This window comes from Mesoplodon bidens, assembly GCF_964165515.1.
Source record: "Mesoplodon bidens genome assembly, chromosome: 18".
In the NCBI taxonomy this organism is placed as follows: Eukaryota; Metazoa; Chordata; class Mammalia; order Artiodactyla; family Ziphiidae; genus Mesoplodon; species Mesoplodon bidens.
Window position 1 is genome coordinate 1,607,540 of NC_138175.1, and position 125,904 is coordinate 1,733,443.

At 62.9% G+C, this 125,904-nt stretch overlaps 6 protein-coding genes and 1 long non-coding RNA gene across 12 annotated transcripts; 6 read left to right on the plus strand and 1 right to left on the minus strand.

Moving 5' to 3' along the window:
* Positions 1–294: 294 nt before the first annotated feature.
* PIEZO1 (piezo type mechanosensitive ion channel component 1 (Er blood group)) lies at positions 295–53,873 on the plus strand. The gene is made up of 51 exons (XM_081217725.1): positions 295–676; positions 24,927–25,022; positions 29,442–29,564; positions 30,542–30,584; positions 30,695–30,833; positions 33,693–33,861; positions 34,008–34,221; positions 34,310–34,481; positions 34,565–34,678; positions 34,758–34,842; positions 35,553–35,653; positions 35,998–36,258; positions 36,897–37,008; positions 37,097–37,275; positions 37,434–37,582; positions 37,655–37,837; positions 38,166–38,278; positions 38,394–38,548; positions 38,709–38,885; positions 39,357–39,482; positions 39,559–39,759; positions 40,211–40,415; positions 43,237–43,341; positions 43,977–44,130; positions 44,347–44,590; positions 44,664–44,760; positions 44,851–45,022; positions 45,428–45,517; positions 45,594–45,688; positions 45,954–46,025; positions 46,606–46,706; positions 47,148–47,223; positions 47,293–47,349; positions 47,431–47,603; positions 47,710–47,795; positions 48,009–48,200; positions 48,279–48,537; positions 48,609–48,797; positions 49,016–49,277; positions 49,514–49,652; positions 49,738–49,885; positions 49,966–50,180; positions 50,310–50,468; positions 50,549–50,696; positions 52,072–52,260; positions 52,377–52,469; positions 52,547–52,719; positions 52,800–52,922; positions 52,998–53,077; positions 53,170–53,359; positions 53,442–53,873. Exons 1-51 carry the CDS (start codon positions 613–615, stop codon positions 53,689–53,691), a joined length of 7,512 nt encoding a protein of 2,503 aa, XP_081073851.1. The 5' UTR covers positions 295–612; the 3' UTR covers positions 53,692–53,873.
* On the minus strand, positions 53,842–60,338 carry CTU2 (cytosolic thiouridylase subunit 2). Of its 2 annotated transcripts, none has more exons than XM_081217728.1 (15): positions 60,195–60,338; positions 59,495–59,569; positions 57,748–57,826; positions 57,534–57,593; positions 56,725–56,785; positions 56,219–56,328; positions 55,826–56,082; positions 55,558–55,693; positions 55,239–55,370; positions 54,891–54,982; positions 54,705–54,808; positions 54,471–54,603; positions 54,277–54,352; positions 54,124–54,182; positions 53,842–54,040 (listed from the first exon to the last, which is right to left on the minus strand). In XM_081217728.1, the coding sequence occupies exons 1-15, from the start codon at positions 60,257–60,259 to the stop codon at positions 53,965–53,967; spliced, it is 1,515 nt and encodes a 504-aa protein (XP_081073854.1). In that variant the 5' UTR covers positions 60,260–60,338; the 3' UTR covers positions 53,842–53,964. The 2 variants fall into 2 exon arrangements, 1 of the variants encoding a protein (XP_081073854.1); XR_014013876.1 differs by having other exon boundaries at positions 53,975–54,040; positions 54,471–54,620.
* Positions 60,339–60,427: 89 nt separating this feature from the next.
* Positions 60,428–69,800, plus strand: RNF166 (ring finger protein 166). 4 transcript variants are annotated; one of them, XM_081217729.1, is made up of 6 exons: positions 60,428–60,724; positions 65,766–65,922; positions 67,120–67,277; positions 67,682–67,796; positions 67,888–67,995; positions 68,400–68,795. In XM_081217729.1, exons 1-6 carry the CDS (start codon positions 60,570–60,572, stop codon positions 68,727–68,729), a joined length of 1,023 nt encoding a protein of 340 aa, XP_081073855.1. In that variant the 5' UTR covers positions 60,428–60,569; the 3' UTR covers positions 68,730–68,795. The 4 variants fall into 4 exon arrangements, with proteins under 4 accessions (XP_081073855.1, XP_081073856.1, XP_081073857.1 ...); XM_081217730.1 differs by having other exon boundaries at positions 60,457–60,724; positions 67,165–67,277; XM_081217731.1 differs by lacking the exon at positions 68,400–68,795 and adding an exon at positions 68,802–69,800 and having other exon boundaries at positions 60,475–60,724.
* A 7,312-nt stretch (positions 69,801–77,112) lies between these two features.
* Positions 77,113–84,116, plus strand: SNAI3 (snail family transcriptional repressor 3; the record flags this gene model as incomplete). The annotated part of the gene is made up of 6 exons (XM_081217724.1): positions 77,113–77,188; positions 80,103–80,702; positions 82,535–82,737; positions 82,871–82,985; positions 83,204–83,377; positions 84,034–84,116. 6 exons carry the CDS (start codon positions 77,113–77,115, stop codon positions 84,114–84,116), a joined length of 1,251 nt encoding a protein of 416 aa, XP_081073850.1.
* Positions 84,117–102,148: 18,032 nt separating this feature from the next.
* MVD (mevalonate diphosphate decarboxylase) lies at positions 102,149–109,236 on the plus strand. Of its 2 annotated transcripts, XM_081216119.1 has the most exons (11): positions 102,161–102,269; positions 103,820–103,940; positions 104,573–104,643; positions 105,010–105,124; positions 105,394–105,540; positions 106,317–106,516; positions 106,605–106,679; positions 106,777–106,995; positions 107,184–107,299; positions 108,096–108,204; positions 108,568–109,236. In XM_081216119.1, exons 2-11 carry the CDS (start codon positions 103,856–103,858, stop codon positions 108,646–108,648), a joined length of 1,218 nt encoding a protein of 405 aa, XP_081072245.1. In that variant the 5' UTR covers positions 102,161–102,269; positions 103,820–103,855; the 3' UTR covers positions 108,649–109,236. The 2 variants fall into 2 exon arrangements, with proteins under 2 accessions (XP_081072246.1, XP_081072245.1); XM_081216120.1 differs by lacking the exon at positions 103,820–103,940 and having other exon boundaries at positions 102,149–102,269.
* On the plus strand, positions 102,284–103,784 carry LOC308605855. The gene is made up of 3 exons (XR_014013731.1): positions 102,284–102,795; positions 102,856–102,991; positions 103,219–103,784. It is a non-coding gene; the product is annotated as an uncharacterized lncRNA (long non-coding RNA).
* A 926-nt stretch (positions 109,237–110,162) lies between the features above and the next one.
* CYBA (cytochrome b-245 alpha chain) lies at positions 110,163–117,969 on the plus strand. The gene is made up of 6 exons (XM_081216426.1): positions 110,163–110,307; positions 113,856–113,925; positions 114,414–114,488; positions 114,699–114,782; positions 115,304–115,385; positions 117,557–117,969. The coding sequence occupies exons 1-6, from the start codon at positions 110,250–110,252 to the stop codon at positions 117,764–117,766; spliced, it is 579 nt and encodes a 192-aa protein (XP_081072552.1). The 5' UTR covers positions 110,163–110,249; the 3' UTR covers positions 117,767–117,969.
* Positions 117,970–125,904: the final 7,935 nt, after the last annotated feature.

Here is a 125,904-nt window from a genome sequence, read left to right on the forward strand (position 1 = left end):
ACCGCCGGGGGAGAAGCGGCCCCCGCCCGCCCCCACGCGACTCCGAGCGGCAGCGCCAAGGCTGTTGAGGGTGGAGGTCTTCTCGGGGAGTGCGCCGCACGGGGGTCTCCGGTCCCCGCTTTCCGGTCCCGGCCGGGAGGGCTCGTGGGGGGCGCGGGCGTCACGGAGCGGCGGAGGGGTTGCCGGGGCGTGCCGGGCCGTCGGGGAGGCGCGGGGGCGGGCACGCCGGGAGGGCGGGGGCCGAGCTTATAAAGGCCGGCGGGCGGGCTGAGGGAGGAGGGAGCCGCTGAGCCGCGTCCTTTCCTGCTCGGCTTCCGCGAGCCGCCAAGAGCCGTGCGCTGCGCTCCGCCGCGGGGCAGAGCTGACACCGGAGCGAGCGCGGGCCCCAGCCGTCGGCACCGGCGGGGCGCGGCGGGCCCCGGCCCTAGGAGGAGGACCAGGAGGGCGCGGAGGCGCTCGTGTCCCCACCGACCAGCCGGGGTCCTGGCCACTGCGCGCGGCACGTGCGGCGACCCGCCCTGTGCGCCATGCGCCGGCCGCGGCTCCCCAGCGCCGCCCTTTAGCGCCGCGGCGGCCGAGCGACCCCGGACCGGCCCCGCGGGCCCCTCGGGCATGGAGCCGCACGTGCTCGGCGCCGTCCTCTACTGGCTGCTGCTGCCCTTCGCTCTCCTGGCCGGTGAGTGTGGGCGTGCGCGGCGGGCTCTGGTCTGGGACGGGTCTGCGTCCCCGCTCCCGGTTTCCGGCCCGGCCGCTCAGCGAGGCTGGCGGGGCGAGGACCGTGCGCGGGCGGGCGGGCGGGCGCGGAGCTTCCCCGGGACGCGCGCGGCCCTGGGCGCCCGCATTCCAGAAGCATGAGAGCGCCGGGGAGGCCGGGGCCCCGTCCCAGCGCCAGGCTGGGAGGGCGGCGGCGGGGTGGCGGGCAGATGGCACCCGGGCGCCCACAGGGGCGGGCGACGAGCGACCCCCGGAGAGGGCGGCTCGTGCCTACGCCCTGGGCGCTGAGAGTAGGGGCACGAGGGTAGGGGAATGTCGGCCCCTATGGGACGGGGCTGGGGCGTCGGTGAGGGGGGCACGAATCTCTTTCTCTTTCGTGTTTAAAAAAAAAACAAACTCAAATTTGCATCACGACTTCCTGACCAATCTGGGAGAAGGCGGGCTTCCTGCCTGGAGCTGTTGAATCTGGAGCCTCCGGAGGCTCTAACGTCGTTGTGCCCTGGGCTCGGCCCCCCTCACTCTTGCCCTTCCCGTCCCCACCCCACAGCCGGACTAGGGCAGGCCCATGCTCTGGAAAACATAGTTGGGGTTCCTCCCTGCCGCCCTGGTGTCCTGGCTTACTCCGCTGGGCTCTAGTGCCGCGAGAGGGGCGGGGCAGGCTGTGCCCTGGGCTGGGGGAGGGAATGCCCCGCAGAAGGCTCTGGTCTTGGTGTCAGAGCTGAGGGTCCGGAACCCTGGCGTGAGTGTCCGCTGCTTGCCGTGTCATCGGTGCCTCTTCCTGAAAGCTCGTAGTTGTGGTTCTCGTTGCTCCATGGCCCCTCCCCTCTGCGCCCCTCCTGGCCTCCCTGTGCCCAGGGCAGAGCGCCCGAGACTCATTTCACCCCTCACACGCCAGCCCTTGGCCCTCAGCTCCCTCCGCTGGGGCTGTCTCTACTGGGTGTGAGCTGGAAAGCGGTCTGATTAAATTAATTCGCGGAAACATGGAATGGTTTGCAACGTGAGTCTGCCTGGTGGGTGAAAATTTGTCCGACCATGTTGGGTGTTGGTGTTTTTATGCTGGAAAGCCTTTCCAGAGCCTCTGAAATCACTCCAGGTGGAATCTGCCAACTTCTGTTATAGGTAGGAGCGGGCTCCAGTGGGCCAGGAATGTGGGACCCAGAGCAGCCTGCACTCGGCTCCCAGACAGTGTTTTGATTTGTAGCAGAGAAAGGTGGTGAGACTTGGGAAAGTTTTCAGGACAGGAATCAATGAAAACCATTGAGGTCGGGGAGGAGGGTCTGAGTCAGCCTCGTACAGACAGGACAGTCCAGGATGTGCCCGGGAGTGCGCGGGGTCCGCCGGCCTTTCTCCTCGTGCCTCTGGAGAGTAGACGTTAACAGGCTCGCAGAACGGACCCAGCTGGAGGTCTGGTTCAGGAGCTGGTAAGCTTCTCAGAGGAGCAGGTTGGCGTCGGACGGCCCGTAGCACACCTGCAGCCCCTTAGGCTGTGAAGCCGGGAGGGGGATTGGGTAGGCCTGCTTGGTGGGCGCTCGCTCTGCTCCTGAAGGGCGCACCGCCCCACGTGGCGCAGTCTCCTCATTCAGGGTCAGTGGACTTTTTCTGTGATGGGCTGGATAGTAAATATTTTCACATCACGAGCTTTTCTGGTATTATTTCCAACGATTAAAAAATGTAAAACACCACTCCTAGCTTGTGAGCTATAGCAGAACAAGTGGTGGAGCCAGGCGCAGCCCCAGGGCCAGAGTTCGTTGACCCCGAGAATTAATCTGTGTTCTTCGGGCTGCTGCCTGTAACCCAAGTGTGTGATTTGAGGGAGGGGAGGGGAGGTCTCTTGGCCTCTGGATGCAGAGGGGCCATTAGCTCAGGGTTCCCACCTGGGCTATATTGGAGTCACCTGAGAGCTTTTCACATCCTGATGAATAATTCTTTGTGCTCAGCTTTCCTCTAAAAGTTGGCTCAGCTTTCCTGTAAATCTGAAACTGTCCCCAAAATGAAGTCTGTTAATTAAAACCCTGATACCCTGGCCATGCCCCCCGTGGATTCTGTGTCTGGGTGCGGGGCTTGGCCCTCCATATTTTTTCTTGAGCTTTGTGGGAGGGTGATGTCTAGCGGGCCAGGAGCCCTGCGCAGTGACACCTGAGAGGCTGGAGGCCGGCTCTCGGGTCGGGCGTGGGCGGCTCCTGAGGGAGCTGCTGTGCTGCTGGCTTCTGAGCGCCCCTGGCTCTGTGACGAGCTTTGGTAGAGTTGGTTAGTTCTGCGGTGTTTCCCAGTGAGTGGTCGGTGCTGGATGAGGCCGTCAGAGGGTATTGGTCAGACCTGTGCCTGTGCTGGCTCAGGCAGCGGCCACAGTCAGGGTTTGGGTCATCCTGGGGTGCCCCTTGCCCCCCCAAATCCCACTTCCACCTCGTCACAGCAGAGACTCCCCAGCCCCCCCCACCCCCCCGGGAAGGGTGACGGCCTTCGACGTCTCACCTGTGGTCCCTGCAGCCCTGGGGGTCAGGACCCAGAGCTGGAAGGTTCTAGAGAGACGTCAGGACATAACACTTTGTGATTCCCATGGAACGGGCCCCGCCCCGCACGCAACTCTTGACCGAACGGGCCTCCCAAAAGCAACACTGTAGCCCAAAGGCAGGTGGTTAGAAGGCAGTAACTGTATGACTGACAGGGAAATACGTGCAGGGCGGCAACATGGCTTCCGCCTGCGGGATGGATGGGGCTCCGGCCTCGTGGACACACCCACTGCACGCCAGCGTCGTCACCTGCGCCAGCCTGATTGTCACTGCCGTGTCACCGTTTAGAATGGGGACACTTCCTCCTTTTCATCGTGTTTTCACCGTCACCGTCTTAACACCGCTGTGAGGCTGGCAGGAAGGCAGTGGGAAGACGGAGGCCTGGGAGAGCGCGGGGCCCTGGTAGAAACCCAGGCCTGAGGGTCCCTCCCAGCCCCCTGGTGGTGACACCCCGCTAGGCCCTCAGGCTGGCAGTGAGCCTGGGGCCGTCCCTTTCCGGGGCCCCCAGAGCTGAGGCTAGGTCTCGCTTTCATCTGCCGCCTTCCGGGGGAGACTCGGCCTTCTGCAGCCCCTCCGAGGACTGAAAAAGTCACAGGACTCAGGTGCCTGGTTGACGGGACCCGAGGGCTCAGTGTGCGTGATCAGGGAAGGGGCTGGGGTTGGCCCAGGAGCCGAGGACGGGTCATCTGTGGTCATCTTGCAGGTGGCCATCCCACCAGCGGCCCAGCGGGAAGGGTACTGGGGGGCGGGGGGTGACAAGCATCTCAGATCCTGTCCCCGGGGCTGCTTCCTGGGCGGTGTCTTTCCCTCCGACACTTTCGGTGCTCAAAGATGGAGAGGGAAAGGGGACACAACTGCTCTGTGCACAGATTCTGCTGTGAGCGCAGCTGCAGGGGACTGCCTTCTGTGGCAGGGCCCCTACAGGGGTCGAGGGTATCCCCTGCCCTCCCCCCGCCCCACCAGCACCGTCTTTAGGGCCCAGTGTGAGCTGCCTCCTACAGGAAGCCACTTTTGACCACCGTGGTCCTCAGGAATCCTCTTTTCCTTAGAATTCAATGAAGTCTTGGTCTTTGTTATCTGTTTTAGAAATATATGACTTTTTTTATTTAGATTTTTTTGTTTGTAGACTTTTTTCCTCTGGTTACCAAAGCAATTTCATTCTTCCTCATGACGCTGACTCCAGGAGTTTCAGAAGTGGGTCAGAGGCCGCTGTGTCTGCTGTGCAGCGGCTGGAGCCTGAGGCTGTCTTGCGGGGGGGGGGGGGTCGATGCTCTGCATGTGACCTCTGCCCCACTCCTGACCTTTGAACCCCTCTGAGTTGAGTTAAGCCTGTTTTCTGGATGAGGAACCTGGGGCTTGGGGGACTAGAACGCAGGTGAGAAAGGATGAATCTGGAGGTGAAATCTTTTCCTTCTCAGGGCAGGTGAGTCCCACACCTGCTGGTGGGGTGGGAGAACCTGGGGTGGGAGGTCTCAGGGAGGAGGGAGGGAGGCTGGCCTTGCTGGAGGGGCTTGTGGGTGGCACCAGCATCTGTCCCGCTCTGAACCTGCCAGGCCCTCACCCCTCTGTCGGGGCCTCAGTTTCCTTGCCTGTAAACGAGACGATAAAAGCTTAAAGGCCGATCCCAGGTTTCTGATCTCTTGGTCCCTGGACGGGGCAGGGCGGGACAGTCCTGGGGGGCCGAGTGGAAGAGCCGCCCACCACCAGGTCCTGATTGTGCAGAGCTGCCCACCGACCACACGCCGTTTCCAGGCGGGAAGTCATGGTGTCCAGAGCCACCGTGCGTGACACCCGCCTGCTCAGATTCCTGTGCTCACGTGGGACGTTTCCCCAAGTTCATTCAAGCGTTCTCTCACCCAGGTCTCGTGGGACAGTGCTCCGGGCAGGCGCCTAGGTTCTGGTTCAGGGCCAGTGACTGTGGGCATGGGAGGGGCTGGGCCCATTCTCCTCTCTAATGGAGGCCGAGGTTTCCTTGGCTGTAAAGCGAGGTGTGGGTCCCCCACAGCTCCCGGCGTCTTGGTTCTGTAAGTGCCTTTGCCGTGTTTATTCACGCTGAGCTGAGCCCAGATGGGAAAGAAACACAGTGCAGCCAGTGACGCTATACAGAACAAGGTCCAGGCTGGGCAGGGCTTGGGGGGAGGTGGGCACCCAGCAAGACTGGTCTGCTGGTGGGCGAGAAGTTGTCAGCCAGGCCGGGGAGGGGGCAGGATGGCAGATCCAAGGCTCCAGACCAGTGCAGCCCCCCAGGGTCGGACCGTCTGTGGAAGGAGACGAACAGGTGGCCTGGTAGCTGGGGGGGCTCCCATCCCCTAGTGGTGGCCAGTCGGAGGGGTTGGGTTGGGGTGGAGAGGGCAGGGCAGTGCCCAGTGAACAGCCGGGGCCAGAGGGACCTGAGGCTTGACCCCCCTGTCCCCATTTTGATTCTTTAATTTAGTGTTAATTACACAAGTAATGTATGAATACTTGTCATAAAACAGTGAAGTTTTGGGTCAGATGAGATTAAGTTCCTTCTTTAATCCTTTCTTCCTGTCCTCAGAAGGAAGGCCCTGGTCAGTGGCTGGGGCCCAAGGTTGCTGTGTCCCCACCTGTGAGGTTAGGTGGCTGCGGGTCTTTGGGGCCACGGCAGCACCCCCACCCACCCTGACACGTGTGAGAGTGTTTCTTGGGGTGGCCCGGGGTCAGCAGCCTCTGCCCTGGAGAGGAGCCCGCAAGGCTGGGGCCCGGCGCTGCAGGCAGCCCTGCAGAAGCCGCCGACTGCGATGGGCATCGCCCGGCCCAGCCCAGCCGCCCGGTGCTGCCAGGGCACCCTTAGGCCGACGTGCGTGGCCCGCGCTTCCCTGCGCCGTCTCGGGCCTTTGCCGAGTGGGGCGGGTCAATTTTTCTAGTGTGTTTTAATAACATAATTATAGGGAGTATTTTTAGTTGCCTGTAACAGCCGACTGTTTACCAGGCTCCGACCTGCGCGCTGTTTTTCTCCGCGAGTATATATAGCCAGGCCTCTTCTCCTTCCCCGGGGTCAGGCTAAAGAGGGACCGTGGCCACCTCAGCTGCCTCCTGTGGTTTCCTTTGCCAGCGAACGGGCAGCTGAACCGGGCCCAGCGGCTTCCGCAGAGCGGGAGGGGTCTGGGGGCTGCTGTCCTTGAGAGCAGGTGGGGGGCCGGGGTGGGCGGGGCCTCCGTCCTGGGCTCCTAACCGCTGACCGCGTGGCGGGACGTGTCCCATGCAGGGAGCTGAGGCGGGAGGGACGCTCCTCTCTGGCCGCATCCAGGCCCGGCTCCGACCCCGACAGTGCCCAGGTGTGCTGGCCAGGCCCGTCCCCCCAGCTCTCCTCACCTCCCGTGGATCCTCTGGGGAAAACAAAAGAACACAACTGCTATGCGCACAGATCCCTTGGGCCTGCAGGAGCAGCCAGCGGCCCGTGATTGTGGCCCGGACTGTGGCTGGGTCTGGATGGGCACAGCAGGAAGGGACACAGCCTGGCTCCCAGGCAGGGGCCTCCGAGCAGGAGCCCCACCGGCCTCAGGCCTGGGCCTCGGTCTCTCTCACCTCCTGGAACTGCCAGGGCCTCTGACCTGTGGCTGCCCCCAGTCACACTCCAGCCTCCCCTCGGGGTCCCAGGGTCCTGTTCTGCCTCCAGTCCCCCTCCCTCCCTCTCATTCACTTCATTTCTGATTATGGTTAAAACACCATTTGAAACAACACGTCATCATAACAGCATTAACGGGAGCTTTTCAAAGGGAAACTCGGCCGTCTGCGCCACTGCCCCCAGCTCAGCTGTTTCATCCTCCCCTCCCCGTCGGTGGCCAGGGATCGTAGTGACCACGGGACACGCCCAGGAGCTCTGAGGGGCTTTGTGCCACGTGGACCTGTCTCCCCTGCTGGGGAGGGATTGTCCCTGGGCTGCTTCACGGAGGGGCAGGTCACTGTCACTGCCGAGGCCCCGGTCCCCGTGTGCCGGTGTGGGTCGCCGGTGCTGACTGTCCTCTCCAGCTGGCCGCCACGTGGGCACACAGCGCTGCATCGTTTCTCTACCTCCGTGTCCCCCCGTCCCCCAGCCCCCTGCAGCCTCCACCCATGGTCACAAGCATCACCCCCCGGCCTGGATAGACAGGGGCCTCGGCACACCCAGCCCCAGGCTTCTGGCTCTGCGTCCAGATGCATCCCACAGCCACGTGGCCTTCCCGGGACATCCGAGAGCTGCCCACTGCCCACGGGGCCGCCTCAGGACTAGCCTCCACTCACTTTCCGGCCTGCTGCCAACAGCACATTTGCTCCTGAGAGGGGGGCACTAGTGGCTTTTCCACATCACGGATGAGCACCCCAGGGGCAGAGTTCTCGCCCGTGACACTCCTGCCTCCCGGGAGCCCCGCCCCCACTCGTGTCAGTGTCTGGGGTGCCCCCCCCCGCAGTTCCTCTGGCTACACCTCCTCCTCCACCAACCTCCAGCTTCCATCTGGTCTCCCAAGTCCCCGAGCTTGTCCTCGCCCCAGAACCCGCCGGCTGTCTCCCTGCCACCACCTCCTGTGGCTGCCCTCCTCCCAGACACTCGGTCACTCTGCCGCCTTCTACGCGTCACTCGCTCGGCAAACCTGTCTGGAGAACCTGCCTGTGCCAGGCCCTGCTGTAGGCTCTGGGGTCCCGACACAGCCCCCGGGGGAGGACGGCACAGTCCACGCGTAGAGTTTTCCACTGAGGCGTCAGGCACTCAGAGTAAAGGGTCGGACCTTACGTGTTCTGTCTGGTGGGTTGACAGCCAGGCACATCTGTCCACCTCCCCACACGCGATGGAGAATGTTTCTGCCCTCCCGCTCAGCCCCCTCGACTCTGACTTCTTTCCCCAGGGCAGTTCTGCCTGCGCTGGGGGGTCCGTGCTCGAGGGACCACGGGGGTGTGTACTTGTGCGTCTGCTGCCTCCACGCCTTCACATCTCTGGGGTGTGACTCTGTGTGCTGTGGCCCCTTCTTTCTGGTGCTAAGGTCCCCTGAACGCACTGCCACGTTTGCTTATCCGATCACCTGTTGGGCCTGGCGAGTGGGCACGAGGCTGCTGGCCGCGTGGCGTCTCTGCGGACACGCACTTGAATTTCGTTCACTTCTGGCCGTGGGGTCGCTGCGTCACGGGCATCGCGTGTTCACTGCAAGGAAACTTCGATCTGTCCTCCTGGTTGTCGTTTAGGGGACGCTCCAGGGTGCTGCACCCTCGCCGCACGTGGTGTTGGCCTCTGAGTTTTGCTGGTTTGGGGCGTGCAGTGGCGTCTCCTGCGACTCCAGTCTCTGTTCCCCTGAGCCGATGATGTGTCAAGTACCTTGGACATCTTCTCTGGCACATACATGCCTCTAAGACGCTTTCACCCATTAAAAAATATTGGACTGTTTGTCTTTGTTTCTGGCTCTGGGGGTTTGTCGTGGACTCGGGGTTGTAAGCTCTTTATCACCTGTTTGTACCACACGTGCTTTTCCTGCCTGTGGCTTACGATCCTAAGTGTGTTCTTTATGGTGTCCAGTTAAGAGCTAATCATCTTCTTTATGGTGTCCAGTTAAGAGCAGGTGTTTTTGATTCAAAGTCCTGTGAGCTCGGACGCTTCTGGCTAGGACGTCCTCTCCTGTGCCCCCGAGCTGGCAGCTGTGACCACGTGCCTGGATCACGGGGTCTCTGAGTGTTTCCTGGTGGGTGGGCCGCTCCGCTCGCTGGGCTGGGCCTTCCCACTTCCTCCCCGCCCGTCCCGTCCCATCCCCCCACCCCCACCCCCGGCTGCCTGCCCCTCCCGTCCTGTCCCCTCCCGTCCCGTCCCCCCTCCCCCCTGCCCGGCCTCTGCCGGCTCTCAGATCTCCTCTGGGGCCTCTGTCCCGCTGTCTGCAGGCTCTTGTCCTGGTGTCACTCCTGCAGGGGGACCGTCACTCTGCCCTTCCACGTGACCTCCCCTGGGCTGCCTGTTGAATGAAGCGGGTTCCTTTCAGCCGCTGCAGAGATGGTCCCAGCCTCCAGACCCCCGTTCCTGTGGTTCCCAGGGACGCAGTGACCACCTCTGTGCTCACCTGCTTTCTCTTCTGAGTGTTCCCCTCAGGATAAGCTCCCCGGAGTCAGACCCCGAGTCCCAGGACAGGACAGGCTCGCTGTCGGACGCACACCTGGTACTTGAGCAAATGCAGCCTCCCCCAAGTGGGCACAGCCAGGCCCTGGCGTGTAGCGTCCTGTGTGACCCTCCCGGGAGGTCTGTGCGGTCTCCCCGGCGGACGAGCCGCCTGCGGTCCTCGGGGCCTGTCCGCGTCCAGGCCGGCTCCCTCCTCTCTCCTGCGGCCGGCTCAGCTTAGCACACGCTCACACACTCAGCTCGACAGACACACGCTTGGCCCGTGTCTCCACTCCATGCGGGAGGCACCCGCCTGGGTCTTCTCCACCCTTGCTGGCGGGGTGGTGCCTCTTTGTCCCTCGGCCCTTGTCTCCTCGTCACTGTCACTACAGCTTGGCCACTGCCCGGTCCTGTGTGTGGGAAGTGGACAGAGGCAGAGGCTGTGACAAGCGGGCACTGCCCAAGGCCCCGCGGGTGCCGAGCCCTGCCTGTGACACCCCCTTCCCGCCGCAGGAACGCCCCACACCTTATCAGCAGGTGCACACCGTCCCAGCCGGGGAGCGATGGCCGGGCTGGGCCCTAATCTCTGGAGGTCAGGAGCGGGGTGACACAGGGACAGTGGCCTGAGGCTCCATAAGGGCCCAGGAATGGCACTCAGGGGCCCGTCGGGAGGGCAGCCTTGCCCTGTGACCCTGGTGGGGTCCTCTCCTGCCCCCGAATCCTTGTCCTGGCAAAGGGGCAGATCACGTGACCCCAGAAGGATGGGATTAGCACTGAAGCAGCGCTGCCACGTCGTCTGGCCTGGAAGCAGCTCCCCTCGGGGTCCTGGACACTGGGGATGGCGGTGGGCTCTGGGTCCTATGTCCCTGTGTCCCCGCTCAGGAAGCCAGGGACGCCAGGCGCAGGATGGCCGGGCCCTCCTCTTCCCCTGGAGGTGGCTCCGCGGCCCCGTCGGGCCTTCCGCCGCTCTCCCACCTGACTCTAGCCCTCTTAGGATCTGGGGCCTCCGGGGGGTGGCCTTCCTTCCCGTCCTGTCCCATCCCGTCCCATCCCGGGTTGCAGGTGGAGACACTGCAGCTGAGGGGCCGCTGGGCAGGCTTGCGTGGCCACGCAGGGAGGGAGGGAGCCTGTGCTCCGCTCCCCAGGCGGCTTCCCTCCCGCCTCACCCTCCACCCGTCCACCTTTCTTCTTGGAGCGAGACCCCTCTTTCCCCTCCCCGTCGCCTCCTTTGCCCCGTAAACTGGGTGGGCCACCACCCTGGGAGGGCTGTGCTGTGCCCCTGTCTGCCGCGCTCCTTGGGAGAGCGAGGGATGAAGGGCTGGAGGCCGAGAGTGGCTTGCAGGGGTGGGCAGGAGGGCACTCTCCTCGGGGGGCCCACGCGGAGTTGAGCCCAGTTGGGAGGAGACCCCAGGCCCTCAAGGGCCAGAACGGGCACGAGGCAGATGGAGGGTAACCCTCCAGAGGAGGCTGCGGGAAGCTTCCGGGCTCACGGGCTCCATCGCATTCCAGAGCCGGGGCGGGCCTGCTTGTGTCTTCCGGAGGCATTGGAGGCCTGCAGGGGGCTGGGGGGCGCTGAGCCTGCTACTACGCCAGGCGCCCTGCCTTCCCCGGGGCCTCTCTGCACCCCCGTCGTCTTAATCTCTAGCTGTGAGATGAGCACCTGCCCTGCTTGGCCTTGTGGCCCTCGGGGTGACCCTCCAGGTGACGCGGGTGAAATACTTTGTAAAGTCGCCCTGAGTGCGAGGCGGCCGTGCTGCTGCTCCCACACCTCTGGGCGCATTTCGGGAAGCCTGGCCACCCAGCACGTTAATCAAGGCACCCTAAAGCCCTGGGACACGGTGGTGGCCTCACCAGGGGGGAACCTGGGGCAGAGTTGTCAGTGGCTTGGTATCGTCGAGAGCTGAGGTGGCGGGCGGCAGCGTGAGGACACCTTGCTCAGGTGAGCACAGCGGCTGGAACCTGCCAGGTCTGGCTGAGTCATGGCGGCTGGGCGCTCCCGCAGGACAGCAGCACCGCATGGCCGAGCCTGAGCTGCTGGCAGGAAGGAAGTGGCGGGGCAGATGCGCGGCCTGGGGCCCTGGGCGTTGGCCGTTTCCTGGTGCCCCCCAAGGAGTCCCGTCTGACTCGGCCTGGCCTCTGAGGCGGTGGCACAGAGAATCGGAGCCAAGAGAAGCTGAGCCAGTTCCAGGCCCCCAGCTGGAAAGCACAGGAACCAGGAGCCAGGTGGGCCGCGACCCGTCCAGGGAGGCTGGGCGTGTGGTTGGCATCGGGGCACACAGGGACGGGATGCTCTGGGCATCAGGTTCCTGCTGGGGCTCCCGTGGGATCCGTCACAGCGTGTGAGGGTGGAATCGTGTGTGTGGCTGTCAGAAGGGCCCCCAGCCAGGGGGCGTGTCTGCATGGGGGGGACATCCCTGGCCTCGGGAGCCCCTCCGGGTAGAGGGACACTTGGGCGGGGCACGGGGAGCGGGTTTCTGTGGGCCTGCTGGGCGCCAGGGGGCCCTCACTGGTCTCCCGGCATCGGCTGCGGTAGCTGGACGAGGCGCGGGAACCCTGCGGCCTGTCCGTGTGTAGCGAGGACGCCTGGGGGCCTCCTCCCCTGAGGTGACCAGAGCCTGCACGTTCCCAGAGGCTCAGCCCTGACCCTTGGGAGCAGCGGTGGGAGGTGTGCTGAGGCCTGGGTCTGGTCCCAGGGCCCCCGGGCTGTGGGCAGGTGGCCTCGGGCTGAGCACAGGCCGGGCCTCAGGTGGGCGGCCACAAGCGCTCTCCCTGTCCCCACTCGGCTGTGGAGGACCCACGAGCCAGCCGCTGCGGCGTATGGGCTTGCTGTCCCTGCATCACGGGGCGGGGGAGGGGGGACGCAGAGCCTGAGTCCTGTGGCCACAGGCTGCCGGGCCCAGGAACGCGTCCTCTCAGTTCGGGGCGTCCCTGGCACGTTGTGACCTGCCCGTTGTGGGCGGCAGCCCCGAGCTCACAGCTACCCCGGTGCCCATGGCCGGGGCCTTCTGGGAGCGGGGCCGACTGAGACTGGGGCGGTGGACGGGGGCTGCCCGCTTGCTCTTCGCTGCCGGGAAGGGTCGCTGGGTCCTGGCCGCCCCCGGGGAGTGGAGCTGGCCAGGAGGGAGGGCACCGGCTCCGCCTCGAGCCTCGTGGGGGCCTGTTCGTCATGGTGCTCGGGACCCCCACGGACGTCTGCCGCTTGCTTTGCTGTCAGGAACCGGATTGGTTTTCCAGAAATGCTGGATGTGGTGGGTGAGAGGCAGTTTTTGCCGCCCCTCTTTTTCCAGGCACTGAACGTATGGCTTCGGCCGGGACGGCCCGTCCCCACCTGCCCGCGCCCTCTGCTCTTAAGTGGCCCCTCCCACTCTCGTCTGGGAAGCTGACCCCATCACCAGGGGCCAGTGGGGACACTCCCGCCACGTGGTCCGGGAGCCGGACGGGTTGGGGGCGTGCCTCGAGGGTTGCTCTGGGTCTGCGATGCTGGCCCGAGCCTGGGTGATGGCCTGGCCTTGGCCCCTTCCCCGGCAGCATGGACCCTCAGGGGCTCGAGCCTCCGTCTGGAGGGTCCATCACCCGCAGGAGGTGGTAGAGAGCTAGGCCGGGGCTGAGGGGCAGGGCTGCTGTGTGCGGGGAGGGGTGTGCGCCGCGCAGCTAGTTTAGGGAAGAGGCCGGTGGTGCTGGAGCCATGGGCACGGCTGGGGGTCCCGTCAGGGAGCGTGGGTTTGTTCCGCGGGTGACGGAGCTGAGCTCCATCCCGAGAGGACCACGGGAGGGGGCCGCTGCTTCCTGGCTGCAGGGGAGAGGCTGCCCCGTAGTGCAAGGCCCGGCTCTGTCACTCGCTGCCTGAGTGGCCTTGGCTTGTGGCCTGCGGGGACCCCCCTCCCCCGGCACAGTCCCTGCTCCGTGCGCCGACAGCTCCGGGCGGCCAGCCTGGGCAGGGCGGCTGGGTCTGTGCTGGTGCCCTGGCTGAGGGCTGATGGCACTGTGCCGGCGGGATCTGAGAGCGGCGGGTGGAGGCGGGCAGGGTTCCGGCGACACCCGTTCCCCCTGCCCCAGCCCCTCTCGGCAGGCTCAGAGACCGGGCCTCAGGACGTTTCAAAGCGGATTTAAGAGGGGACAAAGCCCCAGACCCGCTTAGTCCTGTCGGGTGGGCTGCCGGGGGACCCTGGGTTGTGGTCTCCTGGGAGTCAGGAGGGGCCGGGCCAGGCTCACGGGAGCCCGGGCGAGGGTGGCACCTACGTGGCGGACATGGGGCTAAGCCCGGGGTGCCCGAGGCTGCTTTTGTAATCTTCGCAGCCCAACAGGCCACAGCTGCAGGCCTGGATGCCCCCTTGGAAATGACCCCAGGTAGAAAATCCAGAGCCCAGAAGTGGCTCTTTCCTGGAAGGATATCCTGAAATTCATGAGCGTTTTTTCTCAAGGAGGGGAGAGGAGTCCTGGGGAGGTGAGCAAAGGCCACTGCAGCTGGTGGGTGACGTTTAATCTGGTAAAACAGGCGCTGGCGGGAGAAACGTGTGAGAGCCGAACCACGGTAACAGGAGGAGAACTTGCTTGCTAATTATTTCTGTGCTTCTCTGCATCTAAAAAAATTCTGAAAAGGAAGAAAAGGAGAGTGAACATTCTATGAGTGGGTCAAGCAACCTTTCCTGCCAAGGGGAAACAGCGGCCCACTCCCGGCTTGATGGAGCCGGAGTTCAGCCTGGGGTGCACCCTGCCACCGCCCCCCGCCGTCTTGCCCCTGGGAGTGGATGCTCAGAGTGGCATGCGCTGCATCCCTGCTCCAGGGGATGGTGTCTGTTGGCGGGGGCGGTGGGGGCAGGCTGAGCCGCCCTGCCCAGGCTGGTTGTTACAGGAGCAGACAGTGTTGATGTTTCCCTCGGTCACCACGCACTTGTTGAGTTTCCAGAGCCCGTGTGGGGCCCCCGACACCCTTTCTGCCCCAGCCCTACAGCCACCTGGGCCCAGACCTCAGCGGCGGGCGGGCCAGCCTGCCGTCCACAGTGCAGGAGCCTGAAAGCAGGGGGACCAGCCAGGGTTCTCCAGAGGAACAGCCAGTAAGAGATGGATAGATAGGTATGGTGTCTTACAGAGCCGCCTATATACGAGAAGGAGAGAGGGAGGGAGAGAGAGAGGGAGGGAGAAGATTTGTTTTAAGGAACTGGCTCGCGCCATTGTGAGACCAGTCTGAACTTTGCAAGGAGCCCAGCAGGCTGGAAATCTGGGCAAGCCTTCATGTTGCAATCTGGAGTCCAAATTTTGAAGGAGCTGGAGAATTCCTTCTTCCCTGGGGGCCTCAGACTTTGCTGTAAGGCTTTCCTCCAATTGGCCGCACCTTTGGGAGGGTGTCCACCGTCCTCCAGTGCCTGCTGGACGTGGAAATCCCATCTAAGGCTGACTGAACAGGCTGACACGGGATGAAGCTCCACGCTGGCCTGAGGGCCCCTCACAGAAGCTCCCTGCCAGCCTGCCACTTGGGGAAAGCAAGGCTGGGTGTGCTGGTGGGCACGTGATGTCTCTGGTCACACCGCCAAGCTCTCGGGCAGCCCCCTGACCTCAGTGCCCTCACCCGAGTGAAGAGAGCAGACAGGTTCTCCAAGGGTGGGGCCGCCCCCGCTGCTCCCTGCCGTCGGCACCCGCTCCGTCCCACGTTTGTGGGGCGCCTTCCGGGGTCAGCGCTGTGCTGGGGCGGGCGTCTGCCGGGGAGCAAGATGGTGGTGGGGCAGGGGCCCATCAATGTCCCCTTTCTCCCAAGGGGCCCTGACACTGTCTCCTGCTGACACACACGGATGACCAGAGCCTCCTTCCTAAACCCCCAGGCGGGGACGCCCTCCCTGCCCCAGCTCCCGTGTCCCTGGGGAGGGCAGGGCTCTGAAGGGGCCTGCGGACCCACCCCCGCCTGCCAGCCAGAGGTGGCCCGGTGGCATTCCTCCCCTCCCTAGGTGCTGGGAAGGGCCCTGGAGAGCGGGGCGGGCTGTGACCAGGCTCTGGGGCTGTTTGCACGATCCAGACCAGACAGACAGAGGGACTCGGGGTGCTGCGGGCCAGCTGAGTCACAGGGTGGGGCTCTGGGGCAGCGCCCCACCCTCCAGTCCCAGGCCAGAGCTGGCGGCGGGCACCCACGTTTGGAAGGGTGACCCTGGCCTCGGTGGCTGCTGGAAGGTGACGCAGCCCGGGCTCTTCAGAAGCCCCGTGGCCTCGGCCCGGCTGCCGCGGGCCGGCCTTAAAGCGGACACCGCCTCCAGGTGGAGGGGGGTGGGTGCAGGACGCGGGGGAAGGCAGGTCGTTGTCCCCCCACAGGAGGTCCGGGTGGCACTGTCGGGCCCGGCTGCGGCAGGGGTCCCACGAATAATCATCTTGCCGCTCCTTCTAAGCTGGGAGGGCCGCGCACCTGCTTCCTTCCAGGCCCAGGTAGCCTTCCGTCGGCAGGGCACGTCCGCCAGGGACGCGTCACAGCACGCGGGTCTGGGCAAGCCTGGGATCTGTGTCGCCGCCAGATCCACAGGGGACGCCGACGGGGTGGCCTGGGAACCCCGCTAGGAGAACCACGGGTGTGTAGGAGGGGTTACGCCGCGTCTTGTCACACGGAGAACTTTGGGGAAGATGTGTGGGCTGCTGGCTGGAGGGCCCTGGGAGGGTGCAGTCCGCGCGTACCTCCGAGCCGTGGAAGCAGCACCGGCCCCGCGCCACCCGCGGCTTCGCGTCACCTTCCGAGTCCCCTCGCGCTGCTCTGGGTGCTACGTACCTGTCCACGTCGCCCGAGGGTGCGGAGGCCCTGGACGGGGTCTGTGTGAGGGTGCTGGTGGCTGAGGCTCCCCGAGGCCCAGGTAGGCAGTGTGGGTGGCGAGGCCCGTGTCCTGGATCAGGAGGGCCCCCTCCCCCATATCCGGCGCTGTGGGCGGGGTGTCTCGAGGGGCCCCACTGTGTCGACTAGCCTGGAACTCTGCGTGGGGTGGGAGTGGTGCCCAGGCCGCTGTCCCGTCACCACGTGTGTTTCTGTCTGCGCCCCCCAGATGGGCAGCCTGTTGCAGGGCACGTGGACACTCTGGTTGTCAGGGGCCACTTGTCTGTCCCCGGGGAGCTGGGGGACGGGGGTCCGGGAAAGAGCAGGTGGAACCCGGCTGCGTGGAGCTGGTGTGCCGAGGAGCCGGTCAGGGCTCGGTCTCCGCGAGGACAGCAGGGCTCTGGAGGGCCTGATGTCCTCACGGGCACCCTGGCTGGACCCTTTGTGCCTCAGTTTCCCCGTCTGACAGATGGCCAGTAGGAGCCCCTCGCTGGCACAGAGCCCAGGGTCGAGCGTGGGTGCTCACGGGGGTGCAGTGGGGTCTGTTCCTCACGTTCTGGGGGTGCGGCTCAGCTGGGAGCCCCTTTCCTGGAGGCTGGAGGGGGTCCTGCCTGTCCCTGGGACGTCGTGGAGGCAGGGGTCCGGGAGGGCGGGGGCCCTGCACAGGGCTGACCCATGTGCAGAGGCCAAGGGCGCCAGGCTCCCCCCGTGTGGCAGGAGGGCTCCTTATGCTGGGCACTGACCTTGGGGACATGGGTTGGCTGTCACCTGCTCACTGTGGCCCTCCGTGCATCCCCAGGTTTGGCCCCCATCTCAGCCAGGCCCTGAGCTCTAGGTGGCCTGGGGAGGGAGCACGTTGTCAAACCGCATCCAGGCCAGAGATGGGGAGGGGCGTGTCAGCACGCCCGTCCCCATACCTGTCAGCCTGCAGAGACTGTGCAGATACGAGTGAGGCCTCCTGGGGCTTCCCTGGTGGCGCAGTGGTTAAGATTCCGCCTGCCAACGCAGGAGACACGGGTTCCAGCCCTGGTCCGGGAAGATCCCACATGCTGCGGAGCAACTAAGCCCGTGCACCACAACTACTGAGCCTGTGCTCTAGAGCCCGAGAGCCACAGCTACTGAGCCCACATGCGTAGAGCCCATGCTCTGCAGCAAGAGAAGCCATGGCAATGAGAAGCCCACACACCACAACAAAGACCCAGTGCAGCCAAAAATAAATAAATTTATAAAGAAGAGTGAGGCCTCCTCCTGTTCTGGGAGGCTGGGCGTGGGGGGCGGTCTCTCATCCTCTCTGTGGAATGTGGGCTCCACCCTTGGCCTGGAATCCAGCCTCTCCACTGTGGAGGGCGAGGTGACCCTCCAGGGGGGCAGAGACCACAGCAAATACCGGCAGCTCCAGACACAGGGCCGGGAGGGCGCTGGTTCCCAGGGAAGCCCTGTGGGCCCTGCCTGAGGGAGCTGGCTGGTCCCTGGCAGTGCTGAGGGTCCTCAGGGGAGGCCGAGCCCTGGGGGACGGGGTCTGAGCAGCCTCGAGGGGAGAGGCACCGAAGGGCCTCCCCCGCGTCTCCCTGGCAGAGGAGGGGCTGCAGTGGGGCCTGGGAGGTGGCTCCCCTTTGAGTCAGGAGGCCTGTGAACGGCCCTTGAGGCCCACGCCTGACCTCCAGAGAGGCTCTCTCCTCAGCCCCCCACCCTGGCCTGGCCGCCCGGCCCTCCGGGCCTGGGCAGTGCTGGTTGAAAGCTCAGGCTCAGGTCTTCACGTCCCACCTGCTTCACCTGCCGGTCACCTCAGGGGGCCATCCTCCACCCCCACCCATCCTGGTCTGACGGCCGCAGTGGTACCAGCCTGGCCCGTGTGGCACGTCTTGGGCAATGCTGGTGCTGTCGGGACCCCCCCGAGACGTGGTTCAGCCCCTTCCCCTGTGTTTGGTCCACGGCGGCCACCAGGCCCCCCTGGCCCTGGGCAGTCGCCATGCTTCCCGGAGCCTGTGCTGCAGGGAGGGGACCAGCTGCCTGCGCCTGCCCTGTGCAGTCAGGGAGTCATGCAGCCGGGTGTCCCGGACACCGTATTCGCTAAACCTGGACGCGGTGGCAGGTAAACCCTCTGCCTGCACCTGGGCGCCCCAGGCTGCGGGCGGGGCTCCACGTAGGTGACACAGTGTCCCGTGGCCGCCCCGATCCCTTGCTCCGTCCTGCCCAGCCCCGTCCCCACGAGCCTGCGTCCGTGTCTGTGGCCTCCGATCTCCTGTGGGAGGAAGGGGATTCCTCTGAAGGTCGCGGAGGCCCTCGGGCTGTGCAGGCCTGGCCTTCCTGTGGCGCCCGGAGCCGGCTGCCCCCCTGCCCCGCAGCGTGGTCCCACCCGAGACCGCCCGTGCAGGGAGCCCCGAATGGCCGCGTGCAGCCCTCAGCTGGTCGGGCGGGACGGGGTCTCGGGCGGGCACGTGCCGCACGGACCGTGAGGGGCAGGTGGCGGTCAGTGGAGGGAACGCAGCTGAAGGGGCTGCCGTCTCGGCCTCGGGCGGGTCTGGGCGGCGGGGCCCCTTAGCGCCCCCTCCCCCAGCCTTCCGTGGGCTCTCCGAGGGGCCCTGAGGTGCCAGCCCCGCTGCCCGTGCTGGCGCCGGCCACAGCTCTTGTCCCGAGGGTAGGGGGCGCGTGGGGTGGACCGTCGGCTGACCTCCCCGGCCTTCCCCTTCCAGAGAGCTGGGTCTGATCTAGCCCTTGGTCTCCTCTGGGTCTGGGCCTGGAGGGCGGGGCTGTGGCAGGTGTGGCCAACGCGTGCTGTGGGTGCTGCCGTGGGAGCCGTGAGGCCCGGCTGCCTGTGCGGATGGCAGGGGGCGGCTGGTGGCGCTGGGCGCTCCCGCTGCCACGTCTGTCCGCTTCCTCCGTCTCCCGCCCCTGGCAGAAGCCAGCAGGGAAGTGTTGATGGGTTTCTCCTCTGAGCCAAAAAAGGCAGAGGGAACGAGCTGGCTGGAGATGCAGCGGGCTGGGGGCATGGGGGGCAGCCAGGCTTGCACGGGACCCCCGCCCTGGCAGCTGCCCTGGCCTGGCAGCCTTCCCCCGGGGTCTCTGAGCCTCCGGGTTCCGCCTGGCCCAGCCCAGAGGAGCTTCACCCAGCTGGCGGAGAAGCAGGCCCGAGGGTGCCTGTGGGCGGGTCAGGAGAGCCCGGGTCTAACCCTGCCGCTGCCCCGGGGCCTGGGGACTCAGATGCCTCATGTTCTCCCAGCCTCCTGCCCGGCCTGTGGAAGGGAAGCCTGGTCCTGGTGACCCGAATGCCCTGCGGTGTGTTCCCCCTAGTCTTCCCCTCTCGGTCAGTTCACCATACACAACCCCAGTTACACGTGAGAACCTTCTCCCTGTGAAGAAGGAAGCCTCCCAGGTAGGGCCGAGCCCCCTCGCACGCAGGTAAACACTGGCTTTGCTTAGTGTGGCTCTTTCGGGCGTTTTTGACATTCACACTTGTGTGTCTGTGCTCATTTAAGTGTTTTTTTTTAATAAATTTATTTATTTTACTTATTTATTTTTGGCTGCATTGGGTCTTCGTTGCTGTGCACGGGCTTTCTCTAGTTGCAGCGAGCGGGGGCTACTCTTCGTTGTGGTCCACGGGCTTCTCATTGCAGTGGCTTCTCTTGTTGCGGAGCACGGGCTCTAGAGCGCAGGCTCAGTAGTTGTGGCGCACGGGCTTAGTTGCTCCACGGCATGTGTGATCTTCCCGGACCAGGGCTCGAACCCGTGTCCCCTGCATTGGCAGGCGGATTCTTTTTTTTTTTTTTTTTTTTTTTTTGCGGTAGGCGGGCCTCTCACTGTTGTGGCCTCTCCCCCTGCAGAGCACAGGCTCCGGACGCGCAGGCTCAGCAGCCATGGCTCACGGGCCCAGCCGCTCCGCGGCATGTGGGATCCTCCCAGACCGGGGCACGAACCCGTGTCCCCTGCATCGGCAGGCGGACTCTCAACCACTGCGCCACCAGGGAAGCCCTGGCAGGCGGATTCTTAACCACCTTCCACCAGGGAAGTCCCTCATTTAACTTTTACACAAGAGGAGTGGCAATGGGCGTGGCCGGCCATGACTTGTGTCCTCCAGCAGGGCCTTGGAGGTTGGTGAGTTCTCTCTGCTACCTGCCGGGCACCGTTTCCATGGCAGCAGTCCCCTGAGCCGGAGTGGTTATGACCTCTCCCACCCAACAGCTGGGGAAACTGAGGCCCAGAGAGGCCCGCGTCTCCTGCAGGGCTGGGCCTCCAGCCGTTTCACAGGTGGGGAGACGGAGGCTGGGGTGAGTTCCGTGGGCCCTGGCCCGGGCTCTTTGCCACTGAGCCACCTCCTTCCAGAAGCTCTTCCCAAGCACTCAGCCCACTGCCCTCCTCCCCGTGACCCCGAGCCAGGGCCCAGCAAGAAGAGGAGGAGGGGGCCGGTGAGCTGCAGTAGCCCCTGGACTCTGGGCCCCGCGCCCTGCCGTCCTCCACCCCGTTTTTCCATGTGCCGTGGCCTTGGCCGCCCTGGAAGGGGCCTGGCTGCCCCCCAGCCTGGTGGGAGGGCGGGCAGCTCCGCCCGGGCCCTGGTTTCCCACAGCTGACCCTGCAGACCTGCTAGCCCTGGACCGGCGCCCCTGCTGCATCTGTCCCCTGCAGGCTGTCCTGTAGGGCTGGTGCGGCAGCGCCTGGGGCTGACCCTCACCCACCCACTTCTGCTCTCTGGGCCACCTAGACCCACACCATTTCTGGGGGGTGTCAGCCTCCTCGCTCAGTTTCCTCATCTGCAAAGTACAGGCGACAGTACTGCCCCTCACGGGAGCTGGGCAGTCATGGCGGCCGTGGTGCATCCCCCCCAGTCCTGGCCTCTCCCTGGGTCTCTCCCAGGCCCACTGTCCTTTTAGCTCTGATGCTGACGCAGGCCTGGCATGACCTCTGAGCCTTCTCGTGCGGCCCCTGCAAGCCTCTGGGGTCACCCGCCCACGCTGGCCTGCGGGTCCCACTGGCCGGTGGTGTGGTGCTCAGGCTGGCGTCCTGTGTGTCCCGGGGCTTCCCCGCATGGGGCTAGAACACCCCTCGGAGGGTCGAGGTGAGGAGCCCGAGGGTCCCTTCACGCTGCACGCCTTCCCCCACTTCACAGGTGGGGAAACTGAGGCTTGGGGCGGGCGGCCTCCTCAAACTCCCTCGGGAGGACGGGCCTTGTGTCCTCTTCTCCCACCCGGGGTGCAAGTCAGCCTTGGGGTGACGTCACGACACCGCACGTGGACCTGGGGTCTTCGACGCCTGGCCGCCCCCCTCCCCACAGGCCCCCATCTCCCTGCAAGGCCGGGCCGTGGTGTCCAGCTCTGTGTGGAACGTCCCGGGTGTTTGTGACCTCCACGCCGGCCTCCCTCCCTCCCTGGCTGGGCACCAGCTGAGACCAGGGGTCACTTTCCCCATCTGCAGGACCAGGCTCTGCTGTGCTGGGTGAGGGTCTCTGAAGGGTTAACCGTGCCGGGAGGGGTGGGGGAGCCTTTCCTGCCCAGCAGGCAGCCCTGCTGGCTTTCCCTCTGCCCTCACCCCGTCCTATTGTTCCTGGCTCAGGAAAAGGCATATTTCCCCCATGAGGTCACCAGCCACGGGCAGCTCTGGTGGGGAGGTGGGAGCTGCCTGGGCAGAGCAGGCCTGTCCCCCTTCTCAGGACGTCCCCACCGCCTCTTCACCTGAGTGTCCTCCTTCTCTGCTGGAGCCTGGGGCTGCCCCAAACCTCCCCTGGCCTTCCCTGAGTCTTAGCCGGTCCTCAAGGCCAAAAGCAATGCCACCTCCTCCAGGTGGCCTGCTCAGATGCCCTGAGCCTCCTTGTCATGCAGAGTCACAGTGAGGCCACCTTCATGGCACTTAGACCACCGGCCCCGAGGGCTAGGTGTGCAGCCAGGAGTCTGGACCCAAGTCCGCACTCTCCCAGCACGAAAGCCCTTCTCCTGTGGGAACCTGATTCCCCCTCTGAACCGGGGAGAAGTTGAGAGTCGCGTCAGCTCCCCGTTTTGAGTCCTGTTTGCCTCTGCTGCCTGCTCCCGTGCTGGCCCCGGGCCACTCTTGCTCTGCTGGCCTCTTACCCTGTCCCCAGGCCCTGATAACAGGGAGGGGAGGTGGGCTGGGAATGTGACCCCAGCCCCCTCTCTCATCCTGGCCCGGGGTGACCCTGCTGGGGCTGGAGGCCAGCGGGCCCATCTGTCCTGGCTCATGTCCCCTGGGTCAGCGTCCAGGGCTGTCTGGCGCCACCTGCCTGCCAGTGCCAGCTTCCCGGCAGGGGGACCATCTGGCGGCCAGTCTCTGGAGGGCGGCGCTCCTAGACACCCCATGGCCTCTGTTTCCTCATCTGTGTTGGTGGAGATGCTCGCGTCCCAGGCCGCGCTCATCCGCAGTCTCTGCCCTCTGTGTCTAATGAATGAGTGACTCTGAGGGGCCGTTGTCGCCCCTCCAGGGCAGGCCCTGTGCGGGCTCTGGCGCCCGGTGACCCTCCCAGGGTGGGGCAGTGCCTGGCAGCACTGTCGTCCCACGCGCTCCCCCGACCCTGCCCCCTCTGACTCTTCATCCCTGATTTCCTGCTTTTGGCAGTTGGAGCTTCTAGATTCTTTTCCTCCTGCTTGGCCTGGGGCTGGGGAGGGGACGGAGGCCCGGCTCCACTGGCTGCAGACAACCGGGCTCTGGCTGGCCCCTGCCCCTCCAGTTCTGGTCTCTGAGATCCTTCACTGATTTCTGGGGCTGTGTGTTCTTTTATTTTGGTAAAACACACATAAGATAAAATTTACCATCTTAACCATTTTATTTATTTATCATCATTAACTTTGGGGGCCACGCCACGCAGCACGCGGGATCTTAGCTCCCCGACCAGATATCGAGCCTGTGGCCCCTGCAGTGGAAGCGCCAGGGAAGTTCCTTAACCATTTTTAAGTGTGTGGTTCAGTGGCATTAAGTACACTCTCAGTATGGTGCAGCCGTCACCGCTACCTCTGGAACTTGGCATCTTCCCGGACTGAAACTCTCATCTGGGAAGCACCAGCTCCGTCTCCCCATCCTGGGTCAGCGTCGGCGTCACAGCCAGGCCTCCAGGAGTTTCCCCAGGACCTGCACCGCGCTTGCCTCCCCGTCCCGGGCTAGTGCCCCCCATGGCCGGGGCGCGTGTGCTTGTTCAGCTCTGGTGTCCCGGGTGGGTCAGAACATGAGTACCTCAGGGGCAGAGAACTGCAGCACGTGCCCTCAGGAGAAAGTTACCTGGATGGCTGGGTGGGTGGGTACCACCTGGCTGGCACTGTGGAAGGAGAGGGACAGAACCCAGCAGGCTGAGAAGTGCAGCTCTGGGAGACAGACAGGAACTTTACAAGCCTTTGCCGTAAATGCGTTTCCCTCCTGCCTCTTGGGCCAGATCAGATAGATTTTTGTGTGTGTTTTTATGAAAACATACATTTGTGGAAAAGCTTTAGGTTTTGAGTTGAGCTGTTGGCTGCGGCAGGGGTACGTGGTGGAAGGAGGCTGCTTGGCGTCAGGGGTGCTCCGGGGAGCGGGAGGGCGCGACAGCGTCCGGAAAGGAAGGCAGCCTGACCAGAGCTCGGGACCGCGGCACTGGCCGTGTGGTGCCCCGGGGCTTCCTCATTGCTGGGGTGATGGGGGGCTTAAGGAGACAGTGGGCAGGGGCTGAACACCCCACCTGGCCCTGCCACCTGCTCCGCGGAGATTGTCCGTATAGCTGAGTCCGTGGCCGGGTTCAGGTCGGCTTGTTCTGGCCCAGGCCGTCCAGACGGCTGCGAAGTGGTGGTCCAGCCATTGCCGGGCTCACGGGCCACACCTGGGGGTCTGAGGGGCAGAGAGCGGAGGTGGGATAGCGACCCCCTCTTGGAGACCCGATCCGGGGTGGGCTTCTACGCCGTGCAGCTCTGCTCAATCACGATGACTGGGCCGTGAGGCTGGGCCGTCCGCGGGGGCCGGGGGTTGGATCCATGGTGGACACTGGCGCCCACAGCCGACTGCTGTGTCCTGGGCCTCGGCGGGCAGGGCTGGGTCACCCGGGCCTGCTTGCTGGCCGTGGTGATTGGGGAGCAGAGTGCCCAGAGGTGGCTTCAGCCTGGGGACCTCGCCAGGGCTGCCCACGCGAGGCTGGTCCCCTCTGGGCAGCGAGCGGGGCTTTCCTGGCCCAGCCCCTTCTCGGGCCCCCGGGAAAGGCTGAGTGGCCCGCTCGCTCAGTGACGAGACCCGAGTCGGGACACACGGCACCTCCCTGGCATCCCCAGACCCCCTCACTTCCTGGGTGCGGGTGAGGTCCCGGCACCCACTGCACTTCTTCAGGATGGGGTCAGTACCGTGAGACACGGGGGGCGCCCTCGAGTCAGTGAGGGGAGAGGTGGAGCGGCTGCAGACACATGCGTGACTCGTGCCCCGGGCGACGTGCTGGGGGCCCGGCCGTGGCCCGAGTGGGCGAACCCGGCTGTCTGGGAGGCAGAGGTGGGGGGAGGAGGCTAAGAGAGCTGGACCCCAAAATCAGCCGTGCTCTGTGTTGACTGAAAACATAACATCTTACAAAGGAGAGAAAGCAAGTCGGGAGAACGTCGTGACCTCAGGCCTGGCCCCGTGGCGGGGGCTCCGCGGGGCGGGTGCCTGAGACACATTCAGACACGACGGCCACGCTTGTCAGCGGACAGCAGAGCCGTCGTAAGTCAGGCACGGTGCTCCCGGTAACGGTGACACGTCACGCATTGAGCGAGGTCGCTCGCCCACGCAGGGAGGTGGCAGCCTCGCAGGGGTGACACGCACAGCACCCATGGCAGAGAGGCTCAGGGGGCGATGGTCGGGGGGCGCGGGGCTGGTTGCCCCCACCCCCCAGCAGCCGGCTGACCGCGTCCTGTTTCCCCCGCAGCCTGCCTCTTCCGCATCAACGCGCTCTCGCTGGTCTACCTGCTGTTCCTGCTGCTGCTGCCCTGGTTCCCGGGCCCCTCCCGGCACAGCATCCAAGGTAAGGGCGGGCAGGGCTGTGCTGGGGGTGGCGGGGTGACTCGGGGTCTCGGAGCTCTTTGTCCAGGTGCCTGGGGGGTGGGGGAGCGTTGGGGCCCCAGCAGAACCAGGCAGGGATGGACTTTCTCTGCGGTTGAAGAGCCACCAGGGAAGGATGGTGGGTGGTCGTGAGTTTCATTTTTCATGGTGGACCCTTGGCTGGTTTCAGAATCTCTTTTCTGACCTCATGCCACAGGGGCCATGCTGCAGGATGCCCCTGGGGCGTCCCCTGGCCGTGGGCTGGGCCGCCTTTCCACCAGGTCCCTCCCCCAATCCCCACCCTGTCCCAGCGCCGTCCTTGCGGCCCATCTGCCCTGAGCGGCTGCGGCCAACCTTAAGTCCAGGTGCCACACCGGCTCCCCTGCCCCGCCGTGGACTCGGGCTCCATCCGTGTGCGCTCGGCGTGCTGCGGGGCCTTGGCTTCCCCCCCCCCACCTCGTCGTCGGGGTAACGGGGTAGCTGGGCGCACGGCGGTCTCTACCTGGTTCTGAGCTCTTGGAGGGCGGCCTCTGTGTCCGCCAGGCAGACGGGTGGAAAGGCCCATCAGGGCGCCTGGGCCCCCAGGACGGTGTGGACGGTGGTGCCGACGGCACGGGCTCGTCCGAGAGGAGCTGGAGTGGAGAGGATCCCTGCGTAGGAAGGCAGAGCACGGGCCCCTGTGAAGGGAGGTGCAGGCCTGCGGGAAGGGGGCACGGGAAGGGGGCACGGCTGAGGGGTCCCTTCACGCTGGGGCTCCCACCAGCTGCTCTCTGGGTGCTTCTGGATCTGCTGTCGTCCCGGCTTCTTGGTGAGGACAGGTGCCTGGGGACTGCTCTGTGCCCCGTGGGTAGGGAGGCCGTTAGGTTTTGGAGGGTGAAGAGAGGCACCCAGGGGGCAAGTTGTCGGGGTGTGACCCCCCGTGCCCGGCGGGCCAAGGGTTTGGCCTGTGGCTGCTGAGACCACCCCATACTGAGCGGCCACACGACACGTCCCCACCCACAGTCCAGAGGTTGGAGTCTGGCCCGGGCCTCATGGGGCGAAAGCCTAGGTGTCGCAGGGCTGGTCCCTCCTGGAGGCTCTGGGAGCACCTGCTTCCTCACCTTTTCCAGCTTCTTGGCTCGGGGCCTCTCCCTCCACTGTCCAGGCTGGCGCTGGCCAGTCAGTGACAGTCACGCCCTGTCACTCTGACTCTGCCCTCCTGCCCCCTCTCCCCAGTTAGGACCTCCCCTTCCAGGGGGACCAGGAGCAGCTCCCTGTTGGAAGTCCAGCTGATTGGCACCGTTGGTTCCCCTTTGCTGTGTCAGCAAGCACTCCCAGGGCCCCAGGATTGGGCATGGATTTCCCTGAAGGAGTGTCATTCTGCCTTCTACAGGGTGGCAGGTCACCCCTCCCCGGCCTGGGGCATCTGGCGGTAACCCCCTCATCCGCCTCTCTCCCCACTTGGGGCTCCCGTACGGAGCCCCGATCTTGGAGTGTGGGTAGAATTCAGGGGAGGGGCCCCAGCATGGGTACAGAGCAGGGAGCCACGGGGGGCCCCAGGCCAGACCCCTCCCCGGCCAGCTGGCCCGGCTGCCCCCCAACTCCCAGCTCCCTGGGGAGGGCTGCTGGGCAGAGTCTGGCATCCAGGCCTTCCTCTCCTCTCCGTGGACCCCGTTCCTGGGCTCTCGGCTCAGAGCTGCTTGTTCGTCCATATTTCCTGCCCACGAGCAACTGGGAACACTTTCTTCTAATTGGCGGCGGGGGAAGCACAGGCTCCCAGCCAGGGCAGGAGTCCAGAGTGGGGAAGGGTCAGGGAGCAGAGGGAGAGGCGCTGGGAAGACTTGCCCGCCTGACCTCCACCCGTCCATCGCTCCAGCCCCAGAGGCCCTTCAGGGACAGGGAGGTTGCCGGGTTTTTCCGGGCAGGAGAGAGGAAAATGTGAGGCCTGCCCGTGCCTGTGCCGCAGCTGGGCCTCGGTGCCGGCAGCAGGTGGAAGGTCTGAGGCTGCGCAGGGTGCCCGTGGGCGCCGATTCCTGGCCCCATCCCCGTGGGGGCGTCAGCCTGACCCCGGCTCCCTGTGCAGGGCGGAGAGGGGTCAGGACCATCACTCTGCTGGGTAATGGGGCGGCGGCCACGGGCCACGTGCCCCACGCAGGGCAGGGCAGGGCAGGGGTGCAGCAGAGCTGCTCCTGGCGACCTGATTAATGTTTAGGGACTCGGGGAGGCCCTGTCCCTGCCTCAGAACAAAGCCCAGCCCCGCGGCTGCTTGTGGGAGAGGGTGCACCTGCCCCTGGAGCCCCTCAGCTCTGCTTTAAGTCAGGTGCTGTTTGGACTTGGTGGGCCTGGTGGGCGGGTCTGGTTCACCTCGCAGAGCAGTCGGTGCCCCGGGAGGCTCCCTGTCTTTGCTGCGTGAGGGGATGAGAGGCTCTGCCATCCTCCCCAGACCTGCGCCCTCCTGCCTGTGAGCAGATGACGCCCCGCGGTCGGCAGAGCAGATGGGCCCCCCGCTGCCCCCCGTCAGGGCCTCGTGCTCAAACTCTGATTTCCCCCCGTGGGGACCCTGTCCCTCCCTGCCCCATCCCTGCACCGTCCTCGGTGTGACGGAGCCTCGGACGACCGGAGGACGCCCCTTCCCTCAGCGCCGCTCGCGCAGATCGCGTCCGGAGGGCGAGGTCTGCAAGCCGCTCACCGTAGCACCGGAGCCGGGCCCCGGGTGGGCGCCGCACCCGCAAGGGGCTGGGGCTGCCCCAGAGCAGGGTCGTGGGAGCGCGGCCTTCGTGGCGGCAGGTAGTGCCGAGGGCGGAGATGCCCTGGAGCGTTTGCAGACTGAGCAGCCGCGTCACGGAGGTTTGGGGCTCAACCCCGGTGCCCACTCTGGGTCGGACAGATGCTCCTTGTACCTGCCACGAGCCTCCCTCTCTTCTGCTGCTGGAGCCACAGCCTCCCAGCCCCACTTCCTGCTTCTCCACATTCCTGCCTGAGCCTCAAGTCCCTGAGCGGAGCCCCGGCTCCTTCAGGAGGAGGGACTTCCGTGTGACCCCTGCCCTGCACGGCAGAGGTGGGGTTGCCTGCCCACGAAGGCAGGCCCCGTCCTTCCGCGGCGCTCCTGTGCTGTGCAGGCCTCACGTGACCGAACGAGTGACCCCAGGTCAAGGAGAGAGGCAGGAGGCACTTCCAGCAGGTGCAGGGTGTGGTCTAGCGCCCGTACGCACCCCTGACACACACACACACACACACACGTACACACACGCATGTGCGCCCCCCAACGATACTCACTCTTTCTGGCACTCAGGGCCGAACCTCGGAGTCCACTGTGGTAGACTCTAGTGGGCACCTGCCACCCCCTTTATCCCTCCTGGGCGGTTCAGGAGCCCCACACTGGCTTGACCCCCCCCCGAAATCAGAGCTGCCCTTTGGCCTCACCCAACACTGCTGTCAGCCATCCCTCTATCCTCTCGTTCTCCATCCAGCCATCCTCTAATCCACACATCCTCCCGTCCTCCCATCCACCCATTCATTCATGTATCTGTCCTGTAATCCAGCCATCCCTCCTCCCATCCATCCATCTCCCATCCATTCCCCCATCTGTCCGCCATCATACATCCTCTCTCATCCACCATTTATCCATCCTTTCCCCCATCTGTCTCTTCATCCTTCCATCCTCCCACCCGTCCATTTATCCTCCCACCCATTTGTTCCCCATCCATCCCTTCATCCCTTCGTCCATCCGTCCATCCATTCCTCCTCCCATACATCAGCTCATCGTGTGAATTCCCAGGGTACGGCCACCTCTCGGAGCCTGAGGCTTTGTTCTGTGGGCAGGAGAGCATCCCAGCCTCGACAAGCAGCGTGGCTGAGTGCTGGGCAGGGCCTTCGCTGGATGGTGCATGCTTTCAGCCCGCACCGGGCATGAAGCAGCACCCCGCTGCCAGGGCCAAGCAGCAGCACAGATGTTTCCTGGATACATGAGCAAAACTGCAGGTGGCCCCCCAGCCCGAGGGGGCTTTTCCTTCCTGCACTGGCTCCGCCCCACTGCCCCACGCCCCAGGAAGGGGACAGGACCAAGCGCAGGCAGGATGGGTGTACTGTACTCTTCTGGTTCCTTGCTGTGCGACTGTGGGCAAGTCACTTCACCTCTCTGTGTCCACTTCCCTGTCTGTAAGTTGGGGTCGTGACAGTGCTGGACCACGGGGCTGTGGTGCGCAGTCAGTGGGATGGTGTAGGAGGGGTGTGCTGCGTGAGCTCGCTGCTCACAGCCCCTTAAGACCCTGGGTCCGTGCTGGGTGCGTGTCTTGGGCTGGTGCACACAGCGTGGCTCAGGGCTGGTAGCCAGGGCTGAGCGGCCTTGACCGGTCTGCTCCCTCCGCATCCCCCCCTCCAGGCCCGGCTGCTGCCGGCCTCACTGCTGCGTCTCTGCCTACAGGTCACACTGGCCGCCTCCTGAGAGTCCTCCTGGGCTTCAGCCTCCTCTTCCTGGCAGCCCACCTCACCTTCCAGATATGCCTGCACACCATGCCCCACCTGGACCAGCTTCTGGGGCCGAGCTGTGAGTCACCGAAGGGCCGGGACGGGGGTGCCTGGGGGAGAGCCGATGGCCTCCTGAGCGACTGGACAGCCCAGGGAGGGCGGGGGAGCCGCACGCGCCTCGGAAAGGTCAGCTCGGCCTCAGGGGCCGCCTTGCCTAATGTGGGCCGCCTCTGAGTGCCCTGCCACGATTCACGTCCAGCCCAAATGGCCCAGCTTAAGTGCCCCGCTAATAGGTGGCCGTGGGGCTGGGCTGAGCACCGGCCCAGTGCTGGTCCCAGAGCACTGTGTCCGGGCAGCCCTGGTCTTCTCAGGCTCCTCCGTCTCACATCTTCCTCCTGAGCCCTCTGGGGCAGAGAGACTTGGCCGGGGGGCGGGCCCTGGTGTGCCGCCCGCCCACTGTCCTGTGCCCTTTCACCCCGAGGATGGAATCCCCAGCCGGCGCCCAGCCCTCCCACTTCCACTGACACTAGCGCCCCAGTGTTCAGACGACGGAACCCTGGGCTCCCATCCCCACTGCCCGGTGGGGTCTCCCACCTCCACGTCCTACTGGCTCGTGGCGGGCAGGGTGTCCACCCACTTCCCATTTTCATTCCGTGAAGGTCGTGCCTCTCCTGCAGTTTAGAAACTGGAGAGAAGTCAGGTGCCTCGAGGGCCCTCTGGTCCTGGCGGCTCTTAGACCAGCCCTCCCCACTCGGGCCCCCAAGGAGCAGCCGGCCTTGGCCAATGGGTCCGAGAGCCCGGCCCAGCCTCCCGGGCCACACAGCGCCCAGCTGGGCCATGAAACCCATTCTGCCAGACAGGATTAATGGGTTTTGATCTGCCCAGCTTTCCCCGGCTGGGCCTCAGCTACCCTTCCGGCGAAGGCAGCATTCTCAAGCCCCCCCCGGACACCAGGGGTTCCGTGGCTGTGGGGCTCCCGAGGCCCTCCTGGCAACACGGAAGGGGTTTCTCAGCACCCGCCCGCCTGACCCGGTTCTCCCGTGCCTCTCTCTGCAGGCAGCACCTGGGACACCATCTCCCGACACATAGGGGTCACGAGGTGAGTCCCCCAGCCTCCCTCGTGGATTTCCTGGGCCTCCAGCTCCCGGGGTGCCCCCCGCTGGCCCCTGCCCTCCTGAGCCAGCCATGAGCTCTCCCTGCCCTCCACAGGCTGGACCTGAAGGACGTGCCCAGCGCCATCCGCCTGGTGGCCCCCGACCTGGGTGTCCTAGCGGCCTCCTCCCTGTGCCTTGGCGTCTGCAGGCGCCGTACGCGGACGGCCCGGCGGAGCCTGCGCGCCCAGGAGCCGGTGAGGGACGGGGGGGCGCCTGTGTCCCGGCCGTCTGAGGACTGTTGTACTTTCTCTTTGTTCCTCCCTCTCTATCTCTTTCTTTCTACTCATGTGGACGTTTTAGTTGTAAAAGTCCATATATGCCCATCGTGGAGAGACACAGCAACGGAGGAGGTCAAGTGCACGTCCCCGTGGGGGGTTGCTAGCAATGCAGCGCGTGGTCCTAGCATGGGCAGGAACCCCAGGCAGCGCCTGCGCCTTTAGAGCTGCCCCTGGAAGAGGGTCTTCGGGGCCGCAGGGCAGTAGGGAGTCAGCGCTCGTGGAGGCTGGTCTGCGCCAGCCCTCAGGGAGCACCTAGGGACCGATGGGTGAATGGACGGACCGACGGATGGACAGACGATGTTCGAGCGGCCGTGCCCGCAGTGGGGCATCGGTGGGCTGTGTGTGTCAAGGCAGGGGCTGTGTCGGCTCAGAGGCCTGAAGCAGGGCCCTCCGCCAGAGTCCTCGGGGTCCCCCTGGGCTCTACCCTCCGTGTCCTCTCCTGTCCCTGCACGAGGGCTGTGGTCTCGAGCCCAGTCTGGGCCCCTCACACTCGGCCTCAGTCTCTGTCCAATAGGGCCTGGCCTCCAGGGCTGGGCCAGGTCTGTGGCCATCCAGGGTCCCTGCCCGGGAGGCCCTGGGGGGCCACAGGCTCATGCCCTTAGCCCCAGTGTCCACTGGTCCAGCAGCTGATGCTTGCGGAAACGAGGGCCTCAGTCCCCAGGGAGGAGGGGACTTCCTACCGCAGGTCGAGGCGGGGCTCAGCCTGCAGCTGACCTGCCCATCCCCCGAGTCCTGCAGGGCAAGGCTGGCACCCGGGGGCCTGGAGGTAGAGTGGCTTTTCCAGGCACTTGTGGGGGTCAAGTGGGGCCGGGACCGCCCTGCTGCCTGCCCTCGGGGTGGCCCCCTGACTTGGCCGTCCCCCTCCATCGCCCCGGTGCGTGGGCACCGGCGGGTGCAGGGGCCAGGGAGGCCTCTGGTTTCCTCGTTAGCAGAGCTGGGGCTTCCCGGAACAGCTGCACCGGGAAGGGGCTGGCTTGTTCCCCACGCCTGGGGGGGCGGGAGGGGCGGCCCCCCAGTCCACGCTGCCCATCACCCCTCAGAGCACAGGGCTGTCCTGGTGGCCCTTGGGGGCTGAACTCTGCCCCCGGGGTGGCTGGTGTAGACAGACCTCAGAGCAAGGCCATGGGGGCCATGGGGGCCCATCACAGGTGCCCGGAGTTCAAGGCCAGAAGCAGCCCCAGCGCCCCCGTGTGGATGCTGCTGCCTGGCAGGGCCGCGGCACACGTGGCTGCACACGATCTGTGTACACGCTCCTGTCCTGACTTGGCACACGTGGGTCTGTGCCTGCCCTGCGGGGTCATTGGGGCTGCGCTGGGAGGTGTGTCCTGGGGGCCAGCTGAGGTGGGGCTGGACCACGCCGGGGGGCGGGACCATGCGGGTGGGCTGGATGGACCACGTGGTAGTGGGGGGCGGGACCACGCAGGGGGGCGGGACCATGCGGGTGGGCTGGACCACGTGGTGGGGGGGGGCGGGACCACGCCGGGGGCCCCCAGCAGCTGTCTCTGTTATTCCCTCTCCCAGAAACGCTCGTTTTCCACGGCAGCTTTCCCAGGGCCTGGGCCAGGCTGTGGGCAGGGTTGAGCTCGGGCCTGGCTGCAGCGCCTCCCAGCAGCTGTCCCCCATCCCCCCGTTCTGGTACATAATGGGGGGACCCTGGGTACTGCTCTGACCCCAGGGCTGGGCCTCTGCCCTGTCCCCTCCCCTCCTTCCAGGCACGGCTCAGTGGCACCTCCCTGGGGCCTGCCCCGTGCCCCACCCTCATTTGACAGGCAGGAAACAGACTCAGAGAGGTTAGGGGGGCTCACCAAGGCTGCACAGGCGAGACCCCTAACCCCCGACTCGAAGCCAGCATGTGACCTGGCCAGGCGCCTGGCCCCTGAGCCCATGGTCTCAGCCTGGACACCGAGGGCCACCTCTGCCACGGGGCGGGGCAGAGGCACGGCGCCCATGTTACAGCTGGGGACACGGGGGCCCGGGCGTCTGACAAAGAGTCTGTGTTCTCTCTGCCTCCCGCTGGCCTCCCTGGTTCCAGGAGACAGCTGTGTTCTGGGAAACCCTGAGGTGGGACCAGGGCAGCAGGCGCTGGTGGGTCTCTGTGCCCCGCAGGCAGTTGAGGCCGGGGAGGGCCGCCCAGCTGTGCATCTCACTCTCCAGAAGCCCCACTAGGCAGCAGAGCAGGAGCTGGCTGCACCCTGGGCGCTGTCCTCCCTGGCTGTGTGATTTGGGGCCCCCTCCGAGCCTCCGTCGCTGTACTTACGAGGAAGGTGCTGTGGGACCAAGGGTAGGGTGTAGAGGTGACCTGTAACTGTAGAGTGAGATGCACACGTGGCTGTGCTGTGCGCTGCTTTGCTTTTCCCTAAAAATCCCCACGCGGGCCCTCTCAGGCCAAGGGCACTGGGGACAGATGCAGGAACCTGTGGGCCTGCCCTATCCTCGGGGTCCTCTGGTGGGGGTGGGGAGTAGAGAGGCCCTTGAGGGGCTCCGGAGCACCGTGAGGTCAGCCTGCACGGGTCAGTCATCCGAGCGCCAGGTCTCGGCAGGAGCGTGTCTTGCTGCCGCAGTGGGCCGTCTCCAGGGCTGTGAACCCGAGTGGGGCGGTGGGAAGACGGTGGGCGGAGCTGGGCCTGGAGGGCAGCACGCGGCCACACTCAGGCTAGCCGCCCCGTGTCCTCGGAGGGCCCGCGGTGGGTGTGGGGAGGGGAGGGTGTGGGGCTGCAGGGGTGGCCCCCTCCCCCGCCACGCACCTGACTTCTGCCCGCCCCGTGACCTTGGCAGGACGACGATGATGGGGACGTGGACACCGGCTCCCTGGTGGGGCTGCAGGAAGCCCCTGCACTGCCCCGCAAGCGGAGATCTTGGCTGGCCACTCGGTTCCGGATCACAGCCCACTGGCTGCTGGTGGCTGCTGGGCGGACTCTGGCCATAGTGCTGCTCGCGCTGGCAGGTACCCACTGGGCAGGGAGCTGGGACCCCACCACTGGCGGTCACACCGGCAGGGGTCTCGGCAGCCAAGCTCCCCACTGAGCAGCGAGACGGCGGTCAGGCTGCCCAGGCCAGGAGTGACCCTGTGCACCTCTGCCTGGTCTGCAGGCATCGCCCACCCCTCAGCCTTCTCCAGTGTCTACTTTCTGCTGTTCCTGACCATCTGCACCTGGTGGGCCTGCCACTTTCCCATCAGCCCCCTGGGCTTCAGTGCACTCTGCGTCACGGTGGGCTGCTTTGGCGCCGGCCATCTCCTCTGCCTCTACTGCTACCAGACGCCCCTCGCCCAGTCCATGCTCCCACCTGCCAGCATCTGGGCCAGGTGAGGGCTCGCCCATGGGGCCCTGGCCCTGTCCGCCTGGCACCCGTGACTTCCTCGCCGCAGTCAGTAACGCACCTTCTGTGGGCAGGGTGTTCGGTCTCAAGGACTTTGTGGCCCCCGCCAACTGCTCCAACCCCAACGTGCTGGTCCTCAACACCAGCCACGACTGGCCCATCTACGTGAGCCCCGGCATCCTGCTGCTTCTCTGCTACACCGTGACCTTGCTCCTGAGGCTCCAAGTGCGCCGGCCCACGGACTGGGTCAGTGCCCAGGCCAGCACCCTGCGTCCCCACACCCCTCAGGCCGGGGTGGGGGGCTGAGCTCTCCCCTCCGGCCTCCACAGGGGAAGGAGGCGGCTGGGGGCAACACGGAGCTGGAGGTGGAGCTGACTGAGGTGGATCAGCGGCCCCAGGGCCAGGCCAGGGCTCCAGCCACCAAGGAGGAAGAGGCCACGCAGGTGAGGGGTCTGGACTGAGCGGTGGGGCTGGCGCACCCCTGCCCCCAGGCTTGGCTCACGGGTCTTGGCTCGTCTGCAGCACACGATTCCCGTGCCGCCGGACCCTGAGGACAACTGCATCGTGCACGACCTCACTGGCCACAGCCCTGTCCAGCAGCGGCCCCGTGAGTATGACCCGGCCACACGGGTGCTGCCCCCTGGTGGCCTCGCCCGGTTGGCCTGTCCAGCTGCGCACCTCTCTGGGGCCGCCCAGGGCGGGCGCGGTAGCTGTGATGCTCATGGAACCCGAGACCCTGCGGGGGCTTCCGGTCTCCCACCCACTCCCCACCTGCCTTCCAGTCCCCAGAGACCTTGACTGCTCTGCCTTGGGCTGCATCAGTGGCCCTGGGAGCTGTGAAGACAGTGTCCCCAGGGCAGGGCTCTGTGGTGCTTTTTCCTTTTCCTTTTTTTTTTTTTTGTACTAAACCTCGCTTTCCATTTTACAAAGCAGAGGATGAAGCCGCTGGCCTCGGGGGCTGGCATCTGGGGACGTGGGTGCTCACAGAGCTGGAAGGGGATCAGGGCAGTCTCCTCCACCCCATCCCTTCAGGGTCTCGGAAACCAAGCCCTGGAGAGGGGCGAGGACTGGCCAGGGTCCCACAGCACATCAGGAACAGTGTCGGACAGGAGCCCGGGCCCTTTGCCCGTGTCTTCCGGCCCCAGTGCCCCGTGAGCCTGTGCCAGGCGTGGCCCCCCTCCACCTGGGCTGTGGCTCCAGCATGCTGTCTGCATTTTCGGGCCACTCGGGTGTAGGCAAGGGGCTCAGGCCTATTGACGTTGCAGTTTCCCCAGCAGGGGTCTCGCCTCCCTGGTGACCCCTGCCCTCACCCCTTAGCGCACCCCAGGCTGACTGGGCCTAAGGAGACATCTCCGTTGCACAGCCTGGGCCACCTCATCATGGACCAGAGCTACGTATGTGCCCTCATTGCCATGATGGTAAGTGCGCTGGCCTGGGCCACCCCTCGGGCTGGGGCTTCCCGCGGGGTCCCTCGTGACAGATGGTGTCCTGGTGCCTTGTCACCAGAAGCGGTTGGGGCTGTGACCTGCTAGGCCAAGAGCAGCCCCGGCCAGCCCCCAGCCGCGTGTGTGAGTGTGTGCATACGTGCGGTGGGGGTGTGGGTGTGCCTGGGCCGCTCTCTCCGGGCCAGCGGGGCAGGTTGGCCTTCGTGTCTGAGCACCCCCCGGCCCCGGGGGCCCACCACCTCGTCAGCCTGGGGGAACGGGGTCTGGGTGCCGGGCCGGGTGTCCTGCGCAGCCCTACCCATGCCCTGGCCGCCCAGGTGTGGAGCATCACCTACCACAGCTGGCTGACCTTTGTGCTGCTGCTCTGGGCCTGTCTCATCTGGACCGTGCGTAGCCGCCACCAGATGGCCATGATCTGCTCGCCTTTCATCTTGCTCTACGGGCTGGCGCTCTGCAGCCTGCGCTACGTGTGGGCCATGGACCTGCGGCCCGAGCTGCCCACCGCCCTGGGCCCCGTCAGCCTGCGCCAGCTGGGGCTGGAGCACACCCGCTACCCCTGCCTGGACCTGGGCGCCATGGTGAGTCTCCTCCCGCCCCTTGAGCTCCTGTGATGACGCCACACTGCCCGTTGTCCAGCTCCCAGTGCCGTGGGCACTCTGGAGGCCGGAGCCCATGTCTGGTTGTCACCAGGGTCACCCAGCCAGCCCGGAGTAGTTGCTCGAAGAGCGTTTGTTGAATGAACGAGTGATGATCTCGTGTTGCTGGGGGTGCCATCCCATCTGCCTGGCACGGGCTCTGTGAGCACCGCCCGCGGCCCCTGGGTCTCAGCGAGTGTCTGTGCCTTCGCCGTGTCCCCTTTTGGGACAGGCCATGGTACCTGGATGTCCGTGCTGGGGGCCTGTGAGTTAGTTACACCTCATGGTGCAAGCCCAGGAGCCTGCAAGGGTGCAAACACCTGTGACCTCGCGTTCACCTGCACGTCTGTGTGCAAACGTGGTGTGGGAGTGCAGGAGCTGCTATGTGGGAGCGTGTGCGTCTGTGCGTGAACTCGTGCGTGCGTACGAGAGGCTGAGCTTCTGTCTGCAGGGAGACTGGCGCGTGGGGGCTGGGCGGGCCGCCTTCCCGCTGCGGTCTCACCCCCGGCTCCCATCTCCTCCGGCTGGGCCCGGCCTTGTGGTACTGGCCCCCACTCAGCGACGCTGCCCCCACCCCCCAGCTGCTGTGCACCCTGACCTTCTGGCTTCTGCTGCGCCAGTTTGTGAAGGAGAAGCTGCTGAAGAGGGCGCGGGACCCCGTGGCACTGATGGAGGTCACTGTGGCCGCCACAGGTGAGCGGGCCGGGCAGCGGGGGAAGGGGGGTGCGGCCCCTCCCCCACCCCCCCGGTCCTGAAGCTGCACCCCCCGCCTGGCCCGCAGAGCCCACGCAGACGCGGACGCTGCTGCGGAGCCTGGGGGAGTTGGTCAGGGGCGTGTACGCCAAGTACTGGGTCTACGTGTGCGCCGGCATGTTCATCGTGGTCAGTTTCGCCGGCCGCCTGGTCTTGTACAAGATCGTCTACATGCTGCTCTTCCTGCTCTGCCTCACCCTCTTCCAGGTACCGGGGTCGGGGCCGGGGGCGGGGGCGGGGCGTGGGGCGGGGCCGGGGCCGGGGGCGGGGCGTGGGGCGGGCGCGGGGGGGGGGCGGGCGTGGGGGCCGGGCGCGGGCGTGCAGGGCCACGTGGGCTGACCTCACTGCGCTTGGCCGGCTGGCAGGTCTACTACAGCCTGTGGCGGAAGCTGCTCAAGGCGTTCTGGTGGCTGGTGGTGGCCTACACCATGCTGGTGCTGGTGGCCGTCTACACTTTCCAGTTCCAGGACTTCCCTGCCTACTGGCGCAACCTGACCGGCCTCACAGATGAGCAGTGAGTTTTGGGTGCGGTGGGCAGGGGGCGGCGGCTGCCGCGCTGCCGGTACTGACACCCCCTCCCACACAGGCTGGGGGACCTGGGCCTGGAGCAGTTCAGCGTGTCTGAGCTCTTCTCCAGCATCCTGGTCCCTGGTTTCTTCCTGCTCGCCTGCATCCTGCAGCTGCACTACTTCCACAGGCCCTTCATGCAGCTCACCGACCCCGAGCACCACCCCACGCCCAGCGCCCGCACCCTGTGCTGGGCTCACAGGTGCGCCCTGAGTCCACACAGGGGAAGGCCAGTCTCGGGCGGGAATGGAGGCTGTACGGTTAGGGCGGGAGACTCGGAACAGGGTTGAGGCCTCGGCCGCTGCCTGCAGATGCCGGGGCCTCAGGTACTGGATGTTTTCTCCGACCCGCGGGGATCACGATGTCAGGCCGGGCCCCACTCTCCCACCTGCTGGCTGCAGCACAGGGGTCCCAGTGCTGGGGTGGGATGGCAGGTAGGGCTTCTCTTGTCCCTGGGGAGGCAGGAATGGGCGGGGCTGCAGGGACCCCAGGAACGCGGGTGGGAAGGACACTTCGGGGCCCTGTCCCAGGCAGGACACGGTGAGCGGGACCCCCCTGCTGCAGCAAGATGAAGAGGAGGCGGCACCCAGAGACAAGGGGCTGGGCGTGGCTGGCCCCCACCAGGCCATACAGGTCCCGGAGGGTAAGCTCAAGGTGCCCGGACCCTGAGCCCTGGAGCCCCGTCAGTACACCGGACGGGACGGCCCAGGCCACAGAGGCCCCGTCCCCACTTCCTTACTGGCTCCCCAACCCTCCAGCCAGCAAGTGGGGCCTGGTGGCTGAGCGGCTACTGGACCTGGCTACCGGCTTCTCGGATGTCCTCACCCGCGCGCAAGTGCTCACGCGGCGCCTGCTAGAGCTGCACGTCTTCAAGCTGGTGGCCCTGTACACCGTGTGGGTGGCCCTGAAGGAGGTGAGTGTGGGCGGCCCTGAAGGAGGTGAGTGTGGGCACGCTCAGGCACTCTCACTGGCCTCCCTGGAGCAGGTACCGGCACATGGCTGCGATCGCGGGCCCACGGGGAGGGCGTAGCTCTGCCTGCCACGGCCCGCAGCCACCGCCCGCCCGCCCACAGGTGTCGGTGCTGAACTTCCTGCTGGTCGTGCTCTGGGCCTTCGCCCTGCCCTACCCCCGCTTCCGGCCCATGGCCTCCTGCCTGGCCACTGTGTGGACCTGTATCATCATCGTGTGCAAGATGCTGTACCAGCTCAAGGTTGTCAGCCCCCACGAGTACGCCAGCAACTGCACCGAGGTACGGCCGCTGCTCCAGCTCGGGTGGAGGGACGGATGCAGAGGGCCTGTCCCTGGGGCCTGGGCTTCCTGCGGAGGCTCCACTCCCCAGGTCGAGACATCTGGGTTCAGAGATGTGTCCCAACCCAGCTGACTTCCTCACGGAAGTACAGGTCCTGGTGTGAGGGGCACAGAGGCCCGACGTCCACTGGAGGGAAGCGCGGGGCTGCTCAGGGAAGCCCACCCGTAGGCTTCTCTTCACTCTCCCAGCCCCTGCTGGTGGCTTTCCTGTCCCCAAACACCATGTCCCCTTCCCCACTGAGGTGGGTTGGAGGCTGACAGCGCCCCATGTCCCGGGTTGGGGACAGCTGTGCTCTGGCCCAGACCCATCGGAGCCGTGGCTGCAGCGGGAGTGTCATGCGGGGCTGGCGGTCCCTGGGGTCAGTGTCTGGTTCCTGGCGGGTAGCAGGTGCTGATGCCGCCCCTCCCCCAGCCCTTTCCCAACAGCACGAACCTGCAGAAGACGGAGATCCGCGAGTCCTTGCTGTACCGGGGACCCATCGACCCCGCCAACTGGTTTGGGGTGCGGAAGGGCTTCCCGAACCTGGGCTACATCCAAGTGAGTGCGGGGCAGGTGGGCCAGGTGGGGTGGTGAAGCCAGGGGTGGGCGGGTCCTGACTGCCCACACCCCCCAGAACCACCTGCAGATCCTGCTGCTGCTGGTGTTTGAGGCCATGGTGTACCGGTGCCAGGACTACCACCGCCGCCGGCACCAGCTGGCTCCGCTGCCGGCCCAGGCCGTCTGCGCCGACGGCACCCGCCAGCGGCTGGACCGTGACCTGCCCAGCTGCCTCAAGTACTTCGTCAACTTCTTCTTCTACAAATTCGGGCTGGAGGTGAGGCGGGCGTCAATCCTCGCCCCCTCTCTGGGCAGGGCTGAGCTACTGGGGGTCATGGCCACCCTCTGTGGGGTCTTCTGCAATGGGTAGGCCCAGGGCGGGGGGAGGGGGGACCACCGAGGGTGCCAGGTCCTCCAGCCGAGTTGGCCTTGCTTGGAGAGGGGCCTGCAGAGTGCGGGCAGGGGGCTGGGGCCCCAGCTGGAGACGGGCTCCATCTCGACTCCACCACGGTGCCCCTGCCTTGGTTTCCCCCACCGTGGAGACGTGTCCAGCCTCTCCATCCCTCCAGGAGGGTGGCCTGGGCCGTCGTGAGCCTGGGCCACTGCCCCCTACCCTGGGCACAAGCCCTACCGCCCGAGGCTGCCCAGAGGCAGAGCCAGGAGGGCTCCCCCCGCCGGCTCACTGTGTCCCCATTCCTGGTCACCTTGTCCCGCTGTGCCACCCCCAGATCTGCTTCCTGATGGCCGTGAACGTGATCGGGCAGCGCATGAACTTCACGGTCATCCTGCACGGCTGCTGGCTGGTGGCCGTCCTCACCCGCCGGCGCCGCGAGGCCATCGCCCGCCTCTGGCCCCACTACTGCCTCTTCCTGGCACTCTTCCTGCTCTACCAGTACCTGCTGTGCCTGGGCATCCCCCCTGCCCTGTGCATCGGTGAGCAGGGTGGCCTGCGGGCTGGGGTGGGCACGGGGTGCGTTGGGCGTGGGTGGCTGCACCCAACCTGGGCATCCCAGCCCCCGGAGTGGCCTCAGCCCCTCCTCCCCGTGCGTGGACCCTGTGGGCTGCAGCCACGCTGGCCCTTGAGACCCTCGCTGGTCTCCCCAATGTTCTGCTTTCTTTTTGCCCAACGTTCTATTTTGAAAACTTTCAAACAACCGGAGAGGTTGGGAGAATAGTCTAAGGAGCAGCTGTACGCTCTTTCCAGGCAAATGGGAGTCAGTCTGGGCTCCACGCTCAGTACACCCAGGGCGGGGACCCTCTGTGTTCAGGATGGTGACCACGCACGGCCACCCATCCCTGGATGATGCCCCGGTCTGATGCGCCATCCATACTCAGCAGCCTCGTCCTCAGGGCCATGTCCCTGGTAGCTGTTGGCTTTGACCAGGAGCTGACGGGAGTGCTGGGCCGTCCTCTTCTCCCATCGCCTTTGGTCAAGACTGTCCCAGCCTCTGTCTCTTGTGACCTTTCCAGGGTCAGGCCAGGGGGCTTACAGAAAGCCCTGAACTTGGTTTTGTGGGTTGTGCCCCAGTGCTTAGACACCGGTGAATGCTTGGGCAGGGATGGTCCATGATGGGGAGTCAAGTGGCCATCAGGGCGTTGGGGGCCCCCAGCCCACCCTGTCAGGGGACAGGCACTCTGCCCCGTGTGTCCATGTCTGCTGACTCTCCCTGCCGTTGGCGGGACTTCATGAAATGGACATTTTCGATTTCTCTTATTCCTGGTACGTTTGTTATTTGGCTTCTCTGCGAGGAGGAGCTTTGATCTCTCTCCCTCCCCGCTCTGTTTCCTGTTGTCTTGTCAGCGGGTGCAGGGTTCTGTCTGAACGCTTTGTAATCCATCCTGTGTTCCTGTTTACGTTCAGAGCATCTCAGAGGTGCCCTGGAGCCCTCCAGGCAGGCACTTTGATGTCCTCCTCAGTATTTTTGGAAGCCAGGCCCCTGCCCCGTGAAGGGCCCCTTTTGGGTTACAGTCTCTGAGTTTTGGCTGAAGAGTAGCAGAGTTCCTAAACGTCCTTTGCCCAGTTTCCCCGATGCGAACGTCAGCCTCTGAAGTGACCCAGCACAGCAACCAAAGTTAAGAACCAAAATGGGCGCCAGGCCACCAACCATGGCCGGAACCACGGGCCGCATGGCTGTCCCCAGGGGCCCCCACCGCTCTCTGTCCGTGGCCCCCCCATGCAGGCCCCCTGGGCCGGCTCCTTGTGCTCCTTTGTCTTTCATCACCTTGAGATGGGGGTGAACGGGAAGCGGTCGTTTGTAGAACACCCCTCAACCCAGCATCGACGGGTGTTTCTTCCTTAGACCAGGTTAAGCACTTTGGGCAAGAAAACCACAACCGTGACTTGCCCGTGTCAGTGCGTCACGCCGGGGCTGGGGTGTCTCATCGCGGGAGACGCCCCTTTTCCGCCAGGCTCGCCGCTGCTCGTCACTGTCGCGTGCTCACTTGCAGGGCGAGGTTAGGACCCGGCAGGGGTCTTGTCTCCGTGTAAACTCTCGCCCACTGGTTTCAGCGCGCTCGGTGGATCCGCCCGCGGGGGCCGTTTGGTTTTCTCAGTGATTTTCTGTCTCCTGTGGTGATTGACTGGCATCATCTGTGAAGAAGAGCGGTCCCTTCCCCCCGCTGATCCGTGCAGCAGCTGTTCACTTCTCTGTAGAGAGACTCCGGGCGCGTGTCCCCAGGCCTCTGCTGCATGCCTGTGCCTGGTGCTGTCCTCACCGTCCCGGCGGTGGCCCTGGGACACGTCCTCAGTCTTGGCTCCACCGGGAGCTGCTACCTCGGGAGCCGCCCCGCCCCCGGAGCCTGGTTCCTTTCTCTGGAGGGTGAAATTCAGAGACCAAGACCTGGGCCCCGGGTGTGCGTGTTGCTATGCGGTGTCACTGTTCCTCCGTCTTGGTGGACAGTGTCTTTCTTCCGTCAAGACACCGTTTGCAGTTACTTAGGGCAGCTTTCTTCCCGGCCCCTCCCGGGAGGCGCGTTATACACGCGCTGTCCAATTAGGTCACCTGTCAGTCTGCGCGCCGTCTCGGGCTCCCCCAATCATGTAGTAGAATTCACTCTGTGGTGCTGACCAACGTGTAAAGCTGTGTCTGTCCCCAGGTCCCAGGTCCCTGCCCCCCACCCATCCCCAGCGACCACCGTGGTCGCCATCCCTATGGTTTGCCTTTGGGTGGTGTAACCTAGGAGTCTGGCTTCTCTCATGAGATGCAGTTAAGGTGCATTGGGCTGTGGCCTGGATGACGCTTTGCTCACGTTCATTGCTGGGCTGGGCAGTTTTCCTCGGGTTGGGTGCACCAGAGTTGGCTTGACCTTTCCCCCCTTGGATGGCACTGGGCCGTTTCCAGGTCTGGGATGTCGGGGATAAGTTGCCGCGGACGTTCGTGCGTTTGGTGGTGCACAGGCATTTGTGTGGCCATGGTCTTCAGTTCTCTGGGATGACCACCCAGGGTGGTCCCGCCCCTTCACCTCTACGCCAGCACTTGGCATCCACATGGTTTTATTTTAGCCATTCCGACAGGTGCGCAATGAAGCCTCATTCGGGTCCACATCGACTGTGGCCCACACACGGGGCTGTGCCCTGCCCATCTGCCCATGTACCCCCTCCCCAGCCACTGGCGCCTGGGGCACACGTCCGTGAGAACTGGGCTCGCTGGTCCTGTGTGCTTTGAGACTCTGGGTGGCAGTGGGTGTCCAAGCGACTCCCGGGGACGCCGGGGACGGGTTGGGATGGTGGGTGACGTGTACCCTCTTCCCACAGACTACCCGTGGCGCTGGAGCCGGGCTGTCCCCGTGAACTCTGCCCTGATCAGGTGGCTGTACCTGCCTGACTTCTTCAGTGCCCCCAATGCCACCAACCTCATCAGTGAGTCCCCTGGGGCCCCTCATGCACATGTGGCACTGCTGGCCATGCAGGAAGCTGTGCAGGTTCCCGCGGGATAGGTGGCAGGCAGGCGCCGACCCTCCTCTCCGGCCAGGGAGGGCTGCATCATCCAGGCCTTGCCGGCTGGTCCAGTCCTACAGTTCCCTGCGGGGGCGTGTTCCGTGAGTGTGCCTGGTCCCACGGGCCCACCTCACGTGTGCACTCCCTGCCACACGGTGTGGGCGCAGGTGTGGACACAGGTGGGCGTGGGTGTGCACACAGGTATGGATGTGGGGGAGGACTCAGGTGTGCACAGACTGATGCCACGTGGTGTGCAGTCAGGCTCACGTTGGCCTCATTTCCTGACACCTGTGTGGTGCATGTAGACCCCCGCGTGTACACGTGCACAACGTGTACACATGCAGAACGTGTACACGGGCGTGTTCCCCAACATCCGCATGCACATCCACGCTGTGTGTAGATGCCGCTGTAAACACGCATGCACGCTTCCACCCAGGGCCTGGGGGGTGAGGGCAGTGCCGGGCAGGATGTGCCCCACCCCCCGTCGTGGGCCAGGCCTCTGCGCAGCCAGCGCTTCCCGGGGCGTGGCGCGGCAGTGGCCTCCCGTGTGCCCACAGATGACGTCCTCCTGCTGCTCTGCGCCTCCCAGCAGTGGCAGGTGTTCTTGGCCGAGCGCACGGAGGAGTGGCAGCACATGGCAGGCATTAACACTGACCGCCTGGAGCCGCCGCAGGGGGAGCCCAACCCCGTGCCCAACTTCATCCACTGCAGGTGGGCGTTGCAGAGGCCACAGGGCTCCCAGGGCCAACAGATGCGCCTGGGCTCGGGTGGGACTGAGCCAGGACGCGTGCTGCCAGGGGTGTCTCTGTGGCCGGGATGAGGGGCGGATGCTGACCCCGCAGCAGAGGGGCCTCCCTCCCGGCAGCTTCTCTGGTCCTGGGCGGAGGCGGTGGGGACCGGGGCCCAGAGTGACGCTCCGCCCGGCAGGTCCTACCTCGACATGCTGAAGGTGGCCGTCTTCCGCTACCTCTTCTGGCTGGTGCTGGTGCTGGTGTTTGTCACGGGGGCCACGCGCGTCAGCATCTTCGGTCTGGGCTACCTGCTGGCTTGCTTCTACCTGCTGCTGTTTGGCACCAGCCTGCAGCAGAAGGACACGCGCGCCTGCCTCGTGCTGTGGGACTGCCTCATCCTCTACAACGTCACCGTCATCATCTCCAAGAACATGCTCTCGGTGAGCCCGGCCCCAGCCCCAGCCCCCAGCCCCCGCCCGGGGGGGCTGAGGCTGACCCTCCTCCCGCCTTCAGCTCCTGTCCTGCGTCTTCGTGGAGCAGATGCAGAGCAGCTTCTGCTGGGTCATCCAGCTTTTCAGCCTCGTGTGCACGGTCAAAGGCTACTACAACCGTGAGTGGGTGAGGCAGGCGGCGGGGCCCCAAGGTGCATGGGGACATACGCAGCTTCCAGGACCCTGACCTGGCTGCCATCCATCCGCAGCCAAGGAGATGCTGGGCCGCGACCAGGACTGCCTGCTGCCTGTGGAGGAGGCGGGCGTCCTGTGGGACAGCGTCTGCTTCCTGTTCCTGCTGCTGCAGCGCCGCGTCTTCCTCAGCTACTACTTCTTGCATGTCCGGGCTGAGCTCCGCGCCACTGCCCTGCAGGCCTCCAGGTGGGCCCCCCGCTGCGCCCTGGGCTGTCCCTCCATGCTGTGACCCGTCCCCTAGAGGGAGAACCAAGGAGACAACCCGCTAGGACCGTCTCAATACCCCGGTGGTATGTGGCCTTGGCCCCGGCTCTGCCACCAGCTGGCACTTTGGGCCGGTTGTGGCCACCGCGCTGGCCTGAGGGCGCATCCCTGCGCTTTGGCTGATGGGCCAGCGGCTCTCCCATCCCCCCACCCCATCTTCTACCCCGTAACCCTGGAGGCTGCGGGAGGGTCTCCCTCTCACAGAAACAGCACGCGACAAGCGGGTGTTGAGCTCCTTGGGCTGGGCCCCTGCTGCTGTGAGTGGGCAGGACCTGGGACACTAGGCTGAGCCGGAACTAATGCCCCACCCCCCTCACTGCCCCACAGGGGCTTTGCCCTCTACAACGCTGCCAACCTCAAGACCATCGAGCTCCACCGCAGGGCGGAGGAGAAGTCGCTGGCCCAGCTGAAAAGACAGTAGGTGCCGTGTGGGTGGGGCCACGGGCTCTCTGGCCCCGCCCCACCTTGTGCTGAGCCGCCTCCCGCCCTGCAGGATGGAGCGCATCCGGGCCAAGCAGGAGAAGCACAGGCAGGGCCGGGCCAGCCGCAGCCACCTTCAGGGCTCCCTGGACCCCAGCCAGGAGCCAGGTGAGTGTGGACGGGTCCTGCGTCCCTATGTGTGCACGCCTGGTGGAGCCTTCCTGCATCTGTGCCGTGTGACATCCCACGGGGCTTCCGGCCCGACCACCCTGTGCTGTTTGGTCACTCTCTGTCCGCACAGGCCACGTAGCCGGCCTGTGACTGTCTGCACTTGCGGTCTGTCCTGTCCCCCGCCCATGGCACCGCACGTGGCCGGCCCCTTTGTTGCCCTGGGGGCTCCCCGCTGGCTCACGCTCACCCCGCCCCTCCACAGGGCCCGGCAGTCCAGGGGGCTCCTCCTCGCCACGGCCACAGTGGTGGCGGCCCTGGCTGGACCACGCCACAGGTACTGCCCCCACCTGGCCTGCCTTGGCTGCCCTCTCAGAGCTGCTATGCGCCAGGCAGGCCTCTGCCACCTTGGCCGCTGTCTCCCCTGGGACAGGTGGAGCGTGCCCGGGCTGACCTGGCCGGCACCCTCAGGAGCCCTGTGTGCGGGCTCTCGGGCCTCGTGCTGAGCCTCGCTGCCGTCGGGCCACGTCCCCGACAACAGGCTCTGTTTGTCTCCTGCCTCCTAACACTCGGGCTCCGAAGCCTGGATCCTGGCTGCCGCTCCGCCCTGCCCACACGCATTCCCCTCACCCAGCCTAGTCCCATCCCACCGCTCCCGCCCGTGTCCCATCCCGTGCACGTGCCACAGTCCCCCAGCCTGCCGCTCACTGCCCCCTGCCCCTGTGGCCATCCGTGGGGGGAGGGTGGCGTGCAGGCCTTGGCCCAGGGTCACAGGCTGCTGAGGGAACCTAGCGTGGCCAGGCTGTTACCGGACCCACCCTGAACCAAGGAGACGAACTTGAGGGTCCGGGGGAGGAGGAGGGAGGTGCGGAACCCAGCCGTGGGGGCGGCCGGCTCTCAGTGACCCCCGCCCACAGTCATCCACTCCGGGGACTACTTCCTGTTTGAGTCTGATAGTGAGGAGGAGGAGGAGCTGCAGCCTGAGGACGCCCGGCCGACAGCACAGAGCGCCTTCCAGGTGAGCACCTGGGCTGGCTAGGGCTGCATGAGCAGGACGCCGCCCGCAAGGCCTAGGGCGCCTAGCCGGCCCCACCCCGATCTCCTGCGCCCACAGTCGAGTGGGAGAGCGGGCTCTGGGGGTGCAGGTCACAGGCAGCTGTGTGTCCCTCCGATCACCCAGGCCTGTGGTGGCCACTGTGCCCTGCAGACGGGCTCAGTGTGTGCTGGACACACATTCTCCTGTCCATCTTTGGGCCCCTGGCTCTCAGCATGGGGCCTGGTGCTGACGAGCACGATGTGCTGGGTGGGCTGCACGCACCGCCCTGTCCTCCCCGCAGAGCTCCGTGGCCCATTTCCTGCCCAGGCGCAGGGAGCTGACGGCCCCCAGCTGGGCCTCCTCAGCTAATGGGATCAGAAGGTCAGGGGAGGCCGCGTGCTAACCCAGGGCCCTGGCCTGCAGATGGCGTACCAGGCGTGGGTGACCAACGCCCAGACCGTGCTGCACCAGCAGCGACAGGGGCGGGCAGAGCCCACGGGTGAGTCCGGTGCTGGCGGGTTGCAGGGAGGTGGGGCTGCGAGGCGCTGACCAGCACCCCTGTGCCCAGGCGGTGACCTAAGCCAGGAGGCAGAGCTGGCAGAGGGCCTGGAGGATGAGGTGGCCGGTGAGTTGGCCCGAGGGCTGGGGGCTGGGGGTCTCCCGCTAGCCGTCCCTCCAGCGCCCGCATGTCTCGTCCTCGCCGCAGGCCGCAGCCACGTGATGCAGCGAGTGCTGAGCACCGTGCAGTTCCTGTGGGTGCTGGGCCAGGCGCTGGTGGACGGGCTGACGCGCTGGCTGCACGACTTTACGCGGCACCACCGCGCCATGAGCGACGTGCTGCGCGCTGAGCGCTACCTGCTCACGCAGGAGCTGCTCCGGGTGAGTGGGCCGCCCCGCCCCCTGCGCTCCACACTGCGCCCACTGAGGGCACCCCCCACGCCTTCTCGCCCATCGTGGCTGCCCTGAGCCCCTCGCTGTCCTGCAGGGCGGAGAGGTGCGCCGGGACGTGCTGGACCAGCTGTATGCCAGCGAGGCTGAGATGATCCGTGATGCACTGAGCACACCATCGAGGTAGGAGAGGGGTCTGGGGCCTCAGGCCGGAGCGGGGACCCACCCCGCCTGGCCTGTCTTTGGCCCAGAGTGAGGTCCAGCCCCGGCACCTGGGCTGCCGCACAGGGGCAGGCAGCCGGCTGGGTCCTCATCCACCGAGACCCCGAAGCCCTCCAGGCCCACCCCACAGCCTGAGGGGTGCACAGGCCGCCTTGTGACTCGCCCCTCCTGCAGCGGGCCGGGGGCGGAGGAGCCACTGAGCAGTGTGACCGAGGACATCAGCAGCCCCCTGAGCACCAGCTACAACGCCCACAGCAGCAGCGAGGAGATGGTCACCGAGCCCGGGGCTTCCCTGCACGGCTCCCGGGAGCTTCCCGCCGGCGGCCGCACCAGAACGCGCACAGCCAGCGAGCTGCTCCTGGACAGGTGCGCGGGGAGGGGGTGTACGGCGGGGCCCAGGCCCACCTGGTGGCCCTAGAGGCTCTGAGCCTGGTCCCCCCGCAGGTGCCTGCACATCCCGGAGCTGGAGGAGGCCGAACTGTTCGCGGCGGGACAGGGCCGTGCACTGCGGCTGTTGGAGGCCGTGTACCAGTGTGTGGCCGCCCACTCGGAGCTGCTCTGCTACTTTGTCATCACCCTCAACCACATGGTCACCGCCTCGGCCGCCTCCCTGGTGCTGCCCGTGCTGGTCTTCCTGTGGGCCATGCTGTCCATCCCACGGCCCAGCAAGCGCTTCTGGATGACGGCCATCGTCTTCACCGAGGTGGGCATCGCCTGCTGGCAGTGGGGGTGGGGGTCGGGGGCTGGCGCCCCACTGAGCCCTCTCGCCTGCAGGTCACGGTGGTCGCCAAGTACCTGTTCCAGTTTGGCTTCTTCCCGTGGAACAGCCACGCCGTGCTGCGGCGCTATGAAAACAAGCCCTACTTCCCGCCGCGCATTCTGGGCCTGGAGAAGAGCGACAGCTACATCAAGTACGACCTCCTGCAGCTCATGGTACTCTTCTTCCACCGCGCCCAGCTGCTGGTGAGCGCCCGCGCCCCACTGCAGGGCAGCCACCTCTCACGCGCACACACATGTAGGCACACAGCACACACGGTCACCTGCACGCCCAGCCACCTTGCTCCGAGAGGCAGGGCCGGATGCCGCGAGGCCCAACGTGGGCCTGGCCCCCTCGCCCGCTCCGTGTGCTGCCCAGTGCGGCCACGCCGGCCTCCTCACCAGCCCCGCACTTCCCTCCACAGTGCTACGGCCTCTGGGACCACGACGAGGACCCTCTCTCGAAGGAGCATGACAGGGATAGTGGGAAGGACGAGGGGGCTGAGGAGGAGCCGGCCGTGCTGGGACCCCAGGGGGAGCCAGGGGCGGCCAGGGCCCCCACTGAGGACGACATCCCGGTGGAAGCAAAGGACGGGCCCCCAGAGCCCCAGGATGAGAGGCGCGTCAGCCTGCGTCTCAGGAAGCGGAGGAAGGAGAGCACAGAACCCAGAGGACGGGCAGCCACTGGTACGAGGGCCCGGCCACACACAGCTGTTGCGGCCCACCTGGTGGAGCCACTGCCCCAGCCGCGTCCCTGACGGCCACTGCTGGTGACCCTCAGTGGAGGGGGGGGGTCCCTGCACTCAGTCTGGTCTGTGAGGCGGGGCAGTAGCAGCCCCTGGGGGGTCTCGGGATGGTCAGGAGTCTGAGCTGGCCCCAGCCCCGTGCCGTGGGCTCCGTCAGCAGCGGCCGCTCCCCCACAGAAGGCGAGGACGACGAGGTGGGAGCGGAGGACGAGGTGGGAGCGGAGGCGGCGGCTACAGAGAGCGAGAAGAGGCGGAGCCGTCCCTGCGAAAGAGTGAGGGCCCTGGGGCTCCGGCTGCAGAGCTTCTGCCTGTCCCTGTGAGTGACCCGGCTGGGAGCCGGGAGCGCCCAGGCCAGGGTGGGTGGGAGGAGTGGGGCCCGGACTGAGGCCGCTCGCCTGCAGGGCCCGGAGCATGTACCGGCCTGTGCGGCGCTTCTTCCACGATATCCTGCACACTAAGTACCGCGCGGCCACCGACGTCTACGCCCTCATGTTCCTGGCCGATGTCGTCGACTTCATCATCATCATCTTCGGATTCTGGGCCTTCGGGGTGAGTTGGGTCTCAGGGCCCCCGCGAGGAGAGCCCCGCAGCTGCCGCCACACCCCTGACCTCTGCTCCCCCGGCCACAGAAGCACTCGGCGGCCACGGACATCGCGTCCTCCCTGTCGGATGACCAGGTGCCGGAGGCCTTCCTGGTCATGCTGCTGATCCAGTTTGGCACCATGGTCGTGGACCGCGCCCTCTACCTGCGCAAGACCGTGCTGGGCAAGCTGGCCTTCCAGGTTGCGCTGGTGCTGGCCGTGCACCTCTGGATGTTCTTCATCCTGCCTGCTGTCACCGAGCGGTAGGTGCCGGGGTTTGGGCCCTGCCTGGACACACATTCCTTCTGGCGCCTGGCAGAAGCAGGTTTGGGGCGGGGCCCTTGGAGCTCCGGCCTCAACAGGCACCCTGACCCGCTGCCTGTCCCATCCAGGATGTTCAGCCAGAACGCGGTGGCCCAGCTGTGGTACTTCGTCAAGTGCATCTACTTCGCCCTGTCTGCCTACCAGATCCGCTGCGGCTACCCCACCCGCATCCTCGGCAACTTCCTTACCAAGAAGTACAACCACCTGAACCTCTTCCTCTTCCAGGGGTGAGTGTGGCGGGCCTGGGTGCCTGCGGCAGGGCTGCCCTCCCCACCGGCCCTCCTGATGGCGCCCCGGCCTCCGGCAGGTTCCGGCTGGTGCCATTCCTGGTGGAGCTGCGGGCTGTGATGGACTGGGTGTGGACGGACACCACGCTGTCCCTGTCCAGCTGGATGTGCGTGGAGGACGTCTACGCCAACATCTTCATCATCAAGTGTAGCCGAGAGACAGAAAAGGTGCCCGGGCCCCGAGGCGGGGGTAGCAGGGGACACTGGTCACTGCCCACTGGGGTTCCCCCTGGGGTTCACAGCCCACGAAACATGAGTCCAGAGAGCATCGTCCTAAAAACTTCCTGGAGGCCAGAAGGGGCTTCTTCGAGGGGACAATGATGTGGCCGTGTCAGGGTGGCCAACCACAGAGGGGCCTGAGCAGACGCCGGGCAGGAGAGGCCTGGCTTCTTGGGCCCTGGTTCACTAGCACAGGTCATGGTGTGGGCACTAAAATGTTAATTGGGTTTTTGTGCACTTTTTTTAAGCAGTTTTATTGATAAAATTCACACACCTCCAGTTTGGTGGTTTCTAGTCTATTCAGACTTACGCAGCTGTCAGCAAAGTCAATTTAAGATAGTGCCCACCATCCAGAGAGAAGCCCCATTCCCACTAGCAGTCAGTCCCCATCCCCTGGCCCATTTGTCTTCTACACGGATGTGCCTGTTCCTGTGGTGCCATTTACGTGCAATCATGGGACACGTGGCCTTCCGTGACTGGCTTCTCTCAGCAATGACACGGCCTAGGTTTATCCATGCAGCCATGTCACGGTTTCATTTCATTTTGGGGCTGAGTAGTATTCCACCGTAATAAGCCTTTTGGGTGTCCTAAAAAACGCCCATGGCCATTCACGTCCAGAACTGTGGCCACAGGCCCCTTTTCTCCTGGGTGCACACCTAGGCGTGGAACTCTGCCTCTGGGGGCTCCAGGCTCCCCTTCCGAGGAGCCACGTGGGTGTTGCCTGGCGGGGGCGCCATCCTGCCTGCCCATGTGTTACTTACTGTCTGATCTCGCCAGTCCTGGTAGGGGTGAGGCGGTGTCTCACCGCGGTTCTGCTTTCATTTCCTGGTGACTAATAATGTCGAGCATCTTTTCCTGTGCTTGTCGGTCACTCGTGCATCACCTTTGGAGAGACGTCCACTCACATTTTTTGCCGGCTTTTACTTGGGTGGTTTTCTAGCGTTGTGAGAGTTCTGTGTGTATTCCGAACACCAGATCCTCAGAGAGCTTTGCCGAAGGCTTTTACCGTTTTAGGTCTTAGGTTCGAGTTCACTTTTGCCGAGGGTTTAAGGGCCCAACGTGACTCTTCGGCACGTGGGCGTCCAGCTGCCTCTCTGCAGGGTCACACGGGAAGGGGCTGTTTCTGGCTCTGGGCTCACTCCCCAGCCCCCACTATCTTCAACGCCACGGCTTCAGTTTCAATGCTCAGTCAGGGCTCGACTTCGTGGGGCCGCAGGGGAGCCCGAGACCGCGGCGCTCGCCGCCAGAGCAGGGAGGCAGGCTGCTCGGCTCGGCACAGAGCCGCACTGGGTGACCTGTGCTGCCCCGCGTCCCCCACCCCCAGAAATACCCACAGCCCAAGGGGCAGAAGAAGAAGAAGATCGTCAAGTACGGCATGGGCGGCCTCATCATCCTGTTCCTCGTGGCCATCATCTGGTTCCCGCTGCTCTTCATGTCCCTCGTGCGCTCCGTGGTCGGCGTCGTCAACCAGCCCACTGACGTCACCGTCACCCTCAAGCTGGGTGGCTACGAGGTGAGCAGCCCCCTGCCTGGGAGGCGCGCTTGCCCTCCCGTGGCTGCCGGTGGACTGGGGCGGGGGCGCTCCCATAGCGTCGCGTCACCGTGTCCCCACCGTGTCCCCGCCGCCAGCCCCTGTTCACCATGAGCGCCCAGCAGCCATCCATCGTGCCCTTCACGCACCAGGCCTACGAGGAGTTGTCCAAGCAGTTTGACCCCCACCCAGTGAGTGCCCCCAAACGCAGGCGCCGGGACGGGAGGGGGCCTGGCTGTGCCCCGCTGAGGTGCCACCCTCCACCCAGCTGGCCATGCAGTTCATCAGCCAGTACGGCCCCGAGGATATCGTCACGGCGCAGATTGAGGGGAGCTCCGGGGCGCTTTGGCGCATCAGCCCGCCCAGCCGGACGCAGATGAAGCGGGAGCTGTACAACGGCACCGCTGAGATCACCCTGCGCTTCACCTGGAACTTCCAGAGGTGCGTCCCGGGACGGGAGGGGCCGGGCTGGCAGGGAGCATGCCCGTGGGGGGGGGGGGTCACACCTCGTGCTGTCCTAGGGACCTGGCCAAGGGCGGCACAGTGGAGTACACCAACGAGAAGCACACCCTGGGCCTGGCCCCCAACAGCACCGCCCGGAGGCAGCTGGCCAGCCTGCTGGAGGGCACCTCAGACCAGTCCGTGTGAGTGGGGCCGGGGGGGCCGGGGGGCTGCGGGAGGGCTGGGCTGGGCCTGACCTGCCGGCCTCCTCCCCGCAGGATCATCCCCCACCTCTTCCCCAAGTACATCCGTGCCCCCAACGGGCCTGAAGCCAACCCCGTGAAGCAGCTGCAGCCCAGTGAGTGGGGCAGGGGGGCCAGGGCGGGGGTGCAGGCCGTGGCCTCGGCCCCAGACAGGGCAGTGGCCTGACGCCTCCTGGTTCCGACCCAGACGAGGAGGACGACTATCTTGGCGTGCGTATCCAGTTGCGCAGGGAGCGCGTGGGCGCGGGGGCAGCTGGCTTCCTCGAGTGGTGGGTCATCGAGCTGCAGGACTGCCAGGCTGACTGCAACCTGCTGCCCATGGTCATCTTCAGCGACAAGGTCAGCCCGCCCAGCCTGGGCTTCCTGGCCGGCTACGGGTGAGTGCGGCGGGGCCGGGATGTGGGGCTGGGGTGCAGGCCAGGCCGTATCCCCGACGCTCACTCACCCGCCCACCTGCAGCATCATGGGGCTGTACGTGTCCATCGTGCTGGTCATCGGCAAGTTTGTGCGTGGCTTCTTCAGCGAGATCTCGCACTCCATCATGTTTGAGGAGCTGCCGTGCGTGGACCGCATCCTCAAGCTCTGCCAGGACATCTTTCTGGTGCGGGAGACGCGGGAGCTGGAGCTGGAGGAGGAGCTGTACGCCAAGCTCATCTTCCTGTACCGCTCACCAGAGACGATGATCGCGTGGACGCGCGACAAAGACTAGGGCCGCTTGCAGCAGGGGCGGAGCCTCGTCCCGGCGCCCAGCCCTGATCCTGCTGTCAGTCAGGAAGCTGTGGCCCCCCGGCCCGGCACAGGACCGCTGTCTCTTCCCGTCCTCCCTGCTGGGCCCGGCAGCCCCTCCCCACTCGTAGAGTTTTCTAATTAAAACCTTTTTATTTATACAAACGGGTGATGACAGGCCACCCGCCCATCCCTGCCTTCCTGCTCTGCCTAGGGTGAGGCCCGGGCCTCCTGGCCCAGGCGCTGGTCCTCGGGCTCAGCTCTCGCCAGGCCGTGCCTCATCCTCGTGGTCCTCCAGTAGATACTCCTGGATCTGCGGCTCAGCCTCGGCCCTGGGGAAGCCACACGGTGGGAACCGAGACCCAGAAGGACCCCTCCTAGCCACCCCCGCCCACCCCAGCAGAGCGGGCAGTACCTCTGGCTGCGGAGCTGGGCCTCGGCCAGGATGTAGGGTGGCAGGGGGTCCAGGGAGGGCTGCAACAAAGAGCTGATGGTGCCAGGGCTGCGCGGCACAAACCCAGGCCGGTGCCCGCCTGCCCCGTCGCCCAGGAGAGAGGCTTCCACTCACCAAGTCCTTCATGTTCACACGGCAGCCATAGCACAGCTGCTCAATCACATGGGCCCGGGGGTCTTGGTCCTCCTCCCTGCGTGAGCAGAATGCGCTGAAAGCCAGTCCTGTCCTCAGCAAGGGCCCGAGGGCACCCCTCGCCCGTGCCGCCCGTGAGGTGCAGGTGGGGCTGACAGGACAAGGCAGGGACTCACATCCTGCAGCACTGCCGGGCCCCGCCCATCCCGGTGCAGCAGCAGGATGCGGTGGGCGCCTCAGCCTCTGCAACGGGGGGCTGCGTCTGGGGGAGCTGCGAGGAGGTCTGGGCCCCAAAAGCTGTGGCACTGTCTGCAAGCAAAGAGGAGCTGAGGGGACCTCGGGGGCCGTGGAACCCCAACACCCGCTCGCCGGTGCCTCTCCCCCGGCACCCCGTGAAAGCGAGAACACACCAGCAGTGTCGACGTCCAGCACGCACATGCAGAGCAGGCAGCGGGGGCTGGGGGTGCCGGCAGCACAGCCGTCCCTGGGCGCCTTGACCAGCTTCTCGCTCGTCCTGGGGATGGGGGACAGGGCACCGTCGGCTAGGGGGCTCCACTCCCTCCCAGGCCCCCCTCCCAGTACGCACACACACCCACCTGTACACAGTGCTGACCGTGGAGGGGAACTGGGCCTGCAGCCTGAGAATGAAGGCCTCCATCAGCCGGTGGATGCTGGCCTTTTCGGGGGCCTAGGAGCAATGAGACAAGGGGACCGGTCAGAGCAGGGAGCACGGGCTTCTCTACAACACCAGCCTGAGAGTCTGCGGTGGAGCCAGCCAGGGCCCCTGCTCTGAAGCGTCCCTGTCATTAGACAACGCATCCCTGACAAAGGGCATGCTGCCCCACTGTCCCTCCCCCACGTGCGTGACCCCCAGCTGGGCACCCTCCTCCCTCGAGAGCCCCCCCTTCCCGGAGAGCACGACACGCGGTGCAGGCACCGCTGACCTTGGTGTCGACGGCCGGCGTGAAGATGGAGGGGACGGCGAACAGGCGGTTGTAGAAGGCGACCTCCTTCAGCGTGTGCTCGCGCATGGGCCGCACCACCACCACGTCGCCGTGTCGCTCGTCTGAGAAGCCCTGGGGGTGGGGGCCACAGCGTTCCCTGCGGCCCGCAGCTGACCGGCTCACAGCATCCCCTTTCCCTGCCAGCTGGGGGGGTCATGGGCTCCCCCCGCCTCGCGGGCAACCCGACTCAGGAGACACCGCGTCAAGAGGAAGGGGCCAGGAGGGTGGGGACGGGGCCCTGGGCAGCCTGAAGGCGCACCGTGTCCCAGGCGAGGAAGGCCCCTCTGCCCAGTGCCAGGCTGGTCATGAGCTTGATGGCCAGGCGGGTGCAGCTGTCCCCCATCATCACCTTGGAGTAGCCGTGGGTCCGGGCCACATGCAGGATCAAGTGGGTCCTGCAGGGCAGGGCAGGGGGTCTCAGGGGCCCAGGTAGGGTAGGCCCAGAACTCCGGGGGGCAGGGGAGAGAGGGCCTCAGGAACCGGGTGGGAGGGCCGGGGCTGGCACCCTGGGGTGGCAGGGAACTCACCGCAGTGTCTGCAGAAGCTCCTCCTTGGCCGTCAGCGTCTTCACTGAGTTGAACAGTCTGGACAGAGCCTCAGTCTGGCCGGCTGTGGGTGGCCCAGCCCGGCTCGGGGGGTGCTGGGGGCAGGGCTGGCTCTGCTGACCCTCCCCCAGGGCATGCTGCTGCTGCAGGAAACTGTCCACAGCCGCCTTGTAGGCTCCCTCGGTCCCCACCGGCTCCCGGGCAGAGCAGCGCAGCACAGACGGCGGCAGGCTGAACACCTTGTGTGTGTATTTGGTGGAGGAGGGTGCGGGGAGTGTGAGGGCCAGCCCACCCCACATGGGGGAAGCAGGCCAGCGCCCCTCGTGGACACCCAGCAGTCACCCCCAGGCACTCTAACGGGGACAGCCTGCCCACCTCTTCCAAGGCAACGACGTGCCATGGGAAGCCGACGGTCTGCAGGACCAGCTTCGCCTCGGCCAGGGTTTTTGCTCTGTCCTCTGGGCTCTGGCCACAGGCTGCTCCCTCTGAGAACCGTGGGCAGAAAGGAGAGTAAGGTCAGGGCCCAGGCCATTGCACCCTGGCGGGCAGCAGTCTCTGGACGCTGACCTGTCTCCTTGGAGGGCGTTTTCAGCGTGGCTGCTGGGGTCTCTTATTTTGGTTGTGGGGAGAAAAGCGGGGCAGAGGAGAGCAGAGAACGCGCCCTTGTCACTCAGTGCCCTGGACCCTGTGACAGATGCCAGGCAGATGCTCCTGCCCAATCCTGGACGGTCTGAGATTTAAGACAGCAGCGGTGCTGCCTGTCCAACACGGGCATCATCTCAAGAGAAACGCCCCCGCCAGGGCTTTGTGTGGGCACAGTGCCAGCCGTCAGTGGGCCCAACCGAGCACCAGGGCCCGGGAGGAGAAGCAGCCACACGTACCGTCGGCGTAGACAACCCCAGGCACGAAACGCAGTCTCTTGGCAGAATCTCGACTCAGGCCCTGGGGTGGACATGAAAGGGCCTCAGGTCCACAGCCAGGCGCTGGACAGAGCCGGGGCGGGCCGCTGCCCTCACACCCTCCGGCCAGGGCTGGGGACCAGGAGGCGAGCACAGAAGGCCAAGCACAGAAGCGCTGTGCCGAAGCCCTGGGCCACCTCCCATTAGCCCTGGTACAGACTGCCCCACAGCCCCTCACAGAGCCCAGGGAATCCGTGCGTGTCCCACGCGGGCCAAGGCCTCCGACGCCCAAGCTAGGCCTGCCGGGCGCCGCCCCCATGCCCCCTGCCAGTCTCTCCGCCCCGCGCCCCTCTGCCACCCGGCCACGCACGGGCTCCTCTGGGTCTCCCCTCAAACTTCTCAGGGAAGCCACCCTGCCCCCCGCCAGAACCAGGCCCTCTAGGCCCCCGAAATGCCTGCTCGTTTCACCGTCCTGACACACCACCAGGACTGCGGGGAGGGCCCTGGGCCCCGGGACACTCTGAGGGGCGTGGCACACACGGCTTCCCAGCAACGTGTTTCTAACGCAGTCCAGCAAAGGGATGGGGTGCTAAACTGGAACATGGCTGGCACTCCGGACACCGCTTCGGGGGCCTGTGCCCCTTGTGCACACGTCCCAGAGCCCTCAGGTGTCCTAGCTGGGGAGTGGGCCTTTCTCCCCAGCCCCAAGCAAGAGCCCCTTGGTGCCAGCCCCCAACCCTGGAGCTCGGCCGGGCACAGCCTGGGCGCAGGAGGACGGTGCGCAGGCATACCTCAAGGACCTGCCAGAGCATGGAGCTGGACGAAGGCCCCCCGGACCACGCCAGGAGCACCTGGGGGAAAAGGAACATCACCGGAGGCACTGCGCCCCCAGCATGCCCCACCCCCTGCCCACGGACGTCCCTGGACGTGAGGCCACCCCCCGAGTCCATGTGTGCGGGATGCGGCTGGGACAGGCCGCCTGCGGGAGGGGGCGCCACACCCTACCTTCTCCCCCGGGAAGATCAGCCGGTTCTTTCCAAGCACGGCTCTGAACTTGTGGACGTAAAACGCCTTGAAACAGTCCCTGCAACACAGACCACCAGCAGTTGCGGCAACACTGCCCAGGCCACCCGCCCGCGGTGAGGATGGGGAAGCTGTCCGCCCCTGCCTTGTAGGAGGACAGCCTGACGCTCCGCCGGGTTACGTTCTCTTTTAGCAACTCCCACCCTTAAAAGCAGTGTCTTGACGTCGAGGCTGCGCCCAAAGACTGGCAAGGGGAGCCAGGGTTGAGGGGTTCTCGCCAACTGTGGCTGCCCCAAGATGGGCCTCACATCACGGCACACAGCAAGTCTACCAGGCCCCCAAAGACGGGCAGGTGTGAGAAAGCCTGGGGAAAACAACTTGTTCCATCCCTTCCATTTCTCTTTCGGAAACTTTTAGAAAGCAGGGTCCAGTGCTCTGGAAGACCGATTTAAAAATGTGAGCCCGTGGGCTTCCCTGGTGGCGCAGTGGTTGAGAGTCCACCTGCCGATGCAGGGGACGCGGGTTTGTGCCCCGGTCCGGGAAGATCCCACATGCCGCGGAGAGGCTGGGCCCATGAGCCATGGCCGCTGAGCCTGCGCGTCCGGAGCCTGTGCTCCGCAACGGGAGAGGCCGCAACAGTGAGAGGCCCGCGTACCGCAAAAAAACAAAATTTTTTTTTAAAGTAAATAAATAAAAATGTGAGCCCATCACTCATTCAACGTGCGTTCGTTCGCTATACACAGCGAGCCATGTCACCAGAAATTCATAGGTATAAAACGGGAGACAGGCCCTGCCCTTGTGGAGCTATGGATCCAGTGAACATGATGAGACACTGGAAGTTGTGATTCAAGGGCGATATGACAGGGCCACAGAGAGCTTCGGATAACATGGGATATGCTCAGGCCTCTCTGGGAATAAGCCCCTGCTGTCCAGAGGTCCTCCCAGAGCCGGGACGAGACCGCAGCCCGCCGTCCATCCCTCTCTCTCTCCCACAAGGCAAACAGCATCATGACGAGCACCTGCCAGAGACCCCAGGATGCTCCAATCTGCCCCGATATATGCGTTCCAGCTGCTCCAAAGAGCTCTTCCCGCACACCACGCTCCACTTTCACTCCCAACTCTCCCCGTACGCTCCATCAATACCTTCCTGCCACCTGACCAACGGCTGGATGATGGGAGAATGGCACTCACACGAGAAACCTGCACACACACAGATACGCCAGCAGGACGTTAGAAGCAGGAGTAAAGCGGTAAGATGCTCTCAAAAACAAAAAACAAAGCCACAGGGCTTCCCTGGTGACGCAGTAGTTAAGAATCCGCCTGCTAATGCAGGGGACACAGGTTCGAGCCCTGGTCCGGGAAGATCCCACATGCAGTGGAGCAGCTAAGCCCGTGCGCCACAACTACTGAGCCTGCGCTCTAGAGCCCGTGAACCACAACTACTGAAGCCCACGTGCCACAACTACTGAAGCCCGCGCACCTAGAGCCCGTGCTCTGCAACAAGAGAAGCCACCAGGATGAGAAGCCTGCACACTGCAATGAAGAGTAGCCCCCGCTCACCGCAACTAGAGAAAGCCCGCGCACAGCAACGAAGACCCAACACAGCAAAAAATAAATAAAATAATAAAATAATTAAAAAAAAAAAGAAACAAAGCCACAGATATGGGGGCAGTCCTGGTTACTGAGTGAGACCGTGTGTACCAGGTCGCCTGTCACCTCCATGCCTCACCTGCAGAAAGCATCTCCGGCTCGGATCACCACGACAGGCAGGCCTTCCTTGCACTTCACACACTTCTGCTCACGGCTTGAGACGTTGGGAGGGGGGGGAGAACAGGAAAACAGGTTACACCCCTCTCCCGGCGGCTTCAGGGAGACCGTAGCCTGTGTCTCACCCCAAACTGTTGTACGAGAGGTCACTGGGGGCGGGGGGGCGGGGCGCACCACACAAACCACAGCTTGTATCTTATCCAAACTACCACTCTGGGGAAAGACCAGGGCCCTAGGGAGATTTCAGTCTGTTAAAGCCAGCTCAGTGGGCTCAGTCTCTCAGGGGCTGGCACAAGAAGAGAGCCAAGTCGCTCTCTGCGGCCCTGGAAGGGAGAAGTGGAGCCAGTGAGTAGAATAGACAGGGAGGCCGACTTTCCTCGCCTCCCTGTAAGGACAGCTTGGTCAGCGGCGAAGCCGTCCCACTGGCTGCAAGAATTAGAGGTGCGAGAGCGCAGTGTTCACCACGGGCTTGCCAGGCCCGGGTGCTGCGGAGCGAGGTCCACCCCCGACCTGAGATTCCGGGGCTCCTGGGCCCCGCCCTCGGCGGTCTCCTGGCTTCCCGGGGCCCTGAGCGCAAAGCGCGGGCCGGCTCCTCAGGGCAGGGCTCGCCGTGGGCGGGAGCGCCGGAAAGAAAGCGGCGGGTGCGGCCGTCCAACTCTTACCCGGGCCGTGGCGGCGGCTGCCCCGCGGGCGCGGGCTCCCGATAGTCCTCGCCCACCTCGCACATGGCTGCTCCGTGTCGCGTTGCACGCGGCGTCGGCGACAGAGGCGGCGGCGGCGGCTGTGGCGGCAGAGGCGGCGACGGTGGCGCGCCCTGACTACATCATCAAGGCGCCGGCGCGGCCGTGACGCGCGGCGAGGGGCGGCCGCTCCCTATGACGTCATCTAGGCGCCGGCGCGGCCGTGACACGCGGCAGGGGGCGGGCGCTCCCTATGACGTCAGCTCGGAGCCGGCGCGGCCGTGACGCGCAGGCCGGGCCGGGCCGGGCCTGGCCGGGACAGGGGCGGCGGCGGCGGCGGCGGGCCGGGCCCCGGGGATGGCGATGTTCCGCAGCCTGGTGGCCTCGGCTCAGCAGCGGCAGCCGCCGAGCGGGCCCGCGAGCGGCGACAGCGGCCTGGAGGCGCAGTACAGCTGCCCCATCTGCCTGGAAGTCTACCATCGGCCCGTGGCCATCGGCAGCTGCGGACACACGTGAGTGCGCCGGCCTCCGGGAGGCCGCGGGGTCGGACGCCGCCGCGGGGAGGGCTCTGCAGCGGCCTCGGCGCGCGAGGACTCGTGGGGCGCGGGTCTCCCCGCGCAGGGCCGTTTCTGCCCTCTGGGCGCGTCCATCCGCCTCAGCCCAGCCTCCTGCCCGCCCGTCCGCCCGCCCCGGGCTCTCGATCCGATCACCCCGTCGGCAGACAGGACCGACCTGCAGCCCTGCGCGGTCTCTAACGGGCAGTGCCCGGGGCCGCTGACGGCATAGATGAGCCTCCCCGGGGACTCACAGGGCAGCGGGCACGACCTCTGCGCCGGTCGCCTTCCATCTGGTCCCGTGGAGACTGGGGTGGGCAGTTGTAAATAAATGCCTTGTGCCTTTTGCCGTCAACTCTTTTTTGGACCCGCTGTCTGCTTGTCTTGACTGCAGAGGAGAGGAGTTCCCTAAAGTTTGGGCAAGGGCTTGTTTGGAGTCTGGTGCTGTTTTGTTCTGTTGGAGAACCTGGGTCACGTCGACCACTGAGCAGCCAGGCAGGCTGGCCCTCGGGGGACCAGACACCACACATCTTGCTAGGGTTTCCGGCTGTGTCAGGGCCGGGTTGTTTCAGGAACAGAAACCTGAGGATGTGGCTCTCCTCCCAGCCAAGTGCTGCACTCAAGGCTTCTGGGAGCTGCCAGCCTGTTTGGGAGGGGGCTGAGATCAGGGTGTCGGCTCTTCAACTCTCTGGAGTGGCTGCATAATACAGCTCTTGAGTGAAAATAGCAGGGTGGGGAGAGGCGGCAGGAGGGCTTGGCTGCCAGCAGAGTTGCTGAGGAGGTGGGGCCGAGATTCACCCAGGCTCGGTCTTTGAACGTTTTGCAAACAAAGGCAGATGACCTGGAAGGTTCCTGATACAAAGAAGGAGTTGCAACCGCTGGGTGTGTGTGCTGCTTGTCACCCTGGGAGGTGGCAGGAACCGTGTCAGGAGCCAGCAAGCCTTCACACACACACACACACACACACACTGGCAGGCAGCACAGGGACCTACCTGCCCACACTGGGAGAGCACTGCTGATTTGTCCTGAAGGCGCTGTGCCTCACTTTTCATGCTGTGTGTGGCGTTTCGGCAGGGGCAGCCCCTGCACAGCACTTCTCTTGTCAGCACACAGCAGTGGGTGTTGTCAAGTGTGTTCAGCTTCTTCCAGCCCATCACTGAGAGAGCTGTAGTGCTTGTCCCAGGCCCAATTTTAGAAAGCCTTTCCTGGGCTTCGGGTTGCTATCAACACTCACCCAGCCCTGGGCTGTGGTGATTCGGGCCTCTGGTCAGCACAAATCTGTTTTCTATTTTTCCAAATCAGTCTTTTCTTAAAAGGTGGTTTTCAGAATACAGAAATACACACACTGCTGTGCAAGCGTATTCTTCTGTAAACCCCCCTCCCCCGGGCTCTTCCTGGCAGACTCTGTCCCCTCCTCTGTGTCTGAGGCTGCTCCTGCAAGAGCCTCTTCTTCAGCTTCTGTCTTAAAAACACTTTCTCCCTGGCTCTACCTGCTGGTGTAAACTAACCTCCTGGCTGTTCCACCTCTGCCTCTTACTTTCCATAAGTTTCTTTTCCGGTGTTTTGAAGGCATGTGTGCAAACGAACGTGAAAGATTTAAAGACTCACAGCTCTCCTCCTAAACCGCTTGTCGGTGGTCTGGTCATCCGCCCCTCGCCCCCACCCCCCGCTCCCTGACTGGAGCAGAGTCTCCTTTCGCCAAGTAGGTTTTCTGGAGGCGACTGCAGCCCCGCCGGGGGCCAGGACTCACGCTCCAGCACGAGACAGAAGGGGACAGGTCGTAGGGAGGGCTTTTGAGCAGGAGCCCAGAGGCAGGAGGTGCCTTGGTAGAGAGTGTGGAAGCGCTCCCGTGAAGTCCCCAGGGGCCCCAGACAGAGCCAGTGATCCGTCATACTCAGGGGACGGCCTGGGCGGCGAGCCACATCCGGAACCAGAAGCTGCCCGGCTGTTTCTTTTTTTCTTTTTATAAAGGAATTCAGCCCTGTATGGCTTCCTCTTTTTTTTTTTTTTTTTTTTTTTTTAATTCATTTTTGGCTGCACTGGGTCTTCGTTGCTGTGCGCGGGCTTTCTCTCGTTGCGGCGAGCGGGGGCTACTCTTCGTCGCGGTGCACGGGCTTCTCACTGCAGTGGCTTCTCTTGTTGCGGAGCACGGGCTCTAGGCACGTGGGCTTCAGTAGTTGTGGCACATGGGCTCAGTAGTTGTGGCTCGCGGGCTCGAGAAGCGCAGGCTCAGTAGTTGTGGCTCACGGGCTTCAGTAGTTGTGGCACGCGGGCTCGGCAGTTGTGGCGCACAGGCGTAGTTGCTCTGCAGCATCTTCCCGGACCAGGGCTCAAACCCACATCCCCTGCATTGGCAGGCGATTCTTAACCACAGCGCCGCCAGGGAAGCCCTGCCCAGCTGTTTCTGACCCTCTGATGAGGCCTCCCTGAGGGCCAGTGTCTGGTTCTGCCGGGGCTGCCTCCAGCCTCTGTACCTCTTCTGTCACCTCCTCTGGTCAGTGTTGTCACACTGTCCCTGCGCTGAAGTGTCCCCACATGCAATTTGTTAACGAACAAAAGTTGTAAAAAAAGTGAAATACTTGCACTTAAGGAGCCTCGTAGGGGACGGTGCTGACACGCTTTCTGAGTCCTCCCCGCTTGCACAGCCCTGGGAGGCAGGCGCTGTTACTCTTTCTGTACAAGGAAGAGGAAAGCAGAGCGGCCGGGTGCAGTTCCTAAGTGTCGTGGCAAAGCCGAGGTTGGAGCTCAGGCTGCCAGACCAGGCCAGCCTCTCAGCCCATCTCCCTGTGGCACCTTCAGAGGCCACAGCACCTAGCAGTCCTGCACCAGTGCCCACAGAGACCCGGGACGCTGAGCTTTGCCAGGCCAGGAGCGGGCTTCTCTGCTCAGGGTTCTCAAGGCCTCTGTCCCTCCAGCTCATGGCCCGAGACCTGGGTCCCAGGCGGCTCCCCTGCACCTGTGCTGGGAGCGCAGAGCTGGGGCAGGACGGAGTGACTGCAGGGGGAGGGGCCTCGGGGCACTTGGTTCTGCGTCGGGCTCCTTAGGGGCCCAGACGAGGCCAGCAGTGGGGCGGGCTGCTCAGGCAGGGTCCGTCCTGCTTCCCGAGCCACAGCTTCCCTGCCTCCCCTGCTGGAGGCACCCTTCACCTCGACCTGAGGCTGACTCGTCCTGAGCGTGCTCCCGGGCCACAGCTCCAGGGCACACCACCCCTCACTTACAGCGCACAGTATGCTGGTTCCTGGGGCAGCCACAGCGTCGAGCAGCCCTCACCACAGTCCGTCTCAGAACGTTCTCATCACCCCAAAAAGAAACCTCGTCCCCATTAGCACTCAGACCCCATGCCCGCCCCCACCCCAGTGACCACTGGTGTGCTTCCTGGCTCTGTGGACCTGCCCATTCAGGACGTTTCTCACAGACCACGTGGCCTTTGTGACCAGCTTATTTCATGGAGCACGTCTTCAGGGTCATCTGAGCACCAGCATCCAACTGTGCTGTGCTCCCTTTGGGCTGAGTGGTGTCCCATCATAAGGATCAGCCACCTTCTCTGTGTTCCTCGCCCGTGGACACTGGGCTGTCTCCACAGCTCTCGTGACCAGTGCTGCCGTGAGCGCTCCTGTGCGGATTCTCCCCCGGCCTCGCCGTGGTGACCGTGGAGCCAGCACTTTCTTCCAGTGACAGGGTGACACGCGAGGCCTGCCCCGGCTGTTAGGCCAGTTGGCTCCTAAGACCAGTGAGAGGGACGGCCCTGGAGGACTTGCTGGAGCACTAACGGGTGGGCCCTCGACAGCTGCAGAAAGTGACAGGTGCTCAGGAACAGGGTGTCAGGAACCTGCACTTTCTGATGGGCCTCAGGCCCAGCCTGGCCTTTCTTGTGTGCAAACAGTGACACCCATGGTGACGACCCAGTGGTGGCTGTACGGAAGCCAGCGTGTAGGCGGAGGGCCTCGGGATCACCTGCGGCTGCCTCTTCCTAAAAAGAGGTGAAAGTCTGAGGCAAAAGAACAGGTACCCCTGAGCTCAGCTGAGCCACCTGTGTGCTCGGGGGACGTCCTCACGTCCCGCAGGCCCAGCCTGCTAGACGCACGCAGAGCTGTGCACACCCCGACACCTTGTGGTCTTCTTGCAGGCCGCCAAGTTGCCGCCTTTCTCGTGGGGCCGAGCGCTTGCTCTTCTCGGCCGTGGAGCCTCCACTCCACGGCTCCCGTCTGCTAAGCGGTCCCCTTGGCGCTTCCTGCAAAGGTGGACCGGCTGGTCCTGCAGTCAGGCTCCCGGCCTTTCTTGCCCCCACTGAGAGTGTTCGACCCGCTGCCCCACTGCCCACCGGGCAGTGCACACTCTTCTGCAGCCCTGGGGTGTTTGTAAACACCAGCTGCCGGGGCCAAGCACACACGGGGCGCCAGGACTTGTACCTCACGACATGGTGTCTCCAGGGACACGGCCAAGAGCTCAGGGCCGAGGGGGGCACAGCCCTTCTGCCACTACGCCTCTGCTCAGGCTGAGCCAGAGCCTTCCTGCCCGGGGAGAGGGCACTGTCCCAAGGCTAGTGACACTCCCTGGCCAGCTTTGGCCCTGCTCCATCCGATGAGTCCTGGGCCCTGGGGCCCTGCGGTTTCCTCTCACCACTGTTAGTGATTTTACTCCCCAGAGTTTAGGGGTAGAGGATCTCCAGGGTCCCCCATGCTGTCCTGGAGTCCCCTGAGGTGGCGTCATCACCGCTTGGCAGTGAGACGGACAGGTTGGGCCCTGGGCCCCCTGCAGCCAGAGCTCTTGCTGGGACCAGGGCTGCGGGGCCAGCATGGGACCTGGGGGGGCGGGGGGGTCACAGCTGCAGCTCAGCCCTCGTCGCAGGATCAGCAGGAGTGTCCCAGAAGCCCACAGCTGGGCAGGGACCTGGGTCATCTTCTGGACAGACGGTGCCCATTCAGCCCGTAGGACCCTGGCCCAGAAGCTACTGCTGATAGAGGGGAGCGCAGCCCTCAGGCCCACGTCTGCCCTGCAGGTTCTGCGGGGAGTGCCTCCAGCCGTGCCTGCAGGTGCCGTCCCCCCTGTGCCCACTGTGCCGCCTGCCCTTTGACCCCAAGAAAGTGGACAAGGCCGCCCACGTGGAGAAGCAGCTTTCATCCTACAAGGCGCCCTGCCGGGGCTGCACTAAGAAGGTACCGCGGCCCCCCCGGCCCGGGGGCTCCGACGGGCTCGCAGGGGGGCTGGGCACGGGCCACCTCCCTTCCCTGCCGGGCAGCCCACTGCTCCACTCGCTTCCTGCGGGCCCTGCGTGTGGCCTGGGCTCCGGGCTGTGGCTGGCGCAGGGACACAGGCGGAGCTGAGCCCACCCTGATGCAGCCTCGACACCCCAGTGACCCTCGCACTGCACGCGGCGACTGCAGTGGGCCCAGCCCGCCCGCCCTGTCCCGGCACCCGCTGCCCGCTCGGGCGGGCACGCCGCCTCTGGGGGCCCAGCCGGCGACAGAGTGTGAACCTGGGCTTTCAGGCTGTGCCATCGCTCGGGTTGACGCGTTCTTCCGAGCGATCACAGTGGGCAGCAGCCCTGTTGCTCTGTCTTCAACGTCGAAGGTCAGCCTGTCCCTGAGCTCGCCGAGGGGCTGCCGCGGCCTCCTTCAGGCGCACGTGCCCCTCCCTCCCGGCACGAGAGTGGAGCAGGCTGTTGGCTCTTGTGTGAGGCGGCCCCCACCCTTGGCCTCGGTTCCGCCATGGTCATGGTTCCGTCCACACATGTGGGCCCGGGAGGCAGGCTTGCTTAGTGTCCCCAGCCCTGGGCAGAGCCGGGGGCCGGGCCGGCATCGGGAGGGCCCGTCGTGGCGGCAGTTGCCCCGCCTGCTCCCTCCCCGCCTGCTCCCCTCTCCGCCTCTGCGGTTCTGGGAGTTAGGTTCCTGCGCACCACCCGGAGGGCTGCCGGGCCCCCTCCTCCGCCGGGTCGTTCCGCCTGCTCTCTGCGGCCGGTGCGCCCCTCCCCTGCCCTGTGCGGAGCCGGTTCCCGCCTTCGGCCAGGACGGCCACTCGGGCAGCCGAGAAGGTTGTATCTTGTTCCGTTTCCTACCTCTTGGTAAAGAGTTTGCTGGACGGTCGACTGTCCAGAATTTTGCCTGCTGGCTCCCGTTACAAGATGTGTTCTTTCCCAAATAGACACCCTCCCTGTCCCCTCGTGGGCCGCCCCTCACCTGCAGCTCCCCAGGGACCGGAGGCCCACTGCCCCCCGCAAGGCCCCAGCATGACGCCGTGAGCGCCTGCTTCTGGGTGCGGCTCAGCAGCCTTCGGGGTCCTGAGTCTGTGTCTCCCTCACTCGGCCTCCAGGCCCCACCTCCTCAGCGCTGCTGGGCCGGGGCACCGGGAGCCAGAGGCCCAGCCCCGCTGCCTGGCCCCGCCCCTCCTCTCCTCCCCAGGTGACGCTGGCCAAGATGAGGGTGCACGTCGCCTCCTGTGTGAGGGTCCAGGAGCAGATGGCCCACTGTCCCAAGTTCGTCCCTGTGGTGCCCACGTCCCAGCCCATCCCCAGGTAGGCCGCCTCGCCGGGGCCCCCTCCGTGGGGCAGCTCCGGGCCTACCTCGCGGGGTGGGCAGTGGGGCCCCACCCTGAGGAGGTGGGAGGGCTGCCCGGGGAGGGCCTCACCTCCTGCAGGTAGGGGACCCCAGGAGGGCCCAAGCCAGGCCCCCACGGCTCACCTCCCAGCAGGGACGCACGGTCCCCAGACAGGCTGGGGCTAGACAGACACCTCCTCTCGGGGTGGGCAGCTGCGCGTTGGGGAAGCAGGGGGCCCGGGGTTAGGCGGCGGGAGGTCGCGGTGGGATGTGCAGAGGGGAGCAGGGCCCCGCGGCAGCTAAGGCTCACAGGGCGGGGGAGGGCGAGCCGGCCGGGCTGTAGGAAGGTGGGCAGCGCCACTCACCCCCACCCCCGCCCCAGCGCCGTCCCCAACAGGTCCACCTTCGCCTGCCCTTACTGTGGTGCCCGCAACCTGGACCAGCAGGAGCTGGTGAAGCACTGCGTGGACAACCACCGCAGCGACCCCAACCGCGTGGTGAGCCTGCCCGCCCGCCCCGCCGGGACCCTGGCGCCCGCACGCCCGGCCCTCCCGGGCCCTGTAGGCTCACCGGCCCGCTCTGTCCCAGGTGTGTCCCATCTGCTCGGCCATGCCCTGGGGCGACCCAAGCTACAAGAGCGCCAACTTCCTGCAGCACCTGCTGCACCGGCACAAGTTCTCCTACGACACCTTCGTGGTGGGTGCCCTCCCCTCCCCTCCCCCGGTGCCGGTGGTGGGCAGGTCCACGTGGCCACTAGAGGCCCGGGGGCTCTGGGGCTGTGCAGACCAGGCCCACAGCGGCCCCCTGTCCTGCGGGTCCCTCACCGCTGGACCAGCGAGCTCTCCTCACGCGGGGCCTCCTCTCGGGGGGACGCCGTCGCAGGGCCACCATCTCCCCAGCTCTGCACCGGGGCCTCAGCACACAGACCCCTCCACGGGGGACAGGCCCCTCCCACGGGGAAGAGCCACGGGGACTTTTGTCGCCGAGAAAACCTCCAGCTCTTCCTCTCCCTCTCCCACCTGCGGTCCCCACCTGCAGACCCTCCTGCAGGCCTTCCCTCCTGTGCGCCCCGCAGCCCTGCTATTCTCGTCCCCTCCCAGCCTCCAGCCTCCAGGCGCCAGACCCTGTGGAGTCGACCCCTCCGCTCCCTCCGCCTGTGCCTGGTCCTGATGGGTGGATGCCACGGGGATCCCTGGCTTCTCTGCTCATCTCAAGCCCCGTTCCTGAGTCTGAGGGGAAAGGACAGCTTCGATTCCGGGCGTCCAGCCCGTGCAGTCCGCCCAGGCCTCAGTCACTGGGCGTGGTGGCCTCCGGGCAGCCAGACCATCCCCGCAGCGCAGTCGCCACACAGCACCCGGGACCCCATGACCGTGCGGGACCAAAGGGGGGCGGGGAGGCTGGACACGGCAGAGCCGGTCCGTTTGAGGTGACGGGACCAGGGTGGGGGGGTCTCCCTGAGAGGCCCTGGCGTCCCCGGCCCAGCTCCGCTCCCTGTCTTCCAGGACTACAGCATCGACGAGGAGGCCGCCTTCCAGGCCGCCCTGGCCCTCTCTCTCTCCGAGAACTGAAGGCGCAGCCACTGGCCCAGCCCTCCCGCCTCAAGGGATAGGCCCCGCCAGCTCCTGTGGCCCAGGCCTGCCTGGGAAGGCGCCTTGAGGGCCAGGTGGAGCCTCACTGCTGCAGGAGGAGAGGCCGCGTCCCCGTCGTCACCGGCTCTTCGGTGCTTCGGGCTGAGCAGGTGGCCTCGGGGGGCCGGCCACTGGGACGGAATGTGGCCACTGTCTGTGTCTCAAAGCCATGATGTCCTCCCTGCAGAGAGGACCCTTCAGGCCCTGCCGCGTCCACAGGCCCCGGCACTGAGCAGGGAAGCGCGGAGGGGGCCCCGGCCCAGCACCTGGCAACGCTTCCCCCTCGCGTGCTCGGTACTGGCTTTTGTGATACCTAGAGGTTCCACACTTTTCTATATTATCCAGTGTGATGACCTTTTCACATTTTCTAGAGCAAAGACAGAGAGCAGTTACCCTTCATATTGCAATATCTGTGTTTGACTAGGAATAATAGTATTTTTATGGAACATTTACAAAATTATATTTTTAAAAAAAAACAATAAAAAACGAACGGTTGTGGGATCGGTAGGGGGAGGAGAGGAGAGACGGGGCAATCGCTGTGTGCTGGGACCGAGGTGGCCACGTCCCCAGGTCACCTCGCTGTTCCCCAGGGTCACTGTGATAATAACGGGAGGAAATCGCAACGCCCGGCCACAAGCAGTGGCGCTGTGTCTGCTCCCGGCCTCCCGCCTGGGTCCCGGCCTCGGCCCTGCTGTCACTGTTCCAAAGCTGACCACCTCCCGCCCCCGGCAGGGCCACCCCCAGCAGTGGCAGAGCGCAGGGGCCGGGGCAGTGACCAGGCAGTTCAGAAGGTCCTCATGAGCACCCTTGTTTGGTTCATGGCATAAATTATTGCTGTCTTTAAAAAATTTTTAAATAAAATGTCTCAAAGCATCTCTAGCGGCCTGGCTGGTGCGTTTCCTTCAGTGAATACTAAAGGCAGAGGGCCGGAGCGCGGTCACCAGACCGTCCTCCGCTCGAGGTCCGCGGGCGCGTGTCTGTCCCCAGGCAGCTCCAGCTCAGAGAGCAGCTGGCCTCGGGGCCCCGCGGAGGCCGTTTCCGCGTCTGGGATGAGCTGGGCTGCGGCCCCTGCTGGTCCTGCCCGCCCCCCGGACCCTGTTCCCCTCAACCTATGCCCTCACTTGCCAGCCTGGCCACCTCTCCCTGCGAGAAGCGCAGGCCAAGGTTTGCTGGGCAGCGGCGCTCACCTCCTCGTCCTGGGACGGGGTCCACCTGAGGCCGGCAGGCTGGGCACCGTCCTGAGCTTCCCGGGCCGGGGTGGTCTGAATGGGGCTGGTGCTGGGGCCCAGAGATGGCCGTGGTGGCCTACAGGTGGCCTTTGGGATGCCATTGGGGTGAAGCCCCACTGTCCCCACCCCAGTCCCCGTACTGCAGCCGCTGTCCCCACTGCTGGCTCGAGGTGTGCCTCTGCCCCCCCGGGCAGCCTGCATGGTGCCCCAGCGTGTGCCCTCAGCCCCCAGGCCGGCACCTGGCCCTCTGAAACATCCACCCAGGGACGGTGGTCTCGGGCCACCATCAGTGCCATGGGCCCCTGCTGTTCCCAGTCACCACAGGCCTTTAAAAGCTGACAAGAATCACCTGCCGGGCTGTGCCCAGGTGGCTGGTCACCAGAGCAAGGCCAAGCCCCTGCCTTGCTCTCCCTGTCTGCCTCCCCACGCAGTGTTCTGGACCCTTCCTCTACGGAGAAGGTGGATCTCCTGAGCTCGACCGTGGCAGGGCTGGGCAAGCAAAAGTCTCCACGAGAGAAGAGTTGTGACCTGGGGTGCATTACCCTCCTTTAGAACCCTTCGTAGGAGCCACTGGCCCACCCTCCCCTCTGACCACTCTTTGACCCCACCGGCCGAGGATGCCACCTGCCAGCCTGTCCTTTCTGCCACCTTCCAGAAGGAGGCCTGTGACATGGTCCCTGGGGGGCCACCCGGGCCCAGCCTCAGCCCCCCCCAGAGCTGACGGGAAAGGAAGGATGTGGCTGAAGTCCCCCTCCTGCAGGAGGATGGGGGAGCTGGGACCTCAGCCGCCAGGGACATGCACCTCCTGCCCTGCCCTGCCGACCAGCCTGCCAGGCACACGGCCCCCGAGTGCAAACTCAAGGCCACATTCCCAGGCCTCACTGAGCGGGGAGAGGGATGAGGGTCCGTCAGCACCCAGGGGAGCTTCAGGGTGGCCTTGGCCAGTCCCCTGGGGCCTGGAGCCAGTGGTGGCAGCGCTGGGACCGCCAGGTTCCGGATGCCAAGTGCAGATGCTGCCCCGTCTCCTTTCCCCCACCCCCAGCTCAGCGCCTCGCTGCCCCATGACCCTCCCCTCGTCCAGGACACGTTGCTGCTTCCCCCAGCGCTGCCAGTACATCCCATCTGGGACGTGCAGCGGCTGTGGTTCTGGGCTGTCACTCGGGCCCATATCCCATCCCCAGCTCACCCTCCAGCCCTCAGAGCACAGCCGGCACCAGCTGTCTGTTCACCACCTGGACACCAGCCAGGCCTGTCCGCTGCCCGTCCACCGCCTGGGGGAGGATGGTGCTGCTCTCACACGCCCGTCATGACCCTCAGCGCCCACGGAGTCCTGGGGGCAGCTTCAGGGCTGTCTCGGCAGGTCCTGACCTCACCGGTGCCCTCGAGGAGGTGACGCCCGGTGACTGTCCCCACGTCTCACCCTGTGGAGGCCTCAGCACTCACCACGTCACCACATCCCCGAGGGCTCCTGGCCACAGTGGGGCCCCGGGAGGGGCAGAGCCCGGAGCACCGTCACGTTGCTGGGCACCAGCACAGGCCGGTGGCGAGTCCCTTCCCCCGCCCGAGGACGCCTGCCAAGCTCAGCCCCCTCCAGGCCCCCCCAGAGGCCACGGAGGCCAAGAGCCACAGGGCAGCATCCACATGTGGCCTTGATCTCGTCCCTTCCACCCTGGGCCCAGGATGCACGAGGCCCTGGGCACGTGGGCACGTGGCTGCTCGGTGACCCGGCATCCAGGACGGATGCCAGGGCGGAGCTCTGGAGCGAGCCCCAACGCGGTGTGGGGCTGCGTGGGAGCTGGATCGCGGCAGACGCCGCAGTGTCCGGTGAGGACGCCTCAGGCTGAAGCCCGCGGGACACCGCCCTGAGTCTGGATGAAAAGTGAGGTGGAGGTGGGAGGCCCGGACCCCGACCAACTCCAGGGCGTCCCTGATGGGAGGCCACACACCCTCTCCTCCCCAGTCACACACAGCCTGGGGGGTCCGCACACACCCTGCCGCCTAGACGGCGCTGCTGGGTCCCTGGGAACCTGTGACCTCGGCCATCAGGAGGGGGGCAGGCAGCCAGCACTCCTGAAGGCAGGGTGCCCAGAGCACGAGCGCCTGCCCCAGGCCGCTCTCTTCACCAGCCCCAAGGCCCCCGAGGACTGGCTACAGGTGTCACCTCTGGGTCTTGCAGAAGCCGCCCTTCCGAGCTCTGGGCGCTGAGTGAAGAAGGGTGGACGGAGAGGCCAGGCGCGGCCATGCAGCCCCCAGCGGAGGGGCCTCCCGAAAGGCCCGGCCCCTCACGGGGGTTGCAAAGCAGCCACGCCTTCAGGAAATACAAGTGTGCCCGGGGCCTGGTAGCAAACTGCGAACACGCGCGTCTACCCCATTTACCTCGCCCAGGGAGGCATGGGGAGCCCACCTGCCGCAGAGGGCCAGGCCCACCCCTCACCCCTCGGGTGGGGCCTTGGGTTCCCTCTGGCGTGGGGCCACCTCCTGCCAGCTCGCTGCCCCCATTCCACAGGGGAAGAAAGAGGTTCTGAGCCCTTCGGACCAGTGGAGGGCCCCAGGACCGCACCTCGACAAGCCCCCAAGCCGCCATGGGGCCTGAGGCCTACAGCCCAGCAGGGAGGGCGCACCCTTGGGACACAGCGGGTGGTCGGGCGGCAGTCCCCAGCTGCTGACGCCCAGGCCGTGGCACCTCCTTCTGGACTCTCACACACTGGGGCTCCCCGCATCTACCTGCGAAACACACTCCCAGGAAGGATCCTTGAACTCACTCACCACAAGGCAGCAGGGACCGACAGGCCCAAAGGCGCCACACACAAGTGGGCCTGAGGCCACGTCCCCAGCGGCGCACAATCAACCCCTGCCAGCAAAGCTTCTGCGCCCAGCGTTCGTGGTCTGTGTCTGTGCTGCTCCCACCCCGCCGCCAGGGGCCGGGACTTGACCTGGAGGTGTCGGCGGGAGCTCCGGGGACGTCAGGCCCCTTCCGGTCCCGGAGAAGAGAGCCGCGCAGCCCGTGACCCTCCAGTCTCTCCAACAAGTTTCTGGGAACGAGTGCCCAGCGCCACATGTGGACGGGGAAGAAGCTCTGAGAGGATGCTGTGGAGTTCGGAGCTGGGAACCAAGCTGTGCAGCAACAGACTCTCCCCTCTGGGCCCTGGGCTCACCCGCTGAAGCCTGACCACTGTGTCGCACGGAACAGCTCCTGCGATCTCACACACACACACAGACGTGTGTGCACACCCATGTGCGTGTGCACATCAGGGCGCAGACCTGCACACACACGCACATACCCGAGACTGACACACACGCACACACGTACATCCCTCCTCAGCCCCCAGATCACCTTCCTGGGCTCAGCGTCTGGGACTCTACTGTGTGTCACAGCTGTGTGGGAAGGGTCAGCGTCCCCTCCCTGAACCCCCATTTAAGAACCAAAATCAGGGCTTCCCTGGTGGCACAGTGGTTGAGAGTCTGCCTGCCGATGCAGGGGACACGGGTTCGTGCCCCAGTCAGGGAGGATCCCACATGCCGCGGAGCGGCTGGGCCCGTGAGCCATGGCTGCTGAGCCTGCGCTCCACAGCGGGAGAGGCCACAACAGTGAGAGGCCCGCGTACTGCAAAAAAAGAACCAAAATCACCTCTAACAACCAGGACCCAAGAGGGAACAGGCAGCTGTGAGCAGTTGTGAGTCCCCCTTCTGGGGGTGACCAAATGCACACTGGCCACCAATCTGACCACGTGCTGGCAGCTGGAGCACTGGGTCCACGACCATGGACAGCAACGGGGATGCTCCAACGCAGGATGTCCAGCCACACCCACCCTCCCACAACAAACACGCCACACACTAACACCGGGGGCCACTGTCACCGCGGCGGGGGCCCCTGAGTCCTGGGACGGCCGAGCCCCAGCTTCAAGGCCCAGCTCTGAGCGCTATTCCGAGTCCCAGAGCCGGGCCCACCGCGGGGCCTTTGTACCTTCACCCACGTGTCTATATTCGAGAGACCACCGAGGGAGGAGTGTGCCCAGACCGCGCTGTATGGGGGCTCCTGACGCTTTTCCATCTGGTCCGGCAGGCATTGCTGAGCCTCCACCACGGACCTAACCTCGTGCAGGTGCTGTGAGGGAGGGAAGGCGATTCCCACCCGGCAGGCCCTCCAGCTGCATCTAACAGGGAGGGGGCGTCCTCGCTGGGCCATGAAACCCAATTAGTAAAAAAACCATGAATACACTGATGTGTATAAAATTGATGACTAATAAGAACCTGCAGTATAAAAACAAACAAAAATACCAGACCCAATGGGATACAGGTGCACAAGTACACACTATGCAGCCAGCCAAGCACCATCGCCATATAAAGCACAGAAAAAGAGCACAAAAACACACCCATAAAAAGAAAGAGGGACTTCCCTGGTGGCACAGTGGTTAAGAATTCGCCTGCCAATGCAGGGCACATGGGTTCGAGCCCTGGTCCGGGAAGATCCCACAAGCCGCGGAGCAACAAAGCCCATGCGCCACAATTACTGAGCCTGCACTCTAGAGCCCACAAGCCACAACTACTGAGCCCACGTGCCACAACTACTGAAGCCCACGTGCCTAGAGCCCGTGCTCCGCAACGAGAGAAACCACCGCAATGAGAAGTCCGCGCACCGCAACGAAGAGGAGCCCCCGCTCGCCACAACTAGAGAAAAAACCGCACGCAGCAACAAAGACCCAACGCAGCCCCCCAAATTAATTAATTAATTAATTAAAGAAAGAAAGAAAACTTCAACATAAGAGGAATTGTAACAATCTTACCTGGGCTCCGCTTGTTCAGCGTCTGATAGAGGCAGGCGGGCGGGTGGCCACAAGCCGACATCGCCAAGTGTCAAGGGGAGACCCTGGGGTTTCTGCAGGAAGCGTGGACTTTGGTCCCTGCAAGTCCTGCTCTGGTGGAGAGCTCGGTTCCAGGAGGCCGGTGGGGAGCTGGCTTTCAACAGCGGGGCGCGGGGCTTAGCTGCAAGGCAAGGAGATCGTATTGAGGACAGAGGGGCGCAGAGCAGGTGGGGACAGCCCCCCGCCTCCCTGGGGCTGCACAGGTGAGAACAGGGCAGACACTCGGATTTTCCTCTGTGAGTGGTACTCTGGTCTGGCCCAAACACAACCCTGTGAGTCACAGCCAAACAGTGAGTCTGTATGACCACAGGAGGGCAGTTCTGAGCAGTCGGCAAGGACCTCAAACTTCCCTTAGGGTCACTTGTTATGGCAGCCCTCGGAAAGGAGCACCCCACCGCAGAGGTGCTCTAAGGCCCCTTGGGATCCCTGGGGCGTTTCCAGGATGAGATCAGCAGGTTCTCCACGGGAGTGCATGAGCGCCCCTCGAGAACATGAGTGTCCCTCTGGGGGTTAAGGAGGTCATCCTGGCCAGTGGCCACACCGTGGGTGGCTGGGCGAGGAAGGACAGCGTGAGTGCAGGGCTGGCCCAGGTATCTGCAAGTGTCGTCTACGTCTGGGACGGGGAGAAGGAAGGTAAGGTACACATGTTAAGCTTGGGAGGCCACGGAATAGGTGAAGAAGCAGAAGGCAGCCACGTGCACGGCAACACGTTGCCAGGCCAGGCCTGCGGGAGAGACGCGCACCTTCTCCCGCCTGCGCACCACCTGTCTATCCTTCCACACGTCCTAACCAAGCAGCAGATGCCCCTTGTGAGGCTGGAAGTGCCTGCCCGGGTCCCAATCCCACAGCTTCGTAACTTCTCAGAGTCTGTTTTCTCTCCTGCGAAACTGAAGGCACATAAGACCCTGTGTGAGGCGGGCCTCCCTCCTCACGTCTCTCCGCGGTTCCTCTCAGACTCCCCACCACCTCCACCTTGTCTCCAGGCCCACAACTGGCAAAGAGCACCAGGCTGCACGTGGCACCTGCACAGCCATGGAAGCGCCTGGCGGCTCTCCGGGGCCTGGCAGTCTGTCCCCCACCCCCACCAGAGACTGACCCCTGAACTCATGAAACGTCCACATCAAAAAGAACCAGAGGGGCTTCCCTGGTGGCGCAGTGGTTGAGAGTCCGCCTGCCGATGCAGGGGACACGGGTTCAATGCCCTGGTCCGGGAAGATCCCACATGCCGCGGAGCGGCTGGGCCCGTGAGCCATGGCCGCTGAGCCTGCGCATCCGGAGCCTGTGCTCCGCAACGGGAGAGGCCGCGGCAGTGAGAGACCCGCGTACCGCAAAAAAAAGGGGGGGGGACCAGACACCCAGGCATGGCTGGCTCTTGGTGGCACCGAGGACTCCACAGGATACTGAAGGAGGTGAGGCTGCCCGGGTCATAGCCCAGGCCGCAGCGGCGGGCACGTGCGCCGCCCTCTGTGATTACACTTCCCACACCACCTGTCTGAACCCCTGGTAATTCCGGAACGCCAAGCGGTGTCCTTTCTCCCACAAATGAGCTTTCTGGAGGCCTGGGTCCAACTCCTAAAGCACGGTCTCCTCCGCCAGGCCGGCCGACCCCCTGGCCACCACTCTGGCCAGTCGGCCGGTTCAGGGCTGGGGCTCATCAAACGTACCGCTGCGGGTTTGCGCAGGAGGCGGGGCGGGTGTAGCAGGCTGGAGCAGGGTTCTCCAAGGCTCGGCTCGGCGCACGCTCCCACCCCGGGGTGGACTGAGCCCGGCTCGGCTTCCGCCCAGCCCTGACCTCCGCCCTTCAGTCCACGTCGAGTGGGCGCGCCAGGCCCCGGGGTCGGCGTGACTCGCAGTGCGCGCCAGGGAAGTCCCGTGGGTTGCACACGGAGCCACGCGCTCCCTCCCCAACGGCCCGCGCACCTGTCCTGGGCGTGGCCCGATGCCCCGCCCCTCGGCCCCGCCTCGCCCCGGCCGCGCCGCGCGCTGGTTGGCCGAGGCGGCGCGCTGTGCTAATGACCTGACCCTCCCGGCACCTGTGGGCCGCGCTGCCCGCGGGCGCCGGCGTACTCACAGTGCGACCCGCGCGAGGGCACCATGCCGCGCTCCTTCCTGGTGAAGACGCACTCCAGCCACAGGGTCCCCAACTACGGGCAGCTGGAGAGGCAGAGAGGTAGGGGCTGCGGGCTCCCCTGACCTGCCCAGGGCTCGACTCCCGCGGGGTAGGAGGGGCGAGAACCCCGGGAACGGGAACACCTGTCCCAGGTGGGAGGAGGGGCCCCAGACCACGAGGCTGGAGATAGAAAGGTGGGCCCCGGTTGTCTTATCCACCTCAGGGACCCCAGCCTCGCGTCGGGCAGATTGGGTGGGGATTTTCTCTCCACTTAGAGAAGTTTCCAGGCCCCCAGTCACTCTGGGGCTCTCCCGCTATGGCCCGGCATGCCCATCCCAGCAAAGGGCACCCCAGGGCCATCTTCCTCGTGCAGGACGTTTGAGAGAGCCCCACGGATATTGCAGAGAGAGAGACGACGTGAGCCCAGGCTGTTCTCCAAGGGCCCACCAGAACAACATCCTGGGTTGAGAGGCCAGGAAGAGTGACCCAGGGGCCCTGTGGTGCCAGGGCCCAGCTCGCATAGCGTTCCACTGTGCCCCCTCCAATGCCTCCTCAGCCTTCCTGGGGTTTCCTTCCCTCCCGCCTCCCTCACCCCAGAGGAGGTTGCCCAGGGCAGGCTGGGCTACGGGGCTGCAGTTCTTACCCAGGTGGGGAGACAGGTGCCCAGGAACCAGGACTGTGCACTCATTCCCACTCCCTGTCACGGTCAGGGACACGCAGAGGTCCCACAGCAAAGGCCTCTCTCGAGTGGTCAGAGGCGCCCCCAGCTCCACAGCTTCTTGGGGGGGACACCCTCTGGGGGATGGCTCAGTGACTTAGAGGGGGACAGGGGGACAGGGAGAGACTGCGGAGACCAGGGCACACAGTCGGTACCCATCCAGAGCCCTTTAGCCCTCTCAGGACTGGGAGCGGGGAGGGAGTCCAGGCTGGTGGGTCCCCCGGGGCTGGGCTGCCACCAGGGGGCACCTTCTAGGACTGGGATCCTCAGCTCCACATTTTGAAATCCAGTTAATGAGTCACCACCAGCAATTTTATAAAATAAAAAAGAACAGAAGCCATCAGAGTGCAGTGCTCGCGGTAAAGGAAACCTTTGTTTCAGATATACAGGTATGATAGAACATGTAATTCACATGGGTTGTGGCTTTAAACGTTTAAAAACTATTGTTTAGACTCCAGTCATACAGCGTACCCCTTTGAGCGTGCAAATCCTGGCAGCCAAGCAAGGCCGGTGACCGTCAGGGAACAGCCTCGGGGCCGTCAGTGCGCTGCTCCCCCCTCCTTGTAGCACCAGCTTTCTGGGGGCCAAATGGCCACGGTGAGCCTCTTTCTGCCAGGCAGTTACCTCAAGATAGACCCGAGATGCTGGATTTGGGGTCCCCCACTCGTCACTTTTAAATAAGTGCCTTTTTAGGCCTCCCCAGGGAACCCCTGAAGCCAGAAAGGAACTTAAGTCTCTTCTCCCAGGAATCTGAGCTGCAGAATGAATTAAAAAATCTAGCTAACCCAGGGGATATGGGGAAGCATTTAAAGTTATTAGCAGAAGCACATGGTCAGTAGCACCCGGCATATGGTTGCCTCTCCCCTGCCCTCCCACTGGAGTCGGCACTGGCCCCCTAGACAGGGTTAGGCTCCGAGGTGATGCCTGGGGTCAGGGTAGTGGCTGAGCCTCAAAGCCTTAAGGTGACTTTTTTCCCATACAAGGGCCCCTACTGGAGCTTCTGTGTGGAGTGGGGGGTCCTAGACTCTCCGGGCACCCCAGTGCTGTCTCCAGAAATTCCTTGGACTTCATCTCTTAGCTAGTCACTGTCCAGCCTCCATTTCTGGGAGGACAGAAACCTGGCAAGCCGATTTTATAATTGGGAAAACTGGAGTGGAAAACGGTGAGGTCAGGAGACAGTGGAGTGTGGGAGCTTCCCCATTCCTTTGCATCCTCATCAACACTTGTAATTTGCCTATTTTTAATTCTAGCCATCCTAGTGGGTATGACGTGGTACCTCATTATGGCTTTAATCTGCATCTCCCTGATGGCTCATGACGTTGAGCATCTTTTCCTGTGCTTATGGGCTGTGTGTACATCTTCTTTGCAGAAACGTCTATTCAGAGTCTTTGCCCATTTAAAAAGTGGACTATTTTGTCTTTTTATTGTTGAGTTGCAAGGGTTCTTTATATATTCTGGACACCAGTTCCTCATCAGATACCTAATTTGCAAACATTTCCCCCATTCTGTGGGTTGTCTTTCTCAACCCTAAGCCTTGGCGTGGACATAGAAATGGGGCCAGGGATTTATCTCAACACATATGAAATAAGAAATGGGTTGAGGGCTGGAAATTTGGTCTTTGGGGAAATGCAGAACTTCACTCTTACTTGCTAACATGTTTACTTTGGGGGCTTCTGCTGTCAGGGTCAAGCATGAGGCATGGTGGCCCACACATGCGGGAGCAATAGCCTGAGGGCAGGCCAAGCCAGGAGGCAGTGGACACCACCGAAAACAGTCCCTCCTGAGCTGGGAGCGTCTGCAGGAGGCTGTGCGCACGCACGCCATGGTGGGCGAGGGGTGATGGGGAGGTGACCGGAGGCTGATGAGTTATTTCACACGCGGCGGCTGCTGCCAAGAGTTGTGAATTAAAGCTGCGTGGGAGTCCGCGGGATGCAGCTCCGAGCTGGCCCTGCGGCGGGTGGGGCTCAGAGAGAGGGCGGCTAGGGACCCTTCCTTGGCCCCTGAGGGCTTCTCTGGGATCCTGTGAGATGCTGCTCTTCCCTTGTTTGTAAAGAGGAGATTCCTGCTCGGACACTGCGGTCTCCGGCTGCAGCCGCCACTTCCGCAGGCCACGCCTCTGTCTTGTCGGACCTTCTTCTCCTTGCCGCGGGGCTATGGATGGCCTAGTGGTGGGATTCGGCCAGGGATGCGGGTTGGCGAACTCGCAGCGCTGGGACTCCGGCTTCACCGTGCATTGTCTCCCCTCCCCGCTTCTAGAAACCAATGGCGCCTGTTCTGCCTGCGGGGGGCTGGTGGTGCCCCTCGTCCTCCCAGACAAGGCAGCCCCGTCCACGCCTGGCGACCTTCCCCGGCCCTGGGACTTCACCTCTGTCGTCGCCCACGTCTCCCTGCCCCTCCCCACCTTCCTGTGTAACGAGGAAGCTCGGGGGGCCTCGGGGCCAGACCCCCTGGAAGTCAGCCTGGCGGACCCTCGGGCCGGCCGGGCCCCCAGCGCACCTCTCAGATACAGCCTGAAGCACCTCAGCCTGCCCCCGCTGCTGGCTCTGCCCACGCACTGGCCCCCGGGCCTGGCCGCAGATGGGGCCCAGGCTCCGGGCCACCTGCCAGGGGCCGAGCGGGCCCCCCGCACCCCAGGGGGCTTCTGCACGCCAGCCGCACTGGCCAGGCACCAGCAGCTGCACTGCCACCTGCAGGCTCAACGCTGCTTCACCTGCAAGTTCTGCGACAAGGAGTACGGCAGCCTGGGCGCCCTCAAGATGCACATCCGCACACACACGCTACCCTGCCTCTGCACCCTGTGCGGCAAGGCCTTCTCCAGGCCCTGGCTGCTGCAGGGCCACATCCGGACCCACACAGGTAGGCGCCAGGGCCCACGAGGGGTCTGGCTGCGGGGCAGGGTGGGGTCTGGGCCTCAAAGGAGGGGAGAGGTTGGGTTTATAAACAAGAGGATGGATGGGCACACACGTCTTCTTCTTCCTGGTGTCCCGAGGCTGTGGCACAAAAAGCCACACCCCGGGGGGCTCAAAACATCAGAAAGTCTTTCTCCCAGTCTAGAGCCAGAAGTCTGAAATCAGGGTGTCACGGGGCCAGGCTCCCTCCACATCTGGAGAGGGGGATCCTTCCCACCTCGGCCAGCTCCTGGGGCCCCAGGTGTTCCTTGTGGCCATGTCATTCCAGTCTCTGCGTCTGTCCTTACACGGCCTCTCCCCATGTCTGTGTCCAGATCTCCCTCTAGTTATAAGGACACCAGTCCCACTGGGTTCAGGGCCCGCATGCTCCGGTATGACTTAAATTGAACTTGATCACGTCTGCAAGGACTCTCTCCAAATCAGGTCATACTCACAGGTACCCAGGTTTAGGACACGGATGTATCCTTTCGCGGGGGGACACAATTCAACTCGTAACACCTGGCAAAGCGCGGGCTGCACAGGGCTTCCACGGGGCCTGACTTCTCAAACGGTCCGTGGCCGTCCTGAATTCTGAAGCAGCGGGGGAGGAGGGGAGCCAGAAAGGCCTGGCTTGGGGGTGAGGACCCCGGGGCTCACACAGCCTGACGGGCTGGGGTTTACCCAGGAGCAGTCCCGTCCCTGCGTGAGAGGGTGGTCACAGAGCACAGGCGGTGCAGGAGAGAGGAGCAGTTGTGGACAGGAGACGGAGACAGGGACAGGAGACAGGGACAGGAGCGGGGATACGGGGCAGGGAGCTCGCGGTCTTTCATTTTGCAGATTACAAACTACGGCCCAGAAAGAGTGCAAGGGCCGGCTGCCCAAGGGCAGCCAGGGGCTGAGCTGGACCCCACCTCAGGCCTTCCTCTTGAGTCCAGGACTTTGTCAAGAATGCGGTGAAAGGGAGACAGGAACAGGCCGGGCACTTAGAACAAACACTCTCTGGAACCGGACCCTCCCTCCCCTCAGTCATGGCTCTGTGACTCACACGAAAGAGGGGTTTTGAAGGAGCCTTTTTCCAGGCTGGAAATCCACCTGGTTTTGCCCGACCGCTCGCTGAGGACGTGCCCTGAGCGCCCCGTCACAGCGCAGGGTCAGGCGGCCAGGATGCAACGCCCGGGCCCGCGGGACTACAGGCCGCTACCTCCCAGGGCCCCTAGGGCTGCCGCGCTCTCCACACAGGCAGAGCTGAACACGACTCTCACTGGCCCCTCCTTTTACACTTGGGGGGTCAGCCTGGAGGGCAAGGCCCCAACAGAAGGACTTTGTCCAAATCCCTGGTCGCCCTGATTGGAGGTGGCCTGGAGGACACGGGAATCCTCACTGGTCCTGAGCGCCTGCCCTTGTACAGCCGCCTTCAAGGTTCCCACCATGGCTTTCGGGGGGCGGGTACAGCTGCCAGGAGGCCTGCAGCACCTCTCCCGTCCAGGGCTGGTGACAGAGGGCCCTAGGGAAGCTCAAGCAGAAGCAAAGAGCCATCTAGCCAAGATCTGTGTTTTAGCTGCTGCGGCCTTGCCCAGGTTATCAAGCACACCACCCCCTCAGCAGAGGGCAGGTGCTAAGGCCCCCGTCACTGACCCCGAGGGAGCGGGCGATGGAGGTGAAGGCATCAGCCTCACTGTGAGGGCTGAGGAGCCTCTGGGTGGGGAACGGCTTATGCACTTGCGAGCCTGGGGCCACCCTCCACAGGGCTGTTCTGGCCGCTGCCGCCGGTCGCTCACCTGTCGCCCTCCCCTCCCCCAGGTGAGAAGCCCTACACCTGCCCTCACTGCAGCAGGGCCTTCGCCGACCGCTCCAACCTGCGGGCCCACCTGCAGACGCACTCGGACACCAAGAAATACCAGTGCAAGCGCTGCGCCAAGACCTTCTCCCGCGTGGCGCTCCTGGCGCGGCACGAGGAGTCCGGCTGCTGCGCCCCGAGAGGCGGAGGGGCCGCGGAGCTGGGCGTCCTGAGAGGGCGTCGCCCTTCCCTGCCCACGGGAGGGACTGCTCTCCGGGGATGACTCTCGTCCGGTTGAGAGCCTCCTCCATGCCGTTTCCAGCGAGCTCTGGTTCCGGTTTTGTTCCTCCCAGTGACAGCCGGTCGGGAGCCCGGTCGTCAGCACGGAAGATCCCCACGTGAGGCTGACGGCGGGGCCGCCCTGGATGCCCTCCACCTCGGACCGGCAGTTTGACTTGGGCCGAGCACATCCGTGTGGGCCACCTGCGTGGGCAGAGCTACCTGGAGGCTCCCCTCCACCTGCCTTTGATGGCATCTGGGCCAAGCTGTCTCATGTCACACGTGCACAGGCGCACACACGTGACACGCACACACCCTCTCCTCCTCACAAGGCCATCCTGAGGATGGAGCAGCGAGGGAGGCCCCGCGGCGGGTGGATCTGGGGCGGTAAAGAGCCCGCACTCCTGCTGCAGTGTCCTCTGAGGCGCCGAGGCTCACCCAGTCCCCTGGGTCCGCGGAGGAGGCCAAGCTCGGACAACCGCTGCTGAAGCAGCAGGGCTCCTGGGTAACGGGACCCTGTGGCCAGAGCGGGGAGCTGAGGGGGAAGGGCCTCGAGCTGAGCGGTCCTTACCGGGTGGGAGCACCAGGTGAGCAGGGCGCCTTCCCTTGGAAGGAAGGGAGTGGACGTGGGGACCGTACAGCGAGGACCAGCAGCGGGGTGAGGGTGCATGTCTGTGGCAGGCGTTCATGCCCCCCGAAGTCTAACTTAGAGGGGAGTCCCTCCTGCGCCTGCAGCATCTCTACTGAACGCCACAGACGCGTCGTCACCGCAGCCACCTCCCCGAGGCACTAAGCCCCTCGCCCGGTGCCCGCCTCCTTCCTGCACGCCCTTTCCTGCGGCTGCACCACCTCCGACCCCACCCAAGACACACACCTTCCCAAACCGACTCAGATGCTGAGACCCGGCTTCCTTCTCATAGGTGGCCTCCCCTCACCCCCAGGCCCCGGGCGGCCCCGCGCTGGCCCGGCCCTGCCTCTTGGCAGTGTGTGTGCGCGTCGTCTGCACCAGACCCCGGAGGGTGGCACTGAGGAAGAAGGAAGGAGGCCTGGGTCTAACCGAGACTGGCCGAATCCTTGATGCAGGAGGGGACACCTGCTCCTCTCTGCAGGAGGGCTGGCCCCAGCCAAGGGACAGGGCTCAGCACCTTGGTCCTGCTCCCAGGATGGCGCCACACGGCAAGTGGCAGAGGCCCCGTCTCGGCCCTGAGCCACCAGACCTGCTGACCTCCTCCCCGTGTGACAGGATGCTGGGAGCGCTCATCAGGCCCACACAGCTACCAGCTCTGCAGCCCCAACCCCGGGTCCCCACCTGTAGATCCCTCCTGATGCCCACGTCGGGGGCTGAGGGTCCCTGGGTGGCTGGTCTGATAACGGCAATCAGAGGGGGCCTGGGGACATCCCAGAGGAAACCTGACCTTGACACTGGGCTTCCCTGGATCAAGGGCGGCCCTGACCACCCAGGAGAGCCCCTGCTCTAGCCTAAAGCACTGATATACCTGCCCACAGAACAGAGAACCTCTCCAAGGAAGCCACGCTTGCACTCCCAGTCCCACTGCCCACCCCCACAGGGATCAGCCTCCCCCGAGGGACACATGGCGGGACCAGGAGGCTTAGCTAACGTGTCAGTTTGCTGGGGCGGCCGTAACAAACCCACAGAGCGGGGGCCTCAGACCACAGAGACAGACTCCCCCACAGCCCCGGAGGCCAGAAGTCCGAGACCGAGGTGCCGGCTGGGCTGGTCCCTGCCGGGGCCGAGGGAGAATCTGCCCCAGGCCTCTCCCAGCTGCTGCATTTGCTGGCGCCTCTGATGTTCTGTGGCTCGCGGAAGCGTCACCCCCATCTCTGCTTCCATCTTCACGTGTGCGTGTCTGTGTCTGTGTCCAAATTTCCCCTTTTTATAAGGGCACCAGTCGTACTGGGTGAGGACCCACCCTGATGATCTCATCTTGACAACGTCCGCAAAGACCCTGTTTCCAAATAAGGCCGCATTCTGAGGTACTTGGGGGTTAGGACTTCAGTATATGAATGGGGGGCACCATTCACCCTGTAACAGCCGATGAGAGCACGCAGTTTGCCTAGAGAAACCTGGCGGGTCCCTGTGCTTGGACTTACGGAGAGTGGAATGCTGTTCCCCCCAGGCCACAAAGGATCAATGGAGCAGTGAGTCCACGACCGACTTACTAGAAACGCGTCCTCCAAACGCACTGTGACCCACCCGGACGGCCCCCCCTCGAGTGCGCAGGTGCCTGACCCCTCCTCCTCTCCGCTACCCTGGTCAGGGGCCCACAGCGGGTGGGAACAGGCCTCTGCCCTCCAGGGACATCCCTCCACTGTCTCCCAAATGCGGGGGCCTCTGCTGAGCAGGGTGGGCAGCCGGGGCTGGGGAGCCTCTCCTCATCCCTGGCAAAGGCTAAGCTCCCACCGCGCCCATGTTTGTGCGCGTCTCACTGGATGGCTTTTTTTTTTTTAACGGCATCCAGATGCCTGAAGGAAGCTATATTGTAAATTGTGTTCTATTTCTGAGCACCAATATCTAAATGAAGCGAGGCACCTGTTGGGGATGGAGGAAGGGAATTTCACAGGCCTAAATAAAGTCCATGTTTGCCCTTCTGTGCCGGCCCATGGAAAATGCTCTTATATTTATATCTGGGCTGGCGGAGGGCAGGGGTGGCAGAGGGTGGGTTGGCAGGCGGGGTGAAGAGAGGCCCGGGCACCTGCCAGGGAGTCGACGTGGAGTGAATGGGGGAGATGTTCCCCTCCGCCCCGGCTGCAGTCAGCATGCCTCGTCCCCGCCATGGGGCCGTGTCCCCACCGGCCACTCAGGCCTCACAGCTTCCCACTCTCCGTTCCTCATTCCTCGCGACTTTGCCTCATCAACTGCATGGACCCGGGGTGCTCACTTAAGATTTGGGTTTTGGAGCCCCCTCCCCCAACACCCACAGATGGGAATCAGGAAGGCGTACAACCGTCCCCCACACCGTCCCGGGTGAGGAAGACACAGCCACCTCTTTCCTCGCAGGACTGCTACCTGGGTCCCCCCCAGCTACAGGCTCTCTCTACCCAAATTTTACGCATCACATTCCCACTTTTCTCCCTAAAGAAGGCCTTCCGGCCACACAGCTTCAGGCACGTCGTTAGTGCCTCTCTCCAGGGAAGGAGCCCGGGCCGGGGGACGGGAGCCCCAGGACCAGAGGAGCTGGAGGCAGGTGTTTCAGAGGTGGCCCGGCTAAGTCTGGGCAAAAGCAGGAGCCTGAGAAATCGCCAGGATTCTGGACAAGAGGAGAATCTGGGAACGAGCTGAGGGTGGGGCGGCATCAGCACCACATGAAAATCGCTCCCAGGAAGCACGTGACGGGCGGCGGACAGAAAACCACCAGGCGCTGCCTCCTGACTGGGACGCGAGCGCCTGGCCCCACGGCTCAGGTCCCGGAACAGGTGCGAGAGGGACACCCAGCCTCTCGGGGGCCCAGCTCCCCGCCCCGCTCCCCGTGGAGAGACCTCTCTCCTGAAGCCCCAGGCGTGCTAAGGTTATGGCTTCCCTTCCAGAAGCCCAGAGGCTTCTATAAATACCATGTTGGGGGTTCTCTGGGAGTTCTAAAATAGTCCACTGGTTACTATCTATACTCAGCGAGCCCACTCCTGGCCTCCACTGGGTGGCTAAGTATAGCTCCCTGGCAAAGTTCAGTGGAACAAAAGTTTCCAGCCGCCATCACCTCGCGGATGGCGGAGGATTCCAGGGAGAGCACCCCGGCTGCCAAGACTCAGAGGCGTAGTGAGAGGCTGGAACTGATGTGGGGCGTGGCGGCACCCGCTCCCCAAGCCAGGGTCTGTGGGCGTCTGCTGCAAACACAGAGCCTCCACCAGATCCAGCAGTGAGGCGTTCTGGCTCCAGCCTTTACGGTGGCTTGATTCCACTGTGAAGCCTTGGTTTCTGCTTCTGAGCAAAGGGAAGTGGGCTACCCTCTGTTCCAGAATTCAGGAGGGGCCCGGGAGACACAGCAGCAAAAGAAGACACTTAGCACACCAAACGTAAAATATGATCGCTACCTCTAGGGAGACCCTCGACCTTTAACCCCTCCTAGACTCTACGTCCATTTCTTGGCCACCAAGTTCTGGCTCCAGGAAAGCTCTCCTCCCAGCTGCCCACCCCCCAGCCCAAGCCGAGCTGCCCAAGAGTTGGTCTAGAAGCTGCCCAGGGTGTCCTCAGGTGTCAGCAGAGCGCTGGGGAGAGCTGGAGGACAGGAGGGCAGAAGGTGTGAGGGCGGGGCTCCCACCAGGGTCCGTCCTGCTGGCTGAGCACGGGCCATCCTTGGGTATCATGTGGGATAGAGATCGTCCTCCCAGGCGTCAGGCAGTGCTCCCCACCACCCAGGGTTTCACAGCCAGCTCTGCCCAGGCCTCCCCCTCCCCACACCTCTGCCCCTCAGGGCTGTTTTGTCCCCTATAAGGATCGCCTGTAACTGGTCCTCAGGACGAGGCGGAATCACCTCAGTCTCGCTCCCAGCTCAAACACCTGCCCCCTCTCCTTCCCCCGGGAACAGGCCTGGGGCCTAGGACACAGCGACACCTGTACTTCTGTAGGGAAGGCAGGTCATGGAGTCACAGGGGGCTCTCTGTGAATGCTGCAGCGTGACCTCTGACATGCAGCTGCTCTGAACCGGCCAGAAAGAGGCTGAGACTGAGGGCAGTCGGGGTGACCCTGCTGGGCGTCGGGGAGGGGTGGCCCGCCGTCCCAGTGGCTCCGATCACCTCAGGGGTCGTCTCCCTCCTCCTCCAGCAGAGTAGTTCTCACAGGTGGCCTGCACACCCCTGTCCGGGGGGCCACACTAAGGGAGACTCGTTACATTCCTCACAACATCGATGGTGCACAAGCAGGGGGCGGCACCGCTGGCAGCTCCGCACGGACCGAGGCACCAAAGTTCACCACCACACACGCACGCAGAGCAGTGCAGCTTCAGGACGTCCTCCATCCTGAGCCCTGGTCCCTGTGACGTTCTGAGTGGAGATGCGGGGAGTGTGCGCGGCCCCCCACTGCCACTGGAGGGGGACCTGCCGTGTGAGGTATGCAGGGTCACCTCGACCACTGCCCTCGCAGACGGCTTCTCAGAAAAGGACCAGTGAGCCTGCCACTTCAGGGAGGACGGACAGACAGTGTTTACTGCCAATGACAGCACTTGCACTTTCAAGAGGAAATGGCAATTTTGGAAACGTCTGTCTTCCGTAAAAGCTTGGCAATTTCCCAACCTTAAAGACTTTTCTGATGAGGAACTGGGTTTTTCATACTGTAAAATGAAACGTGTCAGGGACGTCCCTGGTGGCCCAGTGGTTAAGAATCCGCCTGCCAGTGCAGGGGACACGGGTTAGAGCCCTGGTCCAGGAAGATCCCACATGCCGCAGAGCAACTAAGCCCGTGCGCCACAACTACTGAGCCTGTGCTCTAGAGCCAGTGAGCCACAGCTACTGAACCTGCGTGCCACAACTACCGAAGCCCACGTGCCTAGAGCCCGTGCTCTGCAACAAGAGAAGCCACCGCAATGAGAAGCCCGGGCACCACAACGAAGAGTAGCCCCCACTCGCCGCAACCAGAGAAAGCCCGCGCACAGCAACAAAGACGCAACGCAGCCAAAAATAAATAAATAAATTTATATTTTAAAAAAAAAGAAATGTCAGCATTTGGAAGCTCTGTACACAGTCAGTGAAGCACTATTTTCCAAATGACCGATGCGGATGTCACAAAGCCCCGCCTGGACCAAAGACGCAAAGCACCAGACAGACCAGGGAAGCCAGCAGAGCAGATTGCGGGAAGCTCACTGCCGGCGCCGGGATCACAGCAGACCTGGCAGAGTTCTGGTGCTTTCAAACAAGAGCCACATCATCTGAAAGTGGTTCCAGCGAGTCCCCGCCACACGGCTAGGTTTCCTTCCCACACATCAGCCAAAGCGTCACAAGGAGGAGGCTGAGAGGACAGCCTGGCCACAGACGTCCACGGGGCTGCACGTGGACACTCACAAAGATGCAAAACACCACCACTCTCCGCACTACAACTTTGCTTCAGAAAATAGCTATTGTTGTGATACACCATATTAACAAACTGAAGGAGAAAAACCATATGATCATCTCAATAGATGCAGAGAAAGCTTTCGACAAAATTCAACACCCATTTATGATAAAAACCCTGCAGAAGTAGGCATAGAGGGAACTTTCCTCAACATGATAAAGGCCATATATGACAAACCCACAGCCAACATCGTCCTCAATGGTGAAAAACTGAAAGCATTTCCACTAAGATCAGGAACAAGACAAGGCTGCCCACTCTCACCACTCTTATTCAACATAGTTTTGGAAGTTTTAGCCACAGCAATCAGAGAAGAAAAGGAAATAAAAGGAATCCAAATCGGAAAAGAAGAAGTAAAGCTGTCACAGTTTGCAGACAACATGATACTATACATAGAGAATCCTAAAGATGCTACCAGAAAACTACTAGAGCTAATCAATGAATTTGGTAAAGTAGCAGGATACAAAATTAATGCACAGAAATCTCTAGCATTCCTATACACTAAAGATGAAAAATCTGAAAGTGAAATCAAGAAAACACTCCCATTTACCATTACAACAAAAAGAATAAAATATCTAGGAATAAACCTACCTAAGGAGACAAAAGACCTGTATGCAGAAAATTATAAGACACTGATGAAAAAAATTAAAGATGATACAAATAGATGGAGAGATAAACCATGTTCTTGGATTGGAAGAATCAACACTGTGAAAATGACTCTACTACCCAAAGCAATCTACAGATTCAATGCAATCCCTATCAAACTACCACTGGCATTTTTCACAGAACTAGAACAAAAATTATCACAATTTGTATGGAAACACAAAAGACCCTGAATAGCCAAAGCAATCTTGAGAACAAACAATGGAGCTGGAGGAATCAGGCTCCCTGACTTCAGACTACACTACAAAGCTACAGTAATCAAGACAGTACGGTACTGGCACAAAAACAGAAAGATAGATCAATGGAACAGGATAGAAAGCCCAGAGATAAACCCACGCACATATGGTCACCTTATCTTTGATAAAGGAGGCAGGAAAGTACAGTGGAGAAAGGACAGCCTCTTCAATAAGTGGTGCTGGGAAAACTGGACAGGGACATGTAAAAGTATGAGATTAGATCACTCCCTCACACCATACACAAAAATAAGCTCAAAATGGATTAAAGACCTAAATGTAAGGCCAGAAACTATCAAACTCTTAGAGAAAAACACAGGCAGAACACTCTATGACCTAAGTCACAGCAAGATCCTTTTTGACCCACCTCCTAGAGAAATGGAAATAAAGACAAAAATAAACACATGGGACCTAATGAAACTTAAAAGCTTTTGCACAGCAAAGGAAACCATAAACAAGACCAAAAGACAACCCTTAGAATGGGAGAAAATATTTGCAAATGAAGCAACTGACAAAGGATTAATCTCCAAAATTTATAAGCAGATCATGCAGCTCAATAACAAAAAAACAAACAACCCAATCCAAAAATGGGCAGAAGACCTAAATAGACATTTCTCCAAAGAAGATATACAGACTGTCAACAAACACATGAAAGAATGCTCAACATCATTAATCATTAGAGAAATGCAAATCAAAACTACAATGAGATATCATCTCACACCAGTCAGAATGGCCATCATCAAAAAATCTAGAAAGAATAAATGCTGGAGAGGGTGTGGAGAAAAGGGAACACTCTTGCACTGCTGGTAGGAATGTGAACTGGTACAGCCACTATGGAGAACAGTATGGAGGTTCCTGAAAAGACTAAAAACCGAACTACCATACAACCCAGCAATCCCACTACTGGGCATATACCCTGAGAAAACCGTAATTCAAAAAGAGTCATGTACCACAGTGTTCACTGCAGCTCTATTTACAATAGCCAGGACATGGAAGCAACCTAAGTGTCCATCGACAGATGAATGGGTAAAGAAGATGTGACACATATATACAATGGACTATTACTCAGCCATAAAAAGAAATGAAATTGAGTTAGTTGTAGTGAGGTGGATGGACCTAGAGTCTGTCATACAGAGTGAAGTAAGTCAGAAAGAGAAAAACAAATACCGTATGCTAACACATATATATGGAATGTAAGAAAAAAAATGTCATGAAGAACCTAGGGGTAAAACAGGAATAAAGACACAGACCTGCTTGAGAATGGACTTGAGGATATGGGGAGGGGGAAAGGTAAGCTGTGACAAAGTGAGAGAGTGGCTTGGACATATATACACTACCAAACGTAAGGTAGATAGCTAGCGGGAAGCAGCCGCATAGCACAGGGAGATCAGCTCGGTGCTTTGTGACCGCCTGGAGGGGTGGGGTAGGGAGGGTGGGAGCGAGGGAGACGCAAGAGGGAGGAGATATGGGAACATATGTATATGCATAACTGATTCACTTTGTTATGAAACAGAAACTAACACACCATTGTAAAGCAATTACACTCCAAAAAAGATGTAAAAAAAAAAAAGAAAATAGCTATTGTTCACAAAACGTTACCACATGATGGGTTTATCATTGATAATTTTAAATGAACTTAGTAAACGAATTCAGCAAATTTAACTCCCGAAATGGGTAAAAACAGATGGAAGCCTCCACACGAACTAGCTCTTTGGGGCCCTTAATCGTCTGGGTGGGCGTGGGAACCCCCGACCCTACACGGGACTCTCGAGTGTGAACGTGAGCCCTCAGGGCCGGAGTGGCAGGTGGGCCGCCCGGGGAGGAGCTGGGAGGTGGGTCCGCCGCTCCAGGGAGCCATCCACCGGTCACTCGGGGGAGCTCTGCCCTGACGTGTTTCCTGCTTGATCCACTGACTCCGGAAATGACTCTCCGAGGCCACGTGGTTTCCTCACACGGGCATCACGAGAGACGGGCCCTGTACTCACCTTCCCCACAGTCAGCCAGTTCCACCTCTCAGGCCTTCTCAGACCAGCATCTTCACCTCGACCTTCATGGCCATCTCCCAGGCCGACAGTGGAAGGATCCTCCCGGCCCCCACTGCCATCTCCCATTCAGCCTCTATCCTGCACCCCAAGGGCGGCTCCACTACCTGCTCAGCTAGCGCCGTTCCGGCCTCAGACAGGCTGTCTGCCCCGCAGTCTCAAGTTCAAGCCTGTCATCCTTAGCATTGCACACGAGGCCACTTTCTCCCACGAACCCCCCATATGGTGGCAGCCTCTGTATCCCACGTGCCTAACCTCTATCTGACCCGGGACGGACCCTGGACAAACACCAAGGGAATGGGCGAATAAAGAGGGAACGGGGCAAGCCTTGGTCTAAACCAGACCTTCTTCCCGCTTCGATCCAGCTCTGGGGCTTATCTCACAATCACAGCTTTTTCCCGCCCTTGGATAGGGGTCTGCTCTGCTTAGCACAAACGTAATAACCATCATCAGCCCCAGGAGGCCTGGCAAGCAGCCTCCTGGGCTCATCCAGGCTGCATGAATCAAGCCCCAGATCTATTTACAGGGGCAGCTGGGCTGCAGGACCACATGTGCGGGTGTCTGAAAGCAGGTAAGCTGGGTGCACGTGTCCCCTGATGAGGGAAATACTTTCCACAGTGGTTGGCTCGAACAGGGAGGCCAAGGAGTGCGGGCGGGACGCCAGCTGTCCACCCCAGCCTCGTGCACACAGTAAACGACGCCATGCCTGGAGCCCTCGTTTCAGAAAGCTGGAAGCTATAGGGGCTGCGTTATTTACTCCTGATTTAATGAACAGTTTCTTCTGAAGGGCGACTGCACTCACCTGAGAGCTTCTTTGGGGACCAACAATAATCAACCGTTACTGCGGATGGACATGGTGTGGCGCTGACACGACCCCTCTCGTGGCTTTATCCTGTGAGGGAGGACGCTGGCACAGAGGCCCAAGCAGCTTGTCCAAAGCCACACGGCGGGTCCATGGCAGAGCTGGGGTTTCTGGCTCCGGAGTCTGTAGTCTTGGCTCCTAAACCACCACATTGCTGCTCAGTAAGCAATTCTGAGCTTTCCTTTCACTTGGAAACCAGAAATAAGGCGCCAGATCAGGAGAGCAGATACGTTTCTGACCCAGGGCCAGGGCGTGGGGTGAGATGGTCAGAGGGCGGCCGGATGTGCAGGAAGAGGAGCTCTGGAATCCACACGGGAAGCGGGTCCCCTCCCACGCCTGGTGGGGGGAGGAGGAGGGCAGGCAGAGGGAGATGGGCTGGAAGGAAGGAGAACAGCAGGAGACACTCACCTTCTCAGAGCTGACCGGGCTTTGGGAAACAAGACAGAAGAGCTGAGGAGAAAGAGGAAAGGGAGGTTGGAGCGACTGGTCCACAGGAGGGCTGACACGGGCTGCTGCGAGCCGGGCTTGGGGGCTGAAGGCAGGTAGGCAGCCCGCAGCCCCTGGTGAACAGCCCTCCGCACTCTGCCTCCGGGAGCCCAGCGCCCTGGGTCTCAGTGAGACCTTAAGCGTTTCTGTTGGAACCGTAAACCTCTCACAGGAAGCTCAGCAACAAGACACTGGCAGATGCCGCTGGAAGGCACCTCTCAAGATCGCCAAATACCTGCAAGAGCGGGGATAACCCTGGGGCCGCTGAAGAGCCCACAGAGGGTCCCTGTTAACGGCTACAGTTACATATGCACAGCAGCCTGCTCTGTGCCTTTGTTCCTAAGATCTGGGGAACTGGTGTGTTATAACCCATGACAAAGTACCACAAGCCCGGCGGCTTAACACACACCTTTCCTGTCTCAGCGTCCTGGAGACCGGACGTCCCAGATCCAGGGGTTGGCAGGGTGGCTCCTCCCAAGGCTGGCTTCTCCCCAGTTCCTCACGTGGTCGTTCTCCTATGTGTCTGGGTCCTACTTTCTTTCCTTTTTTTTTTTTTTTTTGCGGTACGCGGGCCTCTCACTGCTGTGGCCTCTCCCGTTGCGGAGCACAGGCTCCGGACGCGCAGGCTCAGCAGCCATGGCTCACGGGCCCAGCCGCTCCGCGGCACGTGGGATCTTCCCGGACCGGGGCACGAACCCGTGTCCCCTGCATCGGCAGGCGGACTCTCAACCACTGCGCCACCAGGGAAGCCCTGGGTCCTATTTTCTTATCTCCCTAGTTGTCAGGGTTACCTACTGGCTTCATTTTAGTTTAATCCCCTCTGTAAAGATCCCATGTCCAAACATGGGGCCTCCAGGGTGATACTGGCTCCCTGCCAGCTGTGTCACCTCCCAACAGGCTCCAAGAGAAAGGATTCTGTAGGGAATGGGAGCGCACACAGGCTGGGACTGTGAGAGGCCCACTGGCCAATGGCAGAGCAGAGACCCAAACTCGGGTCAGACACGGCAGCTGGGAATGGGATCCAGGGTAGAGTGAGCTGCTCCTGGGAAAACGTCAGTCATTTCAATACGGGGGGACCAGGGGCCACGCAGATGGACGAGGTTAGGGCTCAGGCCATGGTGCTGGCGGATACAGTGCCTCTGAGTCTCCTCACGATGGCATCAGGCCCTGCAGGAGGCCCTGCACTCAGGAGATGCTCCTGAAACTCATGCTTCTTGAACATGTGCACGCGTGCGCTGGGTCTATACTCGAGGACGGGGACACAAATGTCAGACGCGAGGAACTTAGCTGGCGGTCCAGTGGTTAAGAATCTGCCTTCCAACGCAGGGGACGTGGGTTCGATCCCTGGTCGGAGAACTAAGATCCCACATGCCACAGAGTAACTAAACCGGCGTGCTCTAGAGCTCACGCGCCACAACTAGAGAGCCTAGAGGGTCCGCACGCCACAACTACTGAGGCTGCGTGCTCTGGAGCCTGCACACCAAAACTAGAGAGAAGCCCGCACGTTGCAAAGATGGGCCCACGCACCGCAATGAAAGGTCCCGCGTGCCGCAACAAAGATCCTGCGTGCTGCCACTAAGACCGGACGCACCCAAATAAATTAATTAATTTAAAATCCATACATTAAAAGAAAAAAGAGACGCGAGCAGGCGGAGCGGAGGGGGCTCATCACCCACACCCCGCCCTCCTCCAGATTCAGCTTCATTCCCCACTTGTGGAACTTCTTCCCGCGCTGCCCTCTCGGTTCCAATACTGAAGGCAAGTACTTTTAGATGAGCAGCTGGGCAAAGACAACGCCTCTGACACCATGAGTGTGTTATCCTCAGACGACAGCGGGAACCCTCTCCCACCCTCTCTGAGCCCTTCAGTTCAAAATCATCCACTGGGCCTCACAGAAAAGCCTGCACAATCAAACCTGCTTCACTGGGATGGAGCTGGCATACGGTCACTTGCACGTACGCTGGCATCCACGTGTGATGAGCACCTGTGACCCCCTCGCCCCCACTGACGGAAGAGACACATCCACCCCCAGGAAGCTGTCTCCTGCCCCTTCCTAAGCCATCCACCCCACCCCCTCGGGAACCACTGATCTGCTTGCTATCACTACAGATTCGATGGCACTTTCTAGAATTTTCATGGGTGGAATTTGCCATGATTGCCCTCCGTCTCCAGCCCTGGGCCCTCGACGCACCCTGGGCTTTCTTCCCATCTCACTCCTCCAGGCCTCAGACTCTGTTCGCTGCCGCTCCCCTGCTGGTCCAGACCTTCCATTCCAGACTGTCACTGTCTGTGACCGTTTATCTCCTTAGCCTACGTCACAGAAGAGGACAGTGTCAGAGACCTCCGCGGTGACCTTCTAGAGGTCTCCCTGGCCACAGACAGTCCTCGCTCCAGTGCATCCATGTCACCAACTGGCTTTGCTCTCAAGACTCAGTTACAATCACTCATTCTCCAGGCTGTCGCCACGCCCGCAGGACCACAGCTTATACTTGCATCTCCCAGCGACCCACCGCTGTCACCTGTGGCCTCCCGTGCCACTCTCTCTGCTGTGTTTTTGTTCAGTCTTTTTTTTTTTTTTTAATACTTATTTATTTATTTATTTGACTGCACCAAGCCTTAGCTGTGGCACGCGGGATCTTTAGTTGCGGCATGTGGGATCTAGCTCCCTGACTAGGGATCGGACCTGGGCCCCCTGCGTTGGGAGTGCGGAGTCTTAACCGCTGGACCACCAGGGAAGTCCCCTTTGTTCAATTTTTAGAAGCTGTCTCACCTCCACAAGGAGGTTGCCGACCTCCCCCCTCACCCGATACAGCACCTGCTGGAGGAGGACCCCAACGAAAGTTTGTGAATGATCAGAGGAGCACGCACAACTTAGCAAAGTTTAGAAGGACTCTGAAGCCTTTAGAACCTTCCGTTCTGTGATTATTAGAAAGTTACACAGCTCTTCCCTCAAGAGGGAGACAATGGAAGGTAATCTTGAAAGCCTGAAGGCCGGGGTGACCTCCCACGAGTCTTCGCGTGGAGCGTGAACTGAGCTCTGTTTCTCCATTTCTGCTACCAACCCCACTACTCTGTCATCCTCACCTTCCCAGGATGCCAGCAGGTCCTCTGCAGCTGGGTCCTCTTGACACTCAATTCATCCTATAAGGAAGCGTCAGGGGTCCTTAGAGACGCAACTATGAGAAGAGCTAGGCTCAGACACGGGAAGTGTTGTGTAGAGACAAGACCTCACAGAAAGCAGGGCCACCCACCTCCTTGCATCTGCGAGTGGACCAGGATGGGAGATGCACCAGGTACTTGGGAAAACTGGTCGGAGTTCTCCAAGTAAGTGGTAGAGGCCAGGGCTTCATTTTTTGATGCTTTAAATGACCACATGACCTGTATTCTTTCATGTGCATCAAACATTCCTTAATAAACAGGAAAACTTTTACCCAGAAACAATGGCCCTGGGGGGGAAAAGTTATCAAGAAGAAAAGGGGAGGGCGGGTGTCCCCTGCAGTGGTTACCGGGACAGCTGACGCAGGGGCTGGACTGTCCTCCCTGCAGACCCAGACAGCCCTCAGCCTGGGCCCCTCCACCGAGATCCGTTTTCTCTAGATGGGGATGGCTGGTGAGCCTGGGCAGTTCCTGGATACTTACAGGGCAATGCAAAGCGGAGCACAGAATGTGATTTGGGACCGTTCTGTTTGAGAGCAGGGTCAGTGAGCCACGGCCAGGGGCCAAACCGAGCCCTCCCGACCTGTTTTGGACAGCCCAAGAGCTGAGGATGCTTATATCAAAGAAAAGCAAAAGACATAGCAGGGACTTCCCTGGTAGTCCAGTGGCTAAGACTCCGTGCTCCCAATGCAGGGGGCCCAGGTTCGAACCCTGGTCAGGGAACTAGATCCCGCATGCGTGCCGCAACGAAGAGTCCGCATGCCACAACTAAGGAGCCCGTGTGCTGCAACTAAGGAGTCCACATGCCGCAACTAAGACCCGGCGCAGCCAAATCAATCAATAAATATTTTTTTAAAAAAGGCATAGCAGCATTATTCACAATGGTCAAGAGGTGGAAGCAGCCCAGTGTCCACTGATGGATGAATAGCGTGTGGTCCATCTGTACAACGGAACTTTGCTCAGCAATAAAAAGGAAAGAAACTGTGATGCTCGCCACACAGGTGACCCTGAGGACACGATGCACAGTGAAATAAACTAGACACAAAGAGGCATGTCCTGTGTGATTCCACTGACGTGGGGACCTAAAGGAGTCAGAGTCAGACTGACAGAAAGTAGATGGTGGCTGTGAGGGCCGGGGAGCCAGTGTTTAATGGGGACAGAGTCTCAGTTTAAGACGGTGAGAAAGTTCTGGAGGTGGGTGGTGGTGACGGCTGCACCACAACGTGAATGCTCTTAAAACTAAATACTTAAACACGGTTAAAACGGAAATTTTGTGTTATGTATATTTTACCACTGTAAAAAAATTACCAAAAAAATCAAAAGAAGATTTTGTGGCCTGAAAATTCTATGAGATTCACACCTCCATGTCCGTGTCCGTGTCACTTGCTCGTTTTGTAGGGCTGCTCTGGATCTGCCACGGCAAAGGCAGGTCGTGGCAGCCGAGCTGGAAGATGCAGGAAGCCAATGGTGTTTGCCACCCAGTCCTTTGCAGAAAAGCCTCGAGCCAGCGCCGGGACCCACGGAGACGGGCTCGCTGTGCGGGCACAGGGTCAGAGTCCTGGGCCTTTAGAGGTCGCCGAGTTCAAGCCCTTCATTTCCAGGGCCAAGATGAGAAGTCCCACGGGACTTCAGAAGATGACGAAGAGGACAGTGAGAAACGAGGTGGGGAGTGAAATCTGGGGCCCTGGGCCCCTCTCGCTCTGAATGGGTGCTCCCGCCAGCACACACGAGAGTCTGGCTGCCGCCTGGCTGCTGGGTTGGCCTGGAGGAGAGAGGAACTTCCTCCTGGAGGGACAATGTGCTCCCGCTCAGTCGCTCCCACTGCCTCCACTGCCAGAATGTCCCCCCCACCAGCGTCACTCCTCGGTGCCCCCGCCCCCCCGGCTCCGCCCTCCAACTCCTCTTCCGTACACTTGCCCTGGACCACACGGTCCGCATCACCCACGTGTACCACCTCGCGGTGGAGTCTACCTGCACCTCATCACCTCTGCAACGTCACCTTTTCTGTAAGTAGCGAGTCCTCCCCCACCAAGGTCATCTCCCCCCCGGGAGAGGAGACTCGCTCCCTTTCCATCTCCCACTACCTCACCCCCTGGTGTTTCACACGTCCCAGGTTCCAGAACAACCTCGCCGCTGAGGATCTCCAGAGTGGACTAAATTGAAACGAAAGGGCAATAAAGAAACATCTACGTACAAACATATATCATCTCTTCAAGCCACCTCCCATCCATTAAGTCCCTTCAGGGAGCACTGCTCTGCTGTAGGAAATGTGCTCTCTGCGGCTAAGAAAGCTACCCACACGCTGGGCTGGCCTGACTGCAGGGCCCCTGTGCACTGTGTTATCTATCTTTGCTACTCACGGTGTGGCCCTCACCCAGCAGCTTCTGCCGTCGACACCTGGGGCGCTGGCTGGACAGGCAGACGCCCAGACCTCCTGGCTCAGAACCTGCATCGCAGCACACTCCCTGGGTGACGGGTACGCGTGCCAATGTTTGAGAAACGCCATCCCACGTGCTCCCCCATCAACGATGAGAAATCACCACAAATAAAAGGAAACCTGGGAACGCACATCAAACCACAATGAGACACCAGTTCACACTTCACGGCCCTTAGGATGGCCGCCGCAAAAAAGAAGAAAAGAACAGAACGAGAGTCAGTGGGGACACAGAGCAACGGGAAGCTTGTGACCGTTGCTGGAGATGTAAAATGGTGCCGGCGCGTGGCAAACAGTCTGTAGGTTCCTCAAACACTTAAACACAGAACTACCACATGAGCCAGCGATTCTCCCACTGGGCAATTCTGCCCCAAAGAACTGAAAGCAGGAACTTTAAGGGATGTGTGACGCCCGCGTTCACAGCAGCATCGCTCACAACAGCCAAGGGGCGGCAGCACCACCAACATCCACTGACGGACAAATGGACACAAGCAAGACGCGGTCCGTCCACACAGCGGGACACGATCACTCAGCCTGAGAAAGGAGGGAAATCCTGGCGCCTGCTCCCACATGGACGGACCCTGAGGACATTATGCTCAGGGAAATGAGCCAGACACACAGGGACAAATCCTATAGGAGTCCACGTATATGAGGCCCCTGGAGTGGACAAATGCAGACACAGAGAGTAGAAGGGTGGCTGCCAGGGGCTGGCGGAGGGCTGGGCAGTCAGTATTTAGTGGGGACAGAGCCTCAGTTTGCGACGATCAGAGAGCTCTGGAGGTGACGGTGGTGATGGCTGCACAACAGCGTGAGGGCCCTTACTGCCACTGAACTGCACACTTGAAAATGGTTAAGATGGTAAATTTTACGTTACGTATATTTTACCACATTAAAAAAAATGCTCAGAAACAAGACAGGAAATCTGAGGACTGTGGGAGATGCTCCAGGCTTCGCTGTTGCCCCTCGACCTTGACAATTCTAGCTGACTCTGTCTTCCCTGCACCTACCACCATGCCTGTGAAACACGTTTTAATGGAGCAAATCAGAACGTGTGGACATGTGTCTTAAAGTTTCTCCGTCTGGTTTATCATCCTCACCGTGACCCAACAGGCATTAACCCACGCCTCTTAGACAAAAAAAAAAAACCAAACAAACAGAGAATAGAGGCCCTATGATGAGTTTATCTTATACGTGCATGTAGACCGACCATTCAGGAGACCTGGGGCTCACTGTGTCAGCCTGGGGGTCTACGCCCAGCCCTCTTTCAGGGGGCTTGTTTGTTCAGGGTTCCCCATTACATAAGGGGGCCTTTGCCCACATGCACACAGTCAGGCATTTATGCCTACATGTTCAACCGTGAAGACGGTTTACACGATCGTAACACTGAGAACATTTAACTGTGTCGGGGAGGAAGGACTGCGGTGGGGTTGGAAGAGAATTCCTCATTCCTGCTTGGTGGTAATCAACAGACACCATCGAAAACGGAAATAAAGGAAAGAGAGAAAGAAAGAGGGGGAATAAGCAGATTATTTAGAAACACAGAGAAATATAAGAGATTTACAAGTGGCTGCCTTTGGTGAGCTGGAACCTGGGCGGCGGGTACACAAGGGGATCTGGTAACTCACTCCCTAAATCACGTACCTGTAGTGCTGTCTTCGTCTGTTCCGGATGCCAAACACCACCACAGGCTGGCAGCTTAAACAACGACCACTGAGCTCTCACAGTTCTGGAGGCTGGAAGTCCAAGATCAAAGTGCTGGCAGATTCAGTGTCTGGTGAGAGCCCCTTCCAGGTTCACGCGTGGTGTCTTCCTGCTGCTTCCTCACCTGGAAGAAGGGGTGAGGAACTCTGTGGGGTCTCTTTTATGAGGGCCCCCTCCCCATGACCTCATCACCCCCAGAGGCCCCCCTCCTACCGCCATCACACTGGGGGGTTAGGTCTCAACATAACGAATCCGGGGTGACACGTTCACTCTAGAGTAAATACTTAAATTATAAACCATAAAACTGAAGTTACCCAGGTGATGTGGGATGGAGCGCCTAGCACAGCACCTGGCACAAAACAGATGTGTCACGAACGTCTGTGCCGTCCCTTACGTCACTACCATGGCAGAGCATAAATCACTGAGGTTCACGGGTGACCTTTCTTCTGTGGCTCAGAGAACACACCGCGACCGCTGTCCAGAGCAATCCACCAGCAACTCTTCAAAGAAGTTTCAGTGGCTTTGCATGAAACCGAAAAGTGATTCCAAGAAAAACTTAAAATAACAACCATCAGAAACACAGCTGTAAACGGCAGTGAGATACCATTTTTCATGTGTCAGGCAGAGGGGGAGCCGCCGTGCTGGGGAAGGTTCGGGCTCCCTTACTTTGGTGGCTGGGCTTCAATGATCAATGGACTTCCAGAAGGAACCTGCCAAAAGCTATCCACATTACTTTAGGCACATCCTGCTGGGCCCAGCAACGCCAATTCCAGGCATTTCTCCTACAGAACTCACACTTGCACAAAAAAGCAGCTTGTGTCCAAAAATTGGTAACAACCCGACTGTCAACCAACAGGGGACACGGTGGACAAGTTATGGCAAGTCTAGATCATCGGGGATGATCTCTAAGAAACACCGAAGGGGAAGAAAGCTATTTGTTGATACTTTCAGGAACAGAACTTGGGGCGGCAGCCCCCAGAGTGAGAGAATTTATATCACATATTCCTATCTTCACTGACACCTGAATCATTTTAAAGCTAAAAATAAATTTTTACAAAGGGAAGGGGGAAATTGGGAGTTACTGTGTAAGGAAAAGAGTTCCAGTTTAAGAAAAAACGCTCCGGAGATGGAGGGTGGGGATTGCTGCCCAGCGATATAAAGATACTTAATGCCACAGAACTGCACGCTTAAAAGTGGTTAAAATGGTACATTTTACAGCAATAAAAGAGTCAATATAAATGTGGCAACCCACTTCAACCAGGAAAAAAGAATCCTTGCTTATATGGAGCTTAAAAAAAGGAGCGGGGTTTGAAAGCACCTATCTCCGAAGGAGCTCCTCCCTGAGCAGCCCGCCACCCAGGAAGAGGTCGCCCAAGGGGTGGGGAGTCTATGGGAACCCCGGGCGGCGGGGCCCGCATCCTGCCGAGCTGAGAGCAGCTTTCACCCCGAGTCTTCGACCTCAAGGACCCGCGCGCTACCGGTAAGGCCGCCGCCACGCGCCTGCGCAGAGCCGGCGCCTGCGCGGACACCGCGTTGGGACAGATCCCCACGCCTGCGCAGAGCCGGAGCGCGTCCGCTGGCCAGCGGGGGCGGGCTCAGCGTCTGCAGTCCATCGTCCGATTCCGGTCATTGGCTGAGAGGTGGAGCGTGGACAGGGCCCGCCGCTGATTGGGCAGCACGCGAGCAGGTGGGGCGACGCGGACCAATCGCGGGGCTGGCTGCGGCGCGGGTAGGAAAGGCCTGCTGCCGGGAGCTGGGGTCGCGCTGTTTTTCGGCCATGGCCTCGGAGAAGCGGCTCGAGGTGGTGACCTGCACCGCGCCGGTCAACATCGCGGTCATCAAGTACTGTGAGTGGCGGGCCTCGGGGCGCGGGATGTGGGGGCCCTGCGGACGGGGAAACTGAGGCTCGGAGGGGCCGGTTTGGGCGGTGGACCGGGTCCTCCGGCTGCGGCAGGTGGGCTGGGCCCTCGTCTGGATGAGATTGTGTGTCCGCGTGCAGGTGTGAGGACCCGCCGCGCCCTCCACCCGGCAGGGCAGTGCGATCGCGGAGCTGGCACCACCTGCAGCCGGGACACCTGGGGGCACTGTCCTTACGGGACGTCCGTCCCCGCGGGGCTAGACACCGGGAGACACAGTCCATACAGGTCGCCCGTCCCCGCGGGGGCTTGGCTCCCGTGGTCACGCCCACTCTGCCACCTCCACCTGCTCTCCGTGTCTGTCTTGTTCTGGTCTCAGGAATGCTCCTGGGATTCGCTCTTCTTGCTCACTAGTTTCTGGAGAGTCGCCCGGGTGAATCTTGGAGTCAGTTATTCTCTTCTGTTCCGTTCCCAGCGTAGAGGGGCCACAGTTTGCTTGGCCATATGCCCTTTCAAGGCAGCTGGGCTGTTTCCAGTTTGGGTCAATTATGAATAAAGCTGCCGTAAACTTTCCAAGGCAGCTGGGCTGTTTCCAGTTTGGGTCAATTATGAATAAAGCTGCCGTAAACTTTCCTGTACAGGTTTTTGTGTGAACATAAGTTTTCATTCTTCTGGATAAATGGCCCGGAGTACAGTTGCTGGGCCATAGGGTGGTTGCATGTTTGGTTTTTTTTTTTTTTTTTTTTTTTTTGCGTTACATGGGCCTCTCACTGTTGTGGCCTCTCCCGTTGCGGAGCACAGGCTCCGGACGCACAGGCTCAACAGCCATGGCTCACGGGCCCAGCTGCTCCGCGGCATGTGGGATCTTCCCAGACCGGGGCACGAACCCGTGTCCCCTGCATCGGCAGGCGGACTCTCAACCACTGCGCCACCAGGGAAGCCCGCATGTTTGGTTTTTTAAAGAAACACACTTTTCCCGCGTGGCTGTACCATTTTTCATCCCTACCAACAACATATAATGTAGGTGTGATCCAGCTTTTCCGCATGCGGTGTTGTCACCAGCTGTTATTTTAGCCATTCTGATGGGTGGGTGGTGACATCTCACTGTGGCTTTAGTTTGTGTTCTCCTGCCGCTCAGTGATGTTGAACAGCTTTCCCAGTGTTCATTTGCTTGCCCTCTGAGAGTCTTATGTGAAATGTCTTTTTAGGACTTTCGTCCACATTCTAACTGAATTGTCTGCTGTTGAGTTTTGAAAGTTCGCTTTGTATTTTAGATACTAATTCTTGCTGGATGTGTGGTTTGCAGATATTTTCTCCCACCGTGTAGCTTCTCTCTCCATCCCCCTAACAGGGTCTTTCAAAGGGCTGAGGTTGTTAAAAGGGCCCCAGTGGGTCACCTTCTCCATCCTTCCTACCAAGTCAGAGCCGTCTTTCCTAGTCCTACGTCCTGAAGAGCGTTTATGTTTTTTCCTAAAAGTTTTAGGGTTTTACGTTTTAAATCTAAGTCTGTGATTCATTCTGAGTGATTTTTTTTGTCCAAGGTCTGAGATGTGGGGCTCAGCTCTGCTCAGTGGTGGATGTCCAGTGACCCAGCAGTCTTTTCGGAAGAGGCTGCGCCTCCTCCGAGGAACCGCTTTTGCCCTTTTGTCAGAAACCAGTTGGGCGTGTTTATGGGGGATCCTTCTGGACTTTCCTGTATTACCTACCAGGATTCGTCTTTCTTGTGTCCCGTAACTGTCTGCCACCCCAAAGACCCTGCACAAAAGTGCAGCACCTGTGCCTAACAATGGATTTGAAATTTTGGACTTTCTGGAAGGTTTCCTGTGTTTGCTGTGATATGACAGGAGGGGAAGTACTCAGCGGAAGTGGGGGGAATGCTGTCTCCAAGGGGTACGAACAGGGAGATTTGAAGAGTTTTCAGTAACTGGGGCTCCTTCTGTTTGGGAGGAAAAGGCAAGGGCCTTATAATCAGAGCACTCAGCACCTGGTAGGCGCTCCGAGGCTATTTGTTGAGTGAGTGAAAGACAAAACAGAAGCAGTGAAGCAAGGGGTCCAGCCCTGCTCTCGGGAGCTAAGTGAAGTGGGGGAGCAATCCAGGAGGGCTTCCTGAAGGCGGGGGCACAGCAGGAAGAGGACTTAGATTGTGCAGTGAGAGAGCAGGGTCCAGGCAACTGGGGAGCTGTGGGGTGGCGGTGGGGGTGGGGAGGGGTGGGGTGTTGGTGGGCGGGAGCAACAGTGCGCCAGTCTGCTGGGCTGGGACACTGACCGGCTTTGCCGTGGGCCATGTGTTCCAGGGGGAAAGCGAGACGAGGAGCTGATCCTGCCCATCAACTCCTCTCTGAGTGTCACGTTGCACCAGGATCAGGTGAGCCTGGGCTGGTGATACACCCCGAAAAGATATTTACAAAACCTTTGTTCACAGATGGTGGCAGCAAATCCCCAGCCAATGAATGCTGTGCGTGCCATCACCCACTGTGAGGAGTGCTCAGCGCACACGCATGCACACGCCTGGCCCCCTCCTTGGCGGTCCCTGCCCTGCATTCTCTGCCAGGAGATGGGAGCATGGGCCGCGCCTTGGGTAGTGGACGCCCATGGGGTGTTCTCACCGCCTGAGCCCGGCCCACCTGCCCTGAGTGGGCGCCCAGGAGGGACCAGGGCCAGAAAGGCCCCCGCAGAGAGGGGTGCTTGGCCGATGCCCGCCACTCAGGAGGCCCTGCACTTTCTTTCCCAGTTAAAAACCACCACAACGGCCGCCATCAGCAGGGACTTCACAGAGGACCGGATTTGGCTAAACGGCCGGGAGGAGGATGTGGGGCAGCCGCGCCTCCAGGCCTGCCTGAGGGAGAGTGAGTGGGGGCCCCGGGGATGCTGGGGTCAGGCCAGGCCCGCTCCTTCCCCTGTGCCCCTTCCTCGCGCTGGGCGGGTCCGAGTGCACAGAAGGCGCTGCCGCCGCCACCCCCCGTACCTCCCACGCCCCAGGGGCCACAGACGCCCATCAGCACAGCTGGGCCTGGGGTGGGCCTGGGGCCTCCCGAGAAGGAAGTCTGCATGCGGAGCTCGGACAGAGGCCGGTCCCCGCCGTGCTTACCCATGGCGCTGTCTCCTATCCCTGCAGTCCGTCGCCTGGCCTGCAAGCGGAGGAGCGACGGCCACGAGGACCCGCTGCCCCTCAGCCTCAGCTACAAGGTGCACGTGGCCTCGGTGAACAACTTCCCCACGGCCGCGGGCCTGGCCTCCTCAGCGGCGGGCTACGCCTGCCTAGGTGGGTGCCCGGGATGGGCCCCAGTTCTGTGCCCCGGGCATAGGGCCGTGGCCTCGGCTGTGTCACATGTCTGAACGCTGAGCTCCGTGTATAGGACCCTGTGCGTGACAGAACGCCCCTCAAACTGGCTTAAACGAAGCGGGGACGATTTCTTGGCTTATGTAGCAGAATCCCAAGGGCTGTGGCCAGCCCCAGGCTCTCGAACGGCCTACTGGGAGCCCATCTCTCCCTCTGAATCTCTGCTCTGCCCTCCCCTCTGCTGGCTCACTCTCCAGCGGGGACCCCCACCCCCGAGCTGGGGGCAAAGGCACTTACCACAGGGGTGGGCAGCTGAGTCACGTCCTCCATGTAGCCTGAGACCAGTGAGCCAGGCTGCATCGGGGGCAGACGGCCTGCCTCGTGGACCCCCAGGTCCGCATCCTGGCATCAGACCCTTGACCAGTTCTGGCCCTGTGCCCAGCGCTGCCAGCAGCCCCAGGCATGCACACTTTTTGCCCTCTGTCCCTTGGGCCGTGCCCCAAACAGCACCCCTCAGAGCTTCTCAGAGAAGCTTTCTCCGGCCCCTCGGCACACAGGCCTCCCAGTCCCCAGGAGGCTTCCCGTCCCGCCAGAGCCCTCTGCGGAGGCTGAGTGCATGAGCACGTGGGTGCTGGATGCCAGCCGTGGAGCTGGGGGCTGAGCCTCCGTCCCTCGGGTGCCCCCCTCCCGTGGCACTGAGCACAGGCCAGGGACGCTCCAGCCTGTCTGAGCCTCCCCGCCCCCATCACTGCCTGCAGCCTACACCCTGGCCCGGGTCTATGGCGTGGAGAGCGACCTGTCGGAAGTGGCCCGCAGGGGCTCGGGCAGCGCCTGCCGCAGCCTGTACGGCGGCTTCGTGGAGTGGCAGATGGGAGAGCGGGCCGACGGGAAGGACAGCATCGCCCGTCAGGTGGCCCCCGAGTCACACTGGCCGGAACTCCGTGTTCTCATCCTCGTGGTGAGCAGGAGGGCCGAGCTGGGGGCGGGAGGGCCTCCCCAGCTCCCGGGGCCGCGGGCGTGGTGCAGACCTCCCTCTCTCGCCGCAGGTGAGCACCGAGAGGAAGCCGACGGGCAGCACGGCGGGCATGCAGACCAGCGTGGAGACCAGCGCCCTGCTCAGGGTGAGGCCGCGGCCGGCTGGGCGGGTGGCTCCCGGGGTGCTCGGAAGCCGGGCCCCGTGGCTCTGCTCGGCTCACGGAGTGGCCGCCTGCCTTGCAGTTCCGGGCCGAGGCGCTGGTGCCGGCACGCATGGCCGAGATGACCCGCTGCATCAGGGAGCGCAACTTCCAGGCCTTCGGCCAGTTGACCATGAAGGACAGCAACCAGTTCCACGCCACCTGCCTGGACACCTTCCCGCCCATCTCCTACCTCAACGACACGTCCCGGCGTATCATCCACCTGGTGCACTGCTTCAACGCGCACCACGGGCGGACCAAGGCAGGTGCGGGGCTGGGGCGCCCCGGGCCGTGAGCCGGTCGTGCCAGGGCTTCACGGAGCCCCCTTCTCTGGGGGCTGCACCTCCCTCTCGCTCTCGTTTTGGTTGCACGGCCCCCCACCCTCGTCGTGAGCGGGTGGCCTGCAGGCACTGGGAGCCGGTCTGAGCCGGTCTGACCTCGCGGTCCCAGGTGGCGTACACATTTGACGCGGGTGCCAACGCCGTGATCTTCACCCTGGACGACACTGTGGCTGAGTTCGCGGCTGCCGTGAGGCACAGCTTCCCCCCCGAGTTGAACGGAGACAAGTGAGTTGTGGGCCCCCTCCCGGGAGGCCACGGCAGGCGGGGACCCGTGGGGCCGCAGGCGGTGTGTCCCACGTGTGCCTCTGTGTGACCGCGGATGCTACTCCGCTCGGCCCAGCCCCGGGGGCACGCACGTGCCGCCCGCAGCTCCTGTGATGGCACAGCGTCTGGATTTCTCCCTCGCCGCTGGTTAAGGGACCCAGTACTCAGTGAGGGGATGGCTGCCCGCTAGGGGCGCGGGAAGCGTGGGTGGGGCCCTTTGATCTGTCACCCAGGGGGGGTGGCGCCCCTTCTGGTGGGAAGGGCCGGATGCTCCCTTCCACACCACGTGGGGCCGGCCCCACGACTGAGGACTCATCGCCCTGGTCACCCTGGGGGTAGTTTGTAGGTTTAAGCACCAACCCAAGCGTCAGCTGAGGCCTTTTCTTCTTAAGCTGTGTCCCCCAAGGGGCGCAGCAGCAGCCGTGGGCCAGGGTGAGAGGCGGCACCCAAGCCTCGTGGAGGTTTCCCGAAACCCGCCCCTCGGTGACAGCGCCAGGCCCTCGGCCTTCCCGCGCAGCGTCTGTGCGCCTGGTGAATGCTCGTAACGTAAACCCACCATTGAACCGCTTTGAGGTGTACAGCCCGGAGCATTAAGAACATGCTGGGCACCCTTGTCCGTCAGCCCCAGAGGCCCCGACCCCGTTGGCAGTCACGAGCCCCCGGCCCCCGGCCGCTGCTTCGTGTTCCGTCCTGGATCTGCCTGTTCTGCACACGCCCCGTCCCTGCACTCCCCGTCCAGTCCTGCCTTGTCTCCTAGGTTTCTGAAGGGGCTGCCCGTGGAGCCTGTCCCGCTCTCCGATGAGCTTAAGGCTGCGCTGGGTGCGGACACCACCCCCGGCGGCATCAAATACATCATTGCCACTCAGGTGAGTCCTGGCCGCACACCGCACGCGCCCTGCGGGCTCAGCCCCAGGCTGAGGGGAGGGGAGGGTGGGGCTGGAGCGTGGAGACCCCCAGAACAGATCAGGGTCCCTGCTCGAGTGGCAGGGCCAGGATTTCCGCCACATCCATCCAATTCCCAGACCCGTGACCTGTGCACCCAGGCCTTGGCCTCTACCGTCTACCCCAGGACTTGCTGTCCACCCCAGGTCTGCCCGGAGGGACTGAGGCTGTGCTGGAGGATTGGGCCCTGGGCCCGGTGTCACCAAGAGGGTGTCATCTGACTGGCACTTCCTGGAAGGAAGTCGCTCCCTGTCACCTGCCCTGACATTGATTCCTCAACCCCCTAGGTGGGACCCGGGCCTCAAGTCCTGGATGACCCTGGCGCTCACCTCCTGGGTCCCGATGGTTTGCCGAAGGCAGCTGCCTGACCGCCTCCTCGACGGAGCCCTGGCCACCGCTGGGAGAAGGGCCCGCTTTGCTGGGACTGGGAACCGGGTGTGGCGGCTGCCTGGCCGCGCTTGTTGGGATTTGTGGGTGGCCGCCTAGCTCCAGACTGGGCAGTGTGCTGTGGCCAAGTTGGACAGTGGGATGACGCCTGCAGGTGCCCAGGCGGTCAGGAGCGGGGCCCCCAGGTGCCTCACCTTTCCTCGACCTGCGCCCAGCACCTTGCTGAGGTGGGAGCCTGGTTCCGGATCCAAGCACTGGGGGACCAAACCAGCCAGTGGGGAGCTGCCGGTGCATTGCCAATAAAGGGCTCTGGCCCTGAACTCGGGGGTCACTCCCACTGCCCCCAACAGCAGCTTTACCACTGGAGACGACGGCGTGTCGGGGTCCCCCCTCGGAGCTGGAGCACGGACCACAGCACAGGGTGTGACCTCAGGACACCCCCGTGAAGTGCCCCGCCTGACCCTGAGCCCAGGCCCCCGAGTGGGCACAGGGTGTCTTCACAAAAAGACCAGTGTTGTGTCTGTGGGGACGGGGGAGCAGCACCAAGGCCGCAGTAAAGGCAGTTCAAGGACTCTGCCTGGCGTGCTTTCTCCTTTCTCTCCAGGCAGAGCTCACCGAGGGGGCTGGGAGGGCACGGCGGGAGATGGGGCCGGGGACTCGGACTTCTGCCCCCAGCTCGCCCTCTGTTGCCCAGCCACATATGGGGTGCTCAGCTGACCCTGCCCCATGGCCACGTCCACCGTGGTGGACGTGGTCGCTCAGGCTGACAGGCTGGGGACGCGGTTTGGGCCTGGCTCTAAGCTCCGTCCAGGAAGGGAGGTGGGAAGCGGCTTTGCGGGCAGGAGCCCCTACTCAGCCCGAAGCTGTGGGTCTGCAACCAGAGCCCTCCCTCCAAGTGAGTTTCTCCGTTCCTCTGACCTGAGCGACCTCACTTTCCGCATCCCTCCCCGTTGTCCTAACCCAGCTGGGGGGAGGAGGGGGAGGGCATCTGAGCACTCTGACCTTGACCCTGAAGGGGGGGGGGTCAGAGGAGGGAGGGGACAGAGGACAGGGCCCAGCACCCCTGCATTCTGGATTTTCCCAGAAGCTTCCCACACTCTCAGCACCACCCCTCCCAAATTAGTCTCTGAGCAAAGGGTTGCCTGCAGAGGCCACACCTGTCCACACCTGCACTAGCCCAGGGCCAAATGAGGTGGAGGCTGGGCCTGCGCTGACCTCCGGGGAGGGATCCCCACGAAGCTCAGGGGTCCTGGCTTGAAGCCCCGCCCCCACTCGAGTCCACCGCGGCCGAGCTGGCTGGGTCTGCATGGAGGAAGGCCTGGGCTGGCTGAGCAGGGCCCCTTCCTGAGCTCCAGGTCCCAGGCTCTCGGGGCGGGGGTGGGGGATGAGGCTCCTGGGAGCACTGCGACCCCACCTGCCGCCAGGCCTGCCTGCCACCTGGGGAACCGGGGCTGGGGCGGGGCCAGCGGCGGGGCGGGCCGGGCAGCGCCGGAACTCGGGGGGACTCGGGGCGGGAGGCAGGCGGAGCTCTGGGGACGCGGGATCCGAAGGGCCTAAGCTGTGTCCGAGCCGGGTCGCCACCATGGGGAAGATCGAGTGGGCCATGTGGGCCAACGAGCAGGCGCTGGCGTCCGGCCTGAGTGAGTGGGGGGCTGCCGCACTGGGGGCGGGGCTGCAGAGGGCGGCTGCGCCTGGGGTGAGGGGTGCCGCGGCAGTCCAGGCTGGAGCCCGGGCTGGGGAAGTGGGGGCCTGGAGGCCCCAGGCTATGGCCGAGGAAACGGGGAGGGGGCAGGCTGGAGAGGGGGCGGGAGAGGGTCCTGAGGAGCCAGAGGCCCTGGGCTGCAGGCCAGGAAGTGGGAACTGAAGCCTGGGGGTGGGGGCCCCGAGACTGGAGACTCCAGCGGGAAGGGGTCTGGGGGCCTGTGTTGGGAGCAGGCAGCAGGCTCCGAGCGGAGCCTTGGGGCTGGGGAGGGGGATCCGGGGCCCTCCTGCCCCTGCAGACCCTGCACACCCACACCCCATCCTCTGTCCTTTCACTCCTCCCCCCTCCCCCCTCCCCCCCCCCCCCCCGTCAAAAGAGGAAGTTACAGTCGGGGGGAAGAAGCGTTTGCCCCCGGGGGTTTCCGGAGAGTCACCAGCCAGCAGGGTTGGGAAAACCTGGCCTGACCCACCCCTGCCTGGACTGGCCCCTCCTGCCCCGGGGGTCCTGGGGTGTGGAGGTGGGCTCCTCCTGCCTCCTGGCCTTGGACTTGGCCCATGGGGGGCGACCGCTCTGTCTCTGGGGCCCAGCCTTGAGTCGGCTCCGAAGGCCATTGCACAAGGCGGCTAGAAACAGCCCATGTGACCTCCTCCCACCCAGCCCCCTGGGGCTGCTTCTGGGGAGGGAAGGCGCCGTCACCCTGCCGCCCTGCGCTCACGGGGGCGGGCGGAAGCCCGTGCTGTACAGACTCGGGAACCTCTCGGGAGGCGGCGGGGCCTGAAGCAAGAAGAAGCCGCTCACGGCCCTGCCCCTGCCAGGAAGGCCCCACACCCAGTCCGAGTGGGCGGGTGGGAGGACTGGGGGATATGGTGATGAGGAGGGTCTCAGCCCACCACCGCTTACCTGGGACCCACCCTGAGGCCCCCACCCCCATCCTGGGGACTGGAGGAGCCAGCGAAGCTGGGTGGAGAGGGGAGCGCTGTAAGGTTGAGTTTTGGGAGGTGGGCAGCTTTGGGGCACCAGCCCCAAGATCTGGGTCCAGGCAGACAGGCCCCCTTCTGGCGTCTAAATGGCTGAGAACCCAGGGGGTCAGTACCTGGCTCTCCTCGCTTCTGCCCAGAGCTGTCCTCTCCCCCCACCATCCCCCCCCCCCCCCCCCGCAATGACTACAGCTCAGCTTCCTCCACCATCAAAGGGGGCGGTTTTTCAGAAGGTCCCCCTTCTGGCTCCAAATTCCTCCTTTTGCTGACTTTTCCTCCTGATTCAGTACTAACTACAGCCCTCCGGGCTGACCAGGCCAGGCCCCACGAGCATCGCAGCCCCTGGGCCCTTTTTATTGTAGAAAGTCCCATCTAATCAGACCATGTCCCTTCCGATTCCGACCGCTCCACCCCTGGCCCTCTAGTCCTCTGGGGCCCACCCACCCTGGCCTTTGCGGGAGCGGCTTCCTCCTGAAGCCGACCTCTCAGCTCACATCCACCTGCTCAGAGAAGTCTTTCCAGAGCACACAGCCTGACGTAGCCAGCACCTCTGCCCACGTTCACCTGGTTCACCACTAGCTGAAGTTTCCATCCCCATCGTGAGACCACAGCCCCATGGGAGCTGAGGCTCTCGCTAATGATGGAGGCTCAGGCCAAGGAAATTACACCCCCAGGTCGAGTGGACATGGTGCTGCCTGAATGCAGGGGAAACGTCCCTTCCCTCCTCCAGCTCAGGGAGGTGCTGAGAGCACAGCAAGCATGAACATGAACGTAGCTGAGCCTGACACCAGCGGAAATGATGAGGCTTCAGGGGCCGAAGGGAGGGGTGCCAGGAGTCAGGGCTTTTACCCACTGAGATTCTGAGGCCAGAGCCGGGAAGAAACAGACCAAAAGATCATCCCCCCCAAGGAATTGTGCCATTTGCCCCTGGAGCCTGGATGAAGAACGACTCGACCAAGACAAAACCGCTGGAAACTCAGGCCTGTACTGCGCATGAGGGCGGGCTGCCCTCCCCCACCCTGTGCCACAGGGCCCACTGACCAGGAAGTTCAGGTCACCGGAAAGAACTACTGAAGGATGTGCTACAGCGAGAGTGAAGGTGGATCCAGAGAGAAGGACGGCCACAGCAGCGTGAAGACACTGACCGTAAATAATTAATAATCGTGGGTAATTTGGGGTGAGACTGAAGTTAAACCTTCTAAAGTCCACATGTGGTTCAGGAAGAGGAATTTTTTTTTTTTTGGGGCTGCGCCACGTGGCATTGGGATCTTAGTTCCCCAACCAGGGATTGAACCCGTGCCCCCTGCATTGGAAACGCAGAATCTTGACCACTGGATTGCCAGGGGAAGTCCCAGAAAGAGGAATTTTAAAAATTAAAGTTTGATCAAGTCAGCAGAAGGCAGGAGAAGCAACAAAAAAAAGCTAGTTCAAGAGAAAACACAAATAAGATAGCAAAGTAAGTTATCTGCAATCACAGTCAATAAAAGGTGTTAAATTCACTATCAGATTGCTTAAACTATAAAGAATTTAGCTCTATCAGCTTATTCATTATAGCCCAAGACCAGAAGCAACTGACATGTCCCAAAGACAGGAGAATGGATAAATAAATCGTGGTGGATTCACACAGTAGGAAACTACCCAGCACGACAAAGAGTGAGCTGGAGCTCCACGCAAACCACCGCAGGGAGGGCCTGGACAAACGTTCGGTTCAGCAAAAAAGGGCCTCAGAGAACTTTCCGGGTGGCGGGAATCTTGATTTGGGTGGAGATCACGTAGGGGGTCACACATATAAAAAGTCTGTGCACTTTATGTAATAATTATACCTCAATAAATGACTGGAAATCCGAGGGATGGTTGGTGGTGACGGTGCCACAACAATGTGAATGTGCTTTGCGACGCCACTGAGCTGTTCACTGATTTTACCGCAACAGAAAAGAAAAAAATTACTGGGGAGGAAAGACAAATACGCTCGCTCACGGCAGGTGCACACAGAGCTGCAGGTAAAGGGCTGGAGAGACCAAGTCCACTCAGAACTGGTGGGAGGAGCAGCATCACACAAAACACACGAATGGGGTCGTCCAGGACACCCCCAGCCGGGAGAGAACATCCACGCAGCCGGTACAAAATCAGCAACCAACAGTGCAGTCTTTAAATGCATCGAGCAAACGCTCAGCGTGTTGAGGGTCAGGGGCCTGGGGAGTGTGTCCAGGCTGGAGCCCAGGCCTTTCCTCTCCCACACATCCCTCAGCAGCCCCTCAGGCCCCTCCCTGGCTCGAATGCTGCTTCCCAGGGGAAGGCGTCCCGACCCCCATGCCTACGGCCATTCCCCGTCACCGGCCAGGGGCGGCACCCGCCTGGGTCCCCCTCCTGGGCTAACGCGGTGGCGGACAGAGGGCAGCTCTGTGGTGGACTGGTGGCCCCTCTGGGGGGTGGGAGCACAGGGAGGTGGCCAGAGCCCCTGCAGGCACGGGGTGGAGCCCCTACTAACCTGCTTCTCCTCTGTCCACAGTCCTCATCACCGGGGGCATTGTGGCCACGGCCGGCCAGTTTGCCCAGTGGTACCTGGGCGCATACTCCATGTATCCTCCCGCTGCACGCCCCAGGTCGGGGGTGGTAGAGAGGCCGCTGCCCCTGGAAGGCAGGAGGGGCTCAGAGCAGGGAGGTGTGACAGACACCCCGGCCGGGCCCTGGCGGGGTGGGAGGTGTCAGTGCCCCGAGGGTGGCACTGAGGCCTCGGGGATGCTTGGGACCCCCTCCACACCCCCGTCTATCAGCCACCCTCCCTAGCCGGCCGGGCCTATCCACGAGTGGACCGGGTCCCCCCTTCCCCCCGCCAGCCCGGCTGTTACAGGCTCTCTGGAGGCCAGGGCAGACGGGGGGGGAGGGAGGGCACAGGACAGCAAAGAAGGCAGCAAAGTGGCCAGAGCTACGGGAATGCCGCCCAGCTGTTTGTTTCCCAGCTGTGTGACCTCGGGCAGCGGCTGCACCTCTCTCTTTTCTCATCAGCAGAGGGGGCTCACTGCGGCCCCTCAGGCTGAGCTGGGCTGTTCCTTAACCGCAGCTTCAGTGCGGCAGGTGTGTTGATCTGCCTGCTAGAGTACCCCCGGGGGGAGAGGAGCAAGGGCTCCACCATGGAGAGGTGGTGAGTCTCCCCTCCCCTGCTCTGGGGGCCTCCCCAGGAGCCGTAACCCGGAGGAACCTGGTCCTGTCCCCAGCACCAGCCCACTCGGTGTCTGCCCAGCCGCTGAGCCCCCGGGCCCCTGGGAGGAAGAGCCGGGCGCTCTGGGCCGGGGTGGGCGGTGGGGTGGGCTGAGCTGCATGCGGTCTGTCTCCCCTCCCCCCCTCTGCCTAGCGGACAGAAGTACCTGACCAGAGTGGTGAAGGTGTTCGGGCCTCTCACCAGCAATTACTACATCCGGGCCTTCCTGCACCTGGGGTGAGTCTCTGCCCCCTTGGGATCACCAGCGCCGCCGGCAGAGGACTGCTGGGCTCAACTCAGGCCCCTCCCGGGCTCTGCCAGAGGTTCCCTAAACCTGTATCCGTCATTACTTACTGGGTAACGATTCACCCCAACCTGGTAGCTTAAGTCAGGAATAATCAGTGTTCTGGGGTTGACTGGGCTCAGCTGGGCGGTTCTGCTCAGCCGTCCCACAATGAGTCTGGTGGTCGCTGCCGGGGAGACCGCCACACGCAGCGCCTCTGCAGCTGCTTGGGCCTCCTCCCTGGGTGGTGGCTGGGGGCCCAGCGCCCTGCCCCTATGTCTGCCCGGTTTGCCCTGTGCAAACCACACAGAGAACAGCTCCGGGGCCAAAGTTAGAAGCCCAGCCTGGGCAGCACTGGGCATCCCCTCTGCTCAAGGTCCTGGAGGCTTTGTCCTGAGATCCTGTGGTCTCTGACCAAGGCCTGGGGCTGCAGACCCCGCTTCTGACTGTCTTCCTTCCTCCACCCCCGCCCCAGGCTGTCGGTACCTGCCGGCTTCCTGCTCGCCACCATCCTGGGCACAGCCTGCCTGGCCATCGCAAGCAGCATCTACTTGATGGTGAGTAGTGTCCTCCGTGGTCAGCCCCGCTGGTCCTTGACCGCCTTGGCCCCATGGCTGGCCCTGCAGGCCAAGCCCGTGTCCTTGCTCACACCGTGGGGACAGTTACAACGTAGCCTCCATTTTGGCTCATCTAACGTGCTAACCGTTCCCCTACGTCCTCTGTAACCTGCGCTGCAGCCCTGCGAGGTGGGAGGCGGGGCCTCCACTTCACAGACAAGCGGTGGAAGCTCAGAGAGGGGACGTGGCTGGCCCAGGTCACACGGCCGGCAGGCCCGGCCTGGATTGGGATCCACTGCTCAAACGTTTCTCATCCAGTTCGGGATGCTGTCAGGAGCTCGTGAGCAGGGCAGATGCCACGTGCAAAACCCTTGGGGCTGGGTTTGCCTGGAGTCCAGGTTACGCAAAGGGCCCCTGGTCAGTGAGGCTGCACGAAGCCACCTTTACAGCAGGGCGGGGGGCGGTAGGGATGGCGCGGGGGCCCCACCGGGCACAGGCTGCTGGACGCTCGCTGTTCTCCTACGCGCGGTGCCCCTGACCTGCCGAGCCGTGGTTCCAGCCCCGCCACGGCCACCAGCTTCAGTCAGGCCAACAGGGCCTGATGATTTTCACTTGATTGCTCCACTGATTACGAGCTGGCCGCCTCCTCATTCGCTTCAGCTGTCTGAGTGCTTCTACGCTGCCTCTTCAGATCTTTTGCCCATTTTTCTATTGGGGTTTTGTCTTTTTCTTGTTAGTTTGCAGGAATGTCACGTGTATTTTAATTGTGAATCTTTTGTAGGTTTTAGCCATTGTGGATACTTCCTCCTTCTCTCTTAAGATCTTTGTCCATGAATTCTTCACTGAGCAGAAGTCTGTCTGTCTAATATATTTATTTGCTTTATAGATTGTGCTTTTTAAAAATGGCTTTCCCGGGGCTTCTCTGGTGGCGCAGTGGTTGAGAGTCCGCCTGCTGATGCAGGGGACGTGGGTTCATGCCCCCGGTCCAGGAGGATCCCACATGCCGCGGAGCGGCTGGGCCCGTGAGCCATGGCCGCTGAGCCTGTGCATCCGGAGCCTGTGCTCTGCAATGGGAGGGGCCCCAACAGTGAGAGGCCCGCGTACCGCAAAAAAAAAAAAAAAAAAGAAAAAGGATTTCCCTGCCCGTATGCCGTATTTTCCTGCATTCTCTTCCTTCAACTTTCTAGTTTTACCTTCTGGGATAGACTGTTCTAGTTTGTTTGTTTGTTTTTTCTCTTAATTTATTAATTTATTTTTTGGCTGCGTTGGGTCTTCGTTGCTGCACACGGGCTTTCTGTAGTTGCAGTGAGCTGAGGCTACTCCTCATTGCGGTGCGCGGGCTTCTCATTGCGGTGGCTTGTCTTGTCGTGGAGCACAGGCTCTAGGCGTGTGGGCTCAGTAGTTGTGGTGCACGGGCTTAGTTGCTCCGCGGCACGTGGGATCTTCCCGGACCAGGGCTCGAACCCGTGTCCCCTGCACTGGCAGGTGGACTCGTAACCACTGCGCCACCAGGGAAGCGCTGGTGCTCCAGTGTGTGCTTTAGGAGTGTGATTGTAGAAATGCACTTTACTCTTATGCTCCATAAAGTATATACTGTCACAGATGTTTTTAATCAACTAATGTATTAGGGGATACAAAATGAAAGATACACGTTCTTAGGTCCACTGGCCTCTGGCCCTGGAGTCTGCATTTCAGCAAATTCCCTGGGCTGTGCACTCTTCCTCCTCAACACACCTGGGCCCCTGGCCTCCCTGGCCACCCTCCTGGGCCTCTCCCCAGCCCCCTCACCCAGAGCTGCCAGCCTCAGTTCAGCATCATGGCCACTCGGGCCTGGGCTCCTGTCCTGCTCCTGGCCCTTAGTCCCTGGGAGGAAGGCTGGTCTTGGGCTATGCGCCTGGAAGCTGCCTCCAGGGGATCTTTCAGGAGCCCCGGGGTTCAGCACCCCTCGCCCTTGTGGGGCCCCTTGTGTTGTGGTGAAATAGCTGGGTTCTGATTGTGTGGCCTCAGGCCCATCAAATAACCTCTCTGAGCTCCAATCCCCTCAGGTCTCACTGAATTCGGTTGTGTCCTGGCTTCTGGCGGGGGTGGGGGAGCACAGGCGCGGGGAGGTGGTATGGCGGGGCAGGGGCGGCCTGGAAGGACCCCCAGCCCAGCCCCTCCATGTCCTGCAGGCGGCTATCCACGGGGAGCGGTGGACCCCCATCGAGACCAAGCCCAAGAAGCGGCCGCAGGTGGGGGGCACCATCAAGCAGCCACCCAGCAACCCCCCGCCCCGGCCCCCGGCCGAGGCCCGCAAGAAGCCGAGTGAGGAGGAGGTGGCAGGGGTCCCTGTGGGTGGCCCCCAGGAAAACCCCATGCCAGTGACTGATGAGGTCGTGTGACCAGGGCCTTGAGCCACTCCCGTCCCGCCAAAGCTTCGAGGGCTTCTCCTGCAGACGGGTGGGGGTGGGCAGCCCCCAGCCCGGGGCCCCCCCTTTTCTGCAGACTCCTTCAGGTTCACCAGCAACAGGGCTATCATCTTCCTCACTGGCACTGGGATCTCGATGCATCGCCTATTCCATGAAACACGTATCTGGAATTCCAAGTGTTTGTGTTTCTACTCTGGAAAAGAACGTCTCAGGTCTGGGGGGAGGGTGTATGTGTCCCCCCAGCTCCCTGACCTGCTAGGACTCACCTGCTGGAGCACCCCTCGGACCACCCTGGGGCCAATGTGCCGTGGGCAAGGTGCCCACTTGGGACTTCCGCTCCAGCCAGGTCGCCAAAATTGTTACCAAACCAAACTCGGGTCTGCTCACCCACGCACAGCTAAGCCAGTCTGCTGACACGCGTTGTGGTGAAGGCAGGTGCAGGGTTTATTGCAGGCACCAAGCGAGTCCAGGCAGCTAATGCTCAAAAGACCCCCAACTCCCTGGTGGCTTTAAGGGAAAGGTTTTTAAAGACAGAGTGAGGGAGGGAGGGTGGGGGAGTACTCAGTGGGTGAGTGAACCCCAAGTGGGTTCGGTAACACATACACACCCACACACCATACATGCCCCCTTCGCACACACCCCACACACACCACAGTAGCCATGGGGGGGCCAGGAGCCCCTGTGGCCCCCAAAGCTTTGCCTGGCTTCAGCTCACACCCCAGCCTGGGAAGCCCCTTCCTTCCCCGGCACCCACTCCCCCGAAGTCTGGAAAAGCCCTTAAATTGCTCGCCTCCTGCTCCCACACTTTCAGAGCTGGGGGTCTCTAGGGACCTCTGGCCTGGAGGGCACACTGCCTGTCAGCCTACACTCCAGTTGGCCCACCGTTCCTCCGCCCCCACTCCCAGGCCACTCCCAGCGCTGCCCTGTTCCGCCCGGTGCCCAGCTGAGAGCCCACAGGCTCCCATGGCCCAGGACGGACACTGTCTCCGGCCCCCGGCCCCATCTGCTCTGACCCTTGTCACCCCGCCCACTGGGCTCCAGCCACACTGACCCCTGGGCACAGGCAGGCCACCTTCTCAGCCTCTGCACAGGCCATCCCCTCTGCCTGGAGCACCGGGCCCTGGATGGCCACTCAGGTGGTTCTCAGGTGGCCTCCACTGCAGCCCCTCTCCCTTCCCTGATCCCTTCACCACCAACCGGCCCAGGGCTTCGCTGCTGGTGCCGTGGTTGTCGGTCACCCATGGGGCAGGTGGGGAGCTATCCATTTTGTTCACTGCTCTGATCCCAGTCCTGGGCTTCAGCTCACAGAAACTCAGTAAGTGCTGATTGAAGACTCCTTCCAAGCTCAAGATAAAGGTTACCTCCTCCAGGTAGCCTTCTGAGACCCCCCCCCTTTCCTGGGCCTTACACACAGTAGGTGTCAATCAGCACATGGAAGTGGCAGGGGGTGCAGACAACTGCCCTGCAGCCCTACAGCCCTTAGAGCTGACGTGCGTCACAGGTGTGGGGACCGAGGCTCCAAAGCGGGCATCGTAGCTGATCCAGAACTGCTGAGGCCACGCACTCCTGGGCCCCTAAACTCATTGCCCCAAAACGTGCTCTGAGCCAGGACCTTCTGTCGTGATAGGTCAGGTGGTTCTCAGGTGGCTGGCCGGGTGCCTGAGCTGGGGGGTGCCCGTTAGCTTGGCTGCCCCTCGTCTGGCAGGTCACCCGTGGTGGACAGAAGCCCAAGGAGGTGTCCAGAGCTGCCTGGGCCTCTGCTGGGGTTGGGGGAGCATGACTCAGCCAGGCTACAAAGACATGTCCCCCTGAGCAGACCCCCCGAGAAGTCACCCTAGGACACCTGTCCATGGGGTAGGGAGGTAGTCCCCAGGGGCCACACCCACGTCTGTGGGTAGAGGGCTGGGCTTTGGGAACGAGTCCCATCGCCAGACCCGGGAGCTACTGCATGGCCAGCAGGGCACACCTGGGCTCCACTCTGCGTTAAAACATAAGCCCGCACTGGGTGCACCTGGGTCCATGCATAGACCTTCCTAGAAGGACACCCCATGATCTGGGCCAGTGGCTGCCCCTGGGGGACCAGCTGGGTGTTAACGACCAGGCAGGGTAGAGGGTGAGAGAGTGGCTTCACCTGCTGTCCTCTGGGCCAGCCAGTGCTGTGCTCTGAGATACTGTTTACCAGTGAGACAACGCGTATTCACGTGTAAAATAAATAGCTGTTTTAGAAACACGGGTGCTTGTTCCTCCCAGGGGGCTGGGGTGAGGGGAGCCCAGGTGGCCAGGAAGTGGAGGTGGCCATCAGAACACCTTTTCCCTTTTCTGTAGGTGTTTTAGCAAGTTCTAGAAGAGTGAGAATGTTCTTTCTAGCCCAGCTGTTTTTGTCAAAGGATAAACTGCATCTCGAGCTGGGGGCTGCCCAGCACAGGATCATCCCCCAGGCACCGGGGACTGGGCCCTTCCCAGGCCAGGTCTCAAAGCAGAGGCCTGGAGCCTCAGTACCTGCCCAGGGCCCCAGGGGTGCACATAAATACCCGATAAATACACATAAATAGGAGGGGCGTCCCTGGAGGCCAGTCCAGGAGCCGAGCCGGTGATCACCGGGACGACCTGGGCAGGACACAGGTGCAGCCCACGGGCACTCGGATGAACTCGGTGTGGAAGGTGAAGGCCCCGGGCGTGGGCACCCCCGCCGCATCCCGGGAGCAGGGCCGACGGCGCAGCACCAGGAGGCTCTGGACCAGCGGCACCGAGTTGAGCGCAGCCGTCTCGCGGCCTGTCTTGGTGCTGATGCAGCCCCTGCACAGGCACTCGGCGAAGGCCAGCTTCTGGGGGTAGCGGCTCTCGTCCGTGTCCACGCTGCGGGACAGGCGGGGTGTCAGAGAGCCCGGGCGGGCGCCCCCTTCCCTGCCCGCGGCCCCACAGCTGCCCCACGCGCTCAGGGCGGCTCCGGGCCGCAGGGCGGGAGGTGTGGGGCGCTGGGAGGGCTTGGCACGCAGCTGGTGCCCAGGAAGTGAGACTGTGCATGTGCCCCACGGCCCTCCCAGGGCCCAGAAGCCCCCCTCTCTCCCTGCCAGTCCCAGCCCCACCCCTGCAAGGACTCAAATGGGGGCCCCCCAAATTTTCCCAAGGGGACCCTGGTGTCTGAGGTCTGGGCTGCGGTCTGATGAGACACTGGGCGAGGACCAGCTCGCGGGGGAGCCTTGACCTCCCAGTGGTGGGGCGGGCCCACCGGAGGTCAGCAGGCGAGAGCGCTGAGGTTCGGGGGGCCCAGCGGCCCGTGCCCGGGGAGGCCCGCTCTCACCGGTATCTCCAGGGCGAGATGGAGCGCTGGTGGACGTCAGCTTCCAGCACCTCCTCGGGCTGCAGCACAGGGCACTGGTTCCCGGCCGGCAGCCCTGCGTGCCGGCCCCTGCGGCCCGCTGCCTCCAGGCTGGACACCAGCGCCACCGGCAACGCCTGCTCCCACTTGGCCGCTCGAGCCAGCAGGTGGGGAGGGTCGTGGCCCAGGGGTAGCTCCGCCGCCGAGTAGCAGCGCGGGGTCCCGGCTGCGTGGGTGCGGGCCCCCGGCCGGAGTGGGGGTCTGTGGAGAGCCAGGCTGGTGGGCGGCCAGAGCAGGAGCAGGAGGACAGGGAGGGGCTGGTGGACCAGGCGGTGGGGGGTCAGCGGCGCCCCGGGGAGGGGCCCCGCCCTGCCCGCCGCTGGCTCTGTTCCCTGTGGGAAGCGGGCGGGGGGACGTAGCCTCCCTCTACAGGTGCGGAAACGGAGGCCCGGGGGTATCTGGGCTCCTGGCTCCCTTTTGCCCCCAGATTTGGGCGGCTTCCTGGACTCTGCCGCAACGTCCTCAGCCTGGGTGTCGGGCGGCAAGCCAGGCGGCACCGTCCAGGTGGGAGGGCGGGGAGGGGAGCGGTTCACCATCGCAGCGGGGGCTGGGTTCCGGGCTCCGCGGCGGCGCACCTGGCGGTCCTGGCGTACCCGTGGCTGCCCTGGCTGCAGCCGGCTTGCGGCACCTTTTATACCTCGGGCCACGCCTGGGGAAAATCCAGCACCCTCCCTCCTCGGGAAGGGCCTGGCCATGCTTCCTCCTCCCCTCCCTGCAGCTGTCCCCTCCCATCCAGGACAGGTGGACCCACTCCTCCCTCCTCTCCCCCACCTCCAGGGACCCTACCCCAGGCCAAGCATTTACAAATGGGGCTCAGAACGGTCTTCCCTGTGTGCCAGGAACTGTCGAACCTTCTCCAAGTGCCAAGTCCTAACCCCTTGTACGTTTTTGCCGTTTGGACCTGGTGACCTGAGGCGAGAGCTTGCTCAATTTGCGCCACTGCCCAGTCCTCCACCAGGGCCGATTCTCCCGTCCCCTCCTCCTGTCACGGGGGGAGGTTCCAGAAGGGACCGGGGCGGCTGGGGGCCAGTGAGCCTCTTCAGGATTCTCTGCTGGGCTTCTGTGGTTTCAGTCAAGAAAAGTGCAAGTCTGAGGTGGAGGGGGTGACAATGCCCTGGAACCTTTAAAGGGCAGGGTGCCCTAAGAAGCTTTCTAAGGAGGCCCCCGGAGCCCACCTGCACCAACTCCGTGCTGCTGGTGAGGGCGCTGGGGGTGCCTTCATTACCCTAAAAGGGAGACGGTTTAGGGCCAGATCCTGCCAAGTTTTGAATGCTGAGGTTCGGATGCCATGCTGGCGAGGGCCCATGTGCCCTGGTCCTCTCGAATCAGTATAAAATGTCCCGCTGAGGAGGGCCTGGGCATGGAGGATGGAGTCAACCTGCCTTCTGGGTTTCCTCACCTGCTGGCTGGAGCCAGAATGTACACCACGAAGGGGCCAGTCTGACTCTGGAGGCGCAGACTCGGTGGACAGGAAGACCCCTGAGAGGAGGATGGAGAAGGCAGTGGGACGCCGGGGCCCTCCAGGACCTCCAGTGGGCAGTGTGTGACTCTGGGCCCCGAGTCCGCCCGCCCTTCCAGCCTCGGTCTGGAGGAAATGTTCCCACAGCGGGTATCGCGTCATGGCTGTTCTCCCAGCTTCTTTCTGACCGATGGATGGACAGACACGTTGAGGCCCCAGGGCTGCTCCTGCCTACCACACCCCTGCCCGTGGCCATCCACCCTCTGCTTGCACACCTCCTGCTGCAGGGAGCTCACCACCTGTATTCATCTCCTGGCGTGGCCATAACCAAGTGCCCAAAAAACGGGAGGCTTAAAACAACAGAAGTTTATTCTCTCACGGTCTGGAGGCTGGAAGCCCCAAGTCAAAGTGTCAGCAGGGCTGGTTCCTTCTGGGGTCTCTGAGAGGGAATCCTTGCTGCCTCTCCCAGCCTCTGGCGGCTCCTGGCAATCCTTGGGGCCCCGGGCTGTAAACGCACCAGTGCAGCCTCTGCCTCACTCCCACGTGGCCTCTCCCCATGTGTGTCTCTCATCTCTGTACCTTCTACAGACATTCACCTACCCAGGGTGATCTCATCAAGAGCCTGACCTTAAGCACAGCTGCAGACACCCTTTTCCCAGATAGAGGCACCTTCTTCCCAGGCACTGGGGCTAGGCCCTCAACATAGTTTTGGGGGACACAATTGAGCCCCTTCCACCTTCCACTGGGACAGATGCTCAGGTCCAGAGAAAGACCCTTCTGAGGCTGAGGTGAGGCCCGCCTTAGTGCAGGGCACCCAGGACCTCAGAAACCCCAGTGCCCCTGCCTCGGCCCCAAAGGTAGTGCGAGCCCCTCCAGGGCAGGGACACCGTACAGTGGACCTGCCCTGTCCCCAGGCGTGGAGCTGCCCTCGCAGAGTGAGGGGAGGGGGCACCCATGCCTGGCACTGGCCCCTGGGGGGGGAATCCAAGGGGAAATGGCCTTGCCTTCGTGGGGCTGGGGTCCCCCGCAAAGGATCTTCGGAAGTGCAAGGCTCGGGGTCCCTACGCCAAGGGGCTGAGCTTCAGCATTTTCTGTGTCTCTGGGTGGGGAAGTCGGGGACGAACCCCGGGGCTGGGCCACGCGCCTCCTTCCTCACTACCACTCCGAGCTGTTTTGTGTGCACCGGTGGCCTGCCTGGGGTCAGGGTCCCAGGCACCCACGGAAGGACAGGGCGGAGCCCAGCAGTGCCTCATTCCTGCGGGTGGCTGAGGCAAGCACACCGTACAGGGTTAGGCAATATTGGAAAGGCAGCTGCAGGAGGAAGGCTGGAGGGCGTCCTGGAGGAGGTGCCCTGGATGGCTCCGCCCCTCAAACCACACCCACCACATCTCTGCCCCCGGACCACACCCATTCGACCAAGCTCCCAAGTCCCCCTGCCTGGAGAGATGCAGAAAGGGGATGGAGGGGCACAGAGAGGGGGGGGATGGAGGTAGGGGAGGAGGGATGGATGGAGACAGACACAGAGATCCAGGGAGACTCAGATAAATGCAGAGACCACAGATGGAAGGCGGGGCAGAGAGGAAAGGGCAGAGCCAGGGCAGGAAGGCAGAAACACAGGAGCCGCAGGGACGCGAACCAGGGCCAGTCCCTCGGGGCGCCTCTGGGTTGGCCCGGCCTGTGGCTCGGAGCCCTTGCAACCTTGGCTGGACAGGAGCAGCCCAGTGGGCCTGGGCTGGGGACGTGGCCTGCAGGAGGGGTTTGCTCCAGGCCCTGCCAGCTCCAGGCTCGGAGTTCTCCCCCCTCCTAGAGGGAAGCCCAGTGGCAGGCCTCAGTCCCGCCTGAAGTGGGGGTGGCAGTACCGTCTCCCCCTTCCCTCCTGTGGCATGGCCTCTCCGACCATGGGGCCCCAGGCAGCCCTGCCCAGTCAACCTAGGACACAGCCCAGTTTTCTCGTGCTCCCAAAACTTTGCACCATCAGGAACGACCCCTTCGCCTCATGCTTGTCCACGGCCCCTCAAGGGCGGCTGCCCGGGGCAGGGGTCCCTGCCCATTGACCCAAGGCCTGAGCCACCTCCTGCCCAGCTCCTCTTCCCGGTGGAGGCTGACTGCTGTCCTCAGAGGCGGACGGGCCCGCAGGGGCTGAGGCGCTGGCTGAACCGTCACGGGGGGAGCTGGACGGTTGGCAGAGAGTGAGAGGACGGTGGAAGCCCAGGCCTTGAGGGAACAGGGGGCACAGGGCTGGCGCTGTGGGGAGGGTACTGGCAGCGGCTGTAAATCACCAGCAGGCGTAAGAAACCCACAGGAACTTAATTTTCACTGGGCTGAGTTGCCCCACTAGCTCGATGTATTCACCCATGACGTTGGAGATGCTACTTCACATTTGAGTTAGGAAAGTTATAAACTGAAAAAATGAAATCTTTCTTTTCTTTTCACCCGTTCCAGAGCGAGAGGAGGAGAGACGGGCACACTCGAAGCTGGAGAGTGCCTTGGCCTGGGGAGGGCGGCCCCAGGGGTGCGGCTCCCCTTCCGTGGAGCTAAGCCCCGGCCCCTTCCCTCGAGACGAGGAGGGTCGTCAGTATGAGAAAACTCGGAAGGGCCGAGGCTGGGCTTTCTGCCTCTGCTTTACACTCGGGGAAAGCACACCAAAGTTTCCCCCGGAGGAGGCCAGCTCCAGGACAGCACTGGCGCAGCAGACAGGGGAAGGCCTGAGGGGCCGGGGCAGGCCTGGCCTGAGCTGGGAGAAGAAGGGTGAGATGCAGCTGGGTCACAGTTCCAGAAACAGGAAGCAGTGTGTGCCAAGGCCGGGGGTGGGAAGGAGGAATGCAAACAGGCAGGGGAGGGGCTCCGGCGGGGTCTGCAGCTGTGGAGGAGGAGGGCTGGAGGGAGGGGCAGGGGCCAGTAGGCAGAAAAGAAGCTTGAGGAACAGGGAATCACTCCCACCTTTGCATGTTAACTGCCTGGCAGGCCTCAGCCCTCACGTCCCCTGGGGGGCAAAGATGCTGAGAACCCATTATACCACAGAGCCTCCCTTTTCCCACATGCCTGGCCTGGAATGTTCTTTCCACTAGATCTGGGGGAGAGTTCAGGGTGTGACTCTCACCCCTCCCAGGACACACCCCTGCCCCCAGATGGCAAATGGCAAGCTGCTAGTTTAAACCCAGCTCCGGTCCAGGGGACCCAGGGCCATAGGTCCAACCCAGGCATGGGAAGCCAGGTCAGCCCAGCCCTTTGGCACAGGAGCTGGCTGGTCAGCCGGGCCAGGGGGGCAGCGTG

Coding starts and splice junctions, on each gene's coding strand:
- CTU2 (XM_081217728.1), bottom strand. CDS start 60,259: ATGTGCGAGGTGGGCGAGGACTATCGGGAGCCCGCGCCCGCGGGGCAG. Junction 56,083..56,218: donor ACGTCGTTGCCTTGGAAGAG/GTGGGCAGGCTG, acceptor TACACACACAAG/GTGTTCAGCCTGCCGCCGTC. Junction 54,983..55,238: donor CGCCGGCCGTCGACACCAAG/GTCAGCGGTGCC, acceptor CATTGCTCCTAG/GCCCCCGAAAAGGCCAGCAT.
- RNF166 (XM_081217729.1), top strand. CDS start 60,570: ATGGCGATGTTCCGCAGCCTGGTGGCCTCGGCTCAGCAGCGGCAGCCG. Junction 67,278..67,681: donor ACGTCCCAGCCCATCCCCAG/GTAGGCCGCCTC, acceptor CCCCCGCCCCAG/CGCCGTCCCCAACAGGTCCA. Junction 67,797..67,887: donor GCAGCGACCCCAACCGCGTG/GTGAGCCTGCCC, acceptor GCTCTGTCCCAG/GTGTGTCCCATCTGCTCGGC.
- PIEZO1 (XM_081217725.1), top strand. CDS start 613: ATGGAGCCGCACGTGCTCGGCGCCGTCCTCTACTGGCTGCTGCTGCCC. Junction 44,591..44,663: donor TCTCCAAGAACATGCTCTCG/GTGAGCCCGGCC, acceptor TCCCGCCTTCAG/CTCCTGTCCTGCGTCTTCGT. Junction 53,360..53,441: donor GGCTTCCTGGCCGGCTACGG/GTGAGTGCGGCG, acceptor GCCCACCTGCAG/CATCATGGGGCTGTACGTGT.
- MVD (XM_081216119.1), top strand. CDS start 103,856: ATGTCCAGTGACCCAGCAGTCTTTTCGGAAGAGGCTGCGCCTCCTCCG. Junction 103,941..104,572: donor TTTTGTCAGAAACCAGTTGG/GCGTGTTTATGG, acceptor CATGTGTTCCAG/GGGGAAAGCGAGACGAGGAG. Junction 107,300..108,095: donor CCCGAGTTGAACGGAGACAA/GTGAGTTGTGGG, acceptor CTTGTCTCCTAG/GTTTCTGAAGGGGCTGCCCG.
- CYBA (XM_081216426.1), top strand. CDS start 110,250: ATGGGGAAGATCGAGTGGGCCATGTGGGCCAACGAGCAGGCGCTGGCG. Junction 113,926..114,413: donor TACCTGGGCGCATACTCCAT/GTATCCTCCCGC, acceptor CCGCAGCTTCAG/TGCGGCAGGTGTGTTGATCT. Junction 114,783..115,303: donor CGGGCCTTCCTGCACCTGGG/GTGAGTCTCTGC, acceptor CCCCCGCCCCAG/GCTGTCGGTACCTGCCGGCT.